Below are 121,896 nucleotides of genomic sequence, written 5' to 3'. Positions count from 1 at the left end.
CTAAGCATTAATCGTCCGAGCAATCGGACCTTCGGTCGAAGGGAAAGTAGTTGTAGATGACATGTCGGTCAGAAAATTCTTCAGTGTGTACCTACCCTAAGCCCTCCCTGCCTTAAATAGTAATAGTGATCATTCAGGAGCAATTGCTCCAGTGAATAGTAATTAGACCCAGGCGGGGATTTAATTAATTTACAACTAAGGCACACACGCCCGGCTGTCCACGGTTGCTGGAACGTAGTGCTGATTATAAAAGTGTCCCAGTCGTTGCCATGGTGACGGCCGAGACAGATCAGGAGGAAGTGACGTTTCGGCTGTTGCAATGACAGTCGGGAGGCAGACGGAGGAAGCGCGCTGCAGATTGCTGTGGCTTGTAACAGATACATTTTGAAATGCGTCCAATTGAACATATGCACATAAATACACTTTTTTTTCCGTGCAGCTACTCTTACATATGTTAAAAGTGCAAATGCATCCCACTCTAAATAAGCATCAAAGTTTGTATTATTTGAAAAACGTTTCCATATATTAACAATCTTAATAGTGTTTTTAATTCACATATCGCCAGTTTCGGACTGGCCCAGTGGGGTCCTAGGGAAATCCCCGGTAGCCCCCGCTGCCCGATTGCCCCACCCCCTTTTGCTAGAGAGTGGGGCCGGATTGTGATCACAAGGGCACCCCCAAAGGAAGAGGTGTAGGAGCAGTCTGTCCTGCTCGGTAATGCAGAGTAACTTCTTGCTCATGCAGGAACTCCTCACTTCCTCTGCAGCACTCTGACTGGCTGAGTGACTGTGTCAGCCAATCAGAGCAGCTCTGCTGTGACTGGCTGATACAGTCACTCAGCCAATCAGAGCACAGACATGCCACCTACTCATACAGCCATGGAGGAAACACTGCAGGTAAGTTTATGGGAGTGTGTGTATGAGAGAGAGAATGTGAGTCAGTTTGTGTGAATCAGAGTGTGTGTGTCAGTGTGTATGAGAGTGAATGTGAGTCAGTGTGTATGAGACTGAATGGAAGTCAGGTTGTGTGTATCAGAGTGTGTATGTGACCTGCTTTAGTGTGTGCCAGTGTTTATGTGACCTGCATTAGTGTGTGCAAGTGCGTATGAGACTGGAATTAGTGTGTGCCAGTGTGTATGAGACTGGAATTAGTGTGTGCCAGTGTGTATGAGACTGGAATTAGTGTGTGCCAGTGTGTATGAGACTGGAATTAGTGTGTGCCAGTGTGTATGAGACTGGAATTAGTGTGTGCCAGTGTGTATGAGACTGGAATTAGCGTGTACCAGTGTGTATGAGACTTGAATTAGCGTGTGCCAGTGTGTATGAGACTGGAATTAGCATGTGCCAGTGTATGAGACCTACATTAGTGTGTGCCAGTGTGTGTGAGACCTGCATTAGTGTGTGCCAGTGTGTGTGAGACCTGCATTAGTGTGTGCCAGTGTGTGAGACCTGCATTAGTGTGTGCCAGTGTGTGTGAGACCTGCATTAGTTTGTGCCAGTGTGTATAACATCGGCATTAGTGTGTGCCAGTGTGTGTGAGACCTGCATTAGTGTGTGCCAGTGTGTGTGAGACCTGCATTAGTTTGTGCCAGTGTGTATGAGACCTGCATTAGTTTGTGCCAGTGTGTATAACATCGGCATTAGTGTGTGCCAGTGTGTGTGAGACCTGCATTAGTGTGTGCCAGTGTGTATGAGACCTGCATTAGTGTGTGTCAGTGTGTATGAGACCTGCATTAGTGTGTGCCAGTGTGTATGAGACCTGCATTAGTTTGTGCCAGTGTGTATGAGACCTGCATTAGTTTGTGCCAGTGTGTATAACATCGGCATTAGTGTGTGCCAGTGTGTGTGAGACCTGCATTAGTTTGTGCCAGTGTGTATAACATCGGCATTAGTGTGTGTCAGTGTGTATGAGACTGAATGGAAGTCAGGTTGTGTGTATCAGAGTGTGTATGTGACCTGCTTTAGTGTGTGCCAGTGTTTATGTGACCTGCATTAGTGTGTGCAAGTGCGTATGAGACTGGAATTAGTGTGTGCCAGTGTGTATGAGACCTGCATTAGCATGTGCCAGTGTGTATGAGACTGGAATTAGTGTGTGCCAGTGTGTATGAGACTGGAATTAGTGTGTGCCAGTGTGTATGAGACTGGAATTAGTGTGTGCCAGTGTGTATGAGACTGGAATTAGTGTGTGCCAGTGTGTATGAGACTGGAATTAGTGTGTGCCAGTGTGTATGAGACTGGAATTAGCGTGTACCAGTGTGTATGAGACTGGAATTAGCGTGTGCCAGTGTGTATGAGACTGGAATTAGCATGTGCCAGTGTATGAGACCTACATTAGTGTGTGCCAGTGTGTGTGAGACCTGCATTAGTGTGTGCCAGTGTGTATGAGACCTGCATTAGTTTGTGCCAGTGTGTATAACATCGGCATTAGTGTGTGCCAGTGTGTGTGAGACCTGCATTAGTGTGTGCCAGTGTGTATGAGACCTGCATTAGTGTGTGTCAGTGTGTATGAGACCTGCATTAGTGTGTGCCAGTGTGTATGAGACCTGCATTAGTTTGTGCCAGTGTGTATGAGACCTGCATTAGTTTGTGCCAGTGTGTATAACATCGGCATTAGTGTGTGCCAGTGTGTGTGAGACCTGCATTAGTTTGTGCCAGTGTGTGTGAGACCTGCATTAGTTTGCGCCAGTGTGTATAACATCGGCATTAGTGTGTGCCAGTGTGTGTGAGACCTGCATTAGTGTGTGCCAGTGTGTGTGAGACCTGCATTAGTGTGTGCCAGTGTGTGAGACCTGCATTAGTGTGTGCCAGTGTGTGTGAGACCTGCATTAGTGTGTGCCAGTGTGTATGAGACCTGCATTAGTTTGTGCCAGTGTGTATAACATCGGCATTAGTGTGTGCCAGTGTGTGTGAGACCTGCATTAGTGTGTGCCAGTGTGTATGAGACCTGCATTAGTGTGTGTCAGTGTGTATGAGACCTGCATTAGTGTGTGCCAGTGTGTATGAGACCTGCATTAGTTTGTGCCAGTGTGTATGAGACCTGCATTAGTTTGTGCCAGTGTGTATAACATCGGCATTAACGTGTGCCAGTGTGTATGAGACCTGCATTAGTGTGTGCCAGTATGTGTGAGACCTGCATTAGTGTGTGCCAGTGTGTGCGAGACCTGCATTAGTGTGTGCCAGTGTGTATGAGACCTGCTTTAGTTTGTGCCAGTGTGTATAACATCGGCATTAACGTGTGCCAGTGTGTATGAGACCTGCATTAGTTTGTGCCAGTGTGTATAACATCGGCATTAACGTGTGTCAGTGTGTATGAGACCTGCATTAGTGTGTGCCAGTGTGTATGAGACCTGCATTAGTGTGTGCCAGTGTATGTGAGACCTGCATTAGTGTGTGTCAGTGTGTATGAGACCTGCATTAGTGTGTGTCAGTGTGTATGAGACTGGCATTAGTGTGTGTCAGTGTGTATGTGAACGGCATTAGTGTCAGTGTGTAGGAGAAATGTATTAGTGTGGGTCGGACTGGCCCACCAGGGAAATCCCTGAAGGACCCCAAAGCCAGATGGACCTGCCTCCTACACTATGGTTGATGGACAGGCTGGTCCCTTCCATGGGACTAGTCGTCCTATTGTTTTCTGGCCACAGATTGTAATGATCTGGGTTTTCCCCTCCTGTCCTCTTCTAGGGCCTGATTCATTAAGGATCTTAAATGAAGAGGTATCTTATTTCAGTCTCCTGGACAAAACCATGTTACATTGCAAGGGGTGCAAACTAGTTTTCAAATACTTGATAGCTTATTTGTACACTGAAATTTAAAGTTGATATTTGTGTGGTACATGAAAAAACAGTCAGTATTTAACTGATGTGCAAAACAGAAAACTAGTTTGCACCCCTTGCAATGTAATATGGTTTTGTCCAGGAGACTGAAATAAGATACCTCTTCATTTAAAATCCTTAATGAATCAGGCCCCTAGTGATCTCATCATGTCTTGGCTCAACACGCACCAGCGCACATGTACAGAAGGGGAGAAAAGAGGTAAGAAGTCTCAGCTTGTGTAGTGCCGGATCAACGAAGGTAAGTGTAAATAGAGAGAGGGCCAGTCGAAAAACTTCTTGCTTCGTCACACAATAGAGATATGGCATCTACAAATTATTATTATTATTATTATATTTAATTTATAAGGCGCCACAAAGGGTCTGCAGCGCTGTATATGACATATACAGAAAACAGTGACCCATGACACAACATAATACATAAAGAACAAAATATGAAGAACAAAAATATATAAATATACACACACACAGGTAAGAAATGCATTAGTTTTGCAAGAGGGGACTTTCTTGTTCTATGTGGCGTTGTGACAGGGGCTTATCTTTAGGAAAAGAGATATTGCTACATGCTATGCTACAATATGGCACTAGTCATGTCCTCTGTAGGCTGGCCCACTAGTCACACACTCAGGTGGCTGGCCACACTCCCTCTGGTGGACCTCTAGCATTGCATCCACCGGTGGGCCCTTCATGTCCCAGACTGACACTGCATATGGCAATCATTTTAAATAATTACAGTGGCTATAAAAAAACAACTTGTGTTTCCCTTTCACATTATTTTTACATTTTATTTTCTTACATCATGGAATTAAAGTGGATTCATTCCGGATTTGTATACTGCTAATATCAATGTTCATTGGGGAGTAGATATATTGTCATTGACAGGAGCTCCTGCCCAGCATCTCTGATTATGTTTTAAACACAATCGGAGTGGCCGGGCAGCATCATCTGCCTATTTCTCAACAGTCAGGTCCAATCAAAGTGAAGAAGAGTGTGGGGCCCACCAATAAGTGTAAAGGTGGGGGCGGGCTATGCACACGCCCAGAAACAAACCATTCGTCAGAGAATGCAGCAATTTCCACTTCATCTTCGAGTGCAAAGGACCCATACTATATCCTACGATTTCATGTGCGAAATCGGAAGGGTACTGGGCGTATGCACATAGTCAATGTACAGTAAGGGCGTGCCAAACTAGAGCACACGCAGCAACGTCTGATTAAAGCTCTGAAAACCAAAGTCTTCAAACAGGCTTATAATATTCCTCTACCACCCTCTTAATCTCCTTAGATTACCCTCTACACAAGACAACAACCATCTGACCAACATTGCTCTGTGACTAAGCATACAGCCCACTAAATACTTTGTAACCTTTGTGTGAGGAAACGGGGTACTACTGGACTGAGAACTATGTAATCATCACCCGTTTCTCACGGTTTATTGTACTTTTTAATCCTTGGCCCAGTCTAAGTATATACACCAGAGCATTGGTGTATTATGTGTATTATTATTTCATGTTATTAGACACATTTTGCCCATACTATTACCTGTGATATTGTATGTAGTATAAATAGAAACAATATTGCCATACTGTGTGAAAATATCAGAACAACAGCAGTCATTTTGCTTGTGGTAGCTAATGTAATTACCATTTGTCTCAAATGTGTATTGTATGGGGTGCAGCTGAGATGAGGTTTGTTATCAGAACAATGTCTGAGTTAACTAGCTGGCAGCCCATGTTAATTAGCTAGGTCAACAGATAACCTGAGAGGTAATGAGGTTAGAACTTCTACTCATATGCAATGTGCCTCCACAGTAATATATTGGTTGAAATAGCATGGGGAAATGTATCAATATGTGTCAATATAAATGTAATTGTATCAAAAGGTATCACAGACTTATATTGTGTAACCCTGCTGATATCATGTGTCAAAAGTCTTATTGTTCCATGTAAGCGTGCAGTGTCATTCCTTGATGTACTATTGTAACCCCATGTGTAGTGTATCCAGCCAAAACAGCTAATTGAGTCAAGCCATTCTATTGTCTAATCAAGGTAACAGGGACAGTATGTCTAGCAGCTAAATTGTTGACTGGGAGGCCCCTTCTGTAAAGGGGAGGTTGGAGACATTTGACCCTATTTCCTGGGTACAGAGAAAATAATATAGGGCGAGGAGAATGCCAGGGGGGGATGGTAGTTTGGAGGATCCTGGTGTAGAAGACATCAGTGAAAAGGACTCTGGGCCAGGAACTGTGGTGCCGCTGGAGGGAACCCTACCAGGACAGGGTTGGTGTGAGCTAGTAACCCAGGCTAGGAGACACCATAACTGTTTTGCTAAACGGTAGTGGTAATATTGCGGGAGGATAAGACCCTGAAAGGGACAGAGATTATGACTTTGGAGTGCTGACTGCAGGAGGCTGCTGGAGGATACGTGCTACCATTTACCCTGTAACTTGTGAACGTCTTGTGGTGTTGTGCTGTCGTAATAAAGTCTTATTTTGCATATATCTTGGTCTACCCGAGTGAGTTGAATCCCACAGAGGGTAACTTCCATCCCAGCTAAGGGTGGTATCCTCACATTTGGTGGCAAGCAGTGGGATCACTCGGCCCGGTGTTGCAAGAACCGGGAAGGCTGCAAGGGACGCAAGCGGTTGCAGTCCAAGGGCCTTGTAGGTACAGCACAGCACGGGCTACACAGCACCCAAAGGAAGCCTATCAGAGGAGTTGCAAGAAACGTGAGACATGATCAAGTATAACTCCCTAAAACTGGATGAACTCCGGGGATTATGCCAGACAAGGGAAATTGCTACTACCCAGGATGACTTCAGGCCACAACTAGTGGAAAAACTATGCAAATGGGACCTGTGCCTACTCGATAATGCGGGCAGGATGAAAATAGCAGAGGTCCCAGCAGTGGAAGGCACCCAAGTTGGGACTTATGTTGCAGAAATCCTAAAAGCCAAGGAGTTGTATGAGGACCAGGAGCAGCCAGTAAGGATTCAGGAGATTGCAGCTACAATACAAACATCCCCCACCCCAGGCCAGTCAGCAGTGCACAGTGGAAGCTATGACTATGGTCAGCTTCGTCAAGAGCTGCAGCACGTGCTCAGTCAGTGGATCCGGAGAAAAGGACTTGAGCTGGTAAAAGCAGGGCTGACTGAGATATTTCCCAGCCTTCAGGATTGGGTGGCAAAGTGTAACCCACAGTCCTGGGATAAAGCAGAAAAGGGGCAGAGTGAAGGCCAAAGGCGACCCAGCAGTCAAGGACAAGCAATACCACACTTGGGACAAGTCGGGAAGTGGTGCCTTCGATGTGAATACTGGGGACATCTTCAACAGCAGTGTCCCAGGAAAGGAGGTCAATTAGACCAATTCCCTCCCACGGGGGTTGTTGGCAGGAGCCACCCCCGGAAAAACAAACACTACCACCCTGATGCGCCAGAGGCGAGGGGGGTAAAGGCCACTTGCAATGCTGTGGCTGACATGAGGCAAACAACAGGAGGACGCCTTTACAGGCACTTGAAACCTGTATGGGTGGATGGCAGAAAAGCCCAAGGATTTAGAGACTGTGGGGCAGCCATCACCCTGGTACGCCCCGAGTTGGTGGATTCCAGAAGAATTATCCCCAACAAGTACTTTAAAATTAGGATGGACGATGGGCAGAGATTCCAACAGCCCAAGTCCAGTTGCATTGGGGCCATTGTAACAACCTGGTAGAAGTTGGAGTTATGGCAGGAATGTCCAATGAGGTGATTTTGGGCAATGATTTGGGGCAAGACCTCAGGAATTATTTTGTTGAAAAAGCCCATAGAAAGGTGAGCCCCAGGCAGAGGAAGAACAACCACTTCTACACGCCAGTAACTAACGGGTATCAGCAACCTTTCTTTACCATCTCCGGGCCTCTGAGGGTGAGTAGCCAAGACCATCCTGAAGGGGGGTTAGTCCTGGGGGAGGAGGATAAATCTAGACTGCAAGAAGCCCAGCTACTAGATCCAGATCTAGAAGGGATGCGGGCACTAGCAGATATGTCGTATAAGACTGGGGTGGTAGAGGATTGTGCTTGGTTGGATGGGTTACTGTATACGGTGTCCAGCCCAAATCATAAGTACAGGTTGGTAGTCCCACCCGAATATCGGGATCGGTTTATAGCTCAGGCCCATGGGGAAGGGGGTACCGATCACAGAGGAAAAAGGAGAACACGAGCCAGGCTCAGACAGCAGTTCATGTGGTTAGGTTTAGCGAGGGATGTAGACCGCTACATAGCCAACTGTGCAGACTGCAAGAATATGTTAGGGCATGGCTGCAACAGTGACATTCGGACACAGGAGGGGAGAAGGCAGCATAAAAAGCAGGACATTGATGACTGCGTGATGTTACTCTCAGTAGTCCCTGCAGGAGATAGTGTGCAGCAGGATTCCTGCAAGAACCCTGTGCATAAGCGGGTGCAGACTGGGGAAATGAGTTATCCCAGTGCAGAAGGGAACTGGGGAAGGGGGAGGCGTAGCCAGACAGGACCCCAGACAACCAGGGAAAGGCAGTCGGTAAGGCTCTTAGACAGCAGGGCTCAGAGTAGCTACTGGAGCAGGAGACCGAGACTTCCCGCAGAGGTTCTGGGAATTGATAGGTGCTGGCGGCTACAAGAATATAACAAGGTGCAGCAAGTGAACGCTGGAGGCTGCGCACAGCCCAGCAGGAAATTGGTTCATCTCGTGGGAAACCACATAAAACCTGCAGTAGTGTCTGCAGAAGAGACTGGGGCTCAAGTTTAAAAAGTAGGGGAGGAATGTGAGGAAACGGGGTACTACTGGACTGAGAACTATGTAATCATCACCCGTTTCTCACGGTTTATTGTACTTTTTAATCCTTGGCCCAGTCTAAGTATATACACCAGAGCATTGGTGTATTATGTGTATTATTATTTCATGTTATTAGACACATTTTGCCCATACTATTACCTGTGATATTGTATGTAGTATAAATAGAAACAATATTGCCATACTGTGTGAAAATATCAGAACAACAGCAGTCATTTTGCTTGTGGTAGCTAATGTAATTACCATTTGTCTCAAATGTGTATTGTATGGGGTGCAGCTGAGATGAGGTTTGTTATCAGAACAATGTCTGAGTTAACTAGCTGGCAGCCCATGTTAATTAGCTAGGTCAACAGATAACCTGAGAGGTAATGAGGTTAGAACTTCTACTCATATGCAATGTGCCTCCACAGTAATATATTGGTTGAAATAGCATGGGGAAATGTATCAATATGTGTCAATATAAATGTAATTGTATCAAAAGGTATCACAGACTTATATTGTGTAACCCTGCTGATATCATGTGTCAAAAGTCTTATTGTTCCATGTAAGCGTGCAGTGTCATTCAGTGATGTACTATTGTAACCCCATGTGTAGTGTATCCAGCCAAAACAGCTAATTGAGTCAAGCCATTCTATTGTCTAATCAAGGTAACAGGGACAGTATGTCTAGCAGCTAAATTGTTGACTGGGAGGCCCCTTCTGTAAAGGGGAGGTTGGAGACATTTGACCCTATTTCCTGGGTACAGAGAAAATAATATAGGGCGAGGAGAATGCCAGGGGGGGATGGTAGTTTGGAGGATCCTGGTGTAGAAGACATCAGTGAAAAGGACTCTGGGCCAGGAACTGTGGTGCCGCTGGAGGGAACCCTACCAGGACAGGGTTGGTGTGAGCTAGTAACCCAGGCTAGGAGACACCATAACTGTTTTGCTAAACGGTAGTGGTAATATTGCGGGAGGATAAGACCCTGAAAGGGACAGAGATTATGACTTTGGAGTGCTGACTGCAGGAGGCTGCTGGAGGATACGTGCTACCATTTACCCTGTAACTTGTGAACGTCTTGTGGTGTTGTGCTGTCGTAATAAAGTCTTATTTTGCATATATCTTGGTCTACCCGAGTGAGTTGAATCCCACAGAGGGTAACTTCCATCCCAGCTAAGGGTGGTATCCTCACACTTTGCATTCTAGCTGGACAAATATGCAATATGATGTAGCACTTACCCTTGTCTATCAAACCATTGTCCCATAGATTGTAAGCTTGTGAGCAGGACCCTCTTACCTCTCTGTCTGAATTAACTAGTATTGTTTTATTACTGTTTGTTCCCAATTATAAAGCGCTACGGAATCTGCTGGTGCTATATAAATAAATGATGATGATGATAAGAATAAAGCTTTAGGTATTTTAAAGCTACATGTTTTTGTGCGGTATCACTTGCACCAGCTACAGGTCTGGTGTAAGTGCTAATTAATAATGATGACGGTCCTGTATGCGACAGAACATGTGTTTGGAACCTGGAACAACTAAAAATTTATTTTATGTACAGGAGAAATTAAGGACACCCTAATAAATGTATTTTATTGGGGGGAGGGTGACTTTATATTCCCACATAAATTGGACGTATCCTGTAACGTCTTGTCTGTTAGAGCAGAGTGGACCTAGACACGTATTCCTCAACAGACATATATTTACATGCGCTCCTTGTTGAATAAAGACATACCTATGCCTGATTTATGTGCGTTTAAAAAAAAAGCACAATAAGATTGTTTTGCGTGCCTAATAAATCAGGACCTGAATGTCACTGTGCGAATGCTGAGCAACAGGCGCAAATCTAAGTATAATGAAAATGTATTAACACTGTCTTTCAGCAGAAGTCTATGGGGACTGTTATTTACTGCAATTTAATAAGTAATGACAAACTATTTACACATACAGTAATGTACATCAGCTCAGGCTGGCGTACATTACCATATGTGTAATTTTTCGGTAAAGGGCTCTTCGGACCCCTCACCGCATCTTACTGCTCTCGGCTCTGGTCACTATCGCAAAGGTGGCCACTTTGCAATAGAAAAGATAGAATAGAGGTCTTCGCAGTGACAGCAGTTTTTCTTGACTGCTGTTCCTGTTGAAATCTTTTAACAAACACATACAATCTTTCAATCCTTATCTTTGCAATAAGGATTTAAAGGGATTGTGTTAAAAATGCGGTCTTTAATAAATATGCCCCACTGAGAGAATGCTGCCATTCTAAAGCACCACTTTACTACAGCACCAAGCCATTTCTCTATGCATCCGAGGCATACTCCCTATCAGTCTCCATGGAAAAGTAGCCATGGCCCCAATTTGTTGTCACTATTATTATTTTTACTATTTCTGCAATGTGTCACAATTATGTTTTTACATGACTGTGATCCCAGTTTACCTGCTTTCCGCTTGAAATGTAAAAGTAGAGTGAGTATTTGGACTGGTACGACAAATCGCAAGGAACTCGTGAGATTATTGCAAAATATAATTTTGTATCAAACCCAGAGGCAGCTATGAACCGGCAGCGCGGTCGTCTCCCTCACATGCTGTCATATAACACTGAGCCTGCATGATTAGGACGTGCCTGGAATATTTATTTATTAAGCACTTCCTGTTTCTTGCTTCCTCCCCCCGTGTACACATTACTACTTCCTGCACCCACACTCTTCCAGGTGCTGGTGACTGGCAGTTCTGGAGGTTGGGCTGCGCTCGCCTCTGGGGGGGATTGCAGTCTCCTCTCTGGTGAGTCCATTGCTGGTTGTGGTGTGTTTGGGTAATATTTCCCCAGGTGACGGTGTTTTGCCGTCATTCTTCACTCACCATGCTGGATTTTCTGTCCTAACACCTATAATATGGCTCCTAATCCTCACAGGGCAGTTTACCAAGCAGGACGTGATACTATATTGCTGCACGGGCCCCGCACACTTCTCCTGGAACTTCTATACTGTGTTGTATGCACAGTAATTCCTGTAGTGTGCCAGCCTGAGTATGTAGGATACAAACATGAAGTCATGTAACACAGTGTGGAAAGGTCAAAGTCTTGTTTTCTCATGTTCTAACAACTGCATGGAACGTAACATATTGCAGTGTCTGCGTTCCATATCCATATGGTTTGCTTTGGATGTTTTCGTTTCTCTGTTTGAAAAACAAAACTTTTTACATATGCAATAGGTTAACAATAATAAAAATATTTATTTTAGCAAGATAAAATTCTCAGCTGACAGAATATATTTTTTGTGACAGTTATTGAAACCTGTCTGGAAATCTACTTTTTTGACATTTTCTAAAAGTCTTGCGCTGTAAAATTAAACAAAAAAACACTTGTGGTGCAACACAAGCGCTTTGGAGTCCAGGGCTTTTCCACAGAGAGCGCTAGAGTTCAAGACACTCAAGTGGAATACTCATGCTCAGTGGCAGAACTACCATTGGTGCAAAGGGTCAGGGATCCCCAGTTCCCTCCTCTCCACCTCCCTGCATCGGGGCCCACAGCTCGCTAGTTCCGCCTCTGCTTATGCCCCAAAATCAATCTATGCAATCCAGTGTGCTGGGTTGGGATTTTCCATTCCCTGTGATAAGTCAGCACAGTGAGCACACAACAATTTTTATGTTACAAACGCTGGCTCTTTTCTAGCTGGAAAAGTGTTAGGGTAACGCCACTACCCTTAATTTTAAATCTTTCCCAAATAAACACATTAACATTGAATTGCAAGTACTAGATGAGCGCTGGGCACATAAAAATGTTGCATATCCATTTGGGGTCAACACTTTTTACTCCTGGCTTCTAGGGTTGTATGCAGCTTAACATTTCTTTATTTTTGTCATATTTTCACTATTTGTGCAATATAAATTGCACAGCCATGTTCTTGCATGACTACCAGCTCTGAGTTTGAATACTTGTTGCAGAACATTGATCAGAGAGAAATAAATGTTGCAGGACAGTGGCTAAATTTGGTAATAAACAATTTACTCAGAAACTAGTTTGACAAGTTTTATAAATATACCATTGTTTCTAATGCTGTTCTGCTCATGACCAACACAGTTCTCAAATACAGTGGTTGTATACAGTATGTGGAATAGGTCTTCCAATGGTTGATTAGTGTTTCGGCAAAAGAAAATTTCCAACTGTAATTAAGATCTTCTCATAGTGCAAGCCATGTTTACTTGTAGGTAACCGCTAGCTTTACCTACAAATAATACTCAAGTACAAATTATCACCCACTAACTATTGTAAATTACACAAATTATTATTCTACCATTTTTAAAATATGGAATAAAAATGTTTGGAATTATACAATATTATCTGTAGGTCCTCATGTGTGAGCCATATATAGTGTTCAGTACTGGCAGTTAAATATATTAAGTTCAGCTGCCACCCTCACCAATATCTGACCATTGGATAATTGTGAAATACTGTAAAGAATTCATGGATTTAAGCATAGCACATACATTTCATTTATTTTGTCCCCTAAATACTTTTCATAGTCTGGTAGCCCTTAATATATTTCAGCGATGATCATTAATGTTATGGTCCATCAGTTTGTCCTTTTCCAAATTTTGTAGTTGCAAACTGTCCCTGAATAACCCTATTGCCAAACTGCACTTGTGTTCTGCACATTTGTCCTTATCTGTTTTTATTCTGTATGCAATACATCTCAATTTATTCAAGGGGATTTAAAATAATTGAATTGTGTCCCAACCATGTTAGATTTGTGCACTGCCGTCTCCCTTCAGTGTACTTCTTGTCTCTTGCATAGAATACACCAAAGTCCCTGAAAACACTGTTTCTCTTTGTGGTTTAACATTTGTTTTCCAGTTTATTTGTATGTTGAAAATGACAGATTTTTATTTCTTTTTTTTTCTCCTCCTTGGGCTCTTCATGCCAAGTCCAGTAGAGAGATGGTGTCGCACTGGGGAAAGAGTCTTATGACACTTTTTGTGCTGTCCGCTTTATCGCTTATAGAATGTTTCACAGATGATGAGATACCTGATGAGTGGCTGCTCCTGCATGTGGTCCAGGGACAAATAGGGGCAGGAAACTACAGTTATCTGAGACTTAACCAGGAAGGAAGGATAATCCTCGAGATGAACAGTCTGAGTGGAGATGCAGATATGTATGTTTCTGATTCAACCCTTAACCCTAGTTTTGATGAGTATGCGCTACAATCCACAACATGTGGTCTGGATGTAATAGTTGTCCCTGACCATTTCCACCGGCCAGTGGGCATTGGAATCTATGGCCATCCATATTACAGAGAGAGTGAATTTGAAATTAAAGTATATTATGATAGAACAGTTCGAGAGGACCCTTTTGCTGATGCTTCCTATGACCCGGAAGAACTGGAGGAAAGCCACAAACAGCAAAGACAAGCCCCACTTGAAGCATCTCAAGAGGAAGAACCAATGTTACGGACTATACTTATAGGTATTCTCAAGATAGTTCTAGAGATTCTTTTCTAAGTGCTATTATATTTGTATTCAGTACACAGAAACTCTGAAGTTTGTACTTTGTATTGAGAACTGGAATTTTGCATAAACAAATAAAGGACAAGGTCCAGGACGTAAGCTACATACCAGTATTTCCCATATATTTCTGCAATGCACATGTCCGATTAGCAACAGCCTTGAAGTACAGTACCCTTTGTTGCTCCTAGTAATTAGCAACCATATGTGGCATAAGCCATGAGGTACGCGAGTATGGGCAAACGATGGCTACAACAGTTGTAAGTGTGATAACTATGCATCCAGCAGCAAAAGAGTAAAATTGAGGCAAATTTATTACAATGTTTTCTCTGTATACTGCTTGCAATACAGAATAAAACTGGCATAGCAAGGGTGGTTTTATTAAAATGGAAAAAGGGACAGGTAGTGAATTAAAGGGCAACTGCCAGTAGAAAATTATTATTCCCATTGTCTTTAGTTTAGTATCGCATTAGCTGTTCAGTACAGGGCACCATACTTCAGATTTCCCCTACCTAGCAAAGATATGACATCTGATATTATCATTTCCAAAGTGCTGCCTTATATCATACCATGTAATAATATTGTACTATTCTGTAATGTGCTAACCACTGCACACCGGGATCACCCCACAAGACCTCCCTTTTGGAGATGTTCTGACCCAGTCGTCTAGCCATCACAATTTGGCCCTTGTGAAAGTCGCTCAGATACTTACACCCATATTTACTGCTTCCAACATATCAGCTTGATTGTTGACATTCTGCCTAATATATCCAACCCCTTGACAGGTGCCATTGTAATGATAATCAATGTTCACTTTTTAATGATGTGACTGATGAGTGTACATTTTCATGTACTTGTATAGAGAATACCCCTATTATAATTGAATAGGGTTGTCAAGAGGAGATTTGTATAAACACATTTGTATGATCTGCAGAATGTTGTACTAAAGGACATTGGAGAACCTTTACTGTTATAGGACCATTTGGTCCTAGTGTTTACACTATACATATACAGTAAATAATTACTCCTAAACATGACAAACATATAAAACTACTATTTTTTTAATCAGTATACATTTCTTACCACATTATATGCATATCTAATTTTGTAACTCAGAATGTATTTTATGTAAAACAGATATTCCAACTTAAATACAGACTGGTATCTGTAGGTAACAAACTTTTTGTAGTGACATGCATTGGGAATAAATTGTATAAGCTGCTGACAATATTTTTGCGTCTTTTATAATAGGGGGTCTTGGAAGTTCAGTTGTTTCTATACTCACTGATAAACTGCAATTAATATACAAATGGAAATCCACCACTAAAGTTTGTAATCTTATTTTAGATGTTTATGATTAGTCTTTGAATCACTCTACACATGCTTATATTTCTAGCCATCCTTAATATTTAAGACTTTACTTTGAATAGGCACGTTACTATGTCCCTGGTTTATTACTTACAACCCCCTTGGTTTGAAATATGCTTTTATAATTGCCGTTTTCAAGGTGGTGTTTTTTTTACTCTGCCAATAGTAGCCAAAGTATGTCAGCTTTTTTTTGTTTTTGGGATGTGATCCTCTAAACATGAATACAAGCCTATTGTGAATCTTGAGTACTTAAAGGAGGTAGGTGTAGCTCAATTTTCATGCAACACAACCGTTTTAAGAACCTTCACTGCACCATAATTATTCTTTAAAAAAAAGGTTGGTGAAAGATTTAAATTGCTTCACACATGGCTGTGAAGTTTGATTACTCTTTGCTTAACCAAAATATTTTATTACAAATTAACCAGTTGAGTGCCAATTTATTCTAATGGATTCCACACTCATTTTTAAAGATCTACTATGTAAAGACTTAAGCATAATTCCTGTGACCACATTCTATAATGTGCATGCACCATAGCAATGTTTTCAAGAGGTAATGAGCCTGATGAGTTTACAGATGTATGAAAAAGTGGTAAGTGGCTTTTTTTTTTTCCTTTAAGAATAATAAATGAGTCTTTTGGATTAGCCGATTTTTTTTAAAATATTGTCAACAGCACAACCCTTATTTCTTGCCAGGGCATAAGAAGGAATATATATTTAGTAAAATTTATGTTCACACAACCATCAAGATGCTATAGCTTATGCACAAACTTACATAGAAGACAAAGAAAGAGACCATGCACACTGATTGACAAATTTTGTTTTTTTTTTATTTAATTAGCCCAAGACTACGGTATATGTGTGCTCCTGATCAAATGTTTATTGCAGCAGATTGGATTTTGATCAGACAGAACTGAATAAGGGGGGGGGGGGGGGCAAAACATATTGCATGAACTCCTCTTGATTCCGCTGTTTGAACAGATCTTGGTAACTGGACAACTTAACAACAACAAGCTAAAATAATGAACACACAAAAACTCACAAGACAGTTTTGAAATTGACATTTGTATATTTAGTTGACATTTTAAAACCATGTTTTTTTAAAAAAAAAAAAAATTCAGAGCAGCATAAACCAGACAAGTATATAGAATTTATTTATATATACACACGTCCCATTTAAAGGCCACTGTTTCCACAAAAATTAATAAGACTATATTAAGAACAACTGTGGTTATGTCACAGTGTGGTGTTTCTGGGCTTTAAGCAGCTTTTGAGGTTTTGCTTTTAAGGAAAAAAACAAACAAATAAATGGTAGGTAAGCACAGAGCAATATTTGCGATCAATAGCAACAAGTCACAACAACTTACGTGCACAACTATAAAACTGCACAGCGCAACAAGCATGCCACACCAATCCTAAAACTTTTCTGTATTCTTGAGATTTCCAGAATGCTAGGTAGATCTGCTTGTGCAATCAGTACAACCCAAAATTAGTTTAATAGAAAAGTTAGCACTTTTGACTAGTTATTACAAAGAAATAATTGATATTTCATTAAATTATTTCTTTAACTTTGCAGCACATGGGACATTATCAGTGCACCTGTTTAGTCCTTTTGTCTAAACCCATTGGTATGAGGTATATACTTTTTTTTTTTTTATATATAAACATTTAAAAAAAAAAAAAAAAAAGCACAATAAAAGCTACAAATAACATTTTCATTCATTTCAAGTCCCAGGATGCCAGAAAATTTGCGTAAAATTCCAAAATATTTTTATTTGGTGTAAAACTGTGAAAAAAAGTGGTACATATTTATGATCTTTCCACAGATCACACACGAGTATTTTGCTGTATAGCACCATTTTGAAAAGCTTGTGCAGTATTCAACATCTGAGAATAACTAGTTTATCCTTCTTTACTGTTTTTGCCTCTTTTGACCCCTTTTTTTGGGGTGAGTGGGACATTCTGACAGCAATCACATATCCAGCGACCTTAAAAAAAGAAACATTTGTTAAATATGCATGCGACAATGTAAAACATTCTCTATTAAAATAGATTGCACAGTGTTATTTATATGTATTTTCTGTTTTCAATTATCCAAAGAAACAAATATGAAATAATTAACAACCATATTAATAATTTGAAGGGGGAAAAAAGTTTGAATAAAGCATTTTTTGTACAAGGGAGACCCAAATTTAATTCAACAGAAAAAGTTCCAAAACAGATTTTAAAATATAAATACATAACAGTTTGCTATAATGAAAACAGCATCACAAATTCATGTTTGCCTACATTCATAAGTAGGTTTACTTCCATTGCATTTAAAACACAGCTCATCAAAAAGGAAGAGAGGACTTTTATACTTATGATAAATCCCTTTCTCTGATTCCATCTGGGGGACACAGCTACCATAGGTTTGTATAAGGGAATATGGAGCAGGCACTCAAATAGTTACTTATTTAATTTTCTGCCGAAAGGCTATATCCCCTCTGCAACCCACTACAAACCTCAGTGTGTAATACAAAAGCCCGAAAGAATGGAACTCAAACACCCGAAGAATAATCGCAGAAGAGGAAATGCAGCGTCCCCCAGATGGAATCAGAGAAAGGGATTTATCATAAGTATAAAAATCCTCTTTTCTCCTTCATCCTATCTGGGGGGCACTGCTACCATGGGGACGTATCAAAAGCAGGCCCCTAACGGAGAAGCCGGGCAACCCGCTCTGTTGAACCCATTGATTTAAAGGGGGGGAACTCTGAAGCATGGTCAGAACCAATTTTAGGTCCCAGGGAGCCGTAGGCATAACATAAGGGGCTGTATATGCTGGACCCCTTGAAGGAAGGTTCTTACTTCCGGAATATCAGCTATTTTCAGTTGGAAAAAGATAGATGAGGCCGACACCTGGACCTTTAGGGACCCAAGTCGCAGACCTGTGTCCAAGCCATTGTGGCGAAAGACTACAATACGGGAAAGAGGAAAATTAGTCGAGTGGCAGAGTCTTTGTTTGCACCACTTAGGGGGGTATTCAATTGTTCAGCTTGACGGCTGAAAAACTCGCACTCTAAAACTATTACCGTTAATACGGTAAAATTGCGCTTAAAAACCGTTCATACGGTAATTTACCCGCTGAATTTCAGCGAGTAATTACCGTATTAACGGTAATAGTTTTAGAGCGCGAGTTTTTCGGCCGTCAAGCCGAACAATTGAATACCCCCCTTAATGTAGATATGTCACACTCTGTAATAAATGCGGATGAGGTCGGTTTCCTGGCTCGCAGCATGGTGTCTACCACTCTGGAGGAAACCCCTTTGGACCGCCAAAGTTTGGCCTCAAAGACCAATGCCATCAAAACCCACAGAGGTAGGTGCTGGTAAAGAACCGGGCCCTGCCATAACAGGTCACCTCAACAGAGCAGAAACATTCTTGGAACTGCTACCCTGCTTAGAATGTCTGTGGACCCGATGTGTCGGGGCCAATTGGGAACCCGCGGGCTCACCAGAAAGGCCAGAAACTTCTGGGGCGCTGTGAGGGACGGAAAGTCCCTCTGCCTGCTCAAGTGGCTCTACAGGAAGTAGCGAGACCAGGCCCCCCCCCAGGTTATCTGAAGAGTGTAAACTTTCATGCCCAGCCATCTCTTGAGGAGAGGTCCAAGGGGCTAAGGGAGTTAAAGGAACCTTCTCACGGTCATATTCCGGCAGATGACTGCTGCTGAAGGAAGCAAAGAGACAGCCTGACTTCAATTTAGTGTCGTTATGTGAAAAGAACAAGGGTAGGAGACCCTAGAACAACAGCTATGCTGGTTTATTTGGGAGCCTGGGGTCTGGATGTTATGTAGAGAATAGGGCTCTACATCTCTGGGAATGGCTTCTGGCCACAGAGCACCTGCCCCTAATGGTCTGGCCTCTCCCCAATGAACCCCCCCAGAAGGGATTGGTGAAAAAACCCAAACTTCGGAACGCTAGGTTTAGGGCTACTCACCGGAAGGAAGGTACTTTAACCTCCCATGGACTGAGAGATAATATTATCTAATTCTGGGCCAAAAAGTGCTGAGCCCAAGTAGGGAAGAGCCTCCAGAGCTTTCTTTGTGATTCTGCACGGCATCCCAGGACCTGAGCCAAAGTCCTACGGGCCACTATTGCCGATGCTGAGATGGTTGAGGAAACGGAGGCTGCATTTCGAACAGTCTCATACAGGTAACCCGAGGCCTCCTTTAAATGTAGAGCCAGGGGAAGAAGATCCGAGTCTTGTAACCCTGCTACGAGCTGGTCAGCCCAGGTCACCATTGCCCAGCAACCCACGCTGAAGACAGCATAGGTCTTCGTGAGGCGTCTTCCGCCAGGAAGATGGATTTAAGAAAACCCTCCACCCTGCGGTCAGTGGCGTCAGGGAGTACTGCAGAACCATGGCATATCCACATTTGGAACCTGTTCCCAGCGGGCTGTTTCTAACGTCTGCAGGGGATAAAGGACAGGAAATCTGTGTGGTATAACAAATTTACGATCTGGCTGCTTCCAAGCTGTCTCAACTATCTCTAAGTTCCACTGATGCCGGAAAACAGACATGACGTTTCCTGCACTTAAAGAGACCTAGGAGCTGACTGAGGTTCCACTAGATCAAACAGATTCAATGTCTGGCAAACTGCCAGTACCAGATCCTCAATGACCCGACTCCCTGAGGTTTCAGCCATATCACCCACCAGGGGGGATCCAAATCCTTGAAGAAGCTCACCTTCCGCCACCGAAGACTCTTCTGAATCAGAAAGCGCGTGGAGAGGATGAGTTGACCTATGACTCTTGCAGCGCCATGCTTGAGTTCTGGGAGTGTCCAGAAACCAATTTAACCAATCCAGGCCTTTAACTAAGGACGTTTACCACGCAGGCTCTCCCTGAGAGGGGCTTCTGAAAGAGGAGGTGGTTGACTGATCAAGAAGGCTCAGGTTCACATCCTGTCCTGCTGCTGGTGCCAATGGTGCAGCAGAAGGGGCTAAAGGAGCGGGAGCCGGGGGAAACATCTGAGTCAGTGCCGACTTAGACTGCGCCAGTGGGACCACCCATGCCGGTTTCTCCAACTACTGTGGAGCAGAACCCTGGGCCTGTTTACCCCTGGCCCCCGAATCACAGTCCGCACAAACCACCCCTGTGTCTGACTGTCCACTAAGAAGCTTTACTTTACATTTGGAGCAGGTATAATTAGTCCAAGGTGTCTTACCTTGATATATAACAATGTCAGACAAGGGTAATACTTTCCCCTTATTACCATTTTTTTCAGAAAAGCAAAGAAAATAACTTTCTTACAGGATACTGTTTTGTCTATGACATACACCACAGTACCGCCAAACTATACATATATCTCTAGATCTCTATCTAGATATCTCTTTATCTATCTACATACATACATATATACATACATATGCACCTAGGTACCAGCCTATACTCCTATTATACTCCTATGGCAAAACCTAGGTTCAGAAATTGTGATTTATGTGGCACAATGTTTACTCTAAACCGCATACATACATATATCCACTATAACAATATAAACACTGTGCATGTTTTCTTTTATAATGTGTAAATGATAGAAAAGGTACTTCACACTCCTAGATGGCCAAGGACAAGCTCAAAACAATTTGGAGAGGAGAAAAACCTGTGCAGCAATGTCCTGTCTGAATTACAGCCTTGGCTGCCTCGATTGTATTTCCTTCTTGGGAATATACCAACTGCTACAGAAAAGCGGGGAGATTTCTATATCTTTTCTCTACCCCGAACTGCTCCTTTCCTCCTTGGCAGTCTGAGAATGCTGACCAAAGGCAGGCTTCTCTCTAGTAAGCCTGTTGGTCTGTTTTGTTTTTTAAATATAAACACAGAAAACCCCCTCAAAAAATGTAGACCTCAGTGTATTATACATGTATAAACTTCACTATATTCTCCATAGTACACAATATACTTCCCCTTTGCATGCAATGCAGCAAGTACAATGTGAGATAGAAAGGCAAAGGAAAAGATACTTAGCTTCCTGCTAACACTAGCAGGCAGGAGGGAGTCCGACAACAGCCAACGTGTGTTTGGTTTGACTGCAAAGGTTCCTCCGTGCTCAGCAATGGATTGATGCCTCCAGAAGAAACAAACATGCTGATGAAGACAGGTGGAGCTCTCTATTAACTCCTTCCTGTCCGTTTACCTTGCCTTGATTTCTTTAATTCTTAAATACCCCTTTCTGCGGGGCTTCCAGAGTTAAGCCCGCAGACAGTAGTATACCTTTTCTCTCCCCCAAACCGCGTCTTGTGCTCTAGATCCGATCCTCTCCCTCCCCCTGTTGAGGAGGGGACCTGGAATATCTCCAAGATGGCATCTGCAAACATGCCGAGTGCCGGCCCTCAGAAATCATGTGACCGCAGGCCTTTAAGCCGCCCATCAGCCTCAGCACATGCTGTATTCCAGCGCTCTTTGCCCAATAGAGCAGCACTGTTTCTCAGAACAATATGACCGCTGCAAGTTTTACCTGACAGCATTTGTAGGGGAGAGAAAAATGCAGTCAGTGAGATCCTCTGCTGTTCTCACTGTGACTGCTACTACCAAGCCAAAAACTAGTGTGCTTGTTCCAGCACCGCTATTAAAATAAAATAAATTAAATGAAACTATCAGCTAAACAAAAACCTATCTTAGCAAGAAGAGTACACCAGAGGTCCTACCCCTCTGGCACTCAAAACAGCCTGAGGTTTTCAGGGGGTTGCACAGGGGATATAGCCTAATAAGTTAACTATTTGAGTGCCTAATCCATGTTCCCTCATACAACCCCATGGTAGCAGTGTCACCCAGATAGGATGAAGGAGAAATACATTTTCCCAGAAAGAAAATATAAATTATGTAATTAATGCAGTCTTTCAAATGTAAAGTGTGCCATACCTGAGATTCTGGTGAACAGAAGAAAGAGCAGCTGGAGCCATTTGACCAAGAGCTATTGCTATGGTGTGATTAAGATGCAAGACTGCTAAATTGGGCAAGGATATTGTAGAAAGGTGGGAGAGAAGTGTTCGCAGAGAGGTAAAAGTTGTTAAAATGAATAGAACTGATATTTCTGTAGGTATAAGGCTGCTCTTTTGTGAGTGTATATCCAACAATCTTTTCTCAATTACTTTGACCTCTGCACTCTCTTCTGATGCTGGCCTCTGTGCTCTGATGAACTAAATTGCAGAATTCAGCTGTCTCCTGCAGCTCACCCAAGCTAAATAAAGTAAAGTGACCTAATGCTAGTTGACATGTCATTAAATGGGTATTACCAATCATTTATAAATGCTAAAAAATAGAATAGATGAGGCATGGATCAGGTATCCCATTGATTTAATGTGAAATAATAAAACAAATTATATATTTATGGTATCCCCTCATTTTGTTGCCAATTCAAGCCTTATACTGTATACCATCAGTGTGACTGATGCAATATTTTCTGGGGCTACATAATGTAGTTGCACTAAAAAAAAAATAGATGATGATACCCAAGCAGTCCTTTTCTCATTCTCTCCCTCGGACCAGGCTTTGGGTTGACACAGAGGCAGACCTTCTTCAAATGCTATCCCCCAGTATCTTATTTTGGCTAGACCCTAAAGATCTACCCCCTTTGCACACTCTCCCCCCAACAGTTCGCTTCTCCTTAGAAATATGGAAGTATTGCATCCGCACTTTCAAACTGTTGGCCAACCCCAAGCAAATGTTCCCACTGTGGCATAACCCCTCTTTCCCTCCAGGTGTCAATCCAAAGTCTTTTTCTCAATGGACAAAACATAATATTTTGTTTCTTTCTGATATAGTCCCAATGGGATTTTTCCCGACCTTTGCTGATCTCCGTGAGCATTTTCACCTCTCGACCTCCGTGTTTTACCAATATCTACAAATTCGCCACATTTTCTCCACCTTAATAGACCCTCGTGCTCCTCACAATCCCTCCCCCCTAGAAACCTTCTGTAAAAATAAAAAAGTCTTCTAAAGGCTTAATATCCACTTTCTATTCTCTACTAATGAGTCACAATTTGCCTGACAAGGAGGCTCATGAGCTCCGCTGGGAGGAGATGGCTGAGACTTTGGACCCAGAGGAGTGGACGGAGATTCGCGAGGTAGTTGCCAAATCCTCTATCTGTACACAGATAAAAGAAAATTCTTACAAACTCTTATTCCACTGGTACTTAGTCCCATCCAAATTGAAAACAATCTATTCGACAACCTCTGAACTCTGCTGGCGCAACTGTAGCCAGCGTGGCTCCCTGTCCCTTATCTGGTGGAGCTGCCCAAAAATCATCCCCTTCTGGAAGGAGGTAGCTGACCTTATTCATAAAATAACTAACTTATGATCCCCATTGCATCTATCTTACTTTCTCCTCCCTCGACTACCTCCTGACACCCACAAAATAATGTGGTTACTCCCGGGCCATATTCTGACTGCAGCCAGATGCTTAATAGCCAGGAAATGGAAACAGAGAGCCCCTCTATTTCGGAACTAATTCAGAGTATTTGGTATTATATATAACCTAGAGCACATGACAGTGTAGTTAATGATCGCCCTAACAAATTTCTCTCCACTTGGCATAGATGGCAGGATTACTTTAACGCTACACATTCCTCTTCTTAAAAAATGTAAACATAGATATTTCAGTAACTCTTTGAGCGGTCTCGCTAGGACCTGTTTTGTTTTCCCTTCCTTCTTCTCTATTCTTCCCTCTACTAACACCCCCCCCCCCCCACTCTCCTCCTCTCTGTTTTCAAATTCTGATATTTCCTCTTCATCTCTGTCTTCCCTTCATGGTACTCCGGATACCTCATAACTATTATACATTTGATTCACGTCTGTTTATATGTTATTACCCTTGTGGATCACTACCCCGGTAGTGGTTCCTTCCGAGTTTTGCATCCTCCAGGCATTATAAACTCTCGATGTAAATACTGTTATGAGTTGTATTATCATAACATATGCTGTACCGTTTATATTTGACAAAAATGTAATAAAATATATACAACATGTGCCAGTAGGAGGAGACTACTTGGTTACTGTACTGGACAGTCCTCACTTAAAAGTACAAGTAAAACTAAGGTCATCTCTGCAACAGTACCTCTAGAGTCAAAGTATGTGTCCAACATCCAGACTATAGTATTACATGTTGGGTATACAAAAGCACCTCATTACTCAACACAATTTAAACATTTTACTATGGCCTTCCCCCTGCAATGAGGGTGGCAACCAATTTATTACTGAAGTTCCCTGGTGTTTTCGTAAAAGTTCACTTATGGATTTTTAAACATGTTTTTCTTAGAACAGTTCTGAACCATAATGATGTAAAGTAGCATGTGCATTTGGCCCACCAGAATACAAAGCTCAGCTTTAAATTTCCCAGTAATGTAGCCTAGATAAAGTAGATCCTAATAAAGCTTATAACTTGGCTCTCTTGTTTCTTAGGAAGACAAGAGAATGGAGTCTCTTTCAAGGAGATGCTTGACTAATTTGATTAAAACCTCTTGGGTTCAATGAAAATAAAATGAATGTCATCTCAATATAGTAAAATAGTCTAGTATCCATGTCTGAACCTACCTCAAGCATTAATCAAATTCCTAATACTATCCGATGCCCTAAGCCAACCAATGTTTTACTAAGTTATATGGTTTGATGTCCTAAAGTAACTCTGATCCTATTTTACCTTTAATTAAACTTAAAACATAATTATTTATACCGAATATGCAATGGTCTTCATACACATGGCCACCGTGAGCACTGAAATATTGAAGGATTTTGCTTACAAACTCTCTCTGCTCTGCATTATGAAGTTTTTACATGTATATATGGCCATTTCTTTACAGATGCCATCACGTGACAGGTTTTTGTTTTTTTTATCACAAACACACATAAAAGATCATTTATTTGGAAAAACAAAACAAAACATACCCGACGGAAGAGCACCAAGACCAACACAGAAGGTATGGTAGCCACGGTCACAGTGGTCACAGAACATCATCTCCTCTTCATGGTGAGGCTGCCCACATATAATACATGTTTTACACTCCATACATTGCCAAGGATATTTCTTTATTACTGCAACCAGTTCTGGTGACATATCCAAACATGAAGGGTGTCCTAAGGAAAACAAGATCGTAAGATTCATCATGGCTTACTCTCAGAGAGCTTATATACAATAGAATTGTACATTACAAGATGAGAGGGACGGGATTCTCCAGAGTAAACAGATATTTGACCTCTAATCAGATTAAACCCAATTCCTCAATGTTTAAGATGGTTTGTACTTATGTGGAATATATTTGTCATTACCTTTGTAACTTGTAGTTACTGCCCCTCTCTTCATATGGACCGTATACTACTATCTTTTTCTGTGGATATATGGGTTACCTTGGCTGCATTACGTGACTCTAGCTACAAAGGTTGGGTCAATTCTCTATTAAATTGCACAACTGCACATGTGGCTGCTCCCCTTGTGACTCAGGGCACGAGGACTGCCTGAGAGCGGAATACAAATGTATATGTTAATATGGATTTTTTTTTACTCTAACTTCCTGCATCTGCGGAATGAGGGAGGTTTCCACCAGTCTCGTATCATTATGTACTATGCTGCCTACTCTCCATCAGCTTCTAACTGTAGGCAGCGCAAGCCTCATGTCACATCAACTGACATCAGTGAGTGCTGCTCTGCCTGTGAGGACAAGTGCATCAGAAGCATAATTACTAGTAGCTTATGACTAAGCATTTATATTACTGCTGTATATGTAATGGACACCACAAATACTACACCTGGCATCATTGGACACTACTTCTACTAGTGGGATATTTCTGCACACTACTACTATTGCTAACATATTATTGTTATTATTATTACTACTGGTGGATTAATGAGCATTTCTGCTATTGCTGGCATAATATTGTGCATTAATAATAATACTACTGCTGATATAGAACAAAATGTGATTCATTGCTTCCATGGAGCAAATCACTGAATTACAGGAAAAAGCAGAACAACATGATCCTATTTGGGATCCCTGGTTCACGTCTGCCTCCCCTATTCCTCCTCCTTACTGCTCATCAGTTTGACCTTTCACGTGACATCAATAATGACAACATTTACAATACCCATCATCATATTACTGCCTATAGCACTTAATAATCCAACTTAACCTATACAACGATACACTTAAGACAGTTCTTTAGCACACTGTTTTTTCTTTTGTACATACCTTGAGGGATGCTCTGCTGCCATTTACCTCCCCTCCTCTGCCTTTTCCTCTCTATTTTTATAACAGAACTTTAACATCTTTAATTGACATACTGACAAGGTTCTTTTTTTTTGTTATCTCTGTCAATCTACATATTGTTGTTACACTGTTGAACATTCTATTATTTCTAAATGCTCTCATTTTAAAATTAAGTTAAGACAATAAGGGAAAATATTTCTTCTAGTTCTATATCAACCATTATTAATGAAATTGCCTAGTAGATTTACTTTAGATGGTACTATACCTCCAATAGACCTGCTGTAATGTTTAACTCCACAACCTCTACCTGTTGGAGTGGAGGGAATGTGGCCAGACTGGAACCTTTCTCTATATTTGCCTTACAGCCAAATTCTTGAAGCATGGAGACCAACCCCGCGTTTCTTCCCTTACAGCTTACGTTTGGTTCATTGCACGCATGGAGAAAAATACTTACCATCTCCAAGACCAGGGCAATAATTTCTCTCAGGTCTGGGCCCCTTGGCTATTTTATCAAAGTCAACCTGCACAAAAACCTATTTCACCTTAGCTCTCCCATCTCCCCCTAAAACCTACCTCGAAACCAGATTATTCTTATTCCAAAAACTAATTTCCCATTATTCCGATGTCCCTTGTAGCTCTTGGCTTTTACTTCTAAATATATTAAAAGCTTATATAATCTGTTGGTCTCATGAACTACACTAGAGGTGTTTCAATCTGTCAATATCGTCATTTTAGGCCAAATCTGAGGACTTTTATCCATTTGTTAATTCCAAAATATGTTTTAAACTAAAATAACTGACTGTGAAATTGAAATACATAGTATTGCTAGAGTCCCTGGTTTGAATCAGAGTATCAGCTACAGTGACAAGTCATTTTATATTCCTGTGTCAGAAGCAGTAAAAGCTTAAAGCAAACTCAATAAGGCAAGGAAACAGTCTAAAAATCCTGTTCATGCATTTGTAAGCCCTATATCAGAACAGATTTATTTAGAGCCAATGTGAAACTAGAAAATCCAATAGTTTAAAACAGATGTCAAGATGTATTATACATTATTTGCCATTATAAAGAATACAATGTACATAACATGTATAGTGGGGGCATTTATGAAAACGAGGGCACAAGTAAAATCGTGCTGTAACCCATAGCAATCAATGTGATCTTTGTTGTACTAGATAAAACAATGATTGGGTGCTACGGGTTACAGCACTTTTTCCTGTGTACCAGTTTATATAAAATGTCCCTAGTATGCACAATTGACATTAAAATGTGGAAATATAATGGGGATTATGTACCCTCTATTTTAAAATAAAAGGATTTCAAAATTCACTGAGGGGTTTCATGAATATATAAATGTACAGGCTGTAGGTGATGCTGTCAATTACTTTTTTCTTTTTTTATTACTTTATGCTCACCATCATTATAAACAATGTTAACATATTGCTCAACTAAAAAAAGGAAGACAATGGGGCAGATTCATTTCTCTAAATATCCACAAGCGGTGCCTCCAGATACCTTGCGCATATATTTTTCCCAGAAGTAACGCAGATTTTTACTTGCGCCCCACAGATGTGCATAGGAACATGACGGACAATTTAATCTGCCCCAATATGTGGCAACTGTGCACCACCTCCTTTATCACCACTAATGCCTTGAATACAACATATCCCCTGTGTTCAAAATACACCTCTACAGTGCAGGACTTCAATTTTTCGATAGGCAGCAGGAAAGAATGTGTGTTTAGTGACCCTTTAGTAAAAAGGTACAGCACAAAGTTATTTATCTTCATTATTTAAACAAAAATAATAAACTGACTGCAAAACTGAAATACAATAGACTTATTAGAGGACTGATGTCCAAATGGCTCCCAGAGGTTCTCATGCATTCCTCCTGCCCGTACCCGTGACTGAGCGTATGAGCACATATATTTTATAAAAAGAAAATTCTTCTTCAAAACGTTCTATTTGCATTTTCAAACACAAAACACATAGTAGATATTCAATATATGGTTTTCAAATAGCAATATGTATCATAAACAAAGAATATATGCATCAGATAATAATATAGCAATATGAAAGAGGAAAGAAATAGTAGATCCAAAATGAAATTGAAATGGAGATGGCTCCATTAAGGGAACATCTACTTGTTATCAAACATAACTTATAACAACCACAATCAAAATCAAAGCATCAGGCAGTCATCGTTTGTGGAATGAGGGAGTACAGTTGGCCTCAATGGTGGTTAATTGCTGGGTATAAGGGTTATTGCTGTACATATTACCGGCCACTGCTACTGCCTACTGGTGGCACGCTACCGGCCACTGCCTACTGGTGGCACGCTACCGGCCACTGACACTGCCTACTGGTGGCACGCTACCGGCCACTGCCTACTGGTGGCACGCTACCGGCCACTGCCTACTGGTGGCACGCTACCGGCCACTGCCTACTGGTGGCACGCTACCGGCCACTGCCTACTGGTGGCACGCTACCGGCCACTGCCACTGCCTACTGGTGGCACGCTACCGGCCACTGCCTACTGGTGGCACGCTACCGGCCACTGCCTACTGGTGGCACGCTAACCGGCCACTGCCTACTGGTGGCACGCTAACCGGCCACTGCCTACTGGTGGCACGCTAACCGGCCACTGCCTACTGGTGGTACGCTACCGGCCACTGCCTACTGGTGGCACGCTACCGGCCACGGTCACTGCCTACTGGTGGCACGCTACCGGCCACTGCCACTGCCTACTGGTGGCACGCTACCGGCCACTGCCACTGCCTACTGGTGGCACGCTACCGGCCACTGCCACTGCCTACTGGTGGCACGCTACCGGCCACGGTCACTGCCTACTGGTGGCACGCTACCGGCCACGGTCACTGCCTACTGGTGGCACGCTACCGGCCACTGCCACTGCCTACTGGTGGCACGCTACCGGCCACTGCCTACTGGTGGCACGCTAACCGGCCACTGCCTACTGGTGGCACGCTACCGGCCACCGCTGCTGCCTACTGGTGGCAGGCTACCGGCCACCGCTGCTGCCTACTGGTGGCACGCTACCGGCCACCGCTGCTGCCTACTGGTGGCACGCTACCGGCCACCGCTACTGCCTACTGGTGGCACGCTACCGGCCACCGCTACTGCCTACTGGTGGCACGCTACCGGCCACCGCTACTGCCTACTGGTGGCACGCTACCGGCCACCGCTACTGCCTACTGGTGGCACGCTACCGGCCACCGCTACTGCCTACTGGTGGCACGCTACCGGCCACCGCTACTGCCTACTGGTGGCACGCTACCGACCACCGCTACTGCCTACTGGTGGCACGCTACCGACCACCGCTACTGCCTACTGGTGGCACGCTACCGACCACCGCTACTGCCTACTGGTGGCACGCTACCGGCCACTGCTACTGCCTACTGGTGGCACGCTACCGGCCACTGCTACTGCCTACTGGTGGCATGCTACCGGCCACTGCTACTGCCTACTGGTGGCACGCTACCGGCCACTGCTACTGCCTACTGGTGGCACGCTACCGGCCACTGCTACTGCCTACTGGTGGTACGCTACCGGCCACTGCTACTGCCTACTGGTGGTACGCTACCGGCCACTGCTACTGCCTACTGCTGGAACGCTACCGGCCACTGCTACTGCCTACTGGTGGCACGGTACAGGCCAGTGCAGGTACAGTTTATCTCACAATCTAAAATTGTCTTCAGGTATAAGAAATCACAATTGCCATCCCTGAAAGGATCATATAGCGCCAACATAGTATTTATTACATTGAAGTAAAAAGGTTTTTGTTTTTTTTTAAAAAAAAACAAAACCAAAACAAAACACAAAAACACATATAATTTAAAAAATCTTCATCCTCCAATGCAGTTTAGCATATCAATCCCCTTCTACTTGGGAGTCATTTTCAATCTATTTTTATATTAATTATACTACCTCCATCCAGGGGCTATTTTCTACATAAGTACATTTCATGCCAAATCACTGATAAATGACCATTGCTAATCATCATCAGTTATTTATATAGCGTCACCCGGAGGTAACCCATGCAAACACAGGGACATACAAACTATGGTCGGGAATTAAACTCATGACCCCAGTGCTGTGAGGCAGAAGTGCTAACTACTAGGCCACTGTGCTGCCCACAATTGGTAATGTGTTATTTAACTCCATCCACTTTGATTACATTCATAATCAGCATTTTGTTTAACAGTATCACTGAATATAGTTTACACGTGATATAGCAAAATATCTCAAAACAAGTGGACATAAAAACAAAAAAAAAAAATGAGCCAGAAAAATCCATTTATATAAGTTTGTTACCTTTCATATGTAATTCCCAATATCAATACAATTTCACAACTCTATTCTAGACAAAAACACATTCACATCCAATCACTATGTCTAGTTCTAGTACCTTATAACATTGATACAACTTAACCCATTACTAAGTGAAGCAGGGTAGATCAAATCTTTAGGAAAGTGTTTAATTTATGTATCCACTACCTCTTCACAAAGGTGATTACATTTTCTATATTACTTGCCATATCAATTGCACTATATTAAGTCTAGCTCATACTTGCCTACTTTTGAATTCAGTTGTCCGGGAGGGGGTCCATCGAGGCGCGTGGCCATGCGTGTTGCACTGTTGGGCCACAATTTGCCCCGCCACCACACTCTTCAACAACGGAGATGGCTGCATCCGGGATGTTTGCCTGCTTTCTTGGGTGTGCGGAAGAACTCCCAGAATGTCCCGAATTTTTGGGAGAATAGGAAACTGTGATCTAGCTTCTTTAAAATGCTGAGCTAGAATTTTACATTCCCTGTATTATTGGTGATGTCAAAAGATTATCTAGCTCGGCATTACGAAGAAGCTAGACCACTACTGAGATGACAAGTAATAGAAGACTTTAAATCACTTTGAGGGAGCAATCTTGCTAAACTGCCAGAGAGATACTCTTGAAGTTTAATAATTTGATGAAAGTGGTAATCAATATTTTCTGTACACTAATATTGGTTGCGATGCGATTAGTACGCAATCAAATAATTATTTTAGCAAACGACAAAATGCAAATAAGTTTATATTTTAAATTAACTAAAATAAATAGATTAATGTGGTGAAAAAGCTAATTAATGTTTCCAACATATTAATTACATTGAGTTTGGTCTCATTCTGGGCATAACTGCATGAGAATGTTTCCAGTGTTATTTGTGTAGCGTCTGCACTTTGGAAAAAGTGATGATATAACTAGCGCTCACATACACCAAATATCCAGTTCACAGGGATCATAAAAGCCAGTTTATACAGGTCTAGAGGCAGGAATCTTAAAGAGGACACCGGGCAATCTCAAGGAACAATAACCAGAGGAATCCACCAATGCCCTGTCGAGTGCTTGAGAGGTCATGAACTATCGACCTATGAATAAAGACCTTAATACTGTAACTGTGTATCTTTGTGATGTCACTGCTTTTTACAACTGCACTGTGTATCATCATCTTTTATTTATATAGCGCCAACATATTCTGTGTATAAATTGTTGACCTCTGGCTTTGGAAACCAGAGTGTTCTCATAGAAGCTTGTGTTAGTGCTAACACGTGCATGTGTATGCATACCAAACTTTGCTATGTAATGCTTTGCAAATATAACCTATGTTCTTTGGAACCACAGCAATTTCATTGGAGAATCTTTATTGCAAACAATAGATACAGACATAACAATAATTTCCTTAAGGTCTAAATGAAGAATTTGATCTATCCTGCTCCCATTAGTAAAGGTTTAAGTTGCATCAGTGTTTTTAAGGGAATAGCAGTAGGCATACAATGATTGGAAGGTATTTGTAATTTATGAATTGTCTAATGAGGAAAGTAAGCACAATATAGCAGTAAAATAGCATTGATATTAAGGACTAAGAATGAAAGTTAACCAACTGGTTATATAAATGGATTTATCTGTCTCACTTTTACTATACCAGCTGTGTAAACTCTATTCACCGATACAGAGGAGCATAATGCAGTGCATATCAATGTAATAAAAATGTTAAAGTAACAATGTACCTTATGATTTGACATATCATCTTCTTTTATTTATACAATCAACAAAAATAAACATAAAAATATACAGATAAGTAGCAAGAGAAACAGTAAAAATCAATAGAAGAGACAATAGAGAAAACAACATTGTAAGAAGACACAACTAGAACAAAAGAAATGTTACAAGAGGATGAGGAGATCGGAGGCAGTGAGGTTTAAGCCTGTGAGACTTAACATTGAAAAAATGTAGTGAAGTAAATGGAGACGATAGGGGTGTTGGGAAGCAAGAAGACGACGTAGATGTAGCTAGACAAGAAAGCGGTTTAGGATGGGGCTGGGTAGCAGATAGAGATAATAGGGGTGAAGGAAAGGTGCAGATGTAGCATAGGAGTATTGTCTTAGAATGGGCCAGGGTAGGCAAGTGTTAAAAAGGTGAGTTTTGAAAGATTTGAGGTTGGGGGAGAGGCTGGTCAAGCGGGGCAGAGTTTCAAATGTGGGGAGCAGCGTGGGAAAACTCCTGAAAGTGGGAGTGTGAGGTGGTGACAGGTGAAAAGAAGAGGCAAAGGTCATTGGCAGAACAAAGTGGGTGAGTAGGAGAGTATTTCTTGACAAAGTCAGATATGTAGGAGGGGGAGACATTAAAGAGGTCTATATATAAGTGAGGGTAAGCAACTTCAATTGTAATCTGGAGGAAATGGGGAGTCAATGGAGGACTTTGCAAAGCGGCACAGTGGAACATTAGTTGCAACGCAGCATTCAGGACAGATTTCAGGGGTGATAACATTGCAATAATCAAGGCGGGAGATGACAAGAGCATGGATGATTGTGTTGGTGGCACCCAAGGAGAGAGAAAGGGAGTATGTTGGCAATGTTGATAATATGGCAACAGGTAGCAAACAACCTTTGAATGGATAGATTATAACATAATTAAAAGGATTGAAAAGGACTACAAATAGAAGGAAATCAATGTGAACTGGAATATATTGCTCAACAGCACTGGAAGATGATGATTTAATTATGTATGTGATAATGAATTTTACACATTGCACTCTATGCTTAAATGCAATATACACTATGTTGGCACTATATGATGCTTTCAAAACTGGCAATTATGATTCCTTACACCTGAAGGCAATTTAAGATTTCAAGATAAAAATAATAGCTATGCACTAACAACAATACTTGAGGAACTGTGCAAAGTCTCCCCGAAACGTTATGCACTTCTGTCCAACCAATAAAACAGCTCCAAAGACACCGTTGCTAAGAAACCAGAAACGAGCGTCCATTTGCTTTTAGCATTGATTATTCAACACTATTGCAACTGGTGGCATCGTACAGAGCACTACTATCTTTAGGGTCATATTATTGCTGGCCTAATGGGCATTTCTGTACCTCCTTGCATATTAATGTGAACTACTATACTGATGACAGGCTACTGAAAAGACCTACAGGTGGTTGCCTATTTATGAGTAATACTTTTACTGTTGGCTTATTACCAAACATTAGTGCTAGTGCGTTATATATTAATGGAAATTAATACTGGGCATCACTGCTATTGCTGGCACACTATTCTGCAGACAGGATCAGCAGAGCAGACAAAATAACTGCCTTGTGAAACAATATTGTTCATAAACATGCACATGTAGAGTCAAAGACTTACCACTGTTATCACATTGGGAGCAGTGTATAAGCTTCTCGGACCTTGCCTTCTTGGCGATGTCTTTACCCTTCAGACAAATTCCACAAATAGCATTTGGGATGGACTTTGGCTGGAAAGGTAGAAAAGGGCAGTAATGTCACGTCATAAGAACCCAATGTGGGCTCGCCAGAATTCAAATATGTAATTTTAAACACTTTATGACAGGAAATCAAATTGCATGAAAAAAAACCCAAAAAAAACAACTTATATTATTACATAAATACACATACAGAATTCACATTCTCTAAAGTACATTATCAACATTTCTGAAAAAAAAACTGCAAAGAATAGCCATTTTCCTATAATGCAGCCTTCAATGTATAGAATATTTGCTACTTCAAGAATGTTGTGGGAGGAAAAAAAAAAAGAAGATAAGTAGCTAACTTGGAGCCTATGACTTAATATGAAATAGATCAGTGAGCCAGAAAAGCAATGTGCCAGAAGGACGACCATTACATAACATAATTTCATATTTTAATAGCACCTTTCAAAAAATATGTTTTAATTGATTAGGCATATGTATACCATAAAAACATACCTACTGCCTATACACAGGCTAAACCAATATTCAAACTGAAACCTAAAAAATCAATTGCTGGCCCTATTGAAAACTAAAGCTTATTGAAAAATCAAAAGCAGAAAAACATTTTTAAAAAGACAACGCTTCATAAAATTTGACTTGAATATATTTTTAAAAATAGATCCTCTAACTACACTTAGAAGCCAGAAATTAACCCCACTGACTATATAAAGTGGAGGAAGGCATTTTGAGGCCTTTAAATACAGCCCATCAATTTTCATGGACATCACTTAAGTATGAGGCACAAAGTGTCTCTTGCCTGGTTCCTACTGGATTGCCAAGACTATACTGACAAAATGGCCTCTTCTACAAAAAATTAATGGTTCAATTTTAATGTCATTTTTTTGCTTTTTGTTTTAATTGTATAGAAAATATAGAATGCTTTTCTGTTCAAACATAACTGCTACATCAGAAGAACAAAATGGCAGTGAGATTTATTTTACAAAAGAGACTACCTATTCCATTTTTATTTTTCCTTTTAAGAAAATTTGCCATCTACTATTAAGATGGTCCTTCATCTTATGAACATTAACATATGGAGATCTTATTGGTAGTGCTTTTTCTACTGATAGACCGCAGAGAGCATACTAATTGCACAGATACAGTAGATATATTTAAAAAACAAACAAAATGCAAACAACTGAAAATCAAAATAAACCATGTCAGACCTTTTCCCACCTTTACTGCGACTTCACAACCAACAAAATTCTAGTGAAAAAAAGACAAACAATATTTTGGAAAAAACTGAAAATGAAAAGCCTACAATACCCTGGTTACAGAAGTGTACACTCTATTTCAACATGGGTCTGTATCTGTGTTCAGAGTTAACCAATCTCAATCAAAATCATGTTCAAAGGTAATTAACATACACCTGCCAGCAATGGCACTGTTTGCGAGTAACCCCAAATAAAGATCTGCTGGTTTGTCTCATTTCCTTTGTTGCATCCTACTGGGGATAGCCATGGTCCCCAAGGAGCTTTCAAAATCATCATCATCATTGCTGAAAGGTACCAATCAGGAGAGGAGCATAAAAGAATATTAAAATTCATTACATGTACCACGAAAGTCGTAAGAAAGTTTCTGTATGTGAACCTGATGAAGGATCATTCACGAGAAGCGGCAAGTTGTGAAAATGTGACAGCAGGGACATTGGAAAAAAGAACAAACATTCAGCAGCGAGACTACCAGAGGCCCATGGCAACAATAAAGCAGCAGCAGGAATTTCTGGCAGGAACTAGTCACTCCCTGCTTATGACAACAATCTCCTGTATTCTGCATGTGTCTGAGCTATGTGGTAGGACAGCAAGACAAAAGCCATTTCTCATGAAAAAAAAAAACCCGCTCATCTAAATTGTGCAGGAAAATCCATGCACACAACCCCAAAAACCATGTGAGAAAATGTCTTATGGTCTGATCAGACCAAGGTTGAACTTTATGGCCTTAATTCTAAAAGATATAGGTTTAATGCAAATACAAAACAGCTCATCACCCAAAGAACACCAACTTCATAATGTGAAGCATGGTGGTGCCAGCATCTGAGCCCAGACCTCAATGCCAGTGAAAACCTGTGGAGTGACCTGAAGAGGTCGGTGCACAGAAGGCCCCTTGCAAACTGATGGATCTTGAACGGTTTTCTTTTTTTTCTTCTACAGGGAAAGAATTGCAAAATCCAGGTGTGCTGAGCTGGACTCACAGCTATAATAAAAGTAAAAAGTATTAAATTAGGTGTTTGCAAAAAGGGTATTGTAGTTTTATTATTTTCACTTCCCCATTAAAAGGTGGAATAATGTCCAACATGGTTTGTCTTGATTTCAGGTTTCACATCACAAGTTTCTATAAGGGTGTAGACCTTCTATCCTCTATATAGCCATGTGGTAAATGAATGGGACTACCCATATTGTACTGGTCTAGAAGAGGTCTATAAATTCACTGGGTCAACAAGTTTTCTACATCTGCAAAGCATGTATCAGAGGCAAGGTGAAAACATTTCTTATGCAATGCCACTGATTATTATATATCTATATATTAACAGGGGTTCTCTTTTATTTAAAACAAACGTATACGTTAATAAAATGAACTGTTATATTGTGCACCTTATATTGGTCTGACATATCACTGGGGATGCACAAGCCACATGCAGAGAAACCATGTTATAAGACAGACATATACTCCCATAGTACAGGTAAATGCTAGGAACAAGATAACAGCATACGAATAGATGAAATAGCGAGAAAAACGGCAGCATTAATCATTTGCAGAACACAGATTGAATTATACATTGCTACATTTGGTTGCAGATACATTGCTTGTTAAATGACAGTATTATTATGGCAAAACCTCAGAAGCTTTTCAAAACCCAGAGTCCTCAAGTAAAGCTAAATAAGATTGGATAACCTGAGGCAGAGTGTACTGTATCCCCTGTCCTGTAGTCAAAATATAATGCACTAAACACATTACTAAATGACATTTTAAACAAAAATGTGCTCACTCAGTCAGATTTAGCTGGTAAAAGGGATAATATAGCAGGTAGACTATGATTTCATTTGAGTTTTGTGGTCCTATCAAATGCTCCAATACCTGTGCAGTACACACATTAGGTCACAACCATAGTCCAAACAAATCCTGCTGAAATATTTGGATGACATCACACTTTATTTCCAAAACTCAGGACTGCTGGCAAGTATGGCAGTATGTTATTCATCATAGTACTTGGACTAGCAGTGAACCTTTGTAATAAAGCAGGACTGTGTATTTTCCATGCTTTTCTGTGGCCACCACCTTTGCTGAAAACTCCATAGGCTCGGTTATATGATGACTCCCCACCCTTAAGCAGTGCACACGTAGGTATAAAATACACATAGCCCAACCTACGTAAAACCTGATACAATAGATAAATATATTCCTTCAGAGTCACAAGACTGCTTCTTGCTTCCATGGCAGTAAGGTCACAAACTGATCACAGGTTTAAATATGAGCAGGTCCGGAAAAAGTGAAGGGCATTAAAATGAGAGCCGAGTAATGAAAAACAATGGAGTGAGCAGCATCTAAATGTAATCTGTAGATCTTTAAAAGATGACAGAAGCATTCATAATGACATTAATGCCATTTATTTAAAAATAAAGCATTTTCAGCCTCTTTATACACAATAAAACATTGAAATAAAAATAAAAAAAAGTGTGAAACATTCATAGGTTTAAAGTCTACAAAATAAATATAACAGAACTTAAGCTAAACACTTAGAACATTTCATTGGACAGTTTGCCTAGATCACACTCTTCTTCCTCTATTTTAATATATATTTACTTGCAACTATAATTTTTTTTTTCTTGTATAACAAACCTTTGGCTTTCTCTTTTAATCTGTACAACACGGAGTTCAGGAGTATCTTTAAGCAAAAATGTAAATTTTCAAACCTTTTGAAATTAGAGTAAGGCAGTGCGCATACAACTGTTTTAATATTTTGCTCCCTGCAATTCCATTTTTTGACCAGAGAATGAATGATAGATGGATACAAAGAGATTACTGATGCTCACGGACACTTTCGGTCAGGCCAATTCTCCTTAGAGAGGATTGTAGTTTATGCATACTTCCTCTGTTCTCCAGTTACAAACTGGAACACGGAACAGAGGGATGGGGATATAAAAATTGCCATATGCACATGGCCAAGTCTACCCGACTCTAAACCCGAAAATACATGCACATTTTCGTTTCTACTCAATGTTTTTGAGACATTTATTTTCCGTTTTATGAAATTCGGTTCCATTGATTAGTCTGATTCTACAACGCAGGTGTTGAGCATCAGCATTAAAGATATCGGCAAAACCATTGCAGTCTCTTTAACTTTAATGCCAAAATCATTGTACTGTACACAATGTTGTAAAAATGTATCTTCAGAAAAATAAAAAACATTCCCCACAGATTTGTGCAACTCCCTGCAAGACCAAGTGATCCAGTGTCAAATGTGCTGCAGCATTTTTAAAGCAAAAGTAGATAGTAACACAAGTTGCTTCATAACATTCAGATATATCCATGTAAATAAAAATATAATGGTTTTGATTTTATTTTTCTCTAACTATGATACACCTAATTTTCACCAGCATTGTTCTTTCTAGAGGTTTAGAAATAGACTTCTAAATAGAAAAGTGGAGGTATTGCCCATAGCAACCAGATTCTAGCTATTTTCTAGAACATACTCGATAGATGATAGCAAGAATCTGATTAGTTGCTACGGGCAACACCTCCACTTTTGCCTTTTTTTGTTTTAAAAAAACCAATTTTTTAGTAAAACTTCCACTTTGTATCTAACAAAAAAAGCTCTAATGGCATGGCCTGCTTTTAGTATCACTTTAAAATTATCATTCCAATGCAAATTATGTATGGAACAGGGTCTGTTATCTGGAATGCTTCAGACTTTGGTCTTTTTGGATCAGGGGCTTTTCTGTAATTTGGTGCACAATGCCTAACTTATACACAAACCACATATAACATTTCCCTCATCTTTCTCCAAACTGCTACTGGCAGTACTCGCTAGGTGACATCTCTATGTGTATAACCTCATCACAAGTACCAGTAAAAATGTATTTTTTGTGTGGTTTTTTTTTTTCTCATTTTCAGAAATGATCTCATTAAAAAGTCTAACTTGTTTCCATCGAAGACATCCCTTACCTGTAGTCTTGTGCGGCTAAATCAGGATAAGGATTGGTACAATCCATTCAGCAGCATAGCTTACATCTACACTAAATGATAATGGTATTCAATTTTATAGTTCCAAGCAATCACTTAATTTAAAATTGATATATTGATTGTAAATTAAGCTTGCTTGAAATATAGCAAAAATGTATTGACACAGGATAGTAACGCAGTGCTTGTTCCAAATGCTATCAAACAACTTTTTTACAATTATACGCAGGCTCCCACCTCTAAAATGATGTAACAAATAAGGTAAGGATCACTCCCTTCTGCTGAATAGGATTAGCGAGCCCTAGTGTTTACTCCATAAAAATACCAAGCTACAGCAAATGAAAAAATAAAAAAATACAAACAAAAACAATCAAAACAGCAATAATTTAGCCTTTAAATCAGAGAAATAAAAAACAAAAAAAAAAAAGTTGTGCAGACCCATCACTACCAAAACAAAGATAGAAGTGACAGCTTATATGAAACATACTATATTATATATAGAAGACATTTAACTTATAATTTTAATGCAATATTATTTTGATTTAATGATTTATTTGTGCAATAAATGTTCTGTGTGACAGGGTCTTATAATTTGCCCTAGTTAAGAGGCAGAAAGAAGATATTCACACAAAGATTTTGCGAGGTTGGATGCACGGTGGCTAGCATCGCTGTCTAACAGCACTTGAGCCATATGCTTGATTCCGATTTGCACGTGTTTCCTCAAAAAGTAATTTTAGGCAAAAGGCAGAACAAGCAGTTTTAGTGTATGGTATTTTGATTAAGCCTTTCATCATCCCTTGCAGCCAATAAAAGCAATATAAAAACAAACAATGTAAAGCACAAATAAAGCCACTAAGACATTATTTGATTTCAAAGCACATCTGTAACGAGGCTAAAAAATATATTTGAAATATCTTAAATGTTTGCTTTCCTTAAATAGTTTAGCATGGGGATAACAAGAGACATGAGTCTCCAGGACACAGTGAAAACCTTATATAGGCTTACACAAATAAATGAACAGCAAGATTGACTACAAGTTTAAAATAGGAGAACTTAAAGAATTGTACGCAAAACTAAGTAGATAGTTACCTAAACCCCCCCACACACATCACACTAAGGGGCATATTCAATTACTATTCCGGTCCGCGTGTTTGCGACGGAACGGGCCACGAACTTTATCCACGGTACCGCAATGACGTGGATTTTCGTTCGCAGCCCTTAGGGTTGCGCACGAAAATCTGCGTTATTGCAGTACCGTATTACCGGCAATAGTGCGCACTTTCCACGGTAAGGTCCTAATTGAATATGCCCCTAAAAGTAATTTTGGAGGCGAATGTAGCAGACTTCCCGAGCTCACATATAGCTAGGACCTGTGACAATCACCTTTAAATTAGAGGAGCTTTAATAGATCTGAGCTGCTAAAAAGAAAGCAAAGTAACACTACTTAAAATTCAATGTATTCTATAATCTTGCAAAGCTATACTTTGCTAACCTATGTAAGTATAACAGTTCCGTAACCCAGAAAAGTCAAACACAAGTTAGGTTAAGTACACACTACAGAAAATTTCTCCCCAACGCACCATCTTTAAAGATTTTACAAACAACTTGAAGTCCGGATCACCGTGCAGATTCATGCGTATAAACATACACGGTTTACCTTCAGATCTGTGCTCTTCATCTGTCAAAACCATCTGCTGAAAAGATTGCGACTCTGCACACTCCATAGAGATCTGTCTACTCGTGAGTGCATACATACTTACTTCAGAATTTGCCCAACATTGTTCCATAGTTTATAGAGATTTTTAGTCAATTTATAAAAACAAACAATACGATGTACTTTGAAAAGATAAAACATGATAGTTGGAGTGTACACATCAATGCGATGTCGGACCCATGATCGTTTATTGTGTGATCGGCCCGATAATTGGGTGAAAAAGCTGTAGTGTATACCCAGCATTAGATTTCCTCGATGTTCTCCAAGTTAGACAATTAAACCGCATCTACATGGATAACCCTCATGCTATCATTTGCTTTTTTTCAATCCAGTCTGAATGTAGGATATTTTTATGTTGACAGACATGAAGGAGAGGGAATGCTCCACAAAAATGTACTTTAAAACACAGCTTCAAAAGGAAAGTTTGAGTAAAATATTATACTTAAACTCTGCACTTCATTTAATCATTCAATTTTCAGTTTCACTATTTCTTGAACCAAACCAAAAAGGAACAGATTAGTCAGCAGCATGGTTGTGCTGCAAAACATTTACCCATAGGGAACATTAGGAATCCTTGACTCTCAAAGCCAAAACACTCATTTTGGTCTTCCGGGTCTAACAATGACCATGCGCACACACAGTGACCGGGGTCATTCTTCAACCATTTTTCTGCAATATCCAATAAAGTTCCGTTCGGATTTTCAGTGTGCGTGAGGAGACCAAATGCAGTACAATGATTGACCACACTGATCAGCGACTATAACTATGTATGAGGGCACCAGGGCTATTTAGTAACATTACCAACTGAACACTGAAATTGAAAACACAGCAAATGAATCGGATTTATTTTCAAAGCCTAACTTGCACCAGACAGATAACAGCCAATTGCACCTTTGGAAGATGTCCGTAAATAGCCTTAAGTTTTCCATAAATTTAGGGAACCATTAGTAAGTACTATGACATGGTCATCCCTAGTCACATGGATGAATAAACTATCCAGTCAACACCAATGTATGCAACAAAATATGTTTTCTCTCACCTGCTTACAGATAAGAGGGAAGCACAGTGCCAGTATAAAAAGGTGTTATATACCCGGAGTCCAAGTTCAGTCCGCTATTGGCTTGTGCACAGTCATCTTCCAACTCCATTTACCAAAATGCATGATATGCATCTGATCATTTTTAAATTTTATTATTGGGCATTGAACCTTTTTTGGACCACACACACTGAGATATCGGGCCAACTGTCCAATATTGACTGCAATTTCGCGGCACGTGGCCAGCATAAGGAACTGTCAAACACTGAGAGCGATACTCAGTCTGCTTGGGAATAAACTAGAATTCTTCTTTGTGAATGGGTTGTGTACCTGCCAATAGTTATGGACAAAGCCACTGATGTTAGCCTCCTCCCCCCCAAACCTCCGGTTTCACCCAAAGACTAAGCATTTTCACATCATTAAGAAGGTTTCACCATTTTTATTACAAAAAAATATAGAAATCTAAGATAAATAACTCTATTCACTGTTGACAAGACAAAACTATTGAAAAGGGATTGTCCACATGGGACAGCACAATCCTAAATCAATCCTGCCCAGTTAGTATAGCAGATAGGGGGTTAGGTGGCAAAAAGAAGAGCTCTATTGAAACACCATGGGCGGTTTCCAGAGTGCATACCGGCAAAAATACCGTTAGCAAGCACGGAAACGGAAGGATCCCCATATTTGCTATACTTGCGGTGCACAATTGATTAATAAGGGTTGCCTACTAGTGGACAACCAGTTTAAGAATTGTCTGTAAATTGTAAAGTGTAGCGCTCAACAACACTAAAATATTCTAAACCCTGAAAACAGGCTCTGAAATAACAAGGCCATGGGTCAGCACTGACTACAGTTGCTTTTAGAAAGATGATTCTCACATACCGGCATTAATTAAAAACCAAAAAGTAGAGTTGAATACAAAACAACCTTATATAAAATCAGTCTTGTCATCTTCACTCATTTTATGCCAAAGCACTTTCTTTTTATATGGCCATTTAAAAGATAATAAGACAGTTTATTTCCTAAAGCACAAGGCTACATAGAACAGTGTCACCATGGAGAGGATATACTTACTAACTTGTATATTAAATACAAACGATTTTCCTTCAAAAGGTGCACTTGTGTCAAATACCAATTTAGAGAAAAACTATTACTAAGTGGAGTTTATTAAAAATATCCACCCATAATTTTCATTAAACAGATACTTCTCCTTCCCCAACCATGTTTGGAAATTCCGCAGTTCCAGAGAAACTTGCTCCTGCTGACAACGTACAAGGACTGGACCCTGGAGAATTTTGAAAGAATACACCGCTTAATGCAATATGCTAATAAAGTTGATTGAGTGGCTCCAGCGGCTTGACAATTCAGCTTTATCGACAAACAATATGGGCAATCTATTCATTTTAACGTTTCCAGACTGTCAGCTCTGGAGAAGTGAATGCTGCCAGTGCAGTTCTCTAGAATGGCAGGTTCTTGTACGTGGGATTCTGTCAGATGGTTATAAGGAGGATCACCTGTAAAACAAAAATTTTGGGTGGATGTCTGCTAATTACCATGTCCATGGTTTTAAGAGAGCCCTTCTACTATCTCTGGGAGCGAATGTTCTTTGCCTTTACATAAAAACACTTCTCTAGAAGACATTTTTCCAACAACAAATGCCCAGTAGAAGTACTGGTTTATAAATATTTTCTTTGTTTACACTATAAAGCAGTTGATATTTTTTGTCTTATCCACAGCAATTGTACATCCTCCATGTCAGGAAATACATCACCTTGCGTAGTCTAACTTGTGAGAAAACGTTCTGCTTAACTACAACCCACTGTGTTGTCATGTAAAGACTAACTGAGAAATAATCTAAATCTATTTCTCAGAATAAATGTCATTTTATACAGGATTGTTGTTACTAATATATCATTTCAATTCCGATAGAGAAGAAAAGCACAGACATGAGTATCACAATTGTTTTGCAGTGAAGTGTTAGACCAGTCTGGAGAGAATACGATCCCTTTAACCTTAACACCTGGTACTTGGATTTGTCTTGGAAAGCCCAGCAAGTATGAGTTCAGTAGTCAATCCAAAGTAAAAGGTTACTTATAAAGGCCCCAAGTGAGATCAAGCAGAGAGAAAAAAAAAGCAAGTGGAACAAATGACAGGAGAAGTGTAAGGTATGCTTAGGAGCAAAAAAAAACAACAAAAAACAATAATTAAATGTAAGATGCAGGAGAAAAAAAAAAAAAAAAAAAAAAAAAAAAAAAAAGTTTATGTAGAAAAATAAAAACGGAGAAAAAAAAGAAAAAAGACCAAAAATAAAAATGGAAAAGCAAAGTGAATGTTTGAAATGTAAAAAGCAATAGTAATTCAGGGAGAAAGGCTGGCCTTTAAAGAAGCCGAGTCAGGGGCTTTTTTCTTCTACCTTGTACCCAGAGGATGATTTAGACACTACAGAGCGTTTGGTGCCCTCTTTTTTGGGGGTTGATTTTTCTTTCGCCTTCGGTTTTGCTTGAATAGATTCTTCCTGGGCATCGTGCAGGTTTTCACCCTCTGACACATTCCCAGATGAACTGTCCTGAAATTAAAAATAATTTTGTGAGTTGTGATAAATATGAGATCTACCAGCAAACCTAGACTGGACATAGCCTGCCACATGCGAGCGGAGCATTACATAAATGATGAGTTTGGTTCGCACACGTGACCTGTGCCACATTGCATCATGGCGAAATCAATAAATACTTCCAGTTTTTTTATTTTTTATGGAGACTAGCAATATAAATCAGCAAAGTAAATGCCTGCATATTGCCATCACATATCTATTAATTGGTATCCCTCCCATAGGAACCTTATTCAGAAGGAGGCAGCCACTGCATTTCACAGCATTGAGATACATTGTATTCGGATGTATTTAATCACAGTGGAAAGTGTGCTCCTTCACTATGTCCCGCAGAGGTCGCTATCAGAATGTATCTGCCATTTGGTTCCCAGCTTCAGGTGATGTAGGGGAACCCAAGAGGTAGGTATTTTCTAGATGTTGCCCAAAAATCTATTACAACAGCCTTTTATCGGGTTATTATTATTGGTACCGAAAGATTGGGTGAGCTACCTTCATTTCATAACTTTTTTAGTTTTATTTCATGCAACAGTAAAATAGGGACTTCTGGGTACTGCTGAAATACATATTTAGTAAGAGAATTATATATGTTATATAGGTTTTCTATTTATCTCCAGTAAAGAGGGCTTTTTTCGCCAGTCAACATTTATTTTTAAACAAAACTTTTTGATTCAAGCAAGCAGAAAAGATAAACCAATATGAATCAAAAATACATAGCACAAACAAACATATGACTTGTATTGCAAGGACATTAGGAAGCATCAAGTGTAATATATATCGCACAAATAATCACAAAAAGTGAAGCGTATTTAGGAATGATTAATAACATCAAAATACATTTTTTCCCAATATAGTTTAATTTAAATGGAATTACACTGGATCCCAGGTGTAGCCTTAGGAGAAACCAGAGTAACTACATGATTACCCTCCCAGTGTCTCACATGCATTACATTGTCAAATATGATTCCCAACCAGATTAGACTTTTCTTAAGGTTGCTATCGAAATATTCTGTTCTGCATACAAACGATATGTGTTTAGTGACCTAACTAAACGAGTCCCTTTTAAGATTAATCGCAGAGTCTCCCACCAGAATTCTTGCGTTGGTCTGATTTGGGAGAGTTTCATTAAAACACTATCTGCACCAATCAAAATTAAAACCTGTTTTCACATGTTGAGTGGTTACAAAAACAAATTACTAATCAGACACCCACTAATCCTAATATAACTAATATTTGGGCTTACACGAGGCCTCCAATCTATGGCAACACCTTACCTCACCTTTCCCCCCTTACTTCCCTACCCGCCCCAACCTTTTTTCTTATATAATTTTGAAACAGTTTTATTTTTTCAAATAAGTTAGAAATTTAAAACTCATAATTATTATACAATTTAATCACATGGGAGTTAATGATTTCTGAACACTTGACTAATTACATTTTTGATACAATTGAGTATCTTAAAAGTGTTCTCTATGTTCTTCTTTTTAAACTAAAAAAGAATAAAAAAATGTTTTTGATTGATTCGTACCATGGTGTGTTTAAAACAAAACTGAGCTTGAGATTTAATTATGCTAGGCACTGACTCAATAAGGCTTTCCCATATTGTCTTTCTTTGAGTAAGGAGGATTCAACCAAATCCATCCTGAAAACAAAAAGACAAATCGTTATTTCTGAAAATGGACAGTTTTACAGGAGTATCCGGAATCCAAATCTGTAAGATGCTTCTCAACAATTTTTCCTGCTTTTGGTCATTTTGATGCATGGTATACCGCGTATTGCCCATTCTGGTGCCAAGGAAATGTAATTTAATAAGGTATTGGAGGCATACAGTTGTACCTGCCTCCAGAAACATTGGCTATATGGACAATCCCACATACAACTATAAAAAGAAGCTTCGCTACTATGACATTCAGGGAATACACTAGAGTTAGAGAGGCCAATTATGAAGCTACGATGTGGGACAGACAGCTCCAGATGGAGAACATTCTGTTAACATGCTTATTTTAGTAGTAGTAGCAGCAATGGCAAAGTACAAGTTGGGAAGAGGTAAAGGCAGGACCTGCTTTACTTAGGTCTATTGTACACATTAAAAAATAATAATAAATAAAATAAATACACTGCTATTCTAACGTTACCTTGATTATATATAGTCTCATTTATAGGGAGAATTGAAGGGTTGCACAAGAAATCAGCTTCATTTAATAAAATAGTACAGTTATCTCTGTGCCTATTGTTGAACCTAGTCCTGTTGTATACAGTGGCCACAGCAGTGTTTGCTTTATTAGTTTCATGCGCCTCCTGTTGTGCAGTGTGTCTCATATAGAATTCATTGGTCAAGTTGTGGCTATATACTGAACCCATGCCATACACATATGCTTACAAATGCATATTTGCATGGTCTTTTTATAAGAAAATGTTGTTGTATTTATTCTTTTTCACAATGTCAACTGTTATTGTGCTGGAGAGCAGGCTTCAAGATGCATGGGCAAGGAACGGCAAGTCGGTCTTTATTTGGCAACGTGTCTTCCAACAGACATGGTATTATGAATCTCTGGTCAAAATTTAGCAAGTGTTTTGTTTAGTTTACGCATAACTTTCTTGTTAAGTGTTAAATGTGCAAAATATACCATAAAGGCCCTATTTTGCAGATATAACCCATCTGTAAGCATTTTCCATATATATTTTAGTACACTGTATATAGCACTTAAAGAAGTTATGTTTAGTGGGCCGAGTAAAGTAAATACCATTATTAGGTTACTCTTTTCAAATCCAATAACATCAGTATCGGATGCAGAGCACCAGCCTGACAGAAGTCTCAATGAGGATTGCCCACTGAAGATAGCTAGAGCTTTGGGACAGATCGGTTTTATATACACTCATATTTGTAAGTGTGTTCTATACACTCTCTAATAGAGAAAAAAAAATAAAACAATCTGAACTTTGTGAAGGAAACATTTTGTAACCCATTACATGAAACAGGGTTTAAGAGAAGTATAAAACATTATTAAGAAACCTGTAAGTGTACCCATGCACAAACGAAAGCAGTGGAAGGTCTTTCTACCTGCATGTCACTGCTTTGTCATGTTGTGCAGTAACAGCTCTCTACAAAACGGTAACTATACAATAAATTATGTTAAATCCTAAATTTAGCAGCATTACCTAGCAGTTGAATTACATTCATTTTAATTTTCAGTCTGACCACTACTGAAAATGTTGCACTTTTACTAGCTAATAAGCAGCCGTCTTTGGTGATAATTTCTGTTTAGATTAGCATCAAATAAATATATGTTATGTATGAATATCATAGTTTATCTAAAAACTATTGGAAGACTTGTTGTAGGTTGCCCTTCACAAATCAGCATCTATATACTTTCCCCACAGTACCTCTATCCCCTCCTTGACACCATCTAGCAGAATGGCAGAACGGTGTTGATCCACTTACCGAGGCTCAGACATTTCAGGAGACAGTCATCCACATTGGCGCTAGCACTTGATTATTCTCCCCACTAACAGTCTGGAGAATATGAAATTTAAACTACATTTCTAGGAAGGTTACTGCCGCAGCCCATGAGGTAGCTGCAGTGGCTTTAAATGGCTGCAGTGACAAAGTTCCAGAGCACACTGCCTAAATTCATACTTTTTCTGGCTGTTAGTCCTGGAGAAGCATCAGATAAAGGCACAAGCAATGGTGAGCTTCTTGTGACATGTGATGGGAGGGGGCGTATATATACACATTACAACAATAAAGTGTAAAGACTACAAATGTAGAGAGCAAACATTTGTCTATAATAGATAATTCACTGGAATCTTTCTCCTTGCCCTTGTATCTGTGGATTAACCTAATCACGTTGATCAGTGGTTGGCACATGCTCATATATACCACAATTGTGTATTGCGATTGTTCCTATAAAAACTTATCTGGAAATATTATGGATTAGCAGCACACATTTAATAACTTGATAAAAGTTCTATATATCTGTTACTATTGGATGTGTCTTGCAATGTTTTATATTGTTATTTTCTCTATTTTTTATTCACATTTTAATTATTAAATGCTGATGTGCAAATGAAGAATAGATGCTTGTGTAAATCTGCAGTCTGCTTTATTCTGTAATACATGAAACGATACCTACTATGTGTTGTAAACTATTTTATTTATGACAACAGTCACATTGCAGTTACCATGTAAGTGAAAAGTAATTTGTGTAGGTTTTGCAGTCTAAGCTATACAAATTGTATACTGCACTAGTAAAGGCTACATCCAATATCACAAATGAAAATAAATTTAAAAAACACCCACACAAGGCAGTCTTACTGAGGGTCCTTTGGTTTTTTTCTTTTCACTGCGACCTTCATCAATGTCATCAGAATCCCCATCACTGTCAAGCGCCAGTAGTTCAGGATCTAGAGGGTCTAGTGGAGGCTCAAACAAGGCTGTGTTTAGTGGCAAGTACCGGAGCTCGTTCGGGGAATACCTGGAAAGCAATGCAGCAGAAGCATGTTGTTTATGATAGGGACACGTAGAGAAAACTTTTATCCCCGTTTGGTTCATTAGAAGTGTGTGTGTGTGTGTGTGTGTGTGTGTGTGTGTGTGTGTGTGTGTGTGTGTGTGTGTATCCAATGGGTCTCTCCACAAGCACTCAATATGTCAAAAAGCCTGGATAAGGCTACCCTTCTGCTCAACAGGAAGTTTCTGTCCTCCCTGAGCTCGCATTAGGACACCTGTGTTACGATGTGACAGATGTACTGTGACAGTCAAACTCCCCACATTGTATAAAAATAACCTTAATTTGTAGATAACATTTAATGAATTATATGGTAACACATTAACTCAATAGAACTGAAGAACAAGAATCAAATTGTGAGGCACAAATGAATTCCAAGGTGCAAAACTAACAAGATTTCATCCAGACAAAATAAAGACCCATAAATCTCATTATTTAAAAACACTATCTACTGTACGTGAAAGCCAAAGCCACAGCTAGCGATGTCACAGCAACTATGGTGGACATTAAAATGCTTTCCTATATGGGCTTACTGTCTAATTGGAGTACCTATTTGCATAACTTCCCTTACATAGTTAAACTGTAACTATTCTCTCATCAATCTCAATTTCCTGAGATCTTTTCTTGACCAGTTATAATATATGCACACTAGAGGCCATTTACCAAAGTGAAAAAATACACACTACAATATAATTTAGGATCACAGTTTTGCTGTTTTTCTTCTGAAAAAAACATCCCCAAGTCAGCTTTATGGTTTTTAACAAACTATGAAATGAGCCTTGATAGTACAAAAGCCATCCCAATGAAAGTATAGGATGACTAACTTAAATGTCACCTTCGGAGAAACGGATCAATTGCGTTTGTGGCCACCCTTAATTGTGCCCTCTTCAACCCCTTTAAATATCGTGTCATGCAAATCTAATTTTTGCACGTGTGCTATTCTAAGAGATTTGACATATTTAGCCCACATTCCCAAATCCACCTAGCTCCTCCTATCAGAAGTTGCTAAACTTTGCACTTCAAGCAGATGCCGATATCCTGATGTGCAGATCCATGCACTTTCCGAAAGAAAAGAAAAATTTTATAAAAAAAATAGGCGCAATGAATGGAGCAAGAAATGACAAACTGAGATCTAGCTATGGTTCATGGTCCTCGTAGAAATATGCACACATATCAGAATTAAGAAAACCATTAAAATACTCACAATAAAATCTTAAACACAATTTCTGCACTATATGTTAGTTCATGTTTCCTATTTAAAATAATCATCATCATTTATTTATATAGCGCCAACATATTCCGTAGCGCTTTACAATTGGGGACAAACACAGTAAACTAATAAACAAACTGGATAAAACAGACAAAATAGGTGAGAAGGCCCTGCTCTCAAGCTTACAATCTATGGGACAATGGAAGTTTAATACATGAGGTTAAGTATACATTTTGCATTTCGGCCCAGCCAGACTGCAAAGGTAAAAGTGACTCATAAGATAAATGATCCTGTCACACAACGATGTTGGTCAAGGGGTAGTTGTATAACAGGTGGTAATAGGGTAATGTAGTGAGGTTAAGAGGGTGGTTGAGGAATATTATAAGCTTGTCTGAAGAGGTGGGTTTTCAGAGAACGCTTTAAAGTTTGTAGACCAGAGGAGAGTCTTATTGTGCGGGGAGAGAATTCCATAGAGTGGGTGCAGCCCGAAAAAAGTTCTGTAACCGGGAAGGGGAGGATGTAATAAGGGTGGATGAGAGACACAGATCTAGTGAGTTGGGAGATATTTTGAGACGATTGGAGATGTATGTTGGTGCAGCTTTGCTGATGGCCTTGTAGGTTAGTAAAAGTATTTTATATTGAATTCGGTAGAAGACAGGCAACCAGTGTAGAGACATACAGAGTGATTCAACAGAGGAATAACGATTTGCAAGGAAAATCAATCTTGCCGCTGTGTGCAAAATAGATTGTAGGGGTTTGAGTCAGTTTTGGGGAAGACCAGTAAGGGGGAATTGCAATAGTCAATGCGGGAGATGATAAGTGCATGAATTAGGTTTAGATGTATGTAACATGATTTAGATATAGTCAATGTGGAGAACAAAGGATAGTTGTGAGTCAAGGATTACACCTAGGCAGCGAGCTTGTGGGGTGAGATTTATGGTCAGGTTATCAACAGAAATAGAAATGTCAGGTATGCTCCTGTTGGCGAGTGAGAATATTATTAACTCTGTTTTAGAGAGATTAAGTTTGAGTTGGCGGGAGGACATCCAAGATGAAATGGCAGAAAGACAGTCAGTTACACGGGACAAGGCATATGTCAAGAAATCAGGAGAGGATAGATACATTTGGGCATCATCCGCATAGAGATGATACTGAAATCCAAAGGAACTTATTAGATTTCCAAGAGAAGCGGTATAGATAGAGAACAGCAGAGGGGACCTAGCACTGAGCCTTGCGGTACTCCAACTGATAAAGGAACAGGAGCAGAGGTGGCCCCAGAGAAATTAACAGTGAAAGAGTGATTAGAAAGGTAGGATAAGAACCAGGATAGAACAGTGTCTTGAAGACCTAGGGATTGCAGCGTTTGTATGAGTAGAGAGTGGTCAACGGTGTCAAATGCAGCTGAGAGATCCAGGAGAATTAGGAGAGAGTAATGGCGTTTAGTTTTAACAGTGATCAGATCAGATCATTGACAACCTTAGTCAACGCAGACTCTGTGGAGTATTGAGAACGAAAGCCAGACTGAAGAGCATCCAACACGTTGTTTGCGGAAAGGAAGCGTGTGAGGCGAGTGTAGGCAAGTCTCTCTAGAAGCTTGGAGGGGCACGGGAGCTGAGAGATGGGACGGTAATTTGAGAGAGAGTTTGGGTCGGAATCTTGTTTTTTTTAGAATAGGAGTAAATCACTGCGTGCTTGTATAGTGATGGGAAGATGCCAGTAGAGAGCGATAGATTTCAGATTTTAGATAGAGGTGAAATGAGCACAGGAGACAGGGATCTACCAATTTGCGAGGGAATGGGATCAAGAGGACAGGCGGTAGAGTAGGAAGATGAGAAGAGAGTAGTAATTTCCTCTTCATTTGTGGGGTCAAATGAAGAGAGGGTGTCAGAGGGTAGTGGGAAGAAATTGAGCTGATTGCTTGTCGAGGAAAAGGATACCATTTCTAGTCTGATCTAATCAATCTTGTCCTTGAAGTAGGAAGCAAGATCCTGGGCACTGATATAAGATAGAGGGTTCGGGGTGGGAGGATTAAGTAGAGATTTGAATGTATTGAAAAGGCGTTTGGGGTTAGAAGCCTGTGCATAGATAAGAGATTGGAAGTATGTTTGTTTTGCAGTGTCCAGAGCATTTTGATAGGAGCGGTAGATAGAAGTATATGTGAAGAGGTGCGAGATTTACGCCAGTGACGTTCTGCTTTACGGGAAAGTTTTTGAAGATATTGCGTTGCTGTAGTGTGACACGGCTGACATCGATGTCAACGTGTAGTATGTAGTGTCGCTGGAGCCACTTGATCAAGGGCCGTTGCTAAGGTTTGGTGAAAATTAGTTACTGCCATCTTAGGGGAGGCGAATGTAGAGATAGGGGAGAGAAAGTGTTGAAGACAGGTGGAAAATTGTTGAAGATTAATAGAATTAAGATTTCTGCGGGTATGAGGAGGCTTGGTAGAGTTAGACATTAGAGAGGTTAGAGCAGTGGGGGTGAGCATGTAGCTGATAAAGTGATGATCTGAGCAGGGGAAGGGTGTGTTAAGGAAACTGAGCATAGTCTAGAGAAAACAAGATCAAGGCAATGGCCACCCTGATGAGTAGATGATTCAATCCACTGGGAGAGGTCAAGTGAGGAGGTTAGAGACAGTAGTTTGGAAGCAGCTTTGGAAGGTGAGTTATCAATGGGGATGTTGAAATCACCCAGGATGAGGGTGGGGATGTCTGAAGATAAGAAGTGAGGGAGCCATGCAGAGAAATCCTCAATAAATTGCTTGTGTGCTCCAGGGGGACGATACAAAAAATAGAGATGGAAGCGCACAACGGGATATATTTAGGTAAGCAGCTGAACAACAGGAAAGTCCAACCTGACCAGGCAATATACAAGAATATTCTGCGCTTAAACCTAAAGGGTAATGATTGGTAAAGGCCAGAGGATAAAATAAATGTATTTATCAATAAAAGAACAATTTAAAGTAATGCAAACAATGCAGATATACAATTGAGCAGTATTATCATGATACACAATACAAACAGTATGTTGACAGATATATATCAACAGTGCGTTATATGAAGGTCCATATGTATGGAGGGTTCATCAACTAAGACCACTGGGTGTGTATATCCAAGGAGCCGACTATAATCAGCGACAGCATAAGGTAGATATGCAAGTATGATGCTTCAATGTCTATACTTGCGCTTATGGTGAATCCGCGAGTGGTGTCCAGATGATCAGATGAAGTCCAGTAACAACAGATATTGCAATGGATTTGATGAGTGGAGAATTCCACGGTGGAGAATAGCTGTGAGTAAACGGAGGAGATGAGGATGTAGATCGCGGTAACCGCGATGAGAATCTGCGGCGTGCATTCCAGCGTGGAACGCACACCTGACCGGAAGTGAGAAGCCGGGGACGATAGTTCACCGCAACACGTAGAGAGAATGGATTAAAAATGTGAATACCATGTACTTCAAAAGATGTGAACGTGAGTGATGGGACATTTGGTAGAACTGTGAATGTGCACTGTGGGGAGAGTAGTCGTCCAACCCCACCTCATTGTCTGCCTTCAGGTCTGGGGGTGTGTGTGAGATGGAGGCCACCATGTGAAAGTGCTGCAGGTGAGGCAGTGTCTGAATGCATGAGCCATGTTTCCGTTATTGCCAGAAGGTTGAGGATTTTTGAGAGGAAGAGATCATGTATGAAGATAAGTTTGTTACAAACAGAGCGTGCATTCCAAAGGGCGCATTTAAAGGACTTTGGAAGAGATGGGAGATAGGTGGTGTTTGAGGTTTGCTATAGAGCGGTAGTGTTCTGATGTATGTGTGTGTGAGGAGTGTGGGGGACCTGGATTAGGTGATATAGAACCGGCTATTAGAAGCAGAGAGAGAGAGAGAAAGATAGGTAAGGGTGCGATGTGTTACCTTTTATTTTCTGGCGACAGGTGGAGGCTGTACTTGTTAGAGATAATAAATAGGACAACAGTTCATGGGTGTTAACTAGAGGTGAGTGGAGTAATGAAGGTGCAATGTGGGCAAATGTTTGTGTTGGTGGAGGGGTGAAAAATGATACAGTCCTAAAGATAATGCCATGAAAAGATACCAAGAAAAGCAATTTGTTAAACATTTTGATAAGAGTAAAAGCAAAAAAGTTAGAGGATTTTAAAGAATTACCTATTTGCAGTGTTCCATATAGATAGACAAGTAATGCAGAAATAGGCTGTGGCAGATGTAGCTTATTCCTGGAAGTAATTGAATGTTGTCCAATGTTTGTCCAACTGTGATGTCTAACTGTGCATTTTCATACACTTTGTGAGAAAACTCACTTAGTGCAGAAAACACACATACGTCACCCCATAGACTGAAGCTAATATGTAGTCAGGTTAATTTAGGAATACACTACAGCTGTGCTAATTATTATTATTATTATTATTAATATTTATTTATAAGGCGCTACAAGGCATCCGCAGCGCCGTACAGAGACAAACAAAATCACAATACAATGGGAGACAGCACAGTACAGTAAACACAGCAACTCAGTACGCTCAATGCACAGCTAGAGAGGGCGGGGAAGGGGGAGGGAGGATCCGAAAATGACGGGGCCCAAGAAGGGGGGTGTGGAAGACAGGGAGACCCCCAGGGGGGAGGAGGGAGCGAAAGTGGATGTGGGGTGGAGGACCTTTGAGGAGGAGGGCTAAGTAGCTGGAGAGCAGAGTTAGAAGTGGTGGAAACAGGAGGAGAGATGGCCCTGCTCAGAGGAGCGAATTGGGTCAGATAATCAAAGGAAAAGAAAAACATTTGACGAATAGGCTACAGAGGCCAGATACCCATCATAAATTAGACATCAATAAAAGACTCGGTCCAACCTAAGTCAGAACATATAACAAATTCCGAAAAACATACTTTTTAAACACACAGTTGCAGTAAGCAATAAAGTATATAATGGCAAAAGATGTGTCAAAATAGCATTTGTGCTGGGGACCGACACTTTTACAGCTTCATAAATGATCCTTAGTGTCTCTTCCGAGAAAACCAGGTCTAAGACCTTTGTAATAAATACAAAAATGTGAGAAGAGTCGTAAATGTTGTCACAAGAAACAATAATACCTAGGATATAAACTGTTTTTAAAAGCAAACATAATTCAGTTTAACGAATATATTTACATATAATGTAAAAAATAAATAATAAAAAAAAAAGAATAAAGAGAAACGTACCTTTTATAATATTCCTGAAACTGTCCAGGTATGAGAGAAACAGGATAAGAACTCACTTTTGTCATTTCTGCAGGAAGAATTTTGTATTTTCCCTGAGGCACTTGTATTACCTATTTTACGATTGAATAAAAACCCCACGTTAAATTCAGATCACACTACACAGTGACAATTCTTAGACCATTAGATGGATCATGATTCACTAGCAAAAAGATATGCATCAGTGAGAATTGACAAACAATCTTAAGAGAAGACAAATGGGACATTAGTAGCAATCTATTCACAATGTTTGTCACATATTAACCTAATCCAACAAAGCAAGAAAGTATATAATAACATTTTTATGCTGGACAATGGCTGACAGCAGGTCTCAGAAACAATTCTCATATCAGGACATCAAGTTAATTTGTACCGCCAATTCTAAGAGAGCGTGGATTTAACAATAAAGGAAAGAGAACTACTTCAATATTCATGTCAATAGATTCAGAACTGGTCAATGTAAAAGCATTTCTAGTAAAAACATTTTGTGACAACACAAATGGTAGCCATCTCTCCAGACAATCTGGAGCAAGAAACACCTGTCGGCCAGTTATCCCAGCTAGCACACAGCTAAACGTGTTTAGACCCATAGGTAATGGGGTAAAGATTTGAGCAAGAGTCACTTAAACCACCTCTACTCATTTCAGCTGTGCAAACATAATGGGCACTACAAATTGCTCACACAGAGAGCACTGATCTCTTCGGAGAGATGCAAGTACAGTGCATATTGCAAGAACCAAAGCAGATGATGGGGCAGGGCAAAATAAGTCAGTTATTCTCCAATTGTCCATTTCCAGACATTGCATGTGCCTTTGGTGAAGTGTGCTGACCAGCATTACACAACAGAGATCATTGCTTTCTATGTGAGCGACTGTCTCCCGTCCATTCACTTGTCAACTTGCAGAATGGAATATTAGAATTAAAACACTTTTGTGCATAGAAAGGGCAACAGCAGGCAGCGGAGTAAGGTCCAGGCAGGGATCAGGGTCGGCAAAAAACAGCGTATCCAGAGAACGGGCAGAGGTCAGGGTCACAAGCAATCCAACAAAGTCCAGTAGGCAAGCCAGGGGTCATACACAGAAGATTCAATCCAAATAACACAGGAGCAGAGGAAAAGAGCAGGTCAGCTGCCCAAAACTGAGAGTTATAACCGTCAGGGAGGATAAGTCCTCCCTGCCTTATATACCTGGAAGGCCCAATAGAAACTGGAGGGCATGGCAGAAAATCATTGGGAATAAATTAACTACTGATGGTTGCGCACGCGTCCGGCTGGCCGGGTCGCGTCAGTGATGTGTGGAACTTCGCATTGCCGACGGCCGTGATGAAGACCGGAAGTGACGAACTGGTTCGTCATGATGATGGCTGGGATGTGTCTGAGGGGCCTCATTACCGCCGCGGCTCCTAACAGTGTTAATACAACACTCAGCACTGGTAAAGCAAGGTTTATTTTCTTCCTAACCGGCTAAAACATGGACATGAACAAAATATGGTAAAATTATATATCCTGACAAGCCGCCACTTCACTTGCATTTTGACAAAGCTTTTTTCAAGGCAATAGAAATGCTGGTTAAAGAACAAGCAAAACAGTTGTTAGCTGGGTTTTTTTTTGTTTGCAGAAGTAGGACATTTAGCTGTCGCAGCAGAAAATAACTTTGGACAATTGGTGAGAGCCCAGTTTATCGTCCCTTCTCTGCAGGAGTCACTTGGAAATCATGTTATAAATGACAATCCCTAGTTCCAATTAAACTTTCACAATGGGTCTCCGGGAAATTGAATTTATGTCACTAGGTAATTACCTAGCACGGCTTCTCAGCACATTCCCCTCACAGACAAGAACATACATATTGTGTGCGACATTGAGGCATTTCATGTAAGGGTCATACACTAGTACAAAGACATGCCAGTAGTGTTTCACATAATGGAAAAACTTCCCCTAGTTCTTTCTTTGTTTAGATAATATCCCAGAAATGCTGGCTGGCACCTACTTGAAATGGTTAACCCTGGTTGTACAGAAAAGTCCTGGCTGTAATTGAAGACTGTTACGCACAGGCTCAAATCTTTATCAGTGTCACACATAAAAAAAACATACTCCATCCCCCCTTGCGGAATCCCCACACCCTCTTCCAAGGGCTCCTCCACCTTGTCTGCCTTGCTATTACAACACTCCCTGCATGACACCTGGCGCCTTAAAAATTCCACTGCGAGAGACTATACACATTTCTCAGCTCCCCATCAGATATACTCCCGCATTGACATGATCCATATCTCCCAATCTCTGATACTCCTAACAACTCAAGCGGGCATTGTCCCATTCTCATGGTCTGACCATGCGGGTGTATACATTCTTCTCGACCTCCTCCACCACTATCCACGCCCCTTTAGATGGCGCCTAGACGACTCCCTGCTTCTAAATACTTCCTCCTTTATGGATATTAAATCAGCTATATCTGATTACTTTCAAGAGAACACCACTCAGGAATTGGCGCCTGGCGTAATATGGGAAGCTCATAAAGCTACCATTCGTGGGCGACTCATAAGTGTTGCTTCGCAGGTAAAGCGTAAAGCCGCCCTAGAAATCTCCTCATTAGAGCAACGGATCTCCACTCTTCTGACTCAGCATAAGTTGGTCCCTGATCCATCTCTATTAACACAAATTAACTCTTTAAAGGGCCAGCTTAATTCCCTTCTGTCCCGCCGGGCAGCATCCATATTACAGAAACTTCAACAACGCTTCTATGATAAGGCAGACAAGGCGGATTCATTGTTAGCTCGGAAGCTCCGTCAAAGGCGTGTCCGAGGAGCTATTGACAAACTCCATAAGAATTCCACTAATTCAGTAACATATGACCCTCTAGAAATTGTTAAGGAATTTAGAGACTTCTACGCTTCCCTCTATAACCTTCCTGGCTCCCCTCCCCGGGGGGATCTCCTATCGGATTCGCTGGAGTCGTACCTAGCTAATACCCCTCTTCCACACCTCTCTCAATCCCAGCTCACTTGCTTAAATGGGGACATCACTGCAGATGAAGTAAAATTAGCTATAAAATCCCTTAAACCCGCCTCTGCCCCCGGTCCCGATGGCTTTTCAGCACAGTATTATAAAAAGTTTGCCGCGGACCTTGTTCCTTATCTAACATCCTTTTACAACCAAATTCTGGAGGGGGCTTCCTTTGACTCTGCTACCACGCTTGCCAATATTGCAGTAATTCCCAAACCTGGGAAAGACCTTCTGCACTGTGCAGGCTATAGACCCATCTCCCTCCTCAATGTAGATCTCAAGCTCTACGCTAAAATCTTAGCTACCAGGCTTAACCCCCTGCTCCCCAAACTGGTTCATCCGGACCAAACGGGCTTCATCCCAGGGAGACAGGCCCCCGACAACACTAGAAGATCCATCGATTTGATCCACTCTATACATAACGGAAAATTGCCCTCCCTTATGATGGCTTTGGATGCGGAAATGGCGTTTGACCGTATTTCTTGGACATTCATGAGGGGGGTTCTCGAATCCATGGGCTTTTGCGGTAGGTTTCTAACTGGTATTTTGGCTCTCTATAGAAACCCTTCTGCTACGGTTTCGGTCAATGGCCTAACCTCCAAACCATTTACAATTTCTAATGGTACCCGCCAGGGTTGCCCCCTCTCCCCATTGATCTTCGCCCTTATAATCGAACCGTTAGCAGCCAGAATTCGTTGCAACCATTCTATTTCCGGTATAAAGGTCGGTTCTATGGAAAGCAAAATTGCTTTGTATGCAGATGATGTCCTCATTAGCGTGTCCAACCCCATTACCTCTCTCCCCCCCCCCCCTCCTTTTGGAACTAGATACTTATGGACACTTCTCGGGCTATAAAATTAACCCTGCCAAAACTGAAACTTTGGATTTCTAGGTCTCTAAAACAGATAAAGCAATCCTAGATCAAACATTCCCTTTCACTTGGCATCGCCATAAAATAAAGTACTTGGGGGTCTTCCTTACCAAAAATCTCTCCCATCTATTCCAAGCTAATTTCCCCCATACCCTTTCCCAAATTAAGAAAGATTTCAACACCTGGTCCCTCCAATTTATCTCCTGGATAGGTCGTATAAACTCTGTTAAAATGAATATTCTCCCCAGACTGTTATACCTTTTTCAAACCTTACCTATCCGAATTCCCCCCTATGTATTTAAATTCCTCCAATTTGAGTCTTCTAAATTTATTTGGGCAGGTAAACGCCCACGAGTACGACTCAGGGTCCTACAGAGATCCTCGCGGGGTGGCGGTCTAGGTATACCTAATTTTAAAAAATACTATCTATCGGCCCAAATCGCTCAATGTGTCCTATGGAACGGTCCCGTTTTTGCTAAGGTCTGAGTGACACTAGAGGCGGAAAGTCTGGGGATGCTTACTCCTGCCTCCCTTCTGTGGACTCCAAGGGCCCGTCGCCCCAAAAAAGCTTTGTCTCATCCCATAATTTCCCACTCTCTGGCTATATGGGACTCATCCATCAGGCTCTATGGTCTCTCTCCGCAGCCATCACCAATTATCCCCCTTTTTAATAACCCTGATTTCCCTCCTGGTCTACACCATTCCGCATTCCTTCCGTGGCATTCCCGAGGGATACGTTTCCTAAATGACATAACCCGCGATATAACATTTCCCCAATTTACGGACATTCAAACTAAAATTGGCCTGCCCACACGGATATTTTATCAATTCCTGCAAATTCGCAATTTTCACACTCTCTTCAAACCACATCTTATTTCTCGACATCTCACAACAATTGAAACACTGTGTCTGCGCCAGGCATCGACGTCAGGTCTTATTTCTAGTATCTACTCTGAACTAATTGCTCCCTCTACTCCTCCTCGAGACCCTCATGAGATGTCATGGGAACATGACCTGGGCTCTCCTCTTGACGATGAGGAGTGGGCGGAAATTCGGGACAATGCTGCCTCCAGCTCAATCTGCGTCCGAATAAAGGAAAATGTTTACAAACTTCTCTACCGGTGGTACTATGTACCTACTCGGCTACAAAAGATACTGCCGGATTCTTCTGACAGGTGTTGGCGTCTATGCTCTGGTGCGGGCTCTTTCTTACATATATGGTGGGACTGCCCGAAACTGAATCCTTTCTGGCGCGAAATTAAAGCATTGATAGAAATGTTAATTCAAATCCCCTTACCCTTCGACCCTAAATTTTTTATTCTTCCCCTCGGTTTCCCCTCGGCCACTAGACACCAAAATAAACTTGCTTGTCACATTATTTCAGCGGCCACATGTCAAATCGCCATAGAGTGGAGGCAGGCTGCCCCCCCTTCATTCTCCGCTGTAACTAATAGGATTTGGCATACGTATAAGATGGAATACATGACTAGCATTATGCGAAACACGGCCAAATCTTTTAACAAGGTCTGGGACCCCTGGATGTCTCACTTCCAATACCGCTCCCCCTTTACCTAATCATACCCCCTACCCTTACGTTACCCGTCCCTCTCCCATTTCATTGCCCCTGACTCAAGAGGGATCTCCCACGCACCTCCCCTTCTCCCTCTCCACCTTCTCTTTTTTCTTCCTTCTCCTTTTAAAAATAAAAATGCCGGTCTTTATTTCATTGAATCTGTGCTATTTTATCTCTGAAGCACGGAGACTTCTACTTCACTATCGAATGTACTGAATATATTTTGTTTGATATAACATGTATCCTTTGCACTGTTCATTATTTTTTCTTTTGACTGTTAATAAACACTTGTTTAAAAAAAAACAAAAAACATCATACTCCGTTGTTGTTCACTGCAGTGTAAGGCCATAAGGAAATAGCGATATAAAATTACAATTGTCAATCACAAAGTGTAATGTCTTACATGTGTTTGCAAATCAAAATAAGCTCTTCTCTCTTCCATTCTCTCACGATTTAAATTGCTATTAAATTCCGCGGCTTTCTTGGCGGCTTTCTTAATGTATTCAGGGACTTTGCTTGGCTCCACCTTTTGCGTGTTCTGCTGCTGCTGTTGCTGAAAAACAGGAGAATTCTTGTTACAGATCTAATCTCATTCAAACAATCTAAAATTAAAAAGAAGATATTTACAGTAAAACTGTTTACTTTCCCTGTTTCTTCCTGATCACATACTTCATTCTGAATTTCTTCAGTAGTTATCTGTTATGGAAAAATATTGGTATAAAAACAGTTTGAGCTGCGGTTCTTAAAATAGCCACTAAATGAGTTCCTTACACTCAAACCATCATGAATATACATTTGAGAACGTTGTGTAAAACTAAAAGGTAGTTAAACAGTTTACAGTGTTTAATTGGAAAATTTAAAGCCATGTTGTTTATGTTGGGTGCCCATCACCCTGTTTTATTCCATCCACATTTCCTCCAGTTTCAATTTTGCGTTCTAATACCTTTAAATTTGGTCCACCAATTTGATTTAAATCATATTTTAATGTTTTGTGCAATAGATTTACCAATTCTTAATTATCTTAAACACTATTTTTTAGATAAAAGTAAAACAAATATATTCATTTTAAAGCTGGATAAGCCAAAATGTAAATACATTTAATTACATATTATAAAGCCCTTATTTGTTAGGGAGATACTCAACCCCATCAATGCTGCTTGCATTACATACTGCCAATACGGCTGATTGGATGGCTCTGTGGCATGTTCAGTTAGTTCCACTTACAGCCAATGCACCTAACTTTTAAATTTCTCCCAGCAGTTTGTGTGGAAGTAGTGTCAGTTGCAGTAGCAGTCGGGATGAACATCTCATGAACTATGGTGCTCTGGGTCAACGGAGGGAAGTTTAATCGTGAAAAAATGTAATAATTCTTGATAGATAGATAGATAGATAATATATATATATATATATATATACACACACACACATTATATATACATACATATTTTATATACTTTTGCTAGCTAGGGAACTTTGTTTACAGAGTAAGTGACTTGGAATGTGTTAGACTTTAAACAAATATTTGACAGTTTACAAATTGACCCTCCTCTACTAACATCTTTGCAATTTTTGAAAGAAAAGCAACAAAAAAAGGTAATACCTGAATACAATACATACATACTAACCATAACACTAAAGAGGAGCCGCATTTTACACAACATTAACAACTGTATATAAATGATAATTTTTTTGTATTTATAACCTCACAAAATAGTACAGGCAAAAATATAACATTATATACTATAGATAATTACAACACACATGACAAGAAGAATTTAAAAACTTGAGCACCAATGAACTCTTGTATATACCTGGCTGTACATGTCACCTTCCTGTGGTGGAGGCAGCAATTTGATCGGCTCTACTCTAAAAACGCGTGCCTCCACGACATGGCAATAATAAATACTTTAACAGAAATCAAAAGGATGAATTTATAAGCTATATTAATACAAAGGAAATCATGCAGGAATGCCAGTGAAATAGGTATCAACAAGACCATGTAAACATGTACATTTCTATAACAAGAGATAGATCATTACTAAACCATTTATAGTTTTTAATGTAGGGGTCCTGTGGCTTAAAAAAAAACAAGAACACACTTATATCATCTGTCATTGGAAAAGTGGGCAGTATCTTTTGGTCTATAACCATGGTATCAGGTGTAGCAAAGGCCAGTAACAAATGCACTGCTAAAAATGGGAGATGGTTCCTGGATGGAGGAGTGACACTGCCATCCAATCAAAAGTTGACTTATTTCTAGTCGTGCCAGATATCAGCAATTTCCAATATGCCTCTCCAATACCTCCCTGATGCAATGTGCTTCTCTGCTTAAGAGGAGGCAATAATTTGGGCGGGACATTATCCAAATACTAGTCTGGATAAAAAGGTGGTAGAAGGTTATGTAAACCCTCCTACAGCCTGTCTGCTCTATTGGCAAAGATTATTAAGCAAGTATTGGTCATAATATAAAGAAAGATAGCTCAATTAGTCTTATACCTTAATGGTGTATTCAATAGTGTTTTTCACAGGAAGCCCTCAGTCTGTTTTTCAACTTCTATTCTTTGAACAATTAACATTTATTAATGCAAGTGCTCTATGTTTGTGGCCTGTACACGTAAAATTTTTCAATGAAGTTGTATATTAGTTTTTTTAATATTGTATAAGCATTTGCACCAATTTCAAAAGGCATTCAACGGCTTTCGTAACACTTACATAAATATAGTAAGATCTTATCTTGATCAGAGTAGGACTTACCGAGTATTCTTTGTAATGGTCGGTAATGCGTTGTCGCTCTTTTTCTTGAAGAATAACAGAGTACTCGGCGTGCTTGGTTGGGTACTCCTTTATCATAAGGTCAATTACTTCATCGCTTCGCAAAGCCGTCAGACCTTCGAAAACGGCAAGGGGAGAGGAGTAGTCCAACCAGGCATTGACAATGAGAAATAAGTTTGTCCAAGAATGGGAATATATAGTCTAGTGAATAACGAGCATAACTTTTAATCATTGTACTTGTAATCTATAATAGTGTTTACTACATCAATTTAATGAGTAGTCTTGTGTCGGTGCAGCGGTGGGAACCACCCATTCAGAATGCATTTGTGTTTTGTAAAACAAACTGGCAGTCATGCTTTCTTTAACCAACATAGATTACTTAATAATGTTACTAGAATTAACAAACATGGAATAAGCATTCAGAAAATATATGGGTGCATTAAAAATATTGTAGCCAATATGTAGGGACTGAAAGAAAGTGTAAATATACATATTTAAGAAGATCAGAGTTCTATATGATAAAATACAGATAAAGGACGTGTTGAATTTGGGCACCATGGTGGCACAGTGGTTAGCATTACTGACTCACAATTCTAGGGCTAGGGATCCAGGGATACGACCGTTAATTAAAATGAAGGATAGTAGTGGATATAGGGTAAAAATAGGACTGCAATATTGAGTCTGGGGGGATTTTCACAATTGAAACAGATTGGCGGTTGCTTACTCTGGATCAATTTCAAATATAAGTGCAGGATCGCAGGAGATCCAAAATAGGTTGAACTTGATGGACTGGTGTCTTTTTTCAACCTCATCAACAATGATTAGGTCCCAGGTTGGAAACAATCTATGTGGAGTTTGTATTTTATCCCTGTGTTTGTGTGGGATTCCTCCGGGTGCTCCGGTTTCTTACCACAGTCCAAAAAACATACTGGTAGGTTACCTGGTTGCTGACAAAAATGAACCATAGCATGTGTGGCAGAGACTTTAAACTGCAAGCTCCAATGGACAGGGACTGATGTGAATGATTAAATATTATCTGTACACTAAAGAGGGCAACCTTGGCCATCACAATAAAAAAATAAAAAAAAGGTTGGATGACTACACAAACAGAAAAGAGGCATAAGAAAGCATCAACACAACAAGAGATAAGTGGAAAGTATCACATGAAATTATGGAGAATGCACTAATGGTCATAGTCACTAAACGAAAAGTAAAGTAATAACTTGATGTTTCGGAAGAGCTTCCCTAAGAAGCCCTGCTAAATACTATGATTTCCTCCATGATATAAAAGCAGCTTCACTGTAAGGAAAACATAGCCCTGCTACAGACTATAATAGAGAAAGGCAATTGCCAAATAAGTACTTATATATACCTATACAGCCAAAGATGTTGCAGTATAGGATATTAAGATTGACAGAATATTAAATGTCTTTGAAATGTAAATTATAGTTTAATGTAAGGAAAGAAGAAATTATTATCTTAGCGTGCCAAGGTAATGATAAAGGTGTACTATTGTTAGCTTTGGCATGCTAATTTTTTTAATTTTGCCAGATTGTCTTTATATGTAGTCAGAATTCTATGTTACTTGGTTTTAAAACAGGTTAGACAGTAAAATATTTGGGCTAAAAGAAACAAATATTTAAAGTAGAACTCTACAGGGGAAATTCAATTAGCCGCTGCTCATTTTTACCATTACTAAAATCTCTGCTCACTTTTCTTTGTGAAACACAAAGGAAGAACAAAAAAAAAAAAAAAAAAATCACCAGCGATTTCTGTAAAAATCCCACGGTCGTGGTTTTCTGAGAAAAATGGATTCCCCCTATGAACTTTATTTGGGGGGGAAGGGGTGTCTGGGAACCTGGTCTCTGCTTTCTTCTCCGCCCTACTAGAAAGGCAGAGGCCAGATGACCCAGCACGACTAAGTGGACTGTGGCCTATCTAGTTGGTTACAACAGCCACTTTGCAACAATCTAACAATGTTGTTCATCTAAAAAAAAAAAAAAAAAAAGATATTTGATAAAAACTGTGCAAAAATGCCACCATGGGCGCACGATGACAGTGGGCACCATTGCTGCCTCAGTGCTAGGACAGGGGCTAAATTTCAACCAGGGCACTATGTGTGTGGAGTTTGCATGTTCTCTGTCCAAAATATATACTGGTATATACAGGTTATTTGGCTTTGGTCCCTAGTGTGTGTGGTTGTATAGTAGAGAATTTAGACTGTAAGCTTCACAGAAGAAGTGACAAATCTGAATTATTAAACATTCTCTGTAAAGCTCATCATATTATCTTGGCGCTTTTTAAAGGTTAATAAATATATACATGCAGAATTAAATTACAAACATGAAATTCTGTGTAAAGTCATGCTAATTTTTTTTTATATTTCCATTGTATTTGTCCAATGGAATATTAAGAGATGAATGTATAATACTATGCTTTCTAAAAATACTTTTTTATTTCCATTGTCTATGACCTCCAGTTCAGTAGATTGCCAATTTTTTTTTTTTAGTCTCATAATACCCCCATCTGTACCCAAACTTTTGGTGTGCAACCCATTTGTTCATACAAATACAGCCTATCAGTGTATCCGTGACCCATCCCCTTATTAAAGCTTTGCCAGGTTACGGTCACATAGCTGCCCCTTTCATTTTCAGATTGTAAATAGACAACACCGTCAATCCTTTTCACGTGTGATAATCCGTTTATAATGCAATAGCTTGGGCCTAGTGGCAAGGGATGGATATGGCATAACTGGGAGTAAGGCCAGGGTCCTAAGGACCAAATACATATTACAGAGAACAGGCAAAAAAGTTAATCCCCCCTAAACGTCCAAGTAATGGCTAGTGCACAATATTTAATTTAAAAAAGATGTGACTATTTGAGTAGGACAATGAAAAGCAGGACATCTGTATTATAATTACCTAAAGTACACTGAGTTTCTGTAATGACATTTAGCTCTCTCAGGTATAGTTTCTCCTTGTGCGATAGATCTCTTCTCTCTAAATCTTTAAAGACAAAGAAATGTTGCCGTTTTCATCTGCACACTTATCAGTGATCCAACTACTTAATGAAAGCATTAAATTTGTATTTTTTCCCCATGTAGGATTAACAACTTTGAATTTAACACAGCAAAACGTCAGTTAAAACAAATGTAACAAAACACTGTATTTGTTTAATACACACATCAGAAATATAGTTTTAAACAATATATTGCTCTCTACAAAGTATAAAACATAAAGCTCTCAATATTTATCAAAAATACTTTAAATATCCTCCCCAATAACCCCACAGTGATGTAAAAAATTAAGACAGTCAGTTACTGCAGGCAAACAATGCAAAAACACATGTCTATTTGTGCACATATGTACCCTACAGCCAGGGCCGGATTAACCCGAGGTCTAACTGGGCTATAGCCCAGGGGCCTCGGGCATCCAGGGGGCCCTTCAAACTCCTCAGCAGCATTATTGATCGGTCGGGGGCGGGGGCGCCCCCGGCCCGATCGATGCTGCTGAGTACTGTCAGTGCAGTCCTCCGTCTCGGCGCGCTGTAGTCTGCTTACTGAGGATATCTCGCGAGAGTTCATGAACTCTCGCGAGATCTCCTCAGTAAGGAGCTTACAGCGCGCCGGGACGGAGGACTGCACTGACAGGTAAGTGCTTGGGGGGGTCCTCGCGGGGGGTGGGGGGCGGCGGACGGCTCACATTGGGGGCCTCGCGGGGAATGGAGGGCCCCTTAGCCCAGGGGCCTCCATTCCCTTAATCCGGCCCTGCCTACAGCACACAAATGTGCCCATTTCGGCAGCCTGTTATAAGATTGCGTTCCCTAGAAGTGTTTAACCCATTTGCTCATGCAACATTATATCTAAACACTGCCTATCAGTGTATCTGTGACCTATCCCCTTATCATAGCTTTATCAGATTACGGTCTACCTACCTTACTGGGAAAAAAATAAAAAATGTGCCCCTCACAAATAATGGGCACATCTTCAAATCTACCCAGTCATCTCTCCTTTTGCTCAAATAAATAGCATAGTTGACGTTTTGCTTTTGTGTATTTGATCTATGCGTAACTGTTAAAAACATACAGCTTACCCTGATCCAACCATTATACAGCAAAATTCTGTTCACACCCATAAAGCTACCATTTTTTAATGCAGAGCCACTAAATGCACAAAAGCAGGAACAATGAAGTCACAAATGTAGAAAACCAGCCTTTGCAAAGCAGAGACGTTTTTGTTTGCAGTAAGCACCCACAAATGTGTGACATATGCAAGTTGAGCTCATTTAAGTTGAAGATTTACTTTCCATATTGATTATAGTGATATAACATTAAAACATTGTTACAAATTGTTACATATGTATCAATATATGCATTTCAATAACAAGCATCACATTAAAGAGCCCACTCCCAATACATTAAGGAAAGGAAAGCAAAAACAGGAGCAACTTTGCACCTTGGCAAGACAATGTTGCATTGGAGGGGGAGGTAAATTTAAAATGTGGGGACAGATTTATAGTTGGGGTAGGGCATGTCCTAGATTAACTTTACATTTCAATGTAAAAATAAATCAAGTACTTGTGTGTTATATCACAAAACTGCCAATATTTAACTTATGTGCAAAATAATAAACTAATTTACACCCATTGCATTGTAATATGGTTTGTCCGGGAGAAAACGTACTAATTTCTTTTGCCTTACTTTCCTTAATAAATCAGGCCCGATGTGTTTTGTTATTCAGTGACGTTCAACAATCCAATTAAGAAAAAAAAATAGCTCTAACACCTATACTTAGGGGCATATTCAATTGTTGGCGGCACAGCCTAAAGTAACGCACCCTGCACACTATTACCGTCATATCATAATAGTGCGCGTAAATACCATTACGGTACTTTTCACGCTGGATTTCAGCTCGTGGCTCAGGAAGCTGCGAGCTGAAATCCGACTTAGTATTACCATAATAACGGTAATACTTTTTCCGCGGCGGAAAAAGTAAACAATTGAATATGCCCGTGAGTGGATTTCCTAATCGTCGGTAAGAGGGGGCAGCTTGAAACAGTTACAGTCATCAGGCATCCCAATAGTTCCAGCAACTATGTATCCATGGCAAGTACAAGTTTGTTTGTTTGTTTGTTTAAAGTAACTTGTTGATCTCTATCTCAAACAATTTTTTATTTTTTGTGGAATTATTCTTGAAGCACAACCACAGAAATAACATTAAGGACCAAACAGACCTGAAGGCCTTGTGCCAGTTACATGCCTTACGTATTTGGCGAGTAGTCGCTAATAAAACTTCTCAAACTTGACCATTGTGGTCCTTATTTAATTGTTTGCTGCTTAAAGTATTTCTTCATCTCGTGGTTTCTTTGAAGCACCATTTTGCGTCTCATGTCTCGGTATTGGTTTAGCGTGATTTGCTGGGTTTATATTAATCATAGTTTATCATATATTAATCAAAGTAATATTACTTTCTGATACTGAATAACTTCTGGTGCAATTTATACTTTCTTAACTATGCTCTTGTGAGTTCAGCCTCGTACAATTTATTTTATATGTATCTTTATTATTTCTTCCGTGTGCTTGTTTTCTGAAAACTTATCAGAAAAACCTGCTATGGTGATTTATTTACTTTCTAGCATTCCTGTAGTTAAACTTGTTGTATTGAGTGCGTCAAAAATAGTTTTTTCCTATATAAATGTTGCTGTTTAAATTCATCCACATTTTATCTTGCCGAGTACAAGTGTTACTGATACTGCTTGTCTATACTGGTTAACATTTATAGGGCCTGCCTGTAGATCTTCACCATGTTTCCATATCTGACAAACGGTACCATTTGGTACATTGAGGTGATTTTTCCTTTTTAAAACTGAAATTAAAAAAAAAAAATGGGGGTATAGTAGGTGGGACTAAGAGTTAGGCACTTAGACTAATCTTTTTTCCTCCCCTACAGTTTTGTCTAACCAAGCGTATGAGAAAGAAGAGCCCCGTTGGCTAAAATACTTTTTTTTTATTTTTTCTTTGGTAATAAAATTCACACAACAGAACTATTTACAGAGCAAGGGAGGGTGTGCAGTGTCCCCCAATGGAGTAAGAGATTTTACAGGGAGTAAAAATCTTCTTTTATCTTTCCTACCATTGGGGGACACTGCAAGACATTGGGGACATACCAAAGCTGCCTCTAAGGAAGGGACTGCTCTGGAACGGCTGCACTCAACACTCTGCGTCCAAAACTCGCATCCAGCCCTGCAGCCTGTAAAATTTTGAAAATATGTGGACATATGACCATGTTGCCGCTTTACATAGCTGCTCCGCCGAAGCCCCAAGATGCACGGACATCTCTAGTTGAATAAGCCTTTAACGCTGCTGGGACGGGCTGAGGTGCCCAGACATAAGCCAGAGAAATAGTGAACCTTATCCAGCGGGCAAGAGATAGGTTAGAGGCCGGCCCGCCTCGCTTTTGCGCATTGTAAAGAACAAAAAGATCCTTTGCTCTGCGGACCGAGGCCGTGCGGTCAACGTAAAAATGAAGAACATGAACGATGTCCAGCAACAGAAGCTCGTCACTAGAAGAAGAAGACGATGGGCGGAAGGCCGGGACCACGATTTCCTGATTTAAGTGGAACCTAGACACCTCCTTCGGGACAAAGAAAGGTTTGGTGCGCAGGACCGCTCTTTCCTCGTGGAAAACTAAGAAAGGAAAATTGCAGCAGAGTGCTGCCAATTCAGAAATCCTACAAGCCGACGAGATAGCCAAGAGAAACACCAAGTGAGTTGACGTAAATCGACTGACTCCAGAGGTTCAAATGGGGTCTGGGTAAGTGCGTTAAGCACCAAATTGAGGGCCCAAGTTTCCACTGGGTGAATGAAGGGGGGCTGCACATGAAGGACTTCCTGCAAAAAGGTCTGAACATCCCTGAATGTCGCCAGTCTGCGTTGGAAGTAAATGTAAAGCGCTGAAACTCGAACCTTAAGGGACACGAGCTGGAGCAACTTATCAAGGCCGGCCTGCAGGAAACCCAGAAGCTGAGGGAGACTAAACTTGTATGTGTGTAGACTGTGAGCCTCACACCAAAGAATTTATGCCTTCCAGACTCAATGGTTTATGGTACAGGAGGATGCCCTCATTAGGGTACCAATAACTTCCTGTGAAAAAATTCTGTTCCTGAGAATTAGGGTTTCAACAGCCACGCCGTCAAAGCTAGACGATCCAAAAAGTGGCAAAGAGGACCTTGAGCGAGAAGATCTGGTTGTATTGGCAGATTTAAGGGCGGTGCTGCCGATAGTTTCACAATGTCTGAGAACCATGCTCTGCGTGGCCAATGAGGGGCTACTAGAATTACGGACACCCGCTCTCTTATTAAATTTTTTAGCAACAGCGAGAGCATGGGTATCGGCGGGAAGAGGTACACTAGGTGAAACAGCCATGGGATTGTCATGGCATCCACGAACTCTGCTTGAGGGTCTAGTGCTTTTGAGCTGTATTGGGGGAGCTGGTAATTTAGCCTGGATGCCATGAGATCGATCTCCGGCATGTCCCAGCGCTCCACTAAAAGAGCAAAAATGTGGTTGTTAAGGTACCATTCGCCTAGGTGAACCTTCTGCTTTCTGAGGAAGTCTGGTTCCCAATTTTCCAAGCCCGGAATGTAGACGGCTGATATGTTGGGAACATGGCGTTACGCCCATACCATGATCTTGGTTATCTCTTGCATGGCTCCTGCACTGTACCCCCCTGGCTCCTGCACTGTACCCCCCTGGTGGTTTAGATATGCCACGGCCGTGGCATTGTCCGACTGAATTTGGAGACAGGAACCTCTGTGCCTGAGTCAGTGTCCTGTACACTGCTCTGAATTCTAGGACGTTAATTGGGAGCGAGGCCTCTCGGGGGCACCAGAGACCCTGGAATCTCCGGAAGCCCATGGGAAACGCACTGCTTTTACCTCCTGTGGCCACTTCAATGACCTTCTCTAACTCTGATAAAAACAGAGTAACCCCATCAAAAGATAAACCCTCTAACGCTCGCTTTGAATCAGTGTCCGCTGTCCAAGAACGTAACCATAAGGTACGATGAGCTGCGATGAGGGCAGAATATCTGGCATTTACGGACACGGAATCCATGGATACCTGTCCTACGTAATCAGACGTGTCTAGGATATGCTCGGCTAAAGACTGCATTTCCACACTCGGAACGATGTCCTGAATCCCCTTAACAAGCAGTTCCGCCCAATGCTGTAAATAGGCTTGTTAGCCCAGGCAACCGCCATCGTGGGTCTAAACATACTGCCTGTCGCAGTATAAGCTGAGCAGAGAGCCTGAGCGCACGACTTATCAGTGGTGTCCCTAAGTGAAACCCGCACCCGAGTTGTGATAGCCAACGAGGAAGACAATCGTGCAACAGGGGTATCAACACTTGGAGAGGCCTCCCATCTAATGAAGTCCTCAGCTGGGAGAGGGTAAAGAGAATTTTCCCGGTATCAAAAACTGCTTATTTGGTCTGTGCAATGTGTCAGATACCATCTCCATCATCTGAGGGGATGATGGGAAAGCAGTCATTGTTTTTTGTTTTTTAAACAAAGAACCCTGATGGGGCCGTAGGCTCCGGATCAGCAAAGCCCAAGGTATGTCCGATACCCAGAATGAGGTTATCAACATTATGGTCAGAAGCAGAATTTATAGAACCAAGCGAATCTTCTTCCTGCAGATCAATATCTAATTCACCCTCCTCCTCTGAGGAATGGTCCGAATTATGATTGCATCCCTGAAACGCATCAGATATGACTCTTTTGGCTCTGTGGGATACTGTAAGTAGGCGATCTTCTTCCTGAACAGATACGGACTGAGAAGATGTGCCTGCGCCCGCTAGCGATTGTGTAGAAGTGTGTGGAAGAGAAACCTCAAGTACGTCTGCGAACTGTATCATCACACGGGTGAGCTCCGTCATGGCTGATGTTAGTGACTTAGCCCAGGGCAGTTCTTCCGTAGAAGCTGCACCTTGAGCTGGGGTGCGAAGCAGAGATCCAGGAGCGATGCATGTCGTGCAGCAAGCATCCTGGTTAGGCTGTCCAACAATTTAATTTGGCATTACATCTGGCACATGTATAGTGCAGTGCAGACATACCCGATAATCCCTTTTTTTTGGATGCCCCCTTATCAGACATATTTTAGATTTATACCAATTAAGCACAATATAAAAGTCAAATATTGGGTTTTTTTCTTCTTAAATTTAGCTACGTCTGAGAACCAAAGTCTGACTACAAAACAAAAATATTTAACCAAGTTTCTATACCAGACTAATCTCTGAAAATACACCAAACCCAAGACACTGAATAGTCCCGATTGTGTAAATAGCCTAATAGGGTATAACAGTTGTCTGCAAATATAACAAATAGGATACACCGATACCAGGTGAAGAGAGCGGAACAGAGGAGCAGCGTGAAAGAGATGATCTCCGTGTCCCAGCAATCCAAGATCGCCACTTCCGCGCCAGGAAGTAGAGGGCCGTCCTTTCTTCAGTCCTACCTAAAAAATGGCTGCCTCCATGCATCGCTGAAGCCTTCGTATGGCAATCGGCGTGCAATGTCCGCGCACACATACAAAGATGCCCAGGAATGCGCAACGCTAAAAGTTAACAAATCGTCTCCTGAGAACGATTGTTACTATGTCCCCTGCTACTCGTTGTCTAGAGGAGGGGGGACTTGCTGGCTGGTCCGTCGCGCTGAGAGGGGAGGGTGCTGCAGACTCCCTGCCGTGCGACTGTATGTCTGTGCCTGAAGAACTGAAAAGATCCCAAGTAGGGCATCTAAAGCCCTAACGGCACAGAAAAACAAATAGGTAGCCTCCGCTGCTTGCTACTAGGGGACAGGTAAGTGAGAGTAAGCTCCTGCTTACCTTCGCAGTGAGCCAGAGTGAATAGCGTTGACAGACTATTCACCTCTCTGGGTCTTAGGTGCGATCCCCATAGTGTACCTAAAGGGAAATAAAATTAATGTGTAAAACACTATTACAGGTATAGGCAGGAGCCTATACCAACATGACCTATCTCCTAGGCACTTAAACGAAACTGAGGCTACAGAAGAGGTGGAGCATAGTAGGGGAGGAAAAAAAGATATGTCTAACTCCTAGTCAAACCTATTATACCCCAATGTCTCGCTCTGTCCCCCAATGGTAGGAAAGAGAAAATATGTTGGCACCATACCAATACAGGGCAACTTTTTATTACAATACCGTGCCAATAAATAAATTGTCCTGGTATCAACATTCCAGCACATACCTGGTTATGTACACTTTATTCTTGGACTGGTCTGTGATTTCAACAATTTATAGTGCAATAACTTCCTTTATGAAGACTGCTACAAAAATAGAAAGTCTTATTGAATACTTACATTACAAAATCCTCCCCACTGAAAACAATTACCTGGGTATTTACGTTTGAAGGAGGTGACACCCAAATATTCACTGACTTGTTCTTGTAACATACAGTACTCTCCTGTCTCCTCCGCTGGCCATTTGTATTCAACTAAATTTTCTGCTGGGAAATAGCTGGAGCTGTGAGAAAGAAAGTAGGTTTATATAACGCTGGTTTTACAAAACAACTGTGTACATTTAAAAAGACAGTACAACGTTATGTACATTGTTTAGCTTTTTCTTTCTGAAAATAGGTAAAATGTTATTGCCTATATTCTTTAACATGTGTTTACTTTCTCAATAGTCAAATCACTTTCAAACTGTTTGATATGAACTATGGAATGCATACACTGAACTATGTACTTATTTAATGCTAAAGGATGGAAAAAAAAAAAAGACTTTATAAACACAAAAAGAAACAACAGACAAAAACTTAAGACAGATGAAAAGATATTGACACAAAATACTTCAGTGCTAAGAGCTAATGGGACTTGTCCTCCACATACAGCATAGTCCTAAAAGACTAAAGACAAATCCTACTTGTTGTTCAAAATAGAAAAGAAAAAAAAAAAAAAAAGAATACTTACAGGTCCCCTACCAGTATTTGCGGTCAGTGGGGGACAGGAGAAGAGGCAAACAATGATGGGGGGAGAGGTGTTGTAATGCACAGGTCTCCTACATCTGGGATACTACAAACAATGTAGACCCCTCATTTTAAATAGGGTAGTCCCCTCTTTCAAGTTATGTGCCCCTTATTATATGATGATCATCAGACAATAAATACTAACACCCTACACTACAGAAAGCATTACAAAGTCCAGAGATGGGAGGGTTATAATGGATCTACCCCATCCTGGTTTCAATAAATTCTAAGGATGCAGCAGGTTGTCTAGTTTCCAAAATGATGTGCTTTCTTTTTTATTCATTCTTTAAGGGGCAGGGGCAGTTGTCCACGATGTTCCTAACAACATCATGGACGCGCTTTGATTTACCAATATCACTGTAAAAAGTAAAGCAAATCTTTTTTGCTCGCATCTCTATGGGGTGCGAGCAAAAATCAGCGTTACTTCTGTAAAAAATAAAATCCGTGCAAGCTGTCTCGTGGTACCTTGCGCAAATTTTTGATTAATTGAATCTGCCCCTATACATTTAATTTAATACAGTGAAAACTAGAAAATAAATGCATCATGTACATTTTATTATTATTAAAAAATATACTACTTCACAATTTCTTTGCCTTTTTTTTTTTAAAAAAAATACTTTTGCCCATCTTGGGTAGATTTTCTTTGCCATGGCAGGTGGTATAAGAAAACACATAGTATTTTACTGATATTCGAAGTCTACTGAAAAAATTAAAAAGTTATCATTTTTGAGAGTAATGCATAAACAAATTACCAATATTTATGTTGGATCGTGAACAGCCCAAAATGTTCCAAAATAGGCTCAGCACAGGGGTGAGAAAAGCCGCAGGGACAAGGACTTAAAATCCAGAAGGCTGTGGAGTGGGAGGCGCCCAAGATTCAAGCACGAAACTTTATTTAGACGAAGACACCTGGGGGTTCTCCAGCTTCCCCATATACCCTCGTACTATGATGCTGCAATCTTAACCAGAATAATGGAGATGTCAGTTCAAGAGGGAGGGAAACAATGGGTAGCGATCGAATCATCATACCTCGACTCTTCTAGTACTACAGTAATTTGGTTAACCAAATTACCCAAGGTCTCGCACCCAACCCTAGGGCCCACTCTTGTTAAATGGTCTAAGTTAAGAACTCTTACTCATATTTCATCTTTAATATCCCCACTAACGCCGTTGTTTAATAACCCTAAGTTCCCCCCCGGAACTACTCCATTAGCGTTTAACCTGTGGTCGCGGGCAGGAATCCATCGTGTCGGCCAGTTGGTGGGAGCTACTGGGGTCCTCTCATTTGTAGAGATTCAATCTAAGTGGAAACTACCGAATATAGAGATCTGGCGATATCTTCAGCTTAAACATTTTCTCGCTTTTAGTCTCCCAAAACAGGATATTAATAGGAATTTGACAGTCTTTGAATCCCTTTGTAGCAGACCTCATCACACCCCACACTCCTTATTGACTATCTACAAACTCTTAATCGAGTTCCGCTTTAGATCTCCCCCGAAATTTCTCTTGGAGTGGGAAAGGGATCTAGGAATAGAATTGAGAGACTGATTGGTCGAAAATTTTCCAAGCAATCCATGCTTGTTCACCCAACGTCTCAATATTAGAGACTCACTTTAAGGTTCTTACCAGGTGGTACAGATGCCCGGTACATCTTGCAAAAATGTTTCGCGGACTGTCTAGTGCCTGTTGGAGGTGTAGTTCAGGATCAGGATCTTTATTACATATCTGGTGGGACTGCCCCGTGCTACAACCCTTTTGGTCGCAGGTTATAGACATCACACGGAAGATGTTTGGCCAGGCTATTCCCGATACCCCGGTGTACTGGCTCCTCAATAAAGTAGATATGCCTATTTCCTGCTTTAAAAAATCTCTATTAAAATTTGTGCTATCAGCCGCCAAGGCAGTCATACCTGTGAGATGGAAAACAACCACGCCACCTAATATTCGGGACTGGATTAGGAGATTAGAATATTACAGGTCCATGGAGGAATTATATTTGTCAGATAAGGACTCTTTTGTAACATATTATACTATATGGGGACCTTGGTTAAAATTTATAGATTCGCCAGAGTTTGCGACCTTGGGTACATCTGGCTGAAACATGTATCTTTAGGTTACAGGGGGGAATCAGCCACTTGTGATTGTTGGATTAGGCTATGTTCTATATCTCCTCTGTATATGCTGTAGACCTTTTATTATGATGACTTGCATCATGCCTCCCCCCATTCTTTCCTTATGTTTCTTTGTTTTACCCCCCCCCGTCTGTCTTTGTGTTTTATATGTCAGGCCAGCTATACCCACCTTTCGTGGATGGGAATGTATGCATTCTTTGACACATCTAGTCTTCTTTGGCTTAGTGTTATGTTCCTATGATGTTATAATTTCTCTATCACTCGCCATCCAAAACGAATACTGTTGAAAATACATATGTGTAAACCTGTGTTTGTTGCTAAAAACTCAATAAAAACTTATTTAAAAAAATAAATAAATCCAGAAGGCTGAAATAATGCAGTAAATAGTGTGATGTATACAGACAAGTTTTACAGCAACTGAAATTACTTTGATGTCATAAAAGATGTGTATTGGGTATTTTGCTAATTAACAAAATTTGCAAGGCAATAAGTGGCTCGTCACAATTTGTTTTTCAGCAGGTTTAGCACAGGAACAGTCAGTCACAGTTAAGTTAATAGGACATGGTGGGAACAGACATGACTACACACTCAGGAACAGCTGTATATCAGTTTACTATAAACACTGCACGGAAGAGATCGGATCCTTTTATAAATTAACACTCTGTAAAAAAAAACCCACCATACCTAAAATCTTGATTTGAATTTTCGCAATTTGGGGAGCTTTCGCCAGACACTGTACGCCTCCTTTTGGGGGGTTGGCTTCCATCATTGGAACTTTCCTCTGGGTCTCTCCCATCATTTGAATTATCTTCCTGTGATAGACAAGGACAAATACATTGGACTAAGTTGAAGAACAGTATACAACGCTAAAGATACAGAATGATCATGGTCATCATAAAACATATACAAAGTACACAAGACTTTCACTCTGCAAAAAATAAGTAAATCAGTATTTACAGACTATGGCTATGTGAACTTTCAGTCCATAACTCAATATAGATCAATGATCTCTATAGAAGTATACGACTCGTTACCATTATCCTGTAAAAGAACAGAATGGTGGAGAAAGGGCAATTAAAACAGCCATGTGCATATTGCATACCAAACATATATGCTGGAGAGAGATTCAATAGTAAACATATACAATTAAAGCTACACTAGTACCTAGGTAAAAGATCGTATGAAGGTGCTCCCAACCACTAGCCGCAATTTTGGGGGCTTCAACATGTAGCCGTTTTTCCTGGACTCGGCCAGGTCTATAATATAGAGCTGGCAAATCAATTTAGCCAACTGTAGTGGGGTTTAACTTGGGAGTAGGAAAACCAATGGAGAGTTTGTTATCAGCAGAAGACCAACTGCTTAACTGCAACCTGTGATTGGTCCTCCTGTTTACACACCTCCCCCTGATTTTTTACAGGCTATATGAGGAACAGAACCCCAGGGGCACCGTATAGGTGAAGAGGCACCTTCGTAAAAAAAAAAATGTACTAGGTGGTAGTGCAGATTTAAAAGGAAAGGGCATAGTATACTAAATAAGACAGAGCACCCCACGTTAAGTTTAAAATGTCCAATCTGCAATGAGCAATAATTCATACTGACCAGATTAGTGAACTCACTGAAACATGTAATAATGTACACAACAGGCCTGTAGAAACCAGGTAGGTTCCACTGCCTAACAAATTACTGGTGTTGCCTACTTCTTCTATGGCTTAAAGGGTCTTGTTGGTTTTTAGACCTGACTCACCGGCTTCTAAATTCTAGATAACTATAGAGTTATCAAGAATGTAATCTATAGACAAATACTGTCAACTCAAACCATCAAGGGAATAGCCAAGGATGGCAGTAGTACCAGAAAATCTTTTTTTTTTCTAGCTAAAGTACCAAAACCAGCTTACAAAACATTTGGAACATTTTTAAACAAATACATTGAATCATCATTACAGGTAAAAATGAAACTGCATTTTAAAGCAGTGCTTTAAGGCTCCACTCCTGTGAAATGGGGCAATTCCATGCAGCCATTTTCCCCAGGGCTGAGATATTTACGTCTTATATCGCAACCTGGTTAGGTGCAAATCAATACGAATCTACAAGTACACACCTTGCAACGTATAATTTGTCCTCCCATAAACACCAATCAGAGCGGTCATTTAAGAATGGTGAATGACAATGGCTAACTAGGAGTGCAGCTTTTTAATGGAAAATGAGACAAACAATGGACATGACAGCAACTACATATGATTGCATCAATAATGATGACGTCAAGCCCGACATTCAGTGAGAAGCGAGGATGCTGGGTCCCGCGCACCGCCGGATTGGCAAGTTTTTTTGTTTGTTTTTTCTCTACCTGGCCGCGGCGCACACTTTGGGAACTGCTGCCTTAGTGCGATTGGTCCTCCTGCTCGTAGGACAGCATGGTGCCAGTACACTGACTTTTTTTCACATTACTCCTCCATTCAACTGAAAAATGTCACATATAGGGGGAGCTTCTCCATCAATCAGTGAACCAGTCGCCTTTGTATCACTTTCCATATTCTAAAGCCCTTTCAAAAGTGATGCTAAACCATAACATAAGCAAATATAATCTTTTTTTTTTTTGTTTAGCCAATAAAGGTATCACTCCTACAATACTTTTGTCTTTTTTGACACAAAAGTATTTAACATCACATAGATTCATACTTTAGTTACGCTGCCTCAATTCCACCCTCATGTACTCATCAACATCCATTTGGGACCTCCAAACGGATTTAGCATGGACAATGGCCGAGTCACTTTTCCCAGAGATGTAGCAGAGACACAACAGATTGCAAAACAAATAAACAAAATGTAATAATTGCAATGACTGTATAGATATTCACAAACAGTTGTGCTGAGAGATAAACATTGAGACAAGGTAAAATTGTGATCCTTAATAGGCGATACCGCATTCTACACATAATACTTAGACACAAAAGAGACTAATGATTATTATATTAACAACAATATCCCATGGGTAGCTGCTGTATACAGTAACTGGGTCATTTCCATATGACACATACGGGGCAGGCAGCGCTCACACTGGCCTATGTAGTTACACATATATGTGATGTACACCGCTCGGTAGACCCAGTCCAGCTTCTCACCTTGAGGGAGGGTGGTGCTGGGGTGGCTGGATCGCTGTCGCACGGAGGCTTCGCCGGTGACATGACGGCAGCCATGATCATCCGACCCGCAGGAAGAAACACAACAGCGGGAGTAACACAAGAGCCCAGCACCTCCCCTGCACGCTGCACCACACCCCCTAACACACCGACACACAACGTGATACAGCCCCCAATACTATGATCACGCCCTTAGCACACAGGCTGTCCCTTAGTCCCACAGACACGTCCATGACACTCGGAGCATCGCCCCCCTCTGGCCACACACGTAATAGCACTGTGTGCACGGTTGTGCCACCACAAGGTGAGGGACAAGAACTAAAATTGAGAAAGTCTCGAATCGCTGCCTGTGGGCTACATGCAAACACTTATTTTTCATTGGCAAAATCAGAAATGATTTGCGCATATGTTCGTTTTGCCCTGTCTTACATCCCTTGCTTTTTCATTAGCTTTTTGTATATACTATGTTACCCATATGTTTTATTCACCTTAAATACAAAAGAGGAAGCAAAGAAAATGGCCCCCTGCCCTCAGCCACACATTTTATCACCATAAGCCCGCCTGCCCTCAAACACACATATAATCAGGGTCAGACTGGTGGTAGGGGTGTCCACCAGTAGGCACCGACCCTGATGGCTCCTCTCTTCGTTGGTGGGGGGCAGGGCCGGATTAAGGGAATGGAGGCCCCTGGGCTAAGGGCGCCTCCATTCCCCCGTGAGGCCCCCAATGTGAGCCGCCCCCCCCCGTACCCCGTGAGGGCCCCCCCCCCCCAAGCGCTTACCTGTCACTGTAGTCCTCCGTCCCTGGCGCGCTGTAAGCTCCTTACTGAGGAGATCTCGCGAGAGTTCACTCGCGAGATCTCAGTAAGCAGATTACTGAGCGCCGGGGACGGAGGACTACAGTGACAGTGCTCAGCAGCATTGATCGGGCTGGGGGCGCCCCCGCCCCCGGACCGATCAATAATGCTGCTGAGGACTTTGAAGGGCCCCCTGGATGCCCGAGGCCCCTGGGCTATAGCCCAGTTAGACCTCGGGTTAATCTGGCCCTGGTGGGGGGGCGGGTACCTTAACAAAATTTTTTTAAAAAAAGTACTCACGTGATCGCAGCTCTGGAGCCCCTCCTCCCACCTCTCTGCTCCGTTCTCGCTGAATGTCGGGTGTGACTTCATCACGCCCGACGTTGAGTGAGGAGCGGCGCAGAGAGGAGTCGGCAAGAAGACAGAAGAGAAGAAAGAAAGCAATAGAAAAGGTAAGTGAAGGAACAAAGTAAGGGGGAGCAAAGGCAGCATGGCAGAGTGTGAAGGGGGAGCAAAGACAGCATGGCAGAGTGTGAAGGTGGGCCAAAGCAGCATGGCAGAGTGTGAAGGTGGGCCAAAGCAGCATGGCAGAGTGTAAAGGTGGGCCAAAGCAGCATAGGAGAGTGTCAAGGGGGGCCAAAGCAGCAATGCAGTGTGTCAAAGGGGGCCAAAGCAGCATGGGAGAGTGTCAAGGGGGGCCAAAGCAGCAAGGCACAGGGTGATGAAGGGTGGCTAAAAAGCAGCCTGGCACAGGGTGATGAAGTGGGGCCAAAGTAGCATAGCAGAGTGTGAAGGGAGGCCAAAGAAGCATGGCACAAGGTGAATAAGGGGGGCCTGGAGAAGGGGGGAGCACAAGCAGCATTGAGGGCGCAGTGTGATCATAAAGAGGCACAGTAATATGTGTGTGTGATGGCACAGCGGGCTTGTGGCAATGTAATGTGTGTGTGTGGTAGGTGGTGGCTAACTAATGGGTGCTATTTTGTTTGTGGGGTGATGGTGGGGCAATTTAATGTTATAGCGGGGACTATTAATTTAAGATGGGGTGGTTTGGGGGCTATTAAGTTTGAGGAGCATGAGGTCTATTTATTACATGTAAATATGAATTATTTAATGGCAGTGACGGTTGCGGGAAATAGGTATATTTATTATACGCAGATGCTATTCATTTATTGCTAGGGCTATTTGGAGGGAGAGAAATAGGTTTATTTATTAAATTGGAATACTATTATTTTAATGTTGGGGCTGGAGGAAGGCCTGAGTATTAATCGTGGGCCCTATTGATTTATGCCGGGGCTGGTTGGAATTTTCAAAATGTACCCATTTTTTTTCCAAATATGGCCCCCAACATTCCAGAATCCAGACAAGCTGCAACTAAAGAAACCAGCAGCCACAGGTGGTGAAAGTGACAAGAACATGTAGGAGAGAGCAGGACAGTCTGTCAAATGTTATGATTCTAGTGGGACAATTCCGATTTTTGGTGACTGTTCTGCCCAATCTAAAAGGCAGGTCAAGACAGTTTACGCTTTATATACACACTGCATTCTTTATATACTACACTATGGTGCTAGCTGTCCTTCGTGGGCTGACCACTCCCCCTCTAGTGTCTGGTATTGCCTCTATTATGGCTGGCCATACCCCCTCTGGTGGGCCCCGAGTGTTGTACCTCCCTCAGTGGGCCTTTCATGCCCCAGTCCGACACTGCATATAATGACCATAAGTCTGCCTGTCCTCAACCACACATATTATCACCATAAGCCCACCTGCCCTTAGCCACACATATAACAACCAAAAGCCCCCCTGCCTTCAGCCCCATACATAATTACTATAAGACCCCCTGCCCTAACACCTTGTTCCAGCCGCGATTGAGGCATTGCACTGCACACATGGGGCGGCACCTGTCACGTGGTGCGCGTCTCGTGACATAGGGGGAGGGAGGGACAGGTGATAAGATCCGCAGACACTGCAAGTTTGGTGGCTGGTCCTGGGAAAGGGCCCAGCCACCAACTACCATGTTGTCCTCTGAAAGAGAGGGGCCCGGGACACGTGTCTTCGGTGACAACCCTTCCCCCCCATTCCTCTTCCTGCTGTGTTGGACTGGCCTGGATGAAGAGGATTGCACAGTGATTAAAAAAAAAAAATGTCATGGAAAAAAATAAACCTACCAGAAAAATTCCTTGTAAGGCCTATGGACAATCCATCCCTGCGTACAGTACAGAACAGCACAATATACTAATTACTATAGGGTTTTTTGTTGCAAAATGTATTTATTACATTTTTCAGAGAAAAAAGAATATACAGGCAATCAAACACAAATATACATCAAACCAAAAAGACAAGACAGGGAAAATCACAACCTACAGGGACTAATTACTATGTTTTTAACTTATTTACTAATTACTATGATTTTAACTTTTCATCTGGGCAGAGTCATCAAGCAATACCTTTTCATACATGTGAAACAAATCAAGGTAATTTTTTTCCAGTTCAAGGAATTTCTTATTGACATCATTTATGTTTGCCCTAAATTCTTTAAAATATTAATTCAGCTTTGCCATCTTCTCGGCCACACCTGTTGCATCATCTGAAGCCAGAGAACTATTGATATTTGAGCTCTCCTCTCCATACGAACTTTCATGAGAAACAAATATGGTATCTAAATGAAGAATGGAAAATTAATTTACTTATTTTTAACGATGAAACAGGACACAACACTCTCCTGAACAACTAGCATTCACTTACCTTGGACAATGCTTGAAATCACTTTGTGCCAAGGTCACTCCTGGGTTTGCCCAGGAATGCTGCCGTGATGGTCCATACCATCTGAAATATAGATATCATTTTTTTAACTATAGGCACAGGGTACACCTAACATTTTTTAACTTTTTAATAATTTATGGCGGTATAGAAAATCCTAAATCTATTACTCAATATGCCAAAATCTTTATCCACTACTCACCTTGCTCTTGATAATCAGTAATTAAAGATCCTGCTATCAGGTGTGAGACTTTTTGGGGATAAGGTTTTAAAATGTTGCTGTGCAGTGCAAAGACTTCATTAGCTACAGATACAAAACTGTGTTTTGGTGTGTGATGGCAATTTAAGTGCATTGTTTTTAAGTTTGCCATGAAAGGAGTGTGCTCCAATGTCCCACCATCTGACACTTTTACATTTTTACCACAAAGATAAAATTCATATTTGGCATCCACTAGGCTATCAGGATACCGGTGAAGAATCTCTTGTAGTTATAGAAATAGGATCAACTTTTATAGGATGGCATCATTGTTACATGTTTGTCATCTATGGCCCCACAATTCCACAATTTGTTAAATTCTTCATCAATAACTTGCCATTCCTCAACCGTCGATGGGAACCGCAAGAGAAAGATTGTTGTAATGTTAAATCAATACATGCATCTATTATCATGCTAATTATTTAAATTTTTGTTTTTATTACACACCCAGCTGTCTTATCTGAGACAGGATTGTGTGATGTGGCAGAGGAATCTGTGATGCCGCCTGACACGCAGCTGACACAAGACATCCAGCAACAAGGGCAACAAACTGGCAGGAGGGGAAAGAAAAGGGGATGTGAGCCAGAACAGATAGATATGCTGACTCGCAAGACGATAGAATCTGCGAACCAGTTAATGAGAAATAAGCCTGATGATTGTGAACTGTTGGGAGTGTCGGTGACAAAAAAAAATGAAGCAGCTGCCAGTTGAGATAAGACTGGAGATAGAAGGATTGGTCAATGATAGTGTCACGGCAATAGAGTTTCTGGGATCTGTCTCAGGACCCCAGGGACTAGCTGTGGCAGGAGTGTAGTGGAAACTTGGGGGCTGGATGAATGTCTTGCTCATAGAGCTTGATTGCAGGTACAAAGAAGGTGAATCCACACGAGGAATAACAAACCAAGGTATTTATTTCAGTGGTAGAATGAAGCTGAATTCACACAAATGGGTTAAGTTTGCAGTTCATATAATAGCAGCAGAAGAAGATCAATTCACACAAATGGTTAATGTTTGCAGTTCATATAAATGCAGCAGATGAAGTTGAATTCACAGGAATGGTTAAAGGTTTGCAGTTCATGTAATAGCAACAGATGAAGTTGAACTCATTGAGAGATGTCCATAATATAACAGCAGGTTGAGCCTGAATATATTCAGAGGTAACGATGGAGATCTGTAAACAGCGGGAGGAGAAGCAGTAATCAGGATGAGGCTGAATACACAAGAAGGGTAGAACTCTGTATACAGCAGGTAGGCTGAAGCAGCCAAAACAGCAACTGTAGATCAGGAACTAGGAAGTGTTGCACTGGCAACTTGCTGAGTGTAGGAGGGGACTCTTATAGTCTGCAGAGGAAGCCAATTGGGGAATGGAATCAGGTGTTCAGACTCAGCAGGAAGCTTAGCATATGTCTCACCCAAGATGGCAGCCTCCAGTAGTGCAGACAGAAGTCACGATTGTCCCAGGATAACATGTTGCATACGACCAGGAGGAAGATGTACGGTAATATGGTACCGCCGAGTGGTATAAACGGGGCTAAGACTCAGATTTGTGACATATATGGTGCTCAGGGGGGAATTATCACAAGACACTAAATTGTCACAATCCCCCAAAACACAGGAGCAAGTTCTTTACCGGCCTGCCCAATCCCATATATTTTAGCCACTCCCTCGCCACAGGCACCATTCCATCTGGGGAAGCCAAAGCAGTACCCTTCCTGCCTATAGGACGTCCACAAAAATCAACAGCACAAGTATGCTGCAATACACTGGAAGTTCTTCCTCACTGGAAAGCATTGAACAGTATCACTAGGAACTAGAGATGCTCGGGCTCGGTTTTCTGAAAATCGAGCTCATCCAAACTTAGGTGATCCGAGTAGGCTCGCAAGTCAGCTCGGTGCTTTTCGCGCGTCCTTGGATCTGAATGGAGGTAAAACGTCATTATTGCGTTGTCAGATCTCTGGGGTTTTGGATTCCAAAACTACCAACCTCCCCAGGAGATCCAGTGCCATTGCTCACACAGAAACAGGAGGGGTAGCAGTGTTCTTGTCACTTGACAAAAAATGACGGGAAAATAATGTTATTGAGGTTAATAATAATGTAGGAACAAAAAAAGATCCAAATTATGTGATTTTTTTTTTATTTATTTTTTTTTTTTAAAAAAGGGATTTTAGAAAAAAATAGGGATCCAAAACACACGAGGGCAGTATTGCCAAAACCAAAACACGAAGTTAATCCAGATCCAAAACACAGGGGTCAGTGAACATCTCTACTATGAACACTTGTGACTACTTTTATGTTTAGATTTTTTTGCTAAAATTTCATTTTGCAGTTTTTATAGGTTTTATATTTGCCCTCAATTCGTTAAAATATCTGTTTCACTTTCCCATCTTCTCTGCCACACCTGTGAAAATGTAGCAGAGATAGGTCTCATACACTTCGAGAAGCAAAAAAGCACAAACTTTTAATTTATTTAAAGTGGGCATTATATTACAATAAATCGTAGCACGTGTACAGTTGTGAACTGAGTTGTCAAATGTACACTATACACTAGGCTGAACAATAGAATGAATGGCGATAGCGGTATTTCGTGTTTCTGGTTGTATGTTTGTGGGTGTTGTGTGTGCTGAGGTTATGCCCTTTATTTAAATTATTTTACCATATTGCTACAGATACGGCAGATATCTAGAGTGTGTCGCGAGTGTTACGTCTGTATCTATCGTTTGTCATTAAGATTCTCCGATGCGATCACTGTGGTTCCAAAGCACAAAGGTTTTATTACAGGGCAAAGTTTGAGAGGTGAACAATTTATACACTGTGCAGTTGTATAAAGCAGTGACATCACAAAGATACACAGCTACAGTATTAAGTTTTAAATTAATAGGTTGATGGGTCATATCATCCCAAGAACTCGATGTGCCATTGGTTGATTCTTTTGGTCATTGTTCTTTGGAGTGACCAGGTGGTCTTCCTCAGGCTCCTGCCTCTAGACCTGTATAAGCTGGTTCTTTTATGACATCTCTAGACTTGCTATTTGGTGTATGAAAAGTGACATTACTTATAAATAGCATTTGCAATGTGCAAACGCTACATAAATAATACCGGAAATGTTCTCATGCAGTTGTGAGTAGATTGATAGCAAACGCTAAGTAAATTAAATGTTGGAAACATTAATTAGCCTCTTCAGCATTTTATGTTAAAAGATAAAAAATATGTTAAACATATTTAAATATTATGATAATAATTACGTTGCATATAAATTGTATCACAACTGTTTGTAGTGTACAGAAATTATTAATTACCACCTTCGCCCATTTATTAAACTTCAACAGGAGTGTTTAGATATGTGGAGATGGATGACCAAATTGTTAAGCTTACCGAAAGCCAATAATTAATAATTCTTAATATTTCAAGTTAAATTTTTAATATTAATAATGCTGTATAGAAAGGAAATGTAATGACATATATTCTTCAATAATATAATCAACTATTTTTTTTTTTTTTAATTTTAGAGCTTTGCTATTCTAGGAGTTTTGATAGGATAGTCCGAATTTATGAGCCTCGAAGGGAGGGGTGGGGGGGGGGGGGGGGGGGGTTGGCTTACTCTAAAGTCAGTGGCGTTTTACCCAAAAGAGGCAATTTCTGAGTCAGGGTTTTGGAGGAGCAAGGGTGGGGCTTATTTTGTTTTAAATGTTGGAGAGGTATCTACTAACTGGATATTGTACAAGAGATAACACAACCTATATTTACTGGAACTTTACACCATTGTTTTATCTCCTATCATGTTGAAGGAGAAATTGAGGTTGTCATGCACTCTATATTTTTGCTGTGGTCCTGAACATCAGACAAAATTGGAGATATAAGTACACTATCAAATACTATGTTCTCTCCACCATTGTATGTAGTGATTGAGATAAAAAAATGTCAAGTTGTCATTGAGATTAAAAAAATGTCAAGTTAAGAAAGTTTAACATTTCACTTATTCCTAATAAAAATAATAAAGCAAAAATAAAAAATATGCTGGAAATAAATGCTTAGTTGAAGCACTGCAGTATGTACTACTAACACTAATAGCATTCTATATTTTTTTTTATAGAATGTCATCAACCCTTTCTTAAAACTGTTATCTAGCACTTCATCTCCTAGTTGCTGATTCCATAAAATTTTTTGTGAAGACCTATGTGTTAAAAAGGTACCAGGGGCATTTTTGTTTTGAAGAGGCCTTGAACATGCTTATAAAAGTTCATGTCTTCCCCTATCCACCTGATTTAGTTGACCATGTACCAATTCAAAGATGTCGTTATTATAAATTGATTGCTAGAGCTGCATTGTTAACTAGTCCTTTTGGGATAACTTCATGTATACATGCATATATACACATTGCTGTAGATTTGAGATTAAATGTTGTAGATAAAAGAAAATTTAGCTCAATTGTAGTTTAGTCTGGAAGATAGCATATCATTCATAGTTTATTACAGAAAATATAATGATTGGATAAGCATTTTCAGGGTCAGACTTATTCAATATCAAATAATTTAATATAGTATTTATATATATATATATATATATATATATATATATAATGCATATATACATGCAATGTAACTTGCAGTCAAGTTGTGTTTTTAAAAAGAGCCTGTAACTTCTGCACAAAAGGGCATTAAAACCCAGTGTATGGGGAAGATATTCGGTTGTGAATACAGTAGAATTTATAATACACGAATGTAAGTGCAATTGTGTTTTTTTGGACTTCATATTGTTTTTGAAGCAATTCTACCTTTTTTCACTACATGCGTATTTACTCATAATTCAGATCTAAACTCACAAGCTTTGTTAGTGACAGTGTAAATAACTAATTGCAGGTTATATTTCTGTGAAAGTCTCTCCCACATCCCAACTTACTGGCTTGGATCACCAAATAAATGGCCTTGCTCAGCTGCAATATCTGTGAAGCAGACTTTATTTCCTTTATATATTTATACTCAGGCTGGGCTGGGGGGCAGGGGGGGCATCTGACCCCCGCACTGGTCCCATAGTGGACTACCTTGGGCTGGGTCACTGGGCCATCTGCATTTTTTCTCCTTTACAATAGGCTGCTTTAGTTGATTCTTGCCCTCCGGGCTAAAAGTACCAATGCAACTAAGAAGGAAGGTGGAGTTAATGGACAGAATTCAAATAATAAAAATGAAACAGCTAGTAAATAAGACAATAATACTGTCACAATTGAGGGTCTGGGAGGACCCGTTCGGTTTGCTTGAGTTGATGCTACTTTCAAGGAGTATAACTTGGAGGTATTCGCCAGGGACCCCCGCAAGAGAGTTTGGATTTGCGGCTCTCAAGGAGGGCTACAAACCAGACCAAGAGGAGAACCAGGAAACTGGAGCAGGACGGATGCTGATAGGAGAAATTGAGACCAGTTGTGAGAGCATTTGGTGGAGTGATGATCTGCAGGTAGATATATGGCACAGAGATCTTGTGGAGCGGGAACTCTCTTGAGTCAGGATCTCGAGGAGATGCGATGATCTGCAGCTAGATAAGGCACAGAGGTCCTGAAAAACTGGGAAGCCCCTGGAGTTAGGATCACGAGTAGGTGCAATGATTTGCAGCTAGATAAGGCCTAGAGGTCTTGGGTAGCAGGGAATCCGCTGGAGTCAGGATCACAAGGAGGTACGATAATCTGCTGGTTGGTGCAACACAGGTAGTAACCCTCTGCAACAGGATAGTGAACTGTAGCACCAGAGAGCAGAGACTGGTAGTAACACTCTGCAGCAGGATAATGAACAGTAGTACCGGAGAGCAGGACTGAAGTAACACTCTGCAACTGGATCCAGACTAGAATACGTCTAGACAGGAGGAGACCTGAAGATCTGGCACCCAAGTAAGAAGGCAGGTGCTTTAAATAGGGCTGACAGGGAATTAGCCAATCAAGTGAATGCAGGGAGTTTTGAAAAGACCAGGGGCTAGATTTACTAAGCTGCGGGTTTGAAAAAGTGGGCATGTTGCCTATAGCAACCAATCAGATTCTAGCTTTCATTTATTTAGTACCTTCTACAAAATGACAGCTAGAATCTGATTGGTTGCTATAGGCAACATCCCCACTTTTCCAAACACGCAGCTTAGTAAATCTAGCCCCAGATGTGCTTATGCTCAGTTCAGACCGGCAAGGTTGCACCAGTGCAAGCCGCAGGGACCCGATAAGGAGAGAAGAGCAGGTGCAAGAGGTAGGTGGGACTGCCGGACCCCAACCGAGTGGCAGCTGGTCCGGTGTCTGACAAATACAAATGCTAGATGTGGCTCAAGCAAAATATTTTTTTTTACATATAATTAGCTATTTCTCATACAATTTTCTTATTTAAAACTATTTTTTTTAGGGATGGAAGATTAATGGGTGGATGGCACCCAGGGGATATAAATAAGGGTGTCTGTGGCTGCTGCCTAAACCCTAAATCCAGAAAGTTGTCCTTTCTCTTATATGAATATCAAACAACATGAGGTGGCTTGGCACTGCCTATGGTGGATATTTTGCTGGCTATAAATACCATGGAGTGTATGCCTCCTAAATATAAGTGAGCAAGTTCCTACACGGAGCTTTAGAACCCTAATGTGCCAATGGTATGGGTGCTGGAAAGCGTCATTTAATCAATACTCATCCACTCTAATGTATTATGGAATGTGTCCACAGGTGATAGAACTATTGCCAATAAATGAAAGTTCTTAGAGTTGTGCAGTGGTGGCCGATTTCCTGTATTCCATTCGTCCACATGTCTTAAATGTTTGTTGTCCTTTTCTTTAAGAGCTGCTTGTTCCTTGCAGTTGGACCATAGGAAAAAAGAAGTGGACAGACATAGTAAAGTACAGTACACGATTCACATACAGTAATATACAAGTTGCACTTACATCCATATGAATTTGAAAAGCATGTAGAGTGCTGATGTGTTCTCTGTCTTCTAACTGCTAGCCCTCTCTCATTAGTGTTGCTTGATGTTTCTCATAAGATCATATGAAAATGAGGACAGGCAAATATAGTGAAGTACAGTTAATAATCTACCTTTATTCTCATACAAGTTGCACTTACATTCATAAGTGTATTAAAATCATGTTTTATATTAACGTCTTCAGTTTCAGGTACCGATGAGTTTTGCCGGCATCTATGGTGCTCGTGGCTTGCAGAGTCCCAGTCCATCGGCGATGATTCTACGGCAGCCTGTGAGTTCTGTCAGTAAGATCAGTACAATTGTTTTAGTGCTTTGTCTATGTATTTTCAACATTTGATAGCTTGAATGTGTTTCTCTAGGGCAAGTGCCTAGAGAAACACAGGGGTGGCACGCAGCCGTCTGGCTGTCATTTAATCCTCGTGTCGACACTGAACAAGTTCAGCTCTGCTCTCGCAGACGGTGATCTGTGCAGTTCCTCCCAAGCACCATGGTTGAACGGATCACGCCTGGAAGAGGTAAGTACACAATTATCTAATTTTTTATATTCATTTATTAGTGGCTTTAAATTATTTTTGAGGCACTTGTGAGGCATAACAGTCATTGGGGACATTTTTGTGTGGCTGAATATTCATTTGGGGCATTTATGTGTGGCTTAAACTTATTTGCAGGCAGTTTGTGATGTTTAATATTCATTGGGGGCATTTATGTGTGGCTTAAAATTATTTTTGAGGCACTCTGTGAGGCATAACATTCAATGGGGGCATTTATATATGGCTTAAAATTATTTGGAGGCATTTTGTGAGGCATAACATTCAATGGGGGCATTTATGTGTGGTTTAACATTCATTGGGGGCATTATTGTGGCATAATGTGAATTGGGGGCACTTAGGTATTGCATAAAATGTACTGGGGTCATTACTGTGGCATAAACTGAATTAGGGGCATTGCTGTGGCTTAGTGTGAACTGTAGGCATTACTTTGGCATAAAATGAACTGTGGGCATTACTGTGACATAAAATGAATTGGGGCATTATTGTGGCATAAACTGAATTGGGGGAATTACTGTGGCATAATGTGAATTGGGGCACTGTGGCATAATGTGAACTGGGTTCATTAGTGTGCCATAATATGAACTGGGGGCAAAACTGTGAGGCATACTATGAATTAGGGGGACATATATGTGCAACGATGTGAACTTGGGACATTACTGTGGCATAAAATGAACTGTGGGCATTTCTGTGACATAAAATGAATTGGAGGCATCACTGTGGCATAAACTGAATTGGGGTCATTATTATGGCTTAATGTGAATTGGGGGTATTTATGTGTGGCATAATGTGAATTGGGGCACTATGGCATAATGTGAACTGGGGGCATTACTGTGCCATAATATGACCTGGGGGCAAAACTATGTGGCATACTATGCATTGTGGGCACAACTAAGTGCAATGATATGAACTTGGGGCATTTCTGTGGCATAATATGATTTGGGGGCACAACTATGTGGCATAATATGAACTGGGGGCTTTACTATGTGGCATAATATGAATTGGGGGCACAACTATGTGATATATGAATTGGGGGTATAACTATGAGGCAACATATGAAATGTGGGCACAACTATATGGCATAATATAAATTGAGGACAATACTGTGGCACAATATGAATTGAGCATACTACAATGTGTCATAATTTGAATGTTTATCTGTTGGTACCATTACTATTAATATTATGATACAACACAAGATAGATATATATATATATATATATATATATATATATATATATATATATATATATATATACATAATGTGTGTGTGTGTGTGTCTTATTTCATTATGCTAATATTATAATATTGATAGTAATGGGACCAGCAAGTAAACACTTGCAAACTTTTCCACAGTATAGTGTGTGTGTGTGTGTATATATATATATATATATATATATATATATATTTATTTATTTATATATATACATACACAGCTGGCACGCCTGGGCTTGACTAGATTTTAGCCGGCACACTGATGGAATGAGGTTGCCTACCCCTGCTCTAGGGTGTTGCTGAGTACCACTCTGGTGGGGCAGTCACAACATTTATTTATGGCATCATGGAAGAATGTATGTCTACTAATGAGAAAAGAGTGAGAACAACAACTCTCTAAGTAATTACCATTGTTAAGGGAATATCACACTGTTTGGAAGAAGAAGTAAGACTGTGATTAGAAATATATATTTGAATACTGAATACCTTACTGTGAATCCCTTACCCTAGAAAAAATTATTTCAACATTTAGAAATATAAACAGAATATAAAAATTTAAATATCCTTTGCTAGGCTGACAACCTGAATACATGCTGAGACTCAGTCCAAAGCTGCTTAGTGAAGTGGGAAGTTGACTGGTGCAAGCATTTGACCTGGTAGAGCAATAATTAGGAGTTTTTGAAGCATGAAGAGTTTTGCATCCAACTGAAATTAGTTATATATTCTGCTTGCACCCACATTTTCATTTTCATAAATTTATATTTGAAGTCAGACTAAGAATAAAATTATATGCGATCATGCCCCAGGGTGGCTTAATTTCCACTTTAAACTACATACCCCAAACATTTATAAATTGTGTCTTCCCATATTTCAAGGTACATTATGCAGAATTTCAAGCCTACAAGGTTACATTTGAGTACAGATAATGATTAACGTTAACACAAGCTGACTCTTCTGGGAAACGGCAAAACTGAGGGAAAAATCATTTGATTTGCAAACAATTATTGCAAATGTTCAAAAGCAGCCCGAGGTCTAAATGGGCTACAGCCCAGGGGCCTCGGGCATCCAGGGGGCCCTTGACAGAGCTCAACAGCATTATTGATCGGGCCGGGGCAGGGTGTACAGGGAATCTACAAGTCTGCAGGTTTTCCCACATCCTAACTTACTGGCTTGGAACATCAAATAAGCAACCTTACTTAGCTGCAATGTCTGTTAAGCAGACTTTGTATTTTCTTTACACATTAATATTATACATCAAGCTATTTTTTTGAAAAAAGAAGACAATGCACAGAATGGATTTTGTTAGCACAGGTTTTAGTGTTTTCTCTCTATTTTAATGCATTGTGTCCCTACTTTGATTGGCTTCATTATGGTAGATCCATGTCAGCAAGTTCTAAATCTAAAGCACATATAAAATATGTGCAAATTGATTACACTGTTTGGTTTTGTTCCACTTCAAGTGATTGTTAAATTCCTGTTTGGTGTGCTGTAATGCCACATTATTCACTGAAAACTAAACCTGCATCTGACATCATCCAAACATTGTGCCTGGAGTCCTTGGGTATGATATATTTATTGTTCTTAAATATATCCTAATAATTCATAATTACATTAAATTTCTGTTACCAGGCACAAGAACATGCTGAATTAAAGAAAAGTAGTCATTACAGTTTTATCCTGTTTCTAATACTGTGTAGGGGATCTTAGAAAGAGGAAATATAGAATTAATTATCATTATTACTGGAGAATATTTACAGCAGGAAGAATTGAAAGACTGTAGCAAATATGGGAGGGGAACCAACATCCAAAATCTCCCTTGCACTTGAAGCAGGGAGCCTCCTGAATCCATATTACACTGTGACCTCACAGTGCACGTTGGACACTTTTATTCACCTCTGTGGGAGAGGACTGGATGGGTTGAGTCCTTCTGAATTGTGAGCATATAACACAGTATGACTTACATGGGGGGAGGTGAGAAAGAGGGCAGTTTACTTGCAATGAAAATTGTACAAAATGTTTTAACCACAATTGCTCTAATTAAATTGATAGCATACAGTAAATATTACTGTCACTTTAGAATTAAATAATTTGTGTCTTTCTTAGGACAGGTTAATGTTGTCTTCATGGAAAATCTTGGAAAAGCTTGTATCTCTATTTGCACACCATGTTACTCATGTTAACAGGAACATCCACCTTCACAACTACTATGCCATTATCTCCATTGTCAACAATTTTCAATGAGGAAAAGGAAACCGACATATCATGTGTTCCAAGTGTTTCGTTGCAGTTGCTCATACCTTTGATAACCTCCCACGTTACAGTAAAGAGGAATTATCCTCCAATTATCCAGGGCTGGAGGTTCACAAGCAGGTATCCCTTACCGTGTATTATTATTCCCGTGAGTTGCAGGCGATTCCGAGGATATTTATATACATTGCATATATTCCAGCTTATGCGGGTAAGGGTGCATTGGATGAGAGGATCTTTTACTATATGAAACATTTTGTATGTCCGTTTTATTTAATAAACTATTTTGTGTAAAAGTTAATGCACTATCAGCATTTCCTTGCATTTTCCCCGTTTAAGCATCATATCCGGTGGGTCTGTATTACGAGAAACCCGGTATACCAGAAGTTAAGAAAATGATTGCGGGAGAAACATATGGATGATTTGCGGAGGTCGTAAAAGGAAACTGATGTTGAGTGTATAAGACCGTGGATCAGCGAGGAGACAGAAGGCGTGACCACTCCCCCCTTTTTCCTTACTCGATGATTGGAGCCAAAAGAGAGGGCGTCATCCCTAGTATGGTTCGTTGAAAGGCTTACTGAACAAACAAAGTGATCGTGGGAGAGTTATACACGCTGTTGTACTACCTACTTCTGGTGAGTACATCTCCTTAAGGGGTTTTTCATGCGGATCCGGATGGAATAGAATCGATGTATAACTATTGAAAAGAGGTTATCCACTTGGAGAAACGGCTGTTTAAAGTTATTCTTATTTGCCATGCTAGTGGGGAACTCCCACTAAAGCTATACTTATACTTGTGGAAAAAGCGCACTGAATGGGTCACTAAAGGCAAGAATCAGATACTAGACCAAAAATTAAAAAAAAATCTTGGACTTTGAGTATAAGGTTCAGATACTCACAGATTTAGGGCCTCATTCATTAAGGATCTTAACTTGAGAAACTTCTTATTTCAGTCTCCTTGACAAAACCATGTTACAATGCAAGGGGTGCAAACTAGTATTCTGTTTTGCACATAAGTTAAATACTGACTGCTTTTTCATGTAGCACACAAATACTTGATAGCTTATTTGTACACTGAAATTTAAAGTTGATATTTGTGTGCTACATGAAAAAACAGTCAGTATTTAACTTATGTGCAAAACAGAATACTAATTTGCACCCCTTGCATTGTAACATGACCAACATCCGAAAAAGCAACATAATGGATTCAACTTCAAAAAAGCAAAGGATTCCAGCAATAATGCCGACATTGCAGACTGCAATCCAAATTGCTGCCCACCTGAGGACTACTGTAAATTCGCCTAGAAAAGACACTACTGTAGACACCTGTTATGTATTTGCCCTTAGATTTGCCCTCATTCAAGATGGCCGTGATTGCCTCATGAAGTTTCCATCTTGGATCTCTGTTATGAACTTGCCCTTACAATAGCCCTTATCCAAGATGGCCGGGACTATCTCATGAAGATTCCATCTTGGATCTCATTTCCTGTTTGGGCCTAGAAAAGGCACTTCCTGTTATGAAGCCTTTGCACGAGTATTGTGTTTGTATCTGAACCAGATGCTTCCACAGAACCTTGCCTCCTTGTGATTTGGACTTTATCCTCTTGTGACTTTGGACTTTATTTGTTGGACACTGGAGATTTATTTATATACCAAAATAAATCCTGTTGAATTCAGTAATACCTGGCTATTGGGTTCCGTTTGTGATACCAGAAGTGTGACGGGATACTCGGGCCAAAAATGACGGACACCACCGGGCCAGAACCAAGTGCTTTACAGCGACTTTCAGATCTGAGTTTCCACATGCATTCTGCCTCAAGACAACTAAAGGAATTTCATGCAAAATTTCAAGAATTTGAGACCCAGTGTACAAATAATTTTCAACTGCAAAACCAACAGGTAACTGAGTTGCAAATAAATGTTCATGAACTCAAAGATCAAATAGCGCTACAAAATGAGTTATTACAGAACTACAGATGCGGCTTCAAGATGTTAATGCTGTAGCACCTTCAGGTGCAGTACATCAGCCCACACTCCCACTACCTCTGGCTCGATTCTCAGGTGATCGTAAAAATACAGAGGTTTTATTAATCAATGTAATATGCATTTTGATTTACATCCTACTTACTTTTTGACTGATGTACAAAAAGTTTGTTGTATTCTTTTATTGTTGAAAGATGATGCCTTGGCATGGGCTTCTCCTTTGATAGAAGCAAAAAGTCCAACATTACAAAATCTTTCTAATTTTATGGATGCAATGGATCAGATATTTGATTATCCAAATCGAAGTGCTACTGCTGAGTCAGTTTTATTAAAGATGCGTCAGGGAAGACGTTCAGTGGCTGAATACACCTCTGATTTTCGAAGATGGATCTTGGACACAGATTGGAATTCGGCAGCTAAGCTGTCTGTTTATCGAAAGGGGTTATCTGAGTTCATTAAAGTTGAATTATCTAGAGCTGATGCATCCACTGAATTTGAAGCCTTTGTTAAACATTGTATTCGTATTGATGCTCATCAAATGGAGAGGAAACAAGATAGATAGGGCTTCATGTGGACTTGTCCTAATTATTCAGAACCAGCAATATCAAATTACTCTGGAACTCCTGCAACACAACAAATTGAGGAGTCTGAGCCAATGCAAATAGATACCATTCATAAACAGATTTCTATGGAAAGAAGAGATCAACGACGACAAGAAAATCTCTGTTTGTATTGTGGCAAATCTGGACATTATGTATCTAATTGTTCTCACCGACCTCGCAAGACAGTTGCTACATTGATGGAACTTAAAGATTCTGACCAGGAATCTATTATTTCATGCTCTTCACATCAACGGAATGCTATTATTCCTCAAATCTCTTCACTATCTACATTTGATAGAGAGAGAACAGAAGAATAAAGAATCATTTTTCAATTCCAATAGAACTTGAGATAAACTCTCGACTTATTTCAACTATGGCAATGCTGGATTCAGGAGCCAATGGTAATTTCATGGATATAGATTTTGCTAAACAAAACCATATAGTATTTCAAGAAAGAAAGACTCCTGTATTGATGGAGACAGTTGATGATTTCCCTTTGAATTCTGGTCCCATCACACATGAGACAGAACTTATGTCCCCGATGATAGAACCCAATCATAAGGAGGAACTCACTTTTTTTCTCCTACCTTCTCCAAATTTTCCCATAATTTTGGGTCTTTGTCACTCACCGGACCGTAAGTGCCTGTTGTATAACGTTCCTACTATTCACCCTACTGCCCAGAGGATCGCTGTGTAAACCCCGCCCCTCTGGTAAGCATTATCATCTGGTGAATCCTGGGTGGAACTACTAGTGCCCATGACAGTAAGATCAGGCCATGACAGACCCAGGATCGGAACCAACAGCTAGGGAGATGCTGCAGCACCTGGTTACTCGGATTGAACAACAAGATGTTCGGCAGCAACAGTTGTTCCAATGTTTTCAGGCTTTAGCCTCCCAAGGAGACCCTGTGCAAAATGTATCAGCTACTGTTGATCCTCCAGTATCTTCTTCTTCCCCAGTGCCATCTCAGGTGTCTACCGTTTCTACGCTACACCTGCCTACTCCCTCTAAGTATGATGGAGACCCGAAAACCTGTAGGGGCTTTCTTAACCAATGCTACATTCATTTCGGACTCCAACCTCACAACTTTTCTACTCATCGTTCTAAAGTGGCCTATCTCATCTCTTTATTTTCCGGACAGGCTCTCGCATGGGCCTCCCCTCTGTGGGAAAGAAATTACCCCTTATTGGAAGATAGTGCCATGTTTATTTCTACGTTTCGAAGAATTTTTGACGAACCTGGTCGTGTTATCTCTACGGCTTCCAGTATTCTCCGACTACGCCAAGGATCCCGGTCAGTGGCCCAGTACGTCATCCAATTTCAGATACTTGCCTCCGAGCTTCAATGGAACACTGAGGCGCTGATAGCTGCCTTCTGACAGGGTCTGGCTGACAAGATCAAAGACGCACTGACCTCACAAGAGTTACCCTCCTCCTTGGACGACTTGATTTCTCTATGCCACAGAGTAGACATGAGATTTCGTGAGAGAGATTCCGAAAGAGTAAATTCTTCCAAAGAGCCTGTTCGCCCAGCATCTCAAGTTTGTCATCTCCCACCTCCAGTAGAACCCATGGAGGTAGGACGTTCTAAACTAACATCTGAGAAGAGGGAGCGACGAGTGAAGAATAGACTCTGCATCTATTGCGCTGACTCTACTCACATGCTGAACTCATGTCCCACAAGGTCAGGAAATGCCAGGCCCTAACCAGTTCTGGAGAGGTAAGGTTAGGGTCTCTGGAATCCTCTCCATGTTCTATGGATTCTAAAGTTTGTGCTTTTGATGTTACCGTTTCCATTGCTACCAAGTCGTTTATGTCTCAAGCGCTTCTAGACTCTGGAGCTGCTGGAAACTTTATTTCTAGTTCTCTAGTGAATCAATGGTCCCTACCAGTGATTCCTTTAAAAGCAGCTATCGCTGTCACCGCTATCGATGATTCACGTATAATTAATGGACTTATCACTCAATGTACGACTCCGTTGTCCCTTCAAATTGGAGCCTTACACCAGGAGAAAATTTCCTTGCTGGTCCTTCCTGTTACCACCAGTCCCATTGTACTTGTCCTTCCATGGCTTCAACTTCATTCTCCACAGATTGACTGGAACACTCCTCAAGTCACTTCCTGGGGTCCGGATTGTTGTCATAGATGTCTGACTCAAGTTGTTCCACTCAAAATAAATCAATCTTCTATAACACCCTGTCCGCTGGGTCTTCCTCCACAGTATGCTTCCTTTGCGGATGTGTTCGATAAAACTCAGTCTGAACGCCTTCCGCCCCATCGGGTGTGGGATTGTTCGATAAACTTACAACCTGGCAAGAACCCTCCTAGGGGCCGTGTGTACCCTCTCTCGCTACCAGAGACTCAGGCAACGTCTGATTATATCAAGGAGAATCTCCATCATGGATTTATCCGACCCTCCACCTCTCCGGCTGGAGCTGGGTTCTTTTTTGTTAAGAAGAAAGATGGGTCATTACGACCCTGTATAGACTATCGTGGGCTCAATGCCATAACCATTAAAAATCGGTACCCTATCCCGCTAAATACCAAGCTCTTTGACCGCATTAAGGGAGCCCGGATATTCACCAAACTTGACCTCCGTGGCGCTTATAACTTAATCCGGATCAAGTCCGGAGACGAATGGAAGACAGCTTTTAACACTAGGGATGGACACTATGAATATCTAGTTATGCCCTTCGGGTTGTGTAACGCCCCAGCTGTCTTCCAGGGATTCGTGAATGAGATCTTCCGGGACTTGTTGTACGTTTGTGTCGTCGTCTACCTGGACGATATATTAATTTTCTCTCAGGATCTGCCCTCTCATCATCAACATGTGGCAGAGGTCCTTTCTAGACTCCGGAGAAACTTACTATTCTGCAAGTTAGAAAAATGTTCCTTTGAGTTATTCCAGATTCCATTCTTTGGATATATTGTGTCCGGAGTAGGTCTAGAGATGGACCTGGAGAAAGTGAAGGCTGTGCTATGTTGGCCCCAGCCAACTACCCTCAGAGCAATTCAACGCTTCCTAGGATTTGCAAACTACTACAGACGCTTCATTCAAGGTTTTTCCTCCATTGCTTCTCCAATAGTGGCTCTGACCCGTAAGGGCGCTAATACTAAGCAATGGTCGTCCGAGGCCCTTCAAGCCTTTCACTTCCTCAAAAAGGCGTTCTCTACCGATCCTGTACTTCAACAGCCTGACGTGACCCTTCCTTTCTTCCTGGAAGTAGATGCCTCTAATGTTGGTCTAGGGGCCATTCTATCCCAAAGATCGGAGCAACAGAAATTCCATCCTTGTGCCTTCTACTCTCGAGGTCTTCTACCTGCAGAAAAAAACTATACCATCGGGGATAAGGAGTTGTTGGCCATAAAAGCGGCATTAGAGGAATGGAGATATCTGCTGGAAGGGGCTCGTCGCCCTGTAACTATTTTTACTGATCACAAAAACCTTCTATACTTGCTGTCAGCTCAATGCTTGAATCCTCGTCAAGCAAGATGGTCACTTTTCTTTTCCCGCTTTGAGCTTATCATAACCTTCAAACCAGCTTCAAAGAATAGAAAAGCAGACGCCTTATCTCGGGCGTTTGTGGCTTCCTCTGACACTGAGGATTGTTCTGATCATCCCATATTGGATCCCAAATGTGTGACTCTGGCCACTTCTTCCACCAAGGTGCTACCATTTGGGAAAACCCTTGTGCCACCACCTCTACGTAAAAAAATATTATCGTGGTATCATTCTTCTCGTTTTTCTGGACATTCGGGAGAACGAAAGACATTAGAAATCCTTTCTACTGTCACTCACCGGACCGTGAGTGCCTCTGCTCTTGTGCGTGGTTCTCTCTCCTTCCTGCCGGCGCCTGTCCTGAGCCGCGGCCGTCCGCCATCTTGATAGGACTGCGCATGTGCAGGATTCCTGAACTCTTATGACCTTGCTTTTAACTTAATTGGTGGATCAATCACCTCTCCCTATTTAAGGCACGTGTGGCCTTTGTATCGTTGCCTGATCTTGATTCTCACTCCCTGTGAGTCTCTGAAGGTGTTTCCTGTGTCCTGCTCGTGTCTTCAGTTTCCTGCTGGATTACCTGCTCTGCTCATCGGTGGTTCACATACCCGCTACAGACTCCTAGCTCTCCTGCTCGTGTCTTCTGCTTCCTGCTGGATTACCTGCTCTACTCACCGGCGGTTCCCATACCCGCTACAGTCTCCCAGCTCTCCTGCTGTGTCTGCACCGGGACAAGCCTCTCTACTCAGCGGCAGTATGCATACTTGTTATTGACTATTAGCTGTTATCCTGCATATCTGCTTTGGACAAGTTTCTCCACTCAGCAGCGGTATACATACCCGCTATAGACTATTAGCTGTTATCCTGCATATCTGCTTTAGACAAGCCTCTCTACTCTCCAGCCGTATACATACAGCCATAGACTATTACTATTACTCTACTTATCCGCACCTGGACAAGTCCTCACCTCCTCGCAGTGGTACAACTTGCTATCCGCAGACCACTGACTTCTCCGCTACCTACCTGCACCTGGACAAGTCTTCCCATCACAGCAGTGGTACAACTTGCTATCCGCAAACCACTGACTCTCCCCTTACCTTCCTTCACCTTTTCACGTCCGCTCTGCTCTTCTTGGTTGATACCTGCCTCTGCACTATAGTTGCAAGTCGCTGACTTTCCTACCATTATAGCTGCGAGTCGCTGACTCCTATCTACTCCATTGACATTCTCTCTCCACCTGCTGTTGTATAACGTTCCTAATATTCACCCTACTGCCCAGAGGATCGCTGTGTAAACCCCGCCCCTCTGGTAAGCATTATCATCTGGTAAATCCTGGGTAGAACTCCTAGTGCCCATGACAGTCTTCCTTGGTTTACTAACAATAACCCAGCCATTAACTGGGAGTCTCAAACCCTAACGTTTCAAGATACTATCAGTGTGGTCCCTCTTGTACAAATAGAGAATCAGATCTCAGTGTCCCCCTCTTCTGTGGAGTAACAATTGCCTGTTCAATATCAGGATTTTGCAGATATCTGTAACAAACAAAATGCTGACAAATTACCACCCCATCGACCATATGATTGTCCCATTGACCTATTACCTGGGGCTGCTATTCCTTTTGGTCGGATTTATTCATTAGCTGAACCTGAATTAAAGACACTAAAGATTTACCTGGAGGAAAATGAAACTAAAGGTTTTATACGTCCTTCAAAATCTCCAGCAGGGGCTCCTATTTTTTTGTAAAAAATAAAGATGGATCTTTGTGTCCATGCATTGATTATAGAGAATTAAATAAAGTTAGTATAAAGAACAGACATCCACTTCCTCTCATCCCAGAATTATTGGAAAGTCTGCAGACAGCAAGTATTTTCACAAAGCTCGATTTAAGAGGAGCGTACAACCTAATACGCATTCGACCAAGTGATGAATGGAAAACGTCTTTTCAAACAAAGTATGGACATTATGAGTACCTTGTGGTGCCGTTCGGGTTATGTAATGCCCCTGCTACTTTCCAACATTTTATAAATTATGTCTTTCGAGATTTGCTTAATCTGTTCATTATTGTATATCTTGATGATATCCTTATCTTTTCTAATTCTTTACAAGAACATCAAGAACATGTTCGAATTATTTTACAACGGCTACGTATAAACCAATTATACATCAAGTTGGAGAAATGCGAATTCCATCGTACTCAAATAAAATTTTGGGGTTACATTATATCCCCTCAAGGACTGTGTATGGATCCCTGTAAAGTGCATGCTGTGGTAGATTGGCCCATACCTAAAAATGTCAAAGATGTGCAGCGATTTATGGGCTTTGCTAATTTCTATCGACGCTTTATAAAGGACTTTTCTGGAATTGCTGCCCCCCATTACTCAGCTCACAAAAAAGGTTTCCTCCTTTCAGTGGTCACCAGCAGCTGATAAAGCTTTTTCCATTTTGAAAACAAAGTTCACATCAGCTATAGGAGCAGTAATTTCACAAAGAGTAGGAGAAAAGATGTTACTTCACCCCTGTGCTTTTTTTTCAAGGCAAATGACTGTTCCTGAAAGAAACTATGAAGTGGGAAATAAAGAACTTCTTGCCATTATAGCTGCTTTTTCAGAATGGAGACATCTTTTAGAAGGTGCAAAGCATCAAGTGATAGTCCTCACCGATCATCGGAATTTGGAATTCCTTAAATCAGTAAAAAGATTATCTCCCCGACAAGCTCGATGGGCTCTCTTTTTAAGCCGTTTTGATTACCTAATTTCCTATAGACCTGGATCGAAGAATGGAAAAGCTGATGCCCTCTCAAGAGTCTATGCGGAGAATCCTCAACAGGTAAAGCCTGTTCAAACAATAATTCCTGATTCAAATTTTTGGGGGGTTATCTGTACAACTGAGTTATTAACAGAGATCAAGAATGGATATGATATGGATTCTACCCTCATGAATCCTCCAAAAAATGTTAAATTAATTTATGATAACAGAGTCTGGCATATGGCACATCAACTATATGTTCCAGAAAAAGCACGATTAAAGGTCATGCAACTATTCCATGACTCTAAATTAGCAGGCCATAAAGGACTTCAGAAAACTCAAGAACTGTTAAGCCGTTCATTCTGGTGGCCCAACTATAAGGAAGATGTAGCAAAATATGTATCCTCTTGTACAACGTGTGCCAGATTTAAGACTCCTCGTGCTTCTCCTTTTGGACTACTATAACCTTTGCCAATACCTGCACGTCCATGGGATTCCATTTCCATGGACTTTATTGTAGAACTTCCGAGATCTAAGAATATGACCACGATCTTTGTGGTAATTGACAGACTGACAAAGATGGCTCACTTTATACCCTGCCAGGGTACTCCTACAGCAAAAGAAACAGCCGACTTACTTATAAAATAAGTTTTTCGTTTGCATAGCGTTCCTAATGATGTGGTGTCAGACCGAGGCGTTCAATTCACATCACGATTTTGGAAACAGTTTTGCAAATCCCTTGGTATTGTGGTGAACTTGTCCACTGCATTTCATCCACAGTCAAATGGACAAACGGAGCGAACAAACCAAACACTTGAGCAATACCTCAGATGTTATATTTGTCACTTACAAGATGATTGGGTTGATATCCTCCCCATGGCTGAATTTTCCTACAATAATTCTCAACATTCATCGACAAGATTTAGCCCTTTCTATGCTAATCTAGGATATACCAAATATTTGTCCCAATCTACCTTGTGACTCTCCAATTCCTGCTGTGGAAGATTATTAAAAGAGACATTGAAAACTGCTCAAGAAAGATATAAATGTGATGCTGACAGATCACGAAGGGCTGCTCCAACTTTTAATATCGGTGATGAAGTATGGTTGTCAACTAGACATTTAAAGATGAAGGTACCATCTGCTAAGTTGGGAAGTAAGTTTATTGGTCCATATAAGGTCCATATAAGGTCATTGCACAGATTAGTCCAGTGGCTTTTCGATTGGATCTTCCTGATTCCATGAAGGTACATCCTGTTTTTCATGTGTCATTACTAAAACCTTCAGTTAAGAATCTATTTCCTGGTCGCTCATTGCCTCCTCCTGAGCCAATTCAAGTTGATGAGCATGAGGAATTTATAGTTGAAAAGATCCTGGACTCTCGTATATTTCAACATCAATTACAGTATCTGCTACGTTGGCAGGGGGGCCAGAAGATGACTCTTGGCAATCCGCTAAGGATATTCATGCCCCACTTTTGGTAAAAACATTTCATTGGCAGCATCCTGGGAAGCCTGGTCCTAAGTTGTCCAGAGGACGTCGTTAAGAAGGGGGCATCCTGTTATGTACTTGCCCTTAGATTTGCCCTTATTCAAGATGGCCGTGATTGCCTCATGAAGTTTCCATCTTGGATCTCTGTTATGAACTTGCCCTTACAATAGCTCTTATCCAAGATGGTCCGGGACTGTCTCATGAAGATTCTATCTTGGATCCAATTTCCTGTTTGGGCCTAGAAAAGGCACTTCCTGTTATGAAGCCTTTGCACGAGTATTGTGTTTGTATCTGAACCAGATGCTTCCACAGAACCTTGCCTCCTTGTGATTTGGACTACAAGTACTTGATACTTCCACCAGACCTTTATCCTCTTGTGACTGTGGACTTTATTTGTCGGACACTGGAGATTTATTTATATACCAAAATAAATCCTGTTGAATTCAGTAATACCTGGCTATTGGGTTCCATTTGTGATAACAGAAGTGTGACAACACCTCTATGCAGGAGGGTAATAAAGGATCTTAGAGAGGAAGAGTGGATATCTAGTCAATGGAAATTTCCTTTAACCTCTTGTATTTCTTTAATTATATAAGGAGGCAAGGTGGGCATGGAATAGCTACACAGTTATATAGTTATTACTGTAATTCTTTATCATAACTCTAAAATTGGGGATGTCCTTCTCCTAAATGTTATATCTTATTTAAGGATGCATGCAAGGCACAGGCATTGTTGGCAATAGGAGTCATACACATTAACTTTATTTGCACACTTTCCTGTGAGAGTCCCTGGTTTAGTGAGATTCTTAACCTTATATTCTTGTAAAAGTTTTGAAATTAAATGTTTATTTAGCTCTATTTCACTAATGTAAATTGCTTATTATTTATAGATAGTATGTACCTGCTCCAATCTTTCAGTCAATGTGGTATCCTCTCCCATACTATCTTGTATCTCAAGAACGATATCTTATTGCTCATCTATAGGTTCCCCCCTCATTTATCATTGGGTTTCGCTTGATAACCTTGAATACATATGGTGCAACTGATCAGCAATTCAATAATGAAATTTGTCACTTAGAGACTTGTAGATATCTGCGGGAAACTCACCTTATTACATGTGAAAATGACACATTAGGAAAATTCTTCAAGCCTGCTATTACTTCTCAGCAAAGAGAAAAAATTGTAATATGTATTCTATTTAAGGGAGTATTCCATTTGAATTATTTTATTAATGGTCAGATAGTGAAAGGAGAGCAGTAAAAGTGGTAGTTAATATGTCACAATTCTGGCAGATATAGTGGATTCACTTTTGACAACCTGAACTAGCGCTGACAGTAATAGGGGCGTGAAATCTAAAAAAAACAAAAAAACAGTTTTCATAAGGGAACCTCCGTAAGGAGGTTTGGACTTCACTGTTGGTGGGTTTGCAGGGTGCTGCCCTATGTGCTGCCTCCATGTATGATGAGTTGGTATTAAACTGCAAGAAAAGTGTTTTGTTCTGGATGGTACAGCTTCCTGATGCTAAGACATTTGGTTTGTTTGCTTTCCACATAGGAGGACACCCTGGTGGGGGGTTATTATTGGGGGGGGGGGGTTATGCTGTCTAATCTCTGGATATAAATTTCTGAGGCCGTTGCTATGTGGGACTCCTTGGGTCACGCTATGGACTCCTTTTTGTTTTTGCATTTTGCTATTATTTCTCTTTTTTATTTGTGGTAATGTATATGTTACTGTTTGTTACTTGGCTGGCGATTCGTGGTTGGGGCACCGCTATTGTAGCTCACGGGTGGTAGCCTCTGGTTGACATGGCCTTTATGGCCTCTTTAATGTTTGGTCACCACTATGGGGATCAGCCCGGGATCTTCTCTTACCTCTCCTGGTTTCCCTGCCATGGATTGTAAGCCAGGATCTTCTATGCTTGCAGTATACTTGATTTCCTTTTATATGCATTTATGTAATTTGTAATTTGCAATGTGAAGCAATTGTTCTGTTATATTAGCTTAAATAGGTTCACCGGTTTATATATTGTGGTAAGTTCTTGCATTTGTTTCGTGGATAATTCTTCCTTTTAGGCTCTTAGGCTCTGGATGGCACTTGCCTTCCTATTAGTGGAATTTTTCCACATCCCCTTTTAATTAGGGATTACTCATATATTATTTCTTTATACTGCACTTTTGAGATCCTTCGGGTAGTTACCAATCCTGACCAAGATCCCTCTTGTTCGGACTCCCACTGAGTGAGCAATTCCCTTTATGTCTCTTTTTATTTCCTCCCTGATTTTCCCCTCTTGCCTTACATGTTCCAATTACTGTATCTATGTCCTTGTTGCCCCCTTTTGGATGGCTTCCTTTTTTAGCTGTCTGTGCCCAGATATATTTCAATAGGGTCAAATTTTTTTGTTCTAGAGTCATGCCATTTAAACTTTTGTCCATCAATGCTAAGGGCATGAACACTCCACAGAAGCGTTCCTTTCTCCACAACTATATTTCAAAACATGGTACCAATATTGTCTTCCTACAGGAGATCCATTTGAAGAAAGTAGACCATCCTTTGCTGTTGTCTAGGCATTTCCCCTTGGTCTTTTTTGCAAACCATGTTTTTAAACCTAACGGTGTTGCAATATTAGTACATGGCTAAGTCCCTCTCGTGGTTTCCAAGGTCATAGTTGACTCGGAGGGCCACTCCATTATTTTCCTGTGAAAAATGTCTATGTGCCTTACACCGGCCACTCCGGTTTTTTTCAGTCTTTTTTCCACACTCTCTCTAATAATCACTTAGGTATGGTTCTTCTAGGGGGTGATTTCAATACAATTCTGTGACACATGCTGGACCGTGCGGGATCTTCTGTTTCTGGGACTTATGTCCCAGGATCCAAGCCGCTTAACCGGCATATGTTTGAGGCAGGAGTGTTCGATTCCTGGAGGGTATCGTATCCAATGGCAAGGGACAATTCTTTCTATTCTCACTCTCAAGATTACTATTCTAGGATCAATATGTTTATTTGCTGCACTTCTCTTATTCCCTCTCTGTTGTCAGCCTCTATTCTTGCTAATCACTGGTCTGACAATACGGTCATTGAACTTATTTTTAGTTCTTAATACTTCTCCCAGGGATAAGCCCTTGTGGGAATTAATAAGACCCCAGTTTAAGGACTTGGTCACAAGTAAGATCAAGGATTATTTTGAACTTAATAAAACAACCATTGTAAAATTCTCCACAATATTGGAGGCACATAATCTAGTGGTGAGAGGAGAGGTTGCTAAATATGCCTCCTATTGCAATAAGTAGCAGATGAAAACATATAATTACTGCTACATCCTAACCATTCCATTTATCTTCTGCACATGAGACAGTCCTCTTCTTTTCTCTGTTACTCCCACTTGACTACCACATTTCTGAAGCAAGTTATGTTACGCTACGGTACCTGTTTGAACGCCTGTACCAAGTGCAACATGCTCTTGAATTGAAAGTTTGATTGTAAATTGTTAATGCGGTTTCAAAATAAACAGTTCAAAAAAACCAGCAGATGGCTCAAATCGAATCTGTTTCCTCCCAGATTCAGGGGTTGGAATTCATTCATAAAAGCATTTTTTCCAAATAAAAACTCACTGTTGTGCTGAACCTTTTCTAAATGTCATATTGTGGAATTGTTTCTGTAAAGCACCATTTCTTTGTTTTATTTATTTTTTGAAAGTGTTCTGTATTGTTTATGGGACACGGTGTAAAAATAATTAAATAGCAACAAAAAACATAATAACTGCAAGAAGAGACTGGTCAGCATTGCCTGGACTGGTGCACACATGGACTGCAGAGTGCCAAATCAGAAAATGGAAGAACAAGCAGGGTCAGCAACAGAATAGAACAAGCCGGGTCAGAAACAATCAGGAATAAACCGTACCAAACGACATGCAGAAGAGAAGTCAGGAACAGTCCAGGTCAGAATACACAGAAATTAGCCACAATATGCACAGGAAAGCTGTAGTAAAGGTATGAAGAATAATACTATGGCACAGGCCTGTGCACAGAGCAGGTTAGCTGACCTGATGAATAGGGCGGGTCACAGGTCTGAACACATGACCACAGGTTCAGGGCTGCTCTTAAAGGGCCAAGCACATTCTGCTGCACAGAGTAAGATTGTTGCACAGGGTTCAGCACCTGGAGTGGAGGACAGAGTAGAGGGAGCATGCCGTACAGTGGGTTTGAAAAGTAACAGCCATACTCCGATGTGTGACAAAATATATGGACAGATGAAGAAAGAGGAAGAGGTACACCTAGCAGAGACAAAAGAGAGCAAGCATTTAACCTAGCATGGCCATCATTAGTGGTTTCGGATTCCTGGAGAGTTTGCATCCAACTGAAATGAATTATATATTCTGCTTGTACTCACACGACTCATTTTCATGAATTTACCTTTTTTTTATTTCAACCAGTTAACTGCAATCATACACATAAAGCCAGATAAATAATAATATTATATGTGATCATGCCACAGGGTGGCTTAATCTCCATTTTAACTAGACACCCCAAAACTTTATTAATAGTCTCTTTCCATAAATCCTGGTAAATTATGCAGAATTTCAAGCCTACATGGTTACGTTTGACTACAGATCATGATTAACATTAACGCAAGCCATCTCTTCTGGGATATGGCGAAACCTGTTCACTGAAGCCAATAAAGCTGGATGCCAACAAGGCAAATTTAATAGTGACCAATACTATGAAGCCAACACTAAAAATTATTTTCCACAGGTGATCTATATTTCTTCAGGGTTGGGTACAAGGCACGTGCCAGCAAACACACTGCCAATACATCTAAATATGGACTAGATGTTATTAATGTTAAATATACTGTCAGTTAAGTTACATGTGATCCTGTTAAAATATGTGAAACCTTTTATGATTTTCATCAGACATTATATGATCTCATTACCAATGTTAACAATTGCAATATGCTTTATTTTCAGGCTTGAAAGCCCTTTTGAAATCTCTGCAGGCAATGGAAAAGATCAATGTACCTGTAATAATCTTTGTGGTAAAATATGCTATAATTTCACTGCTAAATATCAAAGCACTAGCTCCAGATCTGTTTATTGGGGAATTATATAAAATGATCAAAGAGGAAGATACATCTTATATCACAAAGTTATTTAGCATCATTATTAGGGATGTGCACCGGCGACTTTTGAGGTCTCGTGTTTTGTGTTTTGGATCCGGATTTTCGTTATTTTTGGGGTTCGGATTTGTCTCGCAAAACACTTGACGAAAGGTCTCGGTTCGGATTTAAGGTTTTGGATTCGGATTTTTTTTGAAAAAAACATAAAAAGTTTAAAAATCAAGTTTTTGGGCTTATTTTCACTCCTACGCTATTATTAACCTCAATAACATTCAATAACAAGCATTTCCACTAATTTACAGTGTATTCTGAACACCTCACAATATAGTTATTAGTCCAAAACGTTGCAACAAGGTATCTTTCTGGACTGCGTAGAGGAGTGGGTCACCACAATATATATTAAAAACCCTGAACTTTTATGATTCGCACCAATAAATGTACCTGGACTGCGTAGAGGAGTGGGTCACCACAATATATATTAAAAACCCTGAACTTTTATGAATCGCACCAATAAATGTACCTGGACTGCGTAGAGGAGTGGGTCACCACAATATATTAAAAACCCTGAACTTTTATGAATCGCACCAATAAATGTACCTGGACTGCGTAGAGGAGTGGGTCACCACATATATTAAAAACCCTGAACTTTTATGAATCGCACCAATAAATGTACCTGGACTGCGTAGAGGAGTGGGTCACCACAATATATTAAAAACCCTGAACTTTTATGAATCGCACCAATAAATGTACCTGGACTGCGTAGAGGAGTGGGTCACCACAATATATATTAAAAACCCTGAACTTTTATGATTCGCACCAATAAATGTACCTGGACTGCCTAGAGGAGTGGGTCACCACAATATATATAATAAGAAAACCATCAACTTGTATGATTCGCACCAATAAATGTACCTGGACTGCGTAGAGGAGTGGGTCACCACAATATATATTAAAAACCCTGAACTTTTATGAATCGCACCAATAAATGTACCTGGACTGCGTAGAGGAGTGGGTCACCACAATATATTAAAAACCCTGAACTTTTATGAATCGCACCAATAAATGTACCTGGACTGCGTAGAGGAGTGGGTCACCACAATATATATTAAAAACCCTGAACTTTTATGATTCGCACCAATAAATGTACCTGGACTGCCTAGAGGAGTGGGTCACCACAATATATATTAAAAACCCTGAACTTTTATGATTCGCACCAATAAATGTATCTGGACTGCGTAGAGGAGTGGGTCACCACAATATATATTAAAAACCCTGAACTTTTATGATTCGCACCAATAAATGTACCTGGACTGCGTAGAGGAGTGGGTCACCACAATATATATTAAAAACCCTGAACTTTTATGATTCGCACCAATAAATGTATCTGGACTGCGTAGAGGAGTGGGCACTGGGCACCACAATAAAATATATAAAAAACCTTCAACAGGTCTGCATTACACTACACATACGGCTGCTCCTCCATCCTCTCCATCATATACATGTTGGAGTTTTAGCGTGTGACAACCTCTTGTTTTTGATAATGTCAGTGCATTTTGAATATTTTTCAATTTGCCCCACACCACTGAATGTACTTTATCTATGATACGCATCTATCTATCTTGACTGCGTAGTGTGGTGGCCCCGGTACACAATTTGGTACCGAGGCCACAATATAATTAAAAAACCCTCCACGTGTCAGAATTCCACCAAAAAAGGGTATGGACTGCGTAGTGTGGTGGCCCCGGTACACAATTTGGTACCGAGGCCACAATATAATTAAAAAATTGGGCATCAACTGTCACCGTTGTTTAATATCTGATACACCTAAATATGGACTGCACAGTGGAGTGGCCCCGGTAGTAAATTTGGTGCCGGGGCCACAATACCTCCTCCAACTTCCAAGTGTAGTGTTTATAAAGACAGACAGCGTCGAAGTGTTATTAGTTGACTTTCTTAACCCTAAAATTGTCCCTGTTGCAAATATTCGTGCAATGGACAGTTACTTTTTTATTGAAAGACTCAAGCTTTCAAGTGTAGTGTTTATAAAATATAAACAACAATACAGTAGTTTTAGAGCACGTCAATACCTCTTGTTTTAAATTATGACAGGGCATTTTACTTTTGGTTTAATTTCTTGAATTTTTTTAAATTTGGTTTTACTTTTTGAACATGGCAAACGACTGTTGATTGGTCATATAATGCAAAAAAAAAAGGTCCAAGATGGAATTGTCCTTGGGCCCTCACACCCACCCTTATGTTGTTGAAATAGGACATGCACACTTTAACAAACCAATCATTTCAGCGACAGGGCCTACCAAACAACTTTGGCTGAAATGATTGGTTTGTTTGGGCCCCCACACCAAAAAAGCTATTCATCTCTCCCTGTACAGACTAAACAGGCTCTACTGAGGCAAGATGTCGTCCTCATCCTCAACCTCTGATTCCTCTCCCCCTACAGTGTGTACTTCCTCCTCATCACACATTATCAATTCGTCCCCGCTGGACTCCACAACCACAGGTCCCTCTGTAGTATCTGGAGGGCAGTGCTGTACTTCATTGAGCAATTGATTATTCATTTTTATAAACATCATTTTTTCAACGTTCTGAGGAAGCAACCTCCTTCGCCGCTCACTGACCAGGTTCCCCGCTGCACTAAAAACTCTTTCCGAGTACACACTGGAGGGGGGACAACTCAGGTAAAATAGAGCCAGTTTGTACAGGGGCTTCCAAACTGCCTTTTTTTCCTGCCAGTAACAATATGGACTGTCTGACATATCTACTTGGATGGTGTCAGCAAAGTAATCATCCACAATTTTTTCTATTGTGACAGCATCCAATGCAGCGAGAGTAGACATGTCTGCAATGGTTGGCAGGTCCTTCAGTCCGGACCAGATGTTATCAGCATCCCCGCCAGTGCCTCTTTTGGGAAAACTGAGCTTTTTCCTCGCAGCCATAGATGTGGAAGAAAATGAGGGTGGAGCTGTTGGCATGTCACGGTCCTCTTCAGAGGACAATCTCCTGACCAGCAGGTCTTTGCACCGCTGTAGACTTGTGTCCGCCGGAAACAGAGACACAACATACGCTTTAAACCGAGGATCGAGCACGGTGGCCAGAATGTATTCCTCTGACTTTAAAAGAGTGACCACCCTCGGATCCTTGCAAAGCGTACGAAGGGCTACATCCACAAGAGCTACATGCTTGGTGTAATCGCAATGGCTTACCAGCTCCTCCCTCACTTTCTCCAGCTGCTTCTGCAACAGCCTGATCAGGGGAATGACCTGACTCAAGCTGGCAGTGTCGGAACTGACTTCTCGTGTGGCAAGTTCAAATGGCTGCAGAACCTTGCACAACACGGAAATCAGTCTCCACTGCGCTTGACTGAGGCGCATCCCCACTCCTTTGCCTATGTCGTAGGTGGCTGTGTAGGCCTGAATGGCCTTTTGCTGCTCCTCCATCCTCTGCAGCATATAGAGGGTGGAGTTCCAGCGCGTCACAACCTCTTGTTTGAGGTGATGGCAGGGCAGGTTCATGCTTTTTTGATGTGCCTCTAGTCTGCGGTAGGCACTGGCTGAATGCCGAAAGTGTCCAGCAATTTTGCGCGCCACCGCAAGCATCTCCTGCACACCCCTGTCACTCTTGAGGTAATGCTGCACCACCAAATTAATGGTGTGGGCAAAACATGGGACGTGCTGGAAATTGCCCATATTTAATGCCCGCACAATGTTACTGGCATTGTCTGACACCACAAATCCCCATGAGAGTCTAAGTGGGGTAAGCCACTGGGAGATAATTTCCCTCATTTTCTCTAATATGTTGTCAGCGTTGTGCCTCTTATTAAAGCCTGTAATACACAATGTTGCCTGCCTTTGCACGAGCCGCCATTTTGTAGTTGCTGCTACTGATGCAGCTGTTGCTGTTGCTGCGGAAGGGGATGCATCTACCCAGTGGGCTGTCACAGTCATATAGTCCTTCGTTTGCCCAGAACCACTTGTCCACATGTCCGTGGTTAAGTGGACAGTGGGTACAACCGCATTTTTAAGAGCACTGAGGACACTTGATCGTACTTCTCTGTACATTTTTGGTATCGCCTGCCTAGTGAAGTGGAATCTCGACGGGATTTGGTACCGGGGACACAATACCTCCATCAAGCCTCTAAATCCCACTCCACTGATGGCGGACACCGGGCGCACGTCTAACACCAACATTGCAGTTACAGCCGCAGTTATACGCTTTGCAATAGGGTGACTACTATCGTATTTTGTGGTCATGGCAAACGACTGTTGGACGGTCAATTGTTTTGTGAAAGACTTAGCGGTCTTACGACTTCCCCTCTGGGAAGATGACCGACTAACAGCAGCAACAGCAGCAGTGGCAGTAGTAGGCGTACCGCTGCAGGATTCCTCGGATGAATCCCGTATTGAGGAGGACTCAGTCTGGCTGCTGACTTGGGCTGCAGGACTGAATCTGATGGAGATTGTGGAGGAAGTTGACGAGGAGGGTGTTGCTGGTGTGTATCCAACTGGACCACGGGTTTTAGGTGTCCCTGTACCGATGAGGGTCCTAGCCCCAGTTCCTGAACTAACCACTGAACTATGAAGGTTATTCAGGTGACGTATAAGGGAGGATGTTCCTAGGTGGGCAAGATCCTTACCCCTGCTTATTTGAGCTTTACATAAGCTACATATGGCCATACATTGGTTGTCTGGATTTGGATAAAAATAACTCCAGACCGAAGAGGTGCATTTTTTGGTCTTCTGACCAGGCATGACGATGGGCTTTTTCATCCCATGGACATCAGCTGTTTCCCCCCCTGGTGCCTCATTTACAATAACCACATCACCATCCTCATCATCAAGTTCCTCCACAGCGCCAGCTACATCATCAATAGCCTCCTCCCGAGCCACCTCTTCCCGTACAGTGATGGGAAGGTCAGGCTTGACAACCACCAACATCCTTGGACTCGCCTTGTGGATTTGTGATAATTTCTCTTTAGAAGGCAGAGTTGTTTGCTGTTTTGTTGCTGACAGCATAACTCTCTTCAATTTTTTGTAGGGGGGGGGAGGAGGAGGAGGGCTAAGATCCGTGGGTGAAGCTGAACCACTAGTCATGAACACGGGCCAGGGCCTAAGCCGTTCCTTGCCACTCCGTGTCGTAAATGGCATATTGGCAACTTTACGTTTCTCCTCAGATGATTTTAAGTTTCTCTTTTTGCTACTTTTTCTTAACTTGGGCTTTTTGGATTTTACATGCCCGGTACTACGAGATTGGGCATCGGGCTTGGAAGACGACGTTGATGGCATTTCATCGTCTATGTCATGACTAGTGGCAGCAGCTTCAGCATTAGGAGGAAGTGGGTCTTGATCTTTCCCTACTTTATCCTCCAAATTTTTGGTCTCCATTATATGTAGCACAAGATACTGCAGAATGTGTGAACTTGGTAATATTGCAGTACCAATGGACTTATACTGCTGTATTGGTTTTGCAAATTTGGTTATAATTATTATATATTTATTTTTTTTTAAATTTTTTATTTTTTTTTACTTTTTTTTTATTTTTAAAAAACTTGGGAATAGTGGGGAAATAACTATGCCCTTAGAAGCACAGAGCACAGGACACAGCACCACTGGACTGAACAGGACACGGCACAGGACCCAGCAGCACTACGGAACTCAGCAGGACAGAGCACAGGACACAGCACCACTGGACTGATACTGCAGAATGTGTGAACTTTGTAATATTGCAGTACCAATGGACTTATACTGCTGGATTGGTTTTGCAAATTTGGTTATAATTATTATATATTTTTTTTTTTTTTAAATTTTTTTTTTTTTTTTACTTTTTTTTATTTTTTAAAAACTTGGGAATAATGGGGAAATAACTATGCCCTTAGAAGCACAGAGCACAGGACATAGCACCACTGGACTGAACAGGACACGGCACAGGACCCAGCAGCACTACGGACCTCAGCAGGACAGAGCACAGGACACAGCACCACTGGACTGATACTGCAGAATGTGTGAACTTTGTAATATTGCAGTACCAATGGACTTATACTGCTGGATTGGTTTTGCAAATTTGGTTATAATTATTATATATTTTTTATTTTTTTTAAATTTTTTATTTTTTTTTACTTTTTTTTTATTTTTTAAACTTGGGAATAATGGGGAAATAACTATGCCCTTAGAAGCACAGAGCACAGGACACAGCACCACTGGACTGAACAGGACACGGCACAGGACCCAGCAGCACTACGGAACTCAGCAGGACAGAGCACAGGACACAGCACCACTGGACTGATACTGCAGAATGTGTAAACTTTGTAATATTGCAGTACCACTGGACTTTTACTGCTGAATGTGTGAACTTGGTAATATTGCAGTACCAATGGGCTTATACTGCAGGATTGGTTGTGCAAATTTTGTGGTAATTAAAAAAAATTAAAGTAGTTTTTGGTATTTTTTTAAAAAACTTTTTTTTATTTTTTTAAACACAGGGGAATATTGGGGAAATAACTATGCCCTTAGAAGCACAGAGCACAGGACACAGCACCACTGGACTGAACAGGACACAGCACAGGACCCAGCAGCACCACTGACCTCAGAAGGACAGAGCACAGCACACAGCACCACTGGACTGATACTGCAGAACACAGCACAGCACAGCACAGCACAGCACAGCACAGCACAGCACAGAACTAAACAGCACAGCACAGAACTAAACAGCACAGCACGAGATCTACCAGGACAGAGGACCACCTAACACACCCTCCCTCTACCCTGATCAATGCCCGAGTGAAGATGGCGGCGACTAGCGGGGAATTTATAGGATCCGAGTATCGCGAGATCCGACAACGGGATTATGAGTCAGAGCCTCAGTTTCACATTTGAATTTGGCGCCAATACCCGGATCTGTCTCTGATCCGACTCGGATCCGCAACGTTCGGGTGGGCTCGGATTTCATAAATCCGAGTGCGCTCATCCCTAATCATTATGCAATGAGAATAGTATATAGACACAGCCTAACACACCTTTTTTACTAAAATTATAGCCAACAAATTAAAACTATACATGCTCTCAACAATGCATGAGGACCAAGTGGTATTTTTTAGATAGGAAAGCGCCCAGTTCTGGCAGGATTGCACTGGTTAAGAGCCAATCCATCTAAAGCAAATTACAATATTTTAGCTACAATCTATGCTGAAAAGGCTTTTCATACTGTCGAATGAAAGCATCTCTTTGATAAAGAGCATACATTTTAGTTCAGTTTTTAATTCTACAGCGCAAATAAAGTTTTTTTGAGAAAGTATCAGATGTAGTATCTTTTTGCAGGTAATTGTATTCTCTTTGGGCCTGCGTCATTAAGGAAAGCAAAGCATAAAAAAGGAGTAACTTTGCACCTGGGCAAAACCATGTTGCATTGGAGGGGGAGGTAAATTTAAAATGTGGGTGATACAGGATGAACTGCCTATGCCACCCTGTCTGTTGTTGCTGGGAATCGGCTGGGCTTACTTTGCCACCGTCCTCTTTCGTTATTCCGAATATACCCCTCCTGCCGCAGTAGGAGGAGCCTCCACTGGACTCCTTTATGGCATCCAGAACCACGTTCCTTCTGGTTAACTGTCGCTGCTAGGGTGCTCCCCTACTGGTATATCTGGGCTGGTACCCCTGACCGCTTACTATGGATCAGGGTGCTGTGGATGGATCCCCCCCGACCTATCACACTGGCCAGAGTTGCTGGGTAGCGGCAGAGTGGTGATTAGATTTAGGCTCTAATCTGTGTAGGTCACAGGATTACAGCAATATTGAAAAAGTTCTCAAGCAGGGTCTTGAAGCGGAGAGTGATGTTTATTTCGCTCAAGTGTCCTGACAAGGACAGTTCCACTGATTAAATATATCAGTGGCCAGGTCAGATGGAACATCAGAATGATACATTTCAGTGTACAAGGGCTCTCTTTTTATACAGTTTTAGACACAGCCTCACGGGCTATTTTTAGAATCGGGATGCAATTTGCTTACCCAAACATGGATTTACATGCAATGCAAAGTTAACAATATTTACGCTTATCTGTGATATCCTAAAACCTTGCTGTGACTTCCTGCATCTTAATTTGGACACAGTGGACATATGACAGCAAGTCTAATTACCCCTTCCTTTCCATTAAGGGGTATTGGACAATCACATCTAATCAACATGAGATTAGCATGGGTGCTTTCTTCCAACAGTTGCAGAATACACATTTCCACCAAAGAAAAGAATTCCCCAAGAAAAGTTGAAAACCCCAAACAAGGCATTTCCTTTCACCAAGATATACAAAAGACTTTCTAAACAAATGCTTATTGTATCAGATATATACATCAAAAATAATGCATTTCCTCTAGTAAGGTTAACACAGAAAAAACGAATTTTCTCCCCTGGTCTCAGAAATAAAGATTTCCTATATCAAAATATACACAATATCAAAAATAAGTGCTTTGGCAATTATATAAATAAGCGTCCTGCACTATTTCCTTTAAATAAATTTATACCGTAAGTTATATATAAGTGATCCAGTCACAGTGGGGACAGATTTATATTTGGGATAGGGCATGTACTAGATTAACTTTAAATATCAGTGTAAAAATAAAGCTATCTAGTATTTGTGTGCTACACGTAAAAACAGACAGTATTTAACTTAAGTGGTAAATAATAAACTAGGGACTGATTCATTAAGGATCTTAAATGAAGAGGTATCTTATTTCAGTCTCCTGGATAAAACCATGTTACAATGCAAGGGCCGCAAACTAGTTTTCTGTTTTGCACATAAGTTAAATATTGACTGTTTTTTCATGTAGCACACAAATATCAACTTTAAATTTCAGTGTACAAATAAGCTATCAGGTATTTGTGTGCTACATGAAAAAACAGTCAGTATTTAACTTATGTGCAAAACAGAAAACTAGTTTGCGGCCCTTGCATTGTAACATGGTTTTGTCCAGGAGACTGAAATAAGATACCTCTTCATTTAAGATCCTTAATGAATCAGGCCCCTAATGTGCACCCTTTGCATTTTAACATGGTTTGTCCAGGAGCAAAGTTACTCCTTTTTTTGCTTTGCTCCCTTAATGACTCAATCCCTTTGTCCCTAACCTAAAAAATGCACTGCCAGATATTTTCATAAAGCTGGCACATTTTAACCTTTCCTCAGGATTTTAAGTCAACATCCAAAAACAGGAAGCAATTAACATAGAATAAAAACACACCCTGATAGGCTCACACAACCTACCTCTCCCTGAAGAATTCCCATTACATATTTGAAAATAAGTTATCTGATTTTTATGTCAGCACAATTACCCCCTTCATCCGTAAGATTAAGCTAGAATTCTTAAACAGGTATTGGTATCTTTCTCCCTGACGTCCAGGGCAGCTTTAATTAATATTAGACAATAACATCCATCAGATTGCAGAATTAATTCTCTTAACTGCTAAAAAAACATCTTATTATGTTGCAATAGATAACAAAGAACCCTCCAAGCATATCTCAGGTACACTCATATCTGCTGGACCTCCTGTCAGTTACTAAAGCTGGGTACACACTACAGGGTTTTTGTCCAATAGTCGGCTCAACCAGCCGACATACGACCGCTCGTTCGAAAGTCGGGTCAGTGTGTGTAGTGACACGATGGTCGAAAGTCTGTCCAAATGGACGATTGTCGCCTCATTTGATTGGTCGTACCGTTCAATATTTTCCGATCAATCACCTAACGATCAGGTAGTGTGTATGCACTCACGCTGACGATCTCCATAGAGTTTACATAGTCGGGCTCTTTTTAGCCGATGTTAGCACTGAATGTCAGAGTGAATAAATGTAGAGAGTGCTGTAGAAGGCATAATTCATTTGTTCGTTCTGAGACAGTCACAGAAGCTAACAAAATTCGTTAGGACATGTGGATAGCTATAACAAGACGGTTTTAATCAGTGTGACAATGTGACAGTAGTGAATGAATGAATATTGTGCTGTCATTCTCTGGACTAGAGGACCAGATAAAGGACCAGATGAAGAGCACAGATCTGAAGGTAAATTGTGTCAGTGTGTATGCATGAATCGCCAGACTGATCGGACCTTCAGTCGTAGGTATAATCGTTTGAGATAGCACGTCAGTCTGAACAATTCTTCAGTGTGTACCCAGCTTAAAGCAGAGGCACTATTTGACATGGAGAAGAGGACCAAGGAATTGATCTCTCCATAGGCTTTTTTTTATACCTAACCTTCCATGACAGACATAGGAAGCTGTCATTAAGGAATGTAGGTATTCCACATTGGTGTTACAGACATAGATAAAGGAAATATGGATGTTACCTTAATAAATAGCTATGGATATTGCCAATGGCTGTAGGATCATAATGGTGGGAATAGGGGAATTATATAATATGCCAATCATGATGATAGCTATTTTGAATATTACAAATAACTCTGTCCTTGTTCTTTGTCAATTGTTAAGTATTTTATTTATACAGTTGAATTAATTGGTTTATATAATATTAAAAACAAAATACCCGCTGTTTGCTTAGTACATGTATTGAAAAAGAATACAATATTATATACATTGGATTAACATATGATATGAATTTACTGTAAATATTCCTCAATATATTGTATATTGTTATTCTTATTTTCAAAGTATAGGTATGAGATCTATATGAAGTGTTTGGGACTTTGGGTTTTCCAGATAGGGTCTTTTTTTTCAAAATTTGGGTCACCGTGCCTTAAATATACTAAATTACATTTAAAAATTACTCCCCACACTGACCTTTAAATTGTTTTGCTGTGGTTATAATGATGAATGTAGGAGGATGCACTTGGTGATCATGTGTAGTCATTATCACCGAGCAGCAGCAATTACTTACTATTTTCCATCTGTTTTAAGGAACATTTTGGATATTTAGTACTCTATAAATAGAAATGGCCATTCTTCCAGCTAGACACAGTCTTGTGAGATTATGAATGCTAGCAGTGTCATTCCCCACCAAGATTTTGGAGTCCCGACTTTATTGACTCCCATGACCATCTTTGACATCATCAGCATTCTCTGGTAGGATACTTTAGCTTATGAAGACTCAAGTAAATAGGATGGCAAGTTATCCTGTAGAACATACAAATCGATGGAGGATATTCCGAGCAGAATGTAGAGGTGAAAGAACTCAAAT

The 121,896-nt window shown here is 40.8% G+C and overlaps 2 protein-coding genes across 8 annotated transcripts; one reads left to right on the top strand and one right to left on the bottom strand.

Moving 5' to 3' along the window:
* The first annotated feature begins 11,286 nt into the window (after positions 1-11,286).
* Positions 11,287-15,343, top strand: C3H6orf120 (chromosome 3 C6orf120 homolog). The gene is made up of 2 exons (XM_075203515.1): positions 11,287-11,395; positions 13,543-15,343. The coding sequence occupies exon 2, from the start codon at positions 13,550-13,552 to the stop codon at positions 14,108-14,110; it is 561 nt and encodes a 186-aa protein (XP_075059616.1). The 5' UTR covers positions 11,287-11,395; positions 13,543-13,549; the 3' UTR covers positions 14,111-15,343.
* Positions 15,344-17,155: 1,812 nt separating this feature from the next.
* On the bottom strand, positions 17,156-80,679 carry PHF10 (PHD finger protein 10). 7 transcript variants are annotated; one of them, XM_075203508.1, is made up of 13 exons: positions 80,518-80,679; positions 78,083-78,210; positions 74,634-74,764; positions 67,147-67,230; positions 64,208-64,341; positions 62,081-62,149; positions 61,857-62,006; positions 55,976-56,085; positions 49,366-49,540; positions 44,874-45,026; positions 34,412-34,520; positions 25,400-25,588; positions 17,156-17,466 (listed from the first exon to the last, which is right to left on the bottom strand). In XM_075203508.1, the coding sequence occupies exons 1-13, from the start codon at positions 80,596-80,598 to the stop codon at positions 17,381-17,383; spliced, it is 1,599 nt and encodes a 532-aa protein (XP_075059609.1). In that variant the 5' UTR covers positions 80,599-80,679; the 3' UTR covers positions 17,156-17,380. The 7 variants fall into 7 exon arrangements, with proteins under 7 accessions (XP_075059609.1, XP_075059611.1, XP_075059610.1 ...); XM_075203510.1 differs by having other exon boundaries at positions 49,381-49,540; XM_075203509.1 differs by having other exon boundaries at positions 62,096-62,149; positions 80,518-80,678.
* Between the last annotated feature and the right edge of the window lie 41,217 nt (positions 80,680-121,896).

Source organism: Mixophyes fleayi, chromosome 3 (genome assembly GCF_038048845.1).
Source record: "Mixophyes fleayi isolate aMixFle1 chromosome 3, aMixFle1.hap1, whole genome shotgun sequence".
NCBI lineage: Eukaryota > Metazoa > Chordata > Amphibia > Anura > Limnodynastidae > Mixophyes > Mixophyes fleayi.
This window is presented reverse-complemented; position numbering and strand designations above follow the sequence as displayed.

What these genes read in the sequence shown, in the direction of transcription:
- PHF10 (XM_075203508.1), bottom strand. Translation starts at nt 80,598, where the DNA reads ATGATCATGGCTGCCGTCATGTCACCGGCGAAGCCTCCGTGCGACAGC. An exon ending in TTTCAGGAATATTATAAAAG is followed by an intron (nt 49,541 to 55,975) that starts GTACGTTTCTCT and finishes ATTGCTTTCCAG; the next exon opens with GTATTCCCCGAACGAGCTCC. An exon ending in TCTTGGTGCTCTTCCGTCGG is followed by an intron (nt 17,467 to 25,399) that starts GTATGTTTTGTT and finishes TCTTTTTTTAAG; the next exon opens with GTCGCTGGATATGTGATTGC.
- C3H6orf120 (XM_075203515.1), top strand. Translation starts at nt 13,550, where the DNA reads ATGGTGTCGCACTGGGGAAAGAGTCTTATGACACTTTTTGTGCTGTCC.